The sequence below is a fragment of the Carya illinoinensis genome, chromosome 14 (assembly GCF_018687715.1).
Source record: "Carya illinoinensis cultivar Pawnee chromosome 14, C.illinoinensisPawnee_v1, whole genome shotgun sequence".
In the NCBI taxonomy this organism is placed as follows: domain Eukaryota; kingdom Viridiplantae; phylum Streptophyta; class Magnoliopsida; order Fagales; family Juglandaceae; genus Carya; species Carya illinoinensis.
Genome location: NC_056765.1, coordinates 26571224 through 26715402, shown reverse-complemented (window position 1 = coordinate 26715402; position 144179 = coordinate 26571224). Strand labels below are relative to the sequence as shown.

General features: G+C 35.0%; 9 protein-coding genes and 1 non-coding gene across 22 annotated transcripts; 7 read left to right on the top strand and 3 right to left on the bottom strand.

Moving 5' to 3' along the window:
- Positions 1–1616: 1616 nt before the first annotated feature.
- LOC122293740 lies at positions 1617–2516 on the bottom strand. The gene is made up of 2 exons (XM_043102229.1): positions 2295–2516; positions 1617–2186 (listed from the first exon to the last, which is right to left on the bottom strand). Exons 1-2 carry the CDS (start codon positions 2514–2516, stop codon positions 1617–1619), a joined length of 792 nt encoding a protein of 263 aa, XP_042958163.1.
- A 22536-nt stretch (positions 2517–25052) lies between these two features.
- On the top strand, positions 25053–29114 carry LOC122294754 (UDP-D-apiose/UDP-D-xylose synthase 2-like). Its single transcript, XM_043103687.1, has 9 exons — positions 25053–25498; positions 25624–25716; positions 25885–25992; positions 27491–27605; positions 27703–27836; positions 27948–28049; positions 28133–28225; positions 28343–28478; positions 28573–29114. The coding sequence occupies exons 1-9, from the start codon at positions 25226–25228 to the stop codon at positions 28683–28685; spliced, it is 1167 nt and encodes a 388-aa protein (XP_042959621.1). The 5' UTR covers positions 25053–25225; the 3' UTR covers positions 28686–29114.
- Positions 29115–32119: 3005 nt separating this feature from the next.
- On the top strand, positions 32120–32201 carry TRNAS-GCU. Its single transcript has one exon. It is a non-coding gene; the product is annotated as a tRNA-Ser (tRNA).
- On the top strand, positions 32138–37873 carry LOC122293898. 4 transcript variants are annotated; one of them, XR_006237388.1, is made up of 5 exons: positions 32140–33026; positions 33118–33203; positions 34132–34240; positions 36771–36832; positions 37016–37873. XR_006237388.1 is itself a non-coding variant. In XM_043102347.1 (4 exons), exons 1-4 carry the CDS (start codon positions 32865–32867, stop codon positions 37406–37408), a joined length of 429 nt encoding a protein of 142 aa, XP_042958281.1. In that variant the 5' UTR covers positions 32138–32864; the 3' UTR covers positions 37409–37873. The 4 variants fall into 4 exon arrangements, 2 of the variants coding, with proteins under 2 accessions (XP_042958281.1, XP_042958282.1); XM_043102347.1 differs by lacking the exon at positions 34132–34240 and having other exon boundaries at positions 32138–33026; positions 37290–37873; XM_043102348.1 differs by lacking the exon at positions 34132–34240 and having other exon boundaries at positions 32139–33026.
- Positions 37874–43318: 5445 nt separating this feature from the next.
- On the top strand, positions 43319–78293 carry LOC122294488 (AP-2 complex subunit alpha-1-like). Of its 2 annotated transcripts, XM_043103266.1 has the most exons (27): positions 43320–43733; positions 47865–47996; positions 48297–48422; positions 50076–50138; positions 50215–50312; positions 50397–50604; positions 51486–51557; positions 51637–51729; positions 53203–53304; positions 61884–61981; positions 62243–62324; positions 62455–62543; positions 63381–63486; positions 63604–63669; positions 65328–65434; positions 65517–65621; positions 65705–65825; positions 65969–66151; positions 66328–66564; positions 67249–67329; positions 67568–67732; positions 67852–67938; positions 68036–68161; positions 76618–76698; positions 76789–76860; positions 77548–77627; positions 77714–78293. In XM_043103266.1, exons 1-27 carry the CDS (start codon positions 43602–43604, stop codon positions 77865–77867), a joined length of 3066 nt encoding a protein of 1021 aa, XP_042959200.1. In that variant the 5' UTR covers positions 43320–43601; the 3' UTR covers positions 77868–78293. The 2 variants fall into 2 exon arrangements, 1 of the variants encoding a protein (XP_042959200.1); XR_006237655.1 differs by lacking the exons at positions 76789–76860; positions 77548–77627; positions 77714–78293 and having other exon boundaries at positions 43319–43733; positions 67852–67927.
- Positions 78294–78981: 688 nt separating this feature from the next.
- Positions 78982–89702, bottom strand: LOC122294487 (DDT domain-containing protein PTM-like). Of its 3 annotated transcripts, XM_043103264.1 has the most exons (10): positions 89550–89692; positions 88454–89414; positions 87072–87779; positions 85508–86759; positions 82824–83112; positions 82135–82259; positions 81528–81994; positions 81380–81408; positions 80712–81197; positions 78982–80558 (listed from the first exon to the last, which is right to left on the bottom strand). In XM_043103264.1, exons 2-10 carry the CDS (start codon positions 89272–89274, stop codon positions 79546–79548), a joined length of 5190 nt encoding a protein of 1729 aa, XP_042959198.1. In that variant the 5' UTR covers positions 89275–89414; positions 89550–89692; the 3' UTR covers positions 78982–79545. The 3 variants fall into 3 exon arrangements, with proteins under 3 accessions (XP_042959198.1, XP_042959197.1, XP_042959199.1); XM_043103263.1 differs by having other exon boundaries at positions 88454–89702; XM_043103265.1 differs by having other exon boundaries at positions 88673–89702.
- Positions 89703–107918: 18216 nt separating this feature from the next.
- On the bottom strand, positions 107919–112527 carry LOC122293297 (GABA transporter 1). Its single transcript, XM_043101829.1, has 7 exons — positions 112313–112527; positions 111350–111580; positions 109748–109845; positions 109379–109568; positions 108859–108989; positions 108484–108720; positions 107919–108405 (listed from the first exon to the last, which is right to left on the bottom strand). Exons 1-7 carry the CDS (start codon positions 112434–112436, stop codon positions 108025–108027), a joined length of 1392 nt encoding a protein of 463 aa, XP_042957763.1. The 5' UTR covers positions 112437–112527; the 3' UTR covers positions 107919–108024.
- Positions 112528–119365: 6838 nt separating this feature from the next.
- Positions 119366–119869, top strand: LOC122293738. The gene has a single exon (XM_043102228.1). It carries the CDS (start codon positions 119366–119368, stop codon positions 119867–119869), a length of 504 nt encoding a protein of 167 aa, XP_042958162.1.
- Positions 119870–131385: 11516 nt separating this feature from the next.
- Positions 131386–131931, top strand: LOC122293737 (uncharacterized mitochondrial protein AtMg00810-like). The gene has a single exon (XM_043102227.1). It carries the CDS (start codon positions 131386–131388, stop codon positions 131929–131931), a length of 546 nt encoding a protein of 181 aa, XP_042958161.1.
- A 2481-nt stretch (positions 131932–134412) lies between these two features.
- On the top strand, positions 134413–139120 carry LOC122294927. 7 transcript variants are annotated; one of them, XM_043103920.1, is made up of 4 exons: positions 134417–134566; positions 134724–134817; positions 134944–135216; positions 135330–139120. In XM_043103920.1, exon 4 carries the CDS (start codon positions 136746–136748, stop codon positions 138633–138635), a length of 1890 nt encoding a protein of 629 aa, XP_042959854.1. In that variant the 5' UTR covers positions 134417–134566; positions 134724–134817; positions 134944–135216; positions 135330–136745; the 3' UTR covers positions 138636–139120. The 7 variants fall into 7 exon arrangements, with proteins under 7 accessions (XP_042959851.1, XP_042959850.1, XP_042959854.1 ...); XM_043103916.1 differs by lacking the exon at positions 134944–135216 and having other exon boundaries at positions 134415–134566; positions 136787–139120; XM_043103919.1 differs by lacking the exon at positions 134944–135216 and having other exon boundaries at positions 136729–139120.
- Positions 139121–144179: the final 5059 nt, after the last annotated feature.

Genomic DNA, 144179 nt, shown 5'->3' with positions numbered 1-144179 from the left:
ACCATATCCAAATCCTACCTTCATCATCTTACCTTAGCCAATACCTAAAGTCAATGAGCAATCTATCCTACACTCTAATCCTAATCCATCACTTCCCAATTTCGTAATCCCCCTTAACTACCACCCAAAACCCTAACTACACTTCACCATACCCACCCTAAGCATCATCCAAGTGGCGCCAACATCAAGGGCAACTATCAAGTCGTTCCACATTGCTTCAAACGCACCAAATTATCACTTAGACTACCCTAATATTACTACATCATCATCTTCTTCGTCATTTCATCACCCAAACACCAACCCTTTGTGGAAGGCCAAGCAAGTTGGCAAGGTCACTCCATACTCACCAAGGCAAGCTCGTGGTCTTTAGTGTTAGGAACAAGACCGGGGTCCCTAACTTAATTGGTGCTTTTGTTGAGAGGGCTACCTTGCTTGGGGACTTGAGAGAAGCTCACATTTCTCTAAAGAGGTAAACGACACATTAATCTAAACTTTGTGAATTGGTTGGGGGAGACCCTCGTGGATCCTAAAAATTTTTGTTAATTGAATTGTTGATTGCATAAAGGTTGAGGGTTGCGGAGGAGAAATGAGTATTGTGATTGTAAAATCTCACAAAAATAAACCTTAGTATAATGAAGAGCCTAGCTAACTAGCTAATCAGTTCATGAATTTTACTTTTGTAAATTCTAGTTATTTAGCTTAATAGTTTTGGATATGTGCTACTTAATCCTGTTAATTAGTGAATGAGATGGATTATTAAAACTTGAAAACCGGACACAACCGGTTTAGAGGGTAACCAGTTTAGAGGGCTAATCTGTGCATAATTAGTTTTGAAAAATACAAAACTAGTGAGTACCGGTACAGTTCTAGATTTTGTTCAAAACAGGACCGAACCGGACCAGTTACCCCCTACTTCCATTATAGCAAAAGCTTTGAATGAAAAAATCCATTAAAGGAATGATTACAAGCTTGGATGAGGAGGAAAATGGCTTGAAGTCCAACTCCCTTTGGTTTGGTTATATAGATGAAATGAAATAATATAATATAAAACTTTAAAAATAAATAAAATATTACTAAAATATGATTTTTTATATAATTTTTATTTTAAAATTTTAAAAAAATTAAATTATTTATTATATTTTGTATAAAAAATTTAAAAAATTATTATAATTAAATAAGATGATACGATTTATGTAAGTAAACAATGCCTCACACTGTGCCTCATAGAGCCCAATTCCATAGTTTATTTTGGATTTGTTTGAAAATACCATTAGATCCATAACTTCTGTATCACTTTTTATTTCTACAAATTAAAGATTTTTCTTTGTGTGTTATAACCCAGGATCTCACCATCCATCCTACTTGTTAGTTGTTAACTAGAAACAGACAACGTACCAGTTCAACTACAAGTCAACTAATCCCAACTCCATATATACTTAAAAAGAAAAATATTGAACTTTGTCAATTTCCACCAAATAAGAGTTATGTTCTTTTTAAAGAAATGAATGCACTTCCCCCTCCTAAATCTATCAAAGTTCTAATTTTAAATTATTTATTTTGATATGAATTTCAATTTACTTTTTTTTTTTTTGAAAGGAAACCTCAGAATCTTTTATTCATTCAACTTCAGTAACAACATTTTTGTCCTTCAGTACATAAAATTGCATACCTTCCGGACCCTCTTCCATCCATATTCTATCCTCATTTACAGTAAAAGAAAATTTTGCAAGAAAATGAGCTACACAGTTGCTCTCTCTATATGCATGTATAACCTTCCAACTAGTCCTATTTCTCAGCACCTCCTTGATATCTTTAACTACCTGACCATACCATTCCCAGCTTGACTCAGGATTGTTTACTGCTCTTACCACTTTCAAAGCATCTCCTTCGAATATCACTTCTGTTATATTCAAGTTTGCACATAGTTTCATAGCTTGTCTTAAGGCTTGTAGTTCAGCCACTAAAGGATCTTGCACATTCCTTTTCTGTGAGCATAATGAAACCATCACATCCCCATTCTCATCCCTTATCACTACACCAATCCCCATCCTTCCTTCCTTAATATTCAGTGTAGCATCCCAATTTACTTTAACTTGGTCTTTTGCAGGAGCCTTCCATCTACAAGATCTCCTCCTTCTTATACCTGCATCTTGATTCTTATGACTCTGCTGTTGAACTTGTTTAAACTAAAACAAACTGTCAGCAGCTAGCTTGAAGAGCACATCAGGCTTTTCAAATTTGTTTTCAAACACAAAACTGTTTCGCCTCAACCAAATTCTTCTAAGAACCATTACCATCAACTCTAGATCATTTATACTCAGCTTTTCACACCAATCTGCCCACAACTCTTGCATCTCCCTTTCATTTGAAACCCATTTCTGTACAGGACTAGCATTTTCTGCCCAAACATCCATGGCTCCTCCACAACTCCATAAAGCATGAGATACCGTCTCCTTATGAATTTTACAGACTGGGCAGTAGTAATCCTTTACAATCTTTCTACAAGCCAAGTTCATCTTTGTCGGCAAACAATTGTTTAAAGCTTTCCATAGAAACATTTTAACTACACCAGGTACTTTCAATTTCCACATAATCTTCCAATTTTCTGGATTTTTATCTGATATCTCTCCCTTTTCCTTATTTATTCTACTCACTTCTAAATGATAAGCACTTTTACATTAAATTGTCCATCCTGTGAGTGAGCCCAGATTAGTTTGTCTGGTAACCCTGATGTACTCATGGGTAAACTACAAACTAATGCAGCCTCTTCTTCATTCAAAATACCCTTTATCATCTCTTCCTTCCATGTCTTTGAACCCTCTTCAATAAATTCTGAAACTTTTGCATCTGCTTCAAGAAGAGTTCTAGGGGTTTGTACCCGCAAAGTAGATAATTTTGGTATCCATTTATCCCCCCATATATTGATCTGCCTTCCATTCCCAACTCTCCATACCAACCCTTCTTTTAATAACTCCAATGACCCCCATAGACTCCTCCACATAACAGAGGGTCTATGCCCCAAATTTGAATCCAATATCCTGAAATGCCTGAAGTACTTATCTTTCAAAACCATAGCAGCCATAGATTGAGGTTTAGTCAGTACTCTCCAACATTGCTTTGCCAATAAAGCCATGTTAAAACTTTCAATCTCTCTAAATCCCAATCCACCACCACTCTTAGCTGTCCCCATTTTTGCCCAACTCTTCCAATGGATTTTATGATCATCTTTCTTGAATCCCCACCAGAATTTTGCCATCTGAGCCGCTATCTCTTTACATAAATTCTTTGGGAGCTTAAAAATTGACATGTAGTAGGTTGGTATAGCTTGTATAACAGCTTTCAATAACACCTCCTTACCTGAAGGTGATAAGAACTGATTTTTTCAATTACTAATCTTCTTCCATACTCTGTCCTTTATTACTCTAAAAGAGTTGTACTTCGATCTTCCAACCATAATTGGTAGACCTAAGTATTTTTCACTATTACTTAGCTGCCTAGATCCCATTTCCTTCGTGATTCCTTCTTTAACAGTTTCTTGGGCTCTTCTACTAAAAAAAATTGTGGTTTTTTCCTTATTTAAGCTCTGCCCCGATGCCTCTTCGTACAAATCCAGAATGCTTCTTATCTTCTTCCATTCCTTCCAGCTAACCTTTCCAAAAATAATACAATCATCAGCAAAAAGTAAATGGGTGACCCTTATGCCTCCTCGTGCCACTGACACTCGTTTTAATTCTAATCTTCTTTCTGCATTGTTCAACATTGCACTTAAACCTTCTAAGCATAAGAGGAAAAGATAAGGAGACAATGGATCTCCTTGTCTTAGTCCTCTTGTAGGCTTAATAGTCTCACCTGGTTTTCCATTAATTAATGCAGCATATGACACTGAAGATATACACTGCATGATCAATCCAATCCACCTACTTCCAAATCCCAGCTTTTTCATGACTGCCTCAAGATAAGACCATTCAACCCTGTCATATGCCTTAGAAATGTCCAGTTTTAAAGCCATGCTGCGCCCTTACCTCTTTGCCTCGTTTGCATAGAATGAAGAACTTCATAAGCTGCTATGATATTGTCTAAAATTAACCTCCCTGGAATGAAAGCACTCTGGCTTCTTGATATGATTGCATCCATGACTTTCTTCAATCTATTAGCAAGAGTTTTTGCTATAAGTTTATACACCACATTGCATAAACTTATCGGCCTAAACTCATTTACTAATTTAGGATCACTGACCTTAGGAATCAAGGTTATATAAGTGTAATTCAGCCCTTCATCTAACCTTCCACCATTTAAAAATTGAAGCACTGCTCCACACACATCACTTCTGACAATATGCCAAAAAGATTGGAAGAAACAAGCTCCAAATCCATCTGGTCCTGGTGATTTTAAAGGCCCCATCATCTTTAAAGCCTCTTCTACCTCCTCCCTTTTAAAGTCCCTTTCCAAGACTTCATTCATTTCAGCAGTCACTTTTTTCTCCATCTCAGCTAGGCATTTATTAATTTTTCTAACTCCTGGATTTTCAGTCCTGTACACCTCATCAAAATGTGTCTTGAAAGCCTCTGCAACTCCATCCTGCTCAGATCTCAAAACTCCCATATCATCAATGATTGACAGGATTTTACTCCTCCGTTTTCTTTGATTTGCACATTCATGAAAAAATTTTGTATTTCTATCACCAAGACTAGACCAATTCCTCTTTGCTCTTTGTTTCCACTTAGTATCCTCCTGTTCCAGCAATTCTCCCACTTTCTCATGCAACCTTTTAAGTTCTTCTACATTATGAGGTCCCAAGTCATCTTGTACTTCTTTTATTTTTTTTTTGTAATTATTTCTATCTCTTTTACTCTTCCTCTATCTTTTCTTTTAAAACATTTACTCAGCATCCCACTACATAATCTCAACCGAGACTGCATCAATGTCACAGCATCTTCTGTCCGTATCTCATCATTCCACACTTGCCTTAATTTTAATTCACAGTCATCCTCTCTAACCCAACTTGCCTCAAATCTGAAAGGCACATACCAGCTTCTTTGTCTCTCTGTTACCCCTCTTATTGATACTAATAAAGGCAAATGGTCTGAACTCCTCACTGGTAGACCCTCCACTCTTGCTCCTCTGAACATCTCCTTCCATTCCTTATTGGCCACACATCTATCTAACCTCTCTTTTATGAAAGAAAGGTCAGAATGCCTATTACTCCAAGTATAGAATCCATTACAGCATCCCAAATCATAAAGCAAATTGTCCTCCATCATTTCTCTAAACTGAATTAGTTGAGACTCAGACCTCTGCCTGCCCCCACCTTTTCATTTTGAAATAGAATCTCATTGAAGTCCCCCATCACACACCAAGGTGTCTTCTCATTTGGCTTAAAACTTCTCAATAAATCCCAAGACAACTTTCTTTTTCCAGTTTCAGGATGGCCATAGATTCCAGTGAAAAGCCAACTCTTCCCTTTTCCTTCTTCCCTAATTTCAGCATTAATGTGCCAGCTGGAATAATTCTTAATTTTCACTTCCTCTTCATACCTCCAAAACAAAACTAAACCCCCCTTCTTGCCCACAGGATCAACTGCAAGACACCCTTCCATTCCCAATCTTCTTTTCATACTCTCTAACCTCCCTCCTTTGATCATAGTTTCAATCAAAAATATAACATTGGCCTTCTTTTCCTTTGTCATCAGGCAAAGGTCCTGAACTGTCCGAGGGTTGCCAAACCCTCTGCAGTTCCAGCTTATAAAATTCATAATACCAGGCGGGGCTGCACAGTAGCCACCGCCCCTTCAGACTGAACTTCTTCAGTTTCCATCCCACCAATCTGTACCTCCTTCAGTCTAGCCTTCTTCTCAACACCCTCATCCCTCTTTTCTCCATCCATACATTCAAAACCTCTTTTATTCAAAGGACTAAGGATAGGCAATTTACCTGCACTTGATCTGCCTGTAGCTCTCCTTTTCCAGCTGCCCTTCCTTCCTCCACGAAAGTTCTCTTTTTGAAAACTAACTTCCTCCATGACCACCATTGAATTATCAGCCTTCACAGCTAGCTTTAAGTTTGAGTCACTTAAAACCTCATCCTGATTTTCTTTTATAGAACCCTGACTAATGTTGTCAAGGTCCACCCCTGCCTTCAATCCATCTACTTGGCAAACTAGAGTGTTTTCTCCTTCAACCTCAATTTCCACACCTCGTATACTCCTTTCAACCCCTTCCTTCACCCTTAACCCCTCATCAACCACTCCTTCCTTACTTTTTGAATCTGAAAATGAGTCTTGTGAGTCCTCATTCCCAGATCCTTTATATTTTTGTTCCCCTCTCCTCTCAGACCATCTACGGTTCCCCATTGTAGTTCTCAACCAAGGACCATATTGCTGATCCCCACCAATTGTCCTCTGCTTACTCATTTTCCCCTCCACACACCCCTCCTTATCATGTACAACTCTACCACAATAGAAACATAGTCTTGGTAGTTTTTCATATTGAAAAGGAACCCACATTGTCTTCCCCTCAACTTCTATAGTTCGCCCTCTAGCCAAAGGTTTCTTCAAGTCACATACAATCTGAACCCTTAAGACTCTGCCCCAAGCCAATCCATCATCCTGCACATCTACTCCTCTCACTATACCAACAGATCCTCCAATCTATTCTCCCATTCCCTTCGTCATGCAACTGAGTGGTAAATTCAGCATATGGATCCAGAAACATTCCTGATCAAACTCCATAAGGTGCGGCTGTGTTTCCCCATCATAGTTCTTTATCACAAACAGATAGTGGTCAAAAAGCCAAGGGCAACCTTTCATGACCTTCTCTTTATCATATTCCATTACAAAGGTAATGATAAAACAGTTGAATCCAATCTCCTGAAACTCCATCAATCTATCCACCCTTCATATCTTCTCCATTATAGATCTAACTACTTCCCTCCCAATCTTCCTCTCCGAGCAAACCTTACCAACCACACTTCTCTTTCCTTTGTTTTTTAACTTTTCCGATTGCCTACAGTCAACTCCAATCGGCATATTTTCTTCCTCGCTCAACTTCAACCGCTCCCAAGTCTTAGTCATCTCTTCCATTCCCTCACCTTTGCCCACCATAGCGCGCAAAAACACCACCGTCTCCTTCAGCAACAGTCGAGACAAACGGACTAACAACTCTCCTCAGACGTTTTCAGAGAAAACGGTTAGAGAGAGACTTTACTCAAAGATCATTATGATTCAAAGCAACAGTTTGAATTTCAATTTACTTATTAGAGAGGTTTGGATACTAAAATTATTTCAACTCTTTTCATCTCATCTCATATAATTATTACTACTTTTATAAATTTTTAGACAAAATATAACAAACATTAATTCAACTTTTTCAAATCTTAAAATAAAAATAATATTATTAATATTCTAACAATATTTTATTCAATTTTTAATTTTCATCTCAACTCATTATCCAAATTAATTTCTCCTGATAAAGTCACAACATTAACAGACGAATATGAGTGGCTACCGTCATCGAGTCGGATAGGCGTATTTCATTTATTTTATTCTTTACTTTTTTCATGTATTTTTTTAATATCTTTAAAGATTTTTTTAAAAAATTCACAATATTATTAAAAAAAACACTTCTTAATCACTAAGAAAAAAAAAATACCATCGAAACACACTATCAAGACCCAATTATAGGTGAGTTTAGCATTTCTGAAGGAATAAATTAGGAGATTTAGTTTGGGGTGTAAGATATTTGAAAAAAAGAAAAAGAGAAGACTCAACATCTAAGATAAACGAACTTTCAAATATTTTCATTTTTTTTTTCCTTTATATTTTTTCAACTTTCCGAGATGTAGTGTGTACGTAACCAAATTTACTTGAATGTGACCCGGATAAGGGAAACTGATCAGCAATCAGAGACCATCGAAAGGTTTTTGACTAGTCAACTTGTCCCAAGAGGCAAATTTTGATTTGTGTAGCTTTTTTTTCTTAACATTATTTGTTAAAACAGAAAATAGAAAACATAAAATCTGAGATGAACAAGTGGTGTGGAGAAACTCTTTTCTCATTCTCATTTATGTTACATAGAACTGATATATATATACACTGTTACAAGAACTAAAATGCAAAAAGAAAACTTCCAAAATACATCTTTCTATTCTGCTACTGCATTGCAGATTGTAAATCTCAGCATGGTGTATGCAGTGCCTTGTGCATCAAGATCCTGACTTCTTTTCCTGTGCAGTCATGTGTTCCTTCAATTGATGTTTTGTGTTTCTGTGCCAACACTTTCTGCTTTTGGTTGCTTTCTTCTTTTTGTGCTTTGCAGCACACTTTATTTACTTTTTCAGCTACATGCTTTCCTTGAGTGTTGCAGGCTCTTGCAGGTCTGCTTTGGCTGCTGCATGTACTGCTCTGTGAGTTGCAGCCTTGATGTTCAGTGTCCTCATGTCCCACTTGCTTGTTCTTGATTTCTTTGCTTTTTGTTTCGTGATACTCCCCCTCAAGATGGGCATAGATATTTAAGATTCCCATCTTGGACAATAGGAACTGAAGAGTAGAAGATGTGAGAGCCTTAGTGAAAATGTCAGCTAATTGGAATTTTGAGGCTATGTGGACTGGAGTGATGATTCCAGCTAGGACCTTCTCTCGAACAAAGTGACAATCTAGCTCTATGTGCTTAGTTCTCTCATGGAAAATAGGATTCCTTGTAATGTGAATGGCTGCTTGATTGTCACAGAACAAGAGGGCAGATTGCTCATGCTTGATGTTGAAATCTCTTAGCAAACCAATGAGCCATATGATTTCACAACTTGTGGAGGCTAAAGCCCTATACTCTGCCTCAGCTGAGGACCTAGAAACAGTTGCTTGTTTCTTTGATTTCCAGCTTATCAATGAGTCTCCAATGAACACACAAAAACCTGTGACAGATCTCCTAGTTTCGGGACAAGCAGCCCAATCAGAGTCACTATATGCTTTTAAGTGCAAGGATGATTTTGAGGACAAGAAAATTCCCTGGCCAATGGAGCCTTTAAGATATCTGAGAACCCTATAGGCTGAGTGCATGTGAGTCTGTGAGGGCTTATCCATGAATTGGCTCAGAACATTCACTGCATAAGTGATGTCTGGCCTAGTGATTGTCAAATAAATGAGCCTTCCGATAAGCCTTCTATAGGCTGTAGGGTCTTGTAGAAGCTCACTCGAGTTGTGACTTAGCTTGTGATTCAATTCAATGGGTGTAGAGACTGCTTTTGTGCTAAGTAACCCTGCATCTTCCAAGACTTCAAGGGTGTATTTTCTTTGACAGATGTTGATTCCAGAGGATGATCTGGCAACTTCTAGGCCTAGGAAATATTTAAGAGGTCCAAGGTCTTTGATTCTGAATTTGCTGTGAAGGTGAGCTTTGATTGAGTCGATTTCATCTTGAGAGTTGCTTCCAACTATGATGTCATCAACATATACTAAGAGAGCAATAAATCCTTTTTGACTAACCTTAGTAAACAAAGAATAGTCAGACTTGGATTGATGAAAACCAATAGAGGTGAGGGAGTTAGAAAATTTGGAAAACCATTGTCTTGAAGCTTGTTTAAGTCCATAAAGAGACTTGTTCAGTTTGCATACAAGTTTCTCCCCCTCAATCTGCTCTCTTGGAGTGTGATAACCTGGTGGCATTTCCATATAAATTTCCTCATCAAGATCCCCATGTAAAAAGGCATTATGGACATCCATTTGAGATAAGGACCAGTTATGAATAGATGCCAATGCAAGGAAGACATGGACTGTAGTGAGTTTAGCCACTGGACTGAATGTTTCTTGGAAGTCAAACCCTTCTCTTTGTGTATATCCCTTGGCAACAAGCCTGGCTTTGTGTCTCTCGAGAGAGCCATCTGATTTAAGCTTGACTTTATAAACATACTTACAACCAATGGCAGTTTTATTGGGAGGAAGTGAAGTAACAGTCCAAGTGTTATTTTCCTCTAAGGCACTGAGTTCATCATGCATGGCATCTTGCCAATGTTTGAATTTTACAGCTTCACTGTAGGAATTAGGCTCAGAAGAGAGTGAGAGGGAAACTGAAAAAGATTGATGAGATGAAGAGAGATTTTTGTAGGTGAGATGATGACTAAGTGGGTGAAATGTGGAATGTGAGTAGGCTGCTTGTAGAGGCATAGTTTCTGCAACCTGACAGTGGTATTGATGGAGATAGGCAGGTTGGTGCCTATCTCTGGTGGATCTTCGAAGAGGCAAGGTGGTATGCATTTCATTAAGATGAGGTGAAGCAGGAGGTGTATCAGGGGAGGTGGCAGCTAAGGGTGATTCAAGATCAGGTGGCTCGGATGGTAGTTCAGGTGGAAGGGATATGTCAGACTGCAGAATAAGAGAATGTGAAAAAGAATCATCTGGTGGTGGTGGAGGTAAAACCAAATTCTGAGGGAAGGAAGCATGAAGGTCTGAAGAAGTTTGAGAAGAAGGAGTGGAAGTGGAGGAATGAAAAGGAAAGGTGGATTCATGGAACACTACATTTCTAGAAATGAAAGTGGTGTGATTTTCCATATCATAGAGTTTGTAGCCTTTGATGTGTGCAGGGTATCCTAAAAAAATGCATGGCTTAGCTCGAGGTTCAAACTTGGTTCTTTGGTACTTAGAAGTGCTAGCATAGCTTAGGCAGCCAAAGACCCGAAGGTGGTCATAGGAAGGAGGTGATCCAAAGAGCTTTTCATAGGGAGTTTTATTTGAAAGGAGAGGAGTGGGGAGCCTATTGATGATATAGGCTGCAGTCAAGATGGCATCTCCCCAAAAGGAAGTAGGAAGTCCAGCTTGAAAAAGGAGTGACCTGGCAACATTCAAGAGGTGTTGGTGTTTTCTCTCAACTACACCATTCTGTTGAGGGGTATACACGCATGACTTTTGGTGTATGATGCCATTTTCTTTATAAAAATCCCTCATGTCGAATTCAAGGCCATTATCAGTTCTGATTTTCTTAACCTTGCTATTGAACTGAGTTTGAATTAATTGGAAGAAGGATTGTAGAATAGGCCTTGTATCTGATTTTAGTTTCATTAAGAAAACCCATGTGATTCTTGAATAATCATCCACAATAGTTAAAAAATAATGAAAACCCTGAATCGATGCTTGGGAATATGGGCCCCATATATCACAATGGATTAAGTCAAAAGGGAAAGTACTAGTGGATACACTTGAAGGAAAAGGAAGGTGTTTCTGCTTAGCCAAAGGGCAGATCTTACAACAAGGCAAGTCTTTGGATTTTACATTAGGAACAAGAGAATGAATTAAATTCATTCTTTGTGAGGACAAGTGTCCTAATCTAAAATGCCATAAATCAAAATCCTGTTGCACAGCCTGAAGGGTTGTTGTTGGCACAGCTGCTTGGTTGACTCGAGCTTGATTAAGGAAAGCTAAAGAAGGGTTGTTGTTGCTGTTATGGGAAGGAGGCAGCAGATGATAGAGGCCATTATGGACCTTAGCAAGTCCAATCATCATCCATGTAGAGAGGACCTGAATGAAGCAAAGGTTTTTTGAGAAAAACAGAGAAATATCTGGTTTTTGAGTGAGTTTACTGACTGAGATGAGATTGAATGTGAATGAAGGCACACAGAGGACACCAGTCAGAATCAAGAAGTCTGATAGCTTGACAGTCCCAATGTGTGTGACTTGGGCCTTTGTGCCATTTGGAAGTTGGACAAAGGTTTGTGTGCAAGGGGCAAGTTCATCAAGGTATGAAGTGGAGCACACCATGTGATCAGTGGCTCCTGTGTCCATGATCCATGGTGTCTCATAGTTGCCAATGTGTTCAGGAGGTGAGTTGTGTTTTAGAGTAAAAGGAGACGAGAGGCAGTGGTGGTTACCTGCAGGGTTTGAAAAAGAAATGGTCGATGAGCTTGGTTCAGAGGTTGCAGCAGGAGTAGGCAGTACAGGTTTGTCTTGTCCCAAGTTTAGTTGTGGAAATTGAGTATTGACAAGATGCATGAGATGTCGTGCCTGTTCCTGAGAGAGTTTCAACTGAGAAACACTTGGAGTAGATGCTTCATGAGGTGAACCAGCAGGCTGAGCAGTGACTTGATTTGCAGAATAAGGTGCAGTAGAAGTTCCTTTTGTTTTGGTAAATTTGAAGTTTGGTGGAAATCCCACCAATCTGTAGCATTTATCTTTCGTGTGCCCAACCTTACCACAGTGGTGACAAACCAGTTCTGACCTATCCTTTTTCTTTGGGAAGTTCTGGTAGGCAAGTAAGGCAGAAGGTTCTGAGGTAGGCAAGGCTGTGTTTCTTGCTTGCCTTTGCCTTTCCTCTTGCAAAATGAGTGAAAAAGTTTTATCTAATGAAGGCAAGGGACTTAGGAGAATGATTTGTCCCCTTACAGCATCATAGCTGTCATTCAATCCCATTAAAAATTTAAACACATAGTCTCCTTGTTGGACTTCACCAACATTTTTTAAGGCATCACAGGTGCATTTACCACAAGAACAGCATGGAAGAGGCCTATAGCTATGTAATTCTTCCCAAATGGCATTAAGCTGAGTAAAATAATCACTTACAGAGAGGTGTCCCTGCACAATGCCACTGAGCTTGTGTTGGAGGTGATAGATCCGAGCTTCATCAGGTTGTGCAAAGCGTTCCTTGAGCTTGTCCCAAACTTGCTTAGCTGAAGTCATGAAAAACACATTAGATGCAATGTCCTTTGAAACAGAATTTAGAATCCATGCAAGTAGTATGTTATTGCATCTTAGCCATGAAACATAGGAAGAATCTGTCAATTCAGGAGTAGTAATGGAGCCATCCAGAAATCCTGATTTGTTTTTTATGGAAATGGAGAGCATGAATGATCTGCTCCAAGAAATATAGTTTGAACCAGTTAATGGTGGTGAAACAATGACAGTATTGGCATTGTCACTGTGATGCAGGAAGAAGGGACTATTTGGGTCCTCGAGGGAAGGAGGAGAAGAAGAAGAAGAGGATGTCATGACTTATGAGTTGATGTTCTGTTTGCAAGCTTTAAGGAAACAAAACAGGATTGAAGTCCTACTCTGATACCATGTTAAAACAGAAAATAGAAAACATAAAATCTGAGATGAACAAGTGGTGTGGAGAAACTCTTTTCTCATTCTCATTTATGTTACATAGAACTGATATATATATACACTGTTACAAGAACTAAAATGCAAAAAGAAAACTTCCAAAATACATCTTTCTATTCTGCTACTGCATTGCAGATTGTAAATCTCAGCATGGTGTATGCAGTGCCTTGTGCATCGAGATCCTGACTTCTTTTTCTGTGCAGTCATGTGTTCCTTCAATTGATGTTTTGTGTTTCTGTGCCAACACTTTCTGCTTTTTGTTGCTTTCTTCTTTTTGTGCTTTGCAGCACACTTTATTTACTTTTTCAGCTACATGCTTTCCTTGAGTGTTGCAGGCTCTTGCAGGTCTGCTTTGGCTGCTGCATGTACTGCTCTGTGAGTTGCAGCCTTGATGTTCAGTGTCCTCATGTCCCACTTGCTTGTTCTTGATTTCTTTGCTTTTTGTTTCGTGATATTATTTTCCAGTTTATAAGCCTTTATGATCTTATATATTCTCCCACCTCCACTTTCGTAAATTTAAAAGAAAAATATAAAAACAAAATTGGAAAACTAATTACTTGACACGAGTCTCGATAATTTTTTTTTTTATTATTTTACTTAAGGACTAAGAAAATATTTTTGAATGATATTGTCAATTTTTTAAATATATAAAAGCATAAAAAGAGAATAAAAAGATCAAAAAATAAAAAATAAAAAGACCAAATAGCTTATCGAGATCCATCCTTAGGCTACTCTCTCAATGGGTGTAGCACGACTTTTTAAAAATTGGACATCAATATTATGAAATTAATCAAAACTTTGTCTCTAACACCGAATATTAAAAAAAAAAAGATGCTTCGTGATTTTCTTTTTGCCAAACGTACATACAATACCAAAATACCTCATTCAATGCAAGTTTCTTGGTGTGGCATCCTTACCTAAATCACCAAGTTGGGAAATTGGAATCATTCATGGAGTCCTCTTCTCGACTGAGAGAGTAAGGTGGTAGTTTCTTTGTTTTGAAAAACAAAGGATTTGTTCTCAGCCTAGTCTAAGTGTTGTGCATGGTAATGGAGGAGAATGATCTTTCAAGAAGATGGAAGGATTTCCATCTCACGGAAGGTGAAAATGAAGCAATCTAGATGACAGATGATATACTATTAAAGATTCAAATATTAGAGGGGAACATTGTTTGATGGCATTCGTGATAGTCATTAAGATTAGAGAGGAACATATTTCAGATATAGGTTTCAACAGAAAAGCTTTTAAGGCTACTGTGTCCAAAATTTGGAAATTGGATGGATGGGTGGTGTTCAAAGAAGTTGGTGGTAGTCGTCTCATTATGGATTTTCATGAGCAATCTGATAAGGACAAAGTTTTGCATGGCAAGCCATGTTCTTTGATCGTGCTCTTCTAACGCTCCAAGCTTTTTATGGTGGTATGATTTTAAAGGATATCCCTTTTTCTTATGAATTGTTCTGGGTGCAAGTTCATAATTTGCCATTGGCAACAATGTCGCAAGAGAACGGGATTCAAATTGACAGGAGAATTGGGGTAGTGCATGAAGTGGATGTAGATAAGGAAGGCTTAGGATGGGGAAAGTGCCTTCGTATTCGTGTGGATGTAGAACTAACAAAGCCACTGCTTCACGGTACAATGCTAAGTATAGGTAGAAAAAAAATTTGGCTACCTATCAAATATGAAAGATTGTAGAATTTTTGTTTTCCGTGTGGAGTGATGAAACACAAGGGTAGGGAGTATTCTTTTCTTCAAACTAATCCAAAAGAAGTGGATGCCTCTACTCAACAATACGGTCCTTGGCTTCGAGCACAACTTATGAACTCCTCTCTCTTTGAAGTAAGAAAGTACGGGGAAGGAAGAGTTTCAGTTCACCAGCAGTTGCCAAATTCCAGCAATGAAACTAAGAAAAGGGAAGGAAATCAGGGGGCAAATTTTATGGCACAGATTGAGGAGATTTGAAAAGATAATCCCAATAACTCAATCTCTAATTCTTCTAATTTTATGGCAGTAAATGATGGAATTTTCAAATTTCAAAAGAGTGGTAGTGTTAAGGACTCCTCTTTTCTTAATTCTCATTATGAATTTGCTAAAATCACGGATGTAGATGGACATGATTTTATTAATGAGAATATGGAAACTATGAATATTCTGAATAATTTTGAAAATGGGGTGAATGAGGGAACCAAAGTTGACTGGGTGGTTTCTGCTGCTAATCATAAGGAACATCAAATGATAAGCTGTCGTAAGATGGAGTAGGTTAATTCCCAGATGGAAATATCTAATAATAGTAACACTAGTCCCCTAAAGAAATCTTCCCGAAAGAGAAGAGCTAGGGAAGCAGTTGTTTCTAATTCTGCTAAAACACATACTTGTAAGGAGGGAAAGAAACGAGGGGTTAGATAGATGAATTCTAATCTAATTTGTCTGTTGGTTAAAAGACTTCAACTAGGGTTCTATCCTGAATTGGGCCTTAATCAAGATAAGTTGGTAGCCACGAATTGCCTAACTTGGAACTACCGAGAGCTTGAAAACCCTTAAACAGTTCAAGAACTTCACTTTTGGATGAAAACTAAGTGCCCAGATTTTGTTTTTTATGAAAACAAAATGCAAACGAGATAAGGTGGTGTTAGTAAGGAACAAATTGGGTTTTGATTGTAGTTTCACAATGGATAGTAGAGGCCTCAATGGTGGATTAGCTTTTTTCTAGCATAGTTCTTGTAATGAGTATGGACACATACTCTAAACCTCATATTTCAATGATTCTAACTTGTGATGAAGATGTCAGGCAGGTTTTGATAGCAGGCTTTTATGGAATTCCTTATACTGGTCAAAGGGAGGAGAGTTGGAGACTCCTAAATGAATTAAAACCAAAAGATGATAAGGCTTGGCTCTATGTTTGTGACTTTACTGAGATTTTCCACCAAAATGAAAAAGAGGGTGCTGCAGTTAGACCTTACCATCAGATGGAGAGCTTTCGAGAAGCATTTGATGGATGTGGGCTTAGTGATCTTGGTTTTCAAGGTAACAAATACACTTGGAGTAACAATCAAGAAGATAGTTTATTCACTATGGGAAGATTGAATAGAGCCTTTGCCAATCTAAAATTGTCTTTAACGTATGAGACTTCTTGTGTAATATACCTTGCCTGCACGGACCTCATATCATTCTCCCATTTTAGTAAAAATGAACCAAAATCAAAATTGCAATGTTCAAAGTAGCAGACTTTTCAGATATGAGCCCTGTTGGTAAAAATTATTGAATATAGTTGAAAAAAGGGGCATAACTGGATTAGACTGCTGTCTATCTCCAATGGCCTATAGATGTGTAAGAAGTCTCTCATTCAATAGAATAAGAGGTTTGCAAGAATTTTATAAGTATCATCATTTTATTAAAATGCTTTTTTTTTTTTAAAAAAAAATATGATTATATAAATGATTGGCTGTATAAAGAATCACCCAACTAATTTTTTATAAGTTCTACTTATTTAATAAAAAATAATTTTGTTTAATTTCCTGAATTTTATTAAATTAAAAGTTCATTTAAGAAAATTCAAGAATTTAAAAGTACTAAAAATTAGATTTTATTGATATTTACCATTTTTTTTATATAAAGAATAATGTTAGATATAATCTCATAGTTAGAGTGTGCAAGTCTCGAAACTTTCATTCATAAAAATTGGAATTCACTATTAAAATTTAATTTCTCATATAAGTTTTATATTTATTTATTTTTTTTAAAATAGTATATGAGATTTGAACATCCTAATGCTCTAGCAATCATTTTCGTTAGATAAGTACTATAGTCACAAAAAGATCTCATAAAATTAAATTTACAAATTAATATAATTTTATATAATATATTATATTTATTTTATAATAAAAATAAATTTACAGTCTAATATAATATTTTAAAATACGTCAATTTATAAATTTAATCTTTTATTTTTTTATTCATCTTTCATTATACAATTCACTCTCAGCCAGTTATTAAACGGTAAACGCTAACTACCTCTCTCTCGGTAGTGGAAGTGTACATGAGAAAAAAATAAAATAAAAGAAATAATAGTTGTAATATAAAATGAGGAATATCACGTATTATTTTTAAAAATATAAATAAATATAAGATTTATAAAAATAAATAAATTTTTAATAATATTATTATTATTCTTTAAAATAATACGTAATGATTATATAATATATAACTGTATTTAATATAATTTAAAAAATAATATTTTTCTCACGCGCTGAGGCGGGGAAAGTGCGTGAGATCTGTGCAGGTTTGATCAGCGATGTCGTTGGTATTGTTTTGTACTCAGTGTGGGCCAACCGCTAATAAATATGCTATTAATACAGTACAATCAAGCACGTGGCTTGAGAGAGAAGTATGCGGCACTCATCGAACAATTTCACATCACAGACTCACTGAATCGGACAAAACCCCATTTGCGAGCACGTGGATCATATTTCTCATGTTGACCAAAGTTGAAGAGTGGTCAAAATTTAGATATTATGTATCAAAAAGACTCTATAATAGATTAGGTATTTTTAAAATAATTTAGACTTGAGTTAAAAGTATTTTATCAAATATAATTAATTATAATTGATTCATTAAATATTAAAATATTAATTTCTTACTATAAACAAATAAATTAATTTAATTAAAATATAATTAACATTTAATATTTGGAATATAATTATTATTAACATTTAATAATACTTTTCTAATATTAATTTAATTAGAATAGAATTATTATTAATATTTAATTAATAAAACTATAAAATGTGATAAATATAAAATAAATAAATAAATTATTAAATTAATAATATTTTATTATCATATAGAGAATAAATAAATAATCTAATATGTGGATTGAATTTAAATGAAATATACAAATATAAATTTAAGTGATTTTAGCTAAAATCTAAGATGCATTTGACCAATCCAATAAGAATGCTCACAGTGCTCTAATCTTATCCTAAATAGATAGATACCCAAAATAATAGAAGTTGTAGAAAGAACTTTTGTGGTGCTCATATGCCCCTTATCCTAATCTAGATCCTAACAAAACGACTATGAACTTAATGATGTAGATGTGCATCCAACTCTCATATAAAATAATTAAGGTTGAGATTTTGTATGGCTCAACATTTTCCTGTATATTCACCTAAAAGAAAATATATATATATATATATGTATGTATATATAATTTTAAGATGGGCAAGTTTTGAATATTCTTTTTAACAAATTTGTATAAAAGTAGGCATTTATGGCTTGCTAGTTTTTACAAAATTGCTCAAGATTTCTACTTTTCATCCGATTATTATCTCTAAAATCACTAATTGTCTCAAAAATTTAAATTAATACTAAGAGGTAGATTTAATTATTTAAATTTATCTTAACATTCTCCCTCAATGAGTAGATTCTATACATAAAATATTTATGTTAAATCCAAAGTTTCAAATTTCATATAATTATATTTACATATAGATTTTGATTATAACAAATGAATTCAAGTATAAAAAAGCCTCAATCTCAAGTTTTCTACACAATGAAGCCAAGCACATCAACGAACCAAGTATGAGTAAGAAGGGGAATAAACTTACAAATAAAACTCTTAGAGTAAAATTGTACATCTTGATAAAATAGAGAGAATTCTAAAATATCATATATGATTGTATATTTTTGTGTGTATCAAACTATATAAAGGAGGCCTATATATAGTGGAGTAAGGCCAAAGTCAATAAGAAAATATACCATAGGAAGATTCTAAGCTAGCATAATTACCGGAAATTATAGCATAAGTACAGGAATAATCAAATATTCTAGGGATATTATAAGATACTAATATCTACACTAACACATCTCTTGAAAATTTTGAAATTTGATTAAGACTCAAAATTAATCTTTTTTCATAAAGTATCAAATTACATTTTTCACATGTGCATGACATGATTAAAAATTTAAATTTTGAAAATTTGAAAGATAATCGATTGTCATCTTTCACATGTACATGTTTTATTTGAAAATTTTGAAATGTGATTGATACTCTTTTTTACATATGTAAAAGGTAGATGATTTTTTTAAAAATTTGAAAAGTAATTAATGCTCTTTTTAACATATACAAAAGGTAGTTGATTTTGTTTAAAAATTTTAAAAAGTAAATAATGTCCATTTTGTCATATGCGAAAAATAAAATATTAGATTTCAAAATTTTGAAAAGTGAATAATATTGTTTTTGATAATTGCAAAAATGATAAACTTTTAGTTGAAATTTTGAAAAGTGAGTGGTGCTCCTTTTTGACATGTGAATTTTTAAAAATTTAAAAATAAAATCTCATATACCTATAAATAGCTAAATTGAGATATTCAAATTCACAATAAGAGTGTACACACATCAATTGCAAGTTTTATAATATTTATTCAAAGTTTTCAATCTTCATTCTTTAAACATTGAGTCTTAACCCATGTTCATTTTGAGAGAGATATAGTTTACGTTGTATTGTTTTTATTTCACTCATTTTGTTGTGTCTTCTGATAATCTATCCACTATTAGCTCTTGTATTATTAAAAGAATATGTATAATCTTGTACATGTAGAATATGTTCTACATAGAGAATAATTGAATCAATATGTGTAAGGTGATTGCAACTATAGAGAATGTTTTACACAAATTCTCTGTAGCAGTACTGTTTAAATGTGTAATAGGTTTCTATTTCTACCTAAATGAGGTTGAATAGTGAATTTGATACTTCTCAAAGGATAAGTTGAGGCGAGGATGTAGACAGTGGAGATAAACCGCATTAAAATAATGAGTTTGCTTCTCTATTACCATTTCTCTTTATATTTACTGGTACTTCGTATGTTATTCAAATTTTATATTGTACATTCGGTTTATAATTATTAATTTATTAGACCAACTTAATTTACCATCCTCTTATGTTAGTCATCTAGACAATAATTTAAATAAATGAAATAAAATGTAGAGTTAAGGTTAGAACTGAGAATCTCTATTCTGACATAATGTAAAATCATCACTTGTTTTGAAAGGTTAAACTAATAGAAATATGTAGATTTAATCATTTATATTTTTCCTAACATTACTAAAACACAAAAATCAAGACATATACTGTATTAATCAAAACAAAAGCATCTGATAAAAATTACATTTAAATAATTTTCAACTTTACCATCCATTTTTATAAGCCCAATATAAAACATATTTTACACAAACTTTTAATTCAAAATCTCTATTTCTTTCACAAAATTCAATAAATAATACTATTGCTAGAATATTATTTTTTATTGTTATTATTGTTTTGAAATTTAAAAAAGTTGAATTGAGATTTAAAAAAATTGAATTATTTATTATATTTTGTGTAAAAATTTAAAAAAATTGTAATTATGAGATGAAATGAAATAAATTAATAATATTTCTCAATTATAACAACCTCTAAATCTAGATTGCCAAACAGGAGAAGTGTCGAAGTCCCCTTGTTCAGCCTATTTCTTCCAAGATTGTCGTGCTATGTTATCGCACCGTACTTCTTTGCAAAACGCTACTCATGTCGATTTCAGATTGTTATATCTAGAGAATTATATCTAAAAGAAAACGATATTTGTATTCGCAAAATGCAAAAGCGTCGTGTATTTTTTCTTTTTGTAAAAAGTGAGTAAATATAGCTCCTATATTAAAAAAAATTAATTTTTTTAATAATATACCTCTCTTTTTTAGAAGAAACGAATAACATTTATACAATTTATAAATATATCTAACATTACTCATATAAAAGATGCTGAGCAGACAACAGTGTTTTGTGGAAGCATGGTAACAAAGCATGTGTGCATGTGCCCCTCAATCAATTGGTCGCAATTCAAAAATGCGGTGTCTTGACTAATCACCCGTTAAAAACGTATGGAAAAGGAAAATGTTGTCTCAAAAATTAAAGAGAAATATTTTACGGATAATTCTTTTTATAACTTAATTGTAATAATTTAGATTATAAAATTATTTTTATTATAAAATACATATAACATATCATATAAATTTATAAATTTATTTTTATAAAATTTTTGCGGTCACCATAGCAAGTAGGGCTATGCATAAAGGGCCTTGGGCCCGATCCGTTTGTAATACCTGACATGGTCCACCTGAACAAAGTTGGTTTCATCTGGCCAAACTCCAAGACGGGTTTAAACACTACATTATCGGTCAAAACCGATCACTAAGAACACCCCATTATCTCTCCAGTCTCTTCTCCTCAAACTTTCACCCACTCCATTCCTCCTCTCCCGTAGTTGTTGTCGTTCGTCGTCAACCTTTCGTTGCTACTCCCCTCTATTGTTGCTCCACCTTGGGTCCAAATCTTCCCCCGCGATGGCTTCATCGTCTACAATCCACATGGCGAGCTTTTGTTTCAGCATGATTCATATGGCCCCAATTCCAAACCCAAAGTGCTTCTCTTGTTTGCAACTCCACCCACTTCTGCCTCCTCTCACTCTTCACCCTTCATTTTTCTATTTTCTGTGTATGTGTGGGTGGAAAATTGTTGCCTTTCTATTTTCTTTTGGAAGTGTCCATGCTCTGTTTGGTTACTAAGAAAATTGAAAGAAAGGCCAAAGAACAAAAAAAATATGGAAGTTGGACTTTGTATTTTATGTATTCGGTGCTTGCTGGTTTTTGTGTTTGCTTTTCTTTTTCTTTTTTTCCCCTTTTATAATCTCTGTTCAGATTTTAAGAAAATTGTAGCAAACATTAAGGTGAAGAAGAGGAAAGTTTGAATTTTGAAGTTTTGTTTTTGTGTTATTTCTAATAAAATTACTAGTTAAGGCATCGATGTTTTTATTTTTAATGAATAAAATTTTGAATTTAGAACCGACTTTGCTACTTTTGGTGGGTCACCAACTGTTTAAGTTTAATTTCTATTTTTAAGAAATCCGAGGCGGCTGTCACCTAGAAGAACTGAAGAACAGGGCTATTACCGTTGCTATAAATGTGGAGGTTTGACGAACGAAAGCTCATTTGCTGGAGGAGCTCCCTAAATTACAGTGACTTGCTTTTTAAAAGGTTAAATTGGTTTTACATTTTATTTTTATTATATTCTCTCTCATTGAGTGTGTGGTGGGAATGCAATTGTTGTCTATTGATAAGTTTTATTCCCTTCATATTGCTTGGTTTATGAGAAAATGTTGGAAAGGAGGAGAACCCATAAGACCCAATGGTGGGGTTCTTCAAGTCTCACACTGCAAATTCTAGGTGAATTGGGAAGTTTGGTTTACAAAACCAAAAAGGTCTACGATGGTATCGGAGAAATAATGGGTTGAATCTTGAGAGAGAAAGAGGACAGCCTTTTACGCAGGCTTTGTTCTTTGGAGTCTGCTTGCAAAATTGGGAGTGCTTGGTTTGTGGATGGGTGGGTATAAAGCTTCGATTAAGAAAGTTTTGGATCATGGATCTCATGATATTGTATTGATCTCGCAGCACAAGAAGAAGAAGATGTGAAATACAACATTCAGTTCTGAAAGTTTTTGACCCAACCCGAATGGTGCAGGTCAGTTTCGTTTTGAATGGTTGTTGGGTTGGGTCGGCCCCAATTCTGTTTTTAGTGGATCAGGTTGCAGGCCAAGTGGCAACTCCTAAGATTTGTGCAGGCTTGTTAGGAAAAAAGTTTTCATCCCAAAATTCTCATTTCATTTTATCTCATCTTATCTCCTTCTCAAACTTTACTCAAATATAAATGTTTTCATACTAATAATTACAATTTTTTCAAACTTTTAAACAAAAATAAAAATAATTTTATTTTTCTAAATTGAAAACAAAAATAATATTAAAAGTTTATATTTAAAAAATATTTTAATTTTATAATATTTTAATTCAAAATTTTTTTTCTCTCATTTAGGCCTGTTCATCCAACCTGGCCCGACCCAAAAAGGCAATGTTCCGACCCGACCCGAAAACACAATATTCCGATAAAAGGGACTTATGAACCAATGAGATTAACCGATTAACCGAACCGAAAACTTTCGAAAGTTAACCGATTAACTGGAAAAAACTCAGAAATAGAAGAAGAAGAAGAGTAGGCTAACATATGGTTAACGCGGCGATCTCTTCTTCCTAACACTCACCAGTGATGGCGAGCACCGCTTCAGCCCAACAGTCATCGACTCCCTCATCTCGGTTCTCTCCCAACTCAAATCCCAAGCCATTCGCAGCTCCGCTCTGATCACCACCGCTCTGATCACCACCACCCACGGCAAGTTCTTCTCCAATGGGTTCTACCTATCCTGGGCCCAAGCCGCCAGATCCTCCTCCGGTGCCCCGAGCAGCTCCACCACACGGTTGAGTCCTTCAGACCGGTTGTCTCCGCACTTCTCTCACTCCCTATGCCCACCATAAGAGCCATAAATGGCCACGCTGCCACTGCCAGATTCCTCTTCGTGCTCAACCACGACTACGTCTTCATGCGGCACAACAGAGGTGTGCTGTACATGCCTGAGGTTGACCTCGAGCTGACCTTCCTCGATTACTTCACGGCCATGATGAGGTCAAAGATCGGCTCAGTTTCATTTGAGATTCATTTTACCGATTAAATCAAAGATGGAAAGTGCAGAAAATAAAGGATTCATTTGAGAAATAGGTATCGGGTAATTCCTGATTAAATCGAATACAAGTACTGCCATTTATGCTTTTCGAAAAATATTGAAACGGTTCAGACATTTCAAGTCGGATCGGGTCTATTAAATCGGTCGAGCCGAAAGACTAGCTTATTTGTACACCCCTACTCTCATTTAACAAAATATCATAAAACATCAATTCAAACTACTTTATTACTATTTATAAAATTTTAATCTCATCTTCAAATCATCTCAATCTTATTCTCCAAACTTATACTAAAAGCACCATAAAAATATGAACCACGTGAGCACGAAGGTATACAGCTCATTGGTGCGAAGCGAGCTCGCATCACACGATGGTCCTACAAATTAAAATATTACCCCTCCTCACTCGCTGATGTCATCTAATAAAGAAACGCAATCATTCATAAATTATTGCAACTAATTTAATTATTTTTGTAAAACAAAGTTACGTACAAACGTCGCATGGGTTAAGTTTGCTTCTCACGAATATGATTAGATGACCAAATTAACAATGCTCTCTATTTTAAATTTTAAAGCAATATTGCTTTCAATTCTAAATACTATGACCAAATTGAAGAATACTGTTATTTAAATTTGATTCATTATATTTACAAACGGGTGTAGAAAAGGCATCATCTATATAATTAATATGACATTATTTAATTTACAAGATTCAGTTTTATAAAAAAAAAATTATAAATAATTCAGGTATAATTTAGATAATAAGTCAAAATGAAATGAGTTGATATAAAAATTAAATAAAATATTATTTAAATTTTATTTTTTAATCATATTATTATTTTGATATTTAAAATATTTTAATTATTTGTTATATTTTATATAAAATTAAAAAAATTATAATGATGAGATGAGATGAGTTGATATCATTTTTCAATTCAAACGGGACTGTAAGGGCTAGTTTGAATTTTGAGATAAGATAAGATAATTTTATATGAAAGTTAAATAAAATATTATTTTTTAATATTATTATTATTTTAAGATTTGAAAATATTGAATTGAAATTAAAAAAAATTAAATTATTTATTATATTTTATATAAAATTATAATAATAAAAAAAAGAAAGGAGTGATTTTATTTATCTACCAATTAAATATATAAACACTATTTTATATTTTGTCATAAAAAATGACAATAATAAGTTAAGGAGCTATAATAATTAAATAATGATCATAACACCACGTGGCCACCCTGTATGGCGCGTATCGAAAACGGAGCAACAAACGAGAGTGGCTAAGCTGAGAGGGGTCACATACACTCGCGGAAAGATCTCCTCCCTCGCTTTTCCTCCACCTTTCCTTTTAAAAATAAATAAATGAAACGGGAATAGAATACTCACTTCGCAGACCCCGTTTTCTGCAGTTTGCGGTTCCCTCCCTGAACCACAAAATTCCCAGTTATAGTTATCCCCCTCACGTTGATTTCACCCCCCGGCGCACGTTAAGGCTCCACTAGCGGACTGCTGCTCAGAGAGTGACTGTGACTGATCTCGGAAATGGCTTCGGCGAGGGTAGATCTGGACGGAAATCCGATAAAGGCGATGACGATATGCATGATCGGTGCTGGAGGCTTCATTGGCTCCCACCTTTGCGAGAAGCTGATGGCCGAGACTCCGCACACCGTGCTGGCCGTCGACGTCTACAACGACAAGATCAAGCACCTCCTCGAGCCCGCCGGCTCCCATCCATGGTCCGATCGCATCCAGTTCCACCGCCTCAACATCAAGCACGACTCCCGCCTCGAAGGCCTCATCAAGATGGCAGATCTGGTCCTCCATTCCGTTCTCTCCCTTCATACACTCTCTCTAGAATCCGATCCCATTTATTTTGATATTGTTTCGTTTCGTCTTTCCTGACTTTTATTTTCTTGAAATTTTTGTTCCCATTGTTGCAGACAATTAATCTGGCGGCCATTTGCACTCCGGCAGACTACAACACGCGCCCGCTCGACACGATTTACAGCAATTTCATCGATGCGCTCCCCGTGGTAAGCGTCAATTGAGATATCGGAACGCTTGTGTTCCCTGCGGGGTTCTCTTCCTTCTTTTCCCGATTCAATTGGAACTGATTATCATTGGTGTCGTATTCCTTTTTGGGATTTTTGGTCGTTATTGTGGTGGAATTTGATTGAAGGCGATGTATGTGATTTGACTAGGTCAAGTACTGCTCGGAGAATGGCAAACGTCTCATTCACTTCTCTACTTGTGAGGTGTATGGGAAAACGATTGGGAGCTTTCTTCCTAAAGATAGCCCTCTTCGTCAGGTAAGCCTTCGTTTTCTTTATTTATTTATTGCTCTGAGTTTTCTTTTAAACTTAATTGCTTGGTGGCATTTCGAGGATAAAATACAGATCTGTAATTTTCTTGCAAACTTTTGTGGGATCCATTTCTTGTTTATATTGTCGTTAGCATTGGTTATATCGGTGGCGTCACATTTGGATGTCTATATTCCAATGTTTATCAAGATTTCAAAAAATCTGTGGAGGAGTCGTCGTTTAACAACATTGTGGACAATAATATTGATATTAGCAATTAAAATGGCTGCCTATGACTCTGTAGAGTTTTGCTGCAGCGGTGGTGGTTGAAGGTCTTTGTCCTTGCATGTCTTGCTATCCATTAAATCTATGCTGTAATGAATATTGTTTGTACAAAAGCAGGGACTATGCTATTGGTATAGAAACCATGGAATTTCTACAGACCTCTTTTACCTAGCCATCTTCTTTACATGATGAATTTCAATTCATTTTCTGTTGAATATTTCACCGTGGTCCTAGTGCCTCTGACTTTTGTGGGTTTATATGGTTCGTTTTGAATGTGTATTGATCAACGCAGTTGTTCAGAGTGATTTTACATTTTCTCTGGTGTTGCTTTTGTTGTCTTTTTATCGTTGAGAGTTGTTTGCTAAAAATTTGAATAAAGGCCATCTTTTGATTTTATGGGTTGTAGAGTAGGAAAAGAAAGGGGTGGGGTGTGGAACAAAGCAGAGCAACTATTACTTGGTTTTTTTTTGTATCTTCCATTAAAAGGGACTTTGGAAAGAGCACCATCAGTCTAGCATTACTTGAATCTGTTGCAAGTTGCAACTGCTTCATAGATACACTGGCAGTTTTGGTTGGGCCCAGACTAAACATTTCAAAATAAGTACCTACACACATATCTTGAACGAATAATCCCCTTTTGCTTCACCTTTTTTTTCAGAAAAAAAAAATTAATGCATTTAAGAGATTGATGAGAATGTATTCAATTTGTTTGGGTAAGTCATTTTTGTTTCTTATTTAGCTTGTCTGCAATTAGCCAAGTCATTTTCTCCTATCTGCTGTAGGATCCTGAATATTATGTTCTTAAAAATTTGAATAAAGGCCATCTTTTGATTTTATGGGTTGTAGAGTAGGAAAAGAAAGGGGTGGGGTGTGGAACAAAGCAGAGCAACTATTACTTGGTTTTTTTTTTGTATCTTCCATTAAAAGGGACTTTGGAAAGAGCACCATCAGTCTAGCATTACTTGAATCTGTTGCAAGTTGCAACTGCTTCATAGATACACTGGCAGTTTTGGTTGGGCCCAGACTAAACATTTCAAAATAAGTACCTACACACATATCTTGAACGAATAATCCCCTTTTGCTTCACCTTTTTTTTCAGAAAAAAAAATTAATGCATTTACGAGATTGATGAGAATGTATTAAATTTGTTTGGGTAAGTCATTTTTGTTTCTTATTTAGCTTGCCTGCAATTAGCCAAGTCATTTTCTCCTATCTGCTGTAGGATCCTGAATATTATGTTCTTAAAGAAGATGCCTCCCCTTGCATTTTTGGTTCTATTGAGAAACAAAGATGGTCCTATGCATGTGCAAAACAATTGATTGAGAGGCTAATTTATGGTAAGCTATCTTTTCCATTGACCTGGCTGCTTTTCAATTGGTACATGTAATGTGCATTTCTGACTCTTTTTTTTTTTTTTTTTCTTATTTATTACAGCTGAGGGTGCAGAGAATGGTATGGAGTTCTCAATTGTGAGACCCTTTAACTGGATTGGACCCAGAATGGATTTCATACCCGGCATTGATGGTCCAAGTGAGGGCGTTCCAAGGGTTTTGGCATGCTTTAGTAATGTATGATAAATTTCTGTTGTATTTTGCACCCCCCCCCCCCCCTCCCCAACACCTCTCTCTCTCTCCCTCCCTCCTTTTTATTTTGTTGTGAGCACGTCCTTCCTGTTACAGAATCTCCTGCGCCATGAGCCACTCAAGCTTGTTGACGGTGGCCAATCCCAGAGAACTTTTGTTTACATAAAGGATGCAATTGAAGCTGTTTTGCTGATGATTGTAAGTTCAATATACTTTATTTTAAAATTTATGTTTGGCATGCAAAAGAGGTAGCTGAGTGGTGTAATCCTTTTTTCTTTCAGGAAAATCCAGCTAGAGCCAATGGCCATATTTTTAATGTGGGAAACCCTAACAACGAAGTTACAGTTAGGCAACTTGCTGAAATGATGATTCAGGTGAACGGTTGTTTTTTATGCATATATACAAATCATGGTCTAATGAATTTGCATTGATGAATTTTTATGCTTTTCTTGGGCGATATTTTTAAAAGTTGATGTTCATGCAATGTACAGGTCTATTCGAAGGTTAGTGGGGAACCTTCTCTGGAAGTACCTACTGTGGATGTGAGCTCCCAAGAATTTTATGGGGTGGGATATGATGATAGTGATAAGAGAATTCCCGACATGACCATAATCAATAGGCAACTTGGTATGATTATTTTCTGTTCCTTTTTATTTTTTATGTTTGTAAAATTCCTTGAGATTTAGGAGCATTGTGACGGAAGTTATGGATTGATTGTTAGGTTGGAACCCAAAGACTTCTCTGTGGGACTTGCTTGAATCAACACTCACCTATCAACATAGGACGTATGCTGAGGCTGTTAAGCAGGCCATTGCAAAACCAGCTGCCAACTAAATCAAAATGGTGTGTGGTGGCACTTAAGAAGTGGATCTTGCTTATGTTGCTGCCGATTAGCAGGTGTTACCAATCTTTTGTAAGTCCATCTTATAATATATGTTAATGGTTGATTCACATATGCGCTACATTTTTTTGTCTTTCCAGTGTCAGTAGTCAATAGCTGAAGTAGCTCAGGAATGTGTTTTGGATATTTCGAGAAGAACTTAGATTCTGTTATAAATTCTTGTTATACCACTGTAATTGGTCAGTAAAGTTTGGCTATAGATGTCGGGCGTTATTAAAGGAAAGCTGGAGAGCTGTGGGTATGCTTATCGTTCCTATAACTCGTCACTCCCAGTGTGTTGTATTATTCTGTTTGACGATCTCCAGCTCATGTTTCTTAATTTATTTTGTATTAATTTCATGCAATTACTTATTTTGGTTGCCTTTGGGTTCTACACTTTGATTGTTGAGGGAGTCTTTTATAGTTGCTTCAAGAAAGGGAAAATCGTTTGACCAAAATTAATCTCAGTAGTAGCCGTATAACCATGTTTGGTGTGCTTATTAATTGAAGTGAAATTACCCTCGGTTGCATATTCTTGTTGACGTGCATGAGTGGTGAAGATAGGTTGGTCGTGAATAGCCCAGTTTTATCAATTATAATCATTATAAGATGAACTGAAGGCTGCAAATTTGCAGCTGGTTCGTGAGAATCTGTTTTTCTTTTCTTTGGGACTATTGAGTTTAAATGGGTAGTGGTCTGGAAATCACCTTGACCATACATATTGAGTAATGTTTAGTTAGCTAGCTTTTGATCATAAATTGGTAAAAGCCTGCACAGAAAATGTTTCCTTGTCTGCGAAATTGATTTTGCCAAACAATAGAATATGGGAATGGTAACAATCAATCAATTTCATCAAATCAAGTAGACAAGATCTCGATTATAATTTTATAGGACGTGGCCTCACAATTGCAAACCCTAGGACTGTATGCAACGTTACTTTAATATTTATTCTAAAATGATGGAAATGGTTGTAGTCTATCACTATCAAAAGCAAAGCAACAATTTAAACAAGGAATGGTTTATCACTATCCATGTCACAACAACGATTTAAACAAATGTTATTATGTTCATCACATAGTAGAGATATAATTATTTTTATTAATGTTTTTTGTAGCTGCATTTAGAGGTATTTAGGCTACATTTGAATGTTGGGAAGAGTTGAGTTGAGTTATGAATAGTAGTATTTTGTCAGTTACATTAAGATAATTTAACTTTTTAGGTTGAAATATATGAAGTAGGTTGAGATGAATTTAATTTTTTTATGAGAAATTGAAAAAATAGTGAGTCAGTTTAGTTTAGTTCAACAACCAAACATTCTTTCAAGGCCAAAAACAAAACAAAAAATGCCACTGAGTGAAACAAAGCCAAAAACCTAAATATATTTTAAAATATCCCTAAAAACTTGAAATTGAATCAAATGGATAGTCCTCTTGAATCAAATGGGGGGTCAAGATGATATTTAAATACCCAAAGCATTTAAACATGTCAAATAACAACTAAGGTCTAACTGTGTGAGAGAGAGAGAGAGAGAGAGAGAGAGAGAGAGAGAGAGAGAGAGAGAGAGAGAGAGAGAGAGGTCATAATGATTGGAAAGTTAGAAGCTTAATCAAATAACATGTCAAATAAACTTTTCAATCCAATTAGCTGGAACGGGGACGAATGCATGGGGGATCAAGATGATATTTAAATACCCAAAGCATTGTAACATGTCAAATAACAACTAAGGTCTAACTAAAAAAAAAAAAAGAGGGAGAGAGGTTATAATGAATGGAAAGTTTGAAGCTTAATCAAGTTTGAGGTCCCATTTGACTACACAGTTTAGATGAGATGAGATGAGATGTTTTGAATATTAATAAATAAAATATTGTTATAATATAAATTTTTAATATTAGTTTTATATTGAGATTGGAAAAAGTTGAATTGTTTATTATATTTTATATGAGAATTTGAAAAAGTTGTAATGATAAAATGAGATGAGATGAGATTGTTTGGTTTTTGGTAATCAATCTAGACCCAATCAGCAACTGAAGCTTCGGATGATGCTTCCTACTTATTATCAGATTTATCAGAATTATCATTTTCAAGAGACTTCTTTAACAAATAAATCAAATCATTTTATTAAACTCTTCAAGAACATTCTTTTTTTTTTTTTTTAGATTTTGAGGATTTATCAGATTTAATAATTGCAAAAGAGGAAGTAACAGTTTTTTGCCTCTGTTTAGTGGTCTCAATAGTAGTGGTTGTTTGGATAAGTGGGTATCCAAGCAATGTTGATTGATGAACAATAATGGGGAATTTTTTAATATTTTTGAGATCTGGAATAGTCTCGAAAAAATCTCTAATAATGTGATCAATAATATCTTATGTATGAGGATATCTATCCCACCATTTGACAAAGTAGTAACGAATCAATAGGTCACAATTTCTCTCGTAGCTCCATTTTAAAATCCAAGGTACCTTGTACATTTTGTATAAATAGAGAGAATAAGAAAATTTGGCATTCTGGGATCTAATTTTGAAATAGTTACTTTAGCAAAATATTTAATAAATTTCTGCTTGTACAATCCAATTATGAATTGTTTTTAAAAAAGGAATAACCTTTTTATGACTTTGGATTATACCTACACTCCCTTAATTTCAGGCCTTGAGAGAGCATGGGTTTCAGGTCAAACAAGAACCACCAATTTTTTTTGGTTGTTCTCCTAAGTGATAGAGTGCATTACCTACAAAATGTTAAAAGCACCACCCTGACTAAAGACAGAACAAAGAGAGACAACTTCCTTTCCTTTGTTGCTGTTGGTGAGATTTCTTAAGAGAAGACGGAACAAGATCAAATGAAGCATTAGTAGGTTGTGAAAACTGAGAATGGTAGTCTAAATGTGAAAATAGCAAAATATATGTTGAATTAAAAAATATATATATATTTATAAAGGAAATATTATATACCTTATTCTTATCTCATTATATTAATTCAATATTATTAATTAACCTTTGAATTTGTTATTTCGAACTATAAAGATAGATTTAATGGTTGATAGGTAGCACCGCATTGTGATGAAATATTGAGGCCAAGTTTGGTTATCAAGATGAGATGAAATTATCTCATCATATCTCATTATTACAATTTTTTAAATTTTTACTCAAAATATAATAAATAATTTTAACTTCTAACTTTTATCTCATTTCATCTTAAATTTGGACTTAACGTGAGTTCATAGGTTACAAGTAAAATATAATAAATAATTTTAATTTCTAACTTTTATCTCATTTCATCTGAAATTTGGACTTAACGTGGGTCCATAGGTTACAAGTAAAATATATATATTAATTTCTGTAAATATCTAGACCTTGGTAATTTAAATTTAAGGAATGAGGTACAACAAATGCCGTCGCTTTGGCCGAGTGGTTAAGGCGTGTGCCTGCTAAGTACATGGGGTTTCCCCGCGAGAGTTCGAATCTCTCAGGCGACGAGCAATAGTTTTTTCTGAAAATACTTTTCTCTCTTTTTTAACGAATTGGAAGGAAGTTTGATCTCGGCCCGTTCAACTCTTGCCGCTGCTGCAAAAAACCTTGACTAAACGCGGCGTTCTTTTCGCAACTCATTGTGCGCGGCTCCCAAAGACATGCTGCTATGTTCTCCGAGCTTCAACCTCTCGCATGTTTTCACCTTGTGCAACGACACCACCACCTCCACTCCAACGCCGCAATTTGGACACGACCTCGCCCTCCGGTCTCGGCTTTTCGGATGCTTGCGGAAAATCCTTTTTTGGAGTCCGTGAATCATCCGCCAAAGTTGGTCGCTTTGTATAGACGACAACGTCATTCGCCGGTCAAGAGCCACGGGTTTAGTCTCCGATGCGTAGGGTCGGAGTCCGTTAAATTTATGTCTCCGGTTCTGGAGATAGGCGGAATGGTGATTTGAAAGAGGAGTTCAGAGTTTTGAAGAGTTGTTACGCGGAAGATATTGATGGCGGCGCAGGAGATGGGATGGTAGAGGCGGTGGTAGTTTTGGGGGAGATTTTTTTGGAAATGGTGGTGATGGGAAAGAGGTGGGCGGTGGTGATAGAGAGAAGGAGAAGGAATTCGGGCCTATATTGAGGCTCGAGGGGCTGAGCTTCCTCCTGATATGTTGGATGCCGCCAAGACCGCAGGGGATTTGGCAACTGCTTCTTCAGCGGTACCTGGATTTGCAGGTGCATGTGCATCTGCAAATGAAACAAAGAGTCTGGGATTTTGATCAAGGCTCTGTTTGGTTGCCGAGAAAATTGGCAGACCGAATGCAGAAAACAAAAAATGTATAATGTAGTGTTTTTTTCATTTTTCCTATTTAAAGCTCAATATCTAATATTTGGTTTTTGTTCAATCTTTTTGTCTTTCATTTTCCAGGGGTCGGGCTGGCCACTGGGCTTTTTGGTGAAGTATTGCTCTCTGATGCTTCGTAACCGAATGCTGGCTGATCCTTCTTTTTTAAGGTTGGCACAGAGGTTTGCTTTAGGCGCTTTTTTGTGTTTGTTTTTTTTGAATCAATTGCACAAGTCAGTTGAACTAAATAATCATTACTGCTTGCTATATTATCTTTGCTGTAGTCCGCATTATAACATTAACCATTCAGTTGGTGCTTTGGGGATTAGCCTAAGAGCAATCCCCACTCAACTTTTCCAACTGTGGCGGTCTCATTCTATTTTTGGGCATGTGCATACGTGGTTAACTGGTTACTTTAGTGTTGACTTCAGCTTGAACGAGTCCATATTACAGGGCTTGTTTTGAGTAGCCTTTTTTTTTTGTTTAAAAAAAAGAGCCAGTAGAACTCGATAATCATTACTTGGATTAATCCACATTAAAACATTATCCAGTCAGTTGGTCTGGTTCCCTTTTCGTGGCGTGTGCATACCAGTGGTTAATTGGTTTGTCAGTGTCTGCTTCAGTTTGATCAGAGCATATCATAGGGTCCTCAGAGTTGTTACCAAGTTTCTTATTCTAATTTAATAGAAAATCTTATGGTTATTTTGGTGGCATGTAGATAGTAATAGATTCCTGTTGTGCAACATTTGTATACTGCGGATCTTTTAGCTGGTATGGTTGTGGACGTTGCTTTGGTTGGTTTGTTGGCACCTTATAGTCATTTTGGGTAGCCATCCCCATTGAGAAGTTTATTTGGACACATACAACATGCTTGTGCTGCTCTTTCCTAGCAGGTTGTGTTGCGTACTGGCATTGTGAAGTTTTCATTTTGCAGGATCCATCTAAGTTCTGCGGTTATCATTCTGGACTTGCATGTTATGTATACTTACTTTTGTACTTTGCCATATGCTCCTTGTTGCCTAGTGCTAGAAAATTTCTATACTAGATCGGTGGACGTTTAGATATAAAGTGCAACTATCTGAGTTTTTCTTTCTTTAGTTTTGTATCTTAGATGAAAGGTGTGGTGCAAAAGATTTGGATGATTGACAGCTGGAGAATTTCTTAAAAGGAAGGAATGGTGGTAGTGTGGCTGAAAAAGAACTTACAGGTACCCCATCCCAGGCAGAGTTGGGCAGAGTTGGTGAGCGAAAGTGTGGAGTTCATAGGAGAGATATGATTACTAAATAGAAAGCTACTACAGTATAGTCTAAAGTTCTGTGACATAAGAATACTCGTGAAAAAAAAAAAAAAAAAAAAAAAAAAAGAGTTCTGTAACATAAGACTGAGCTTTCTTTGATTGGGCCTTTTCTTCTCCCTTCTAATGTTTTAAGTTACTATTTCAAATTAACTTATCAAAAAAAAAAAAAAAGTTACTATTTCAAATTACAGCCTAAATTGACAAGGCTCTCTCTCTCTCTCTCTCTCTCTCTCACGCCCGCCCACACACTCTCACACGCCAAAAAAAGAAATATGATGACCCCAAAAGTGTGAATTTACTACTACTACTACTACTATTATTATTATTATTATTATTATTAATTTAAGTAGAGTCACCTTAACTATACTGGGTAGAATTAGTTATAGTTCTGAATTAGAATTCGTTCCCACCGTAAAGCCATTATCCTCTCAATGTTGGTATTCCCCGTAGGAATAGGTTCCTAAAGTATAGTCATCCTCTAGTTCCCAGTTGAGTAGTCCCCTAATTGGAAACAAACTCTCAACTCCAAATTTTATACAATCTCCTGAAGACTCACGTATGCTCCCTTCTCGTCTATAAAATCCCATGGGACCCTCAGTATTGAACACAAGAAAATCAAGTTGACTCAAGAGAGAAATTTACTCGTATAGCCCCTTCGTTTTGCCCAGCCACCACCACCCACCACAAGGACGTTGGAGCACCATTGACGGTGCCAGAAATTGCTAGCCAACCTTGTGCCCGTTGGCACCCACTCCCTTAGCTTGTGTCGCCGTGGCTAGCACCCAGACCCACCATGATGGTGGGTCTGCTTCTCACAGCCTATTTGTGGCAAGCCACTCCCGTCACGAGTTACGACGTAAGATTTTGAAAGCAGCGTTAAGAGATAATGATTATGAGAACGTAAAGCTGGAGGACTAGGAGTAGATATAGTGCAAGGATTTAGTTTTTTTTTTATAGTTTTCCGATAAAAAGTCACACATAGGGTTAGTTTATGTTTTTTTACTTTATGTTTTCAATTTCATGTTTCAAAAAAAGTTATTTTTAATTTAGTAAATATTTTCAATAAATGAGGTATTTCAGGATATGAATATCTTTACTGGTCATTATGCTATGTATGTTAGTAACATCTCTATCCTATGGGGAGTAGGTGTTACAAATAATCTCCAACTTAATTTGGCTCGAGAGCATTAACATCTAATTCTTTTAGATTATATAAACAAAAACTAGTTTCAAATTTTTTTACTTTCCGTTTTGACTTTTATTTATTTGTCATGGGGGTTATACTGAAAAATAAAAATAAAAAGAAAAGGACAATGGAAGACAATATACACATACAAACTGAAGGACGTGAGTTGTTCATATTTGGGGATGTATGGCGGCCCTAGTCAAATACTTCTGGTATCTTGTATTTTCTTTATACTTTCAAACTATAATAATCTATGGTAGAAATAGAAATTAGAGAAGAAGTATTTTAAAAAAAAAATAAAAAAATTACAAAAGCTAAGTTCATAGAGCTAGCTTCCTTTGTTGACATAATTTTCCAAGATAATGGGTCATTAGGGGCGCTTTATTATGGGCTAGATGTTTTCTTGTATACGTTTACTTGGTGAGCACTAGCATTGGTTTCTTTATATGCATCTTTAAAATCATAACTTTTGAAAATTGATTTTGCATATAAAGAAAAATCCACACATTGGATTATATATTTTTAAACCAAATAACAATAAAAAATTTTTTATTTTTTTATTTTTTTTATTTTTACAATTAACACAATATGCTCAAAAATACAAATTCCATATATCTAAATATTACCAATTTTATATATCAAAATGACTACTTTTATCAATAAATATTAATATATATTAAAAAAACACTTTGTATCATCAACTTAATATAAATTTAATATATCAAAATCATATTAATACAAATTGCACAAAATTGATTTTAATGAGTAGCAGAGAAAAAAAAATAGTAAAATAATGTTTGAAGAGTGAATTGTGATTCTTCAAACTTGAATAAATACTATTTATAATTTTTCAAAATTTTGAATATACATAATCTAATATAGACTAATTTAGAGGGATATTATTCAAATATAAAGATAAATATAAAGATGCATAAACTATTGCCAATGCTCTTTACTCCTTTTGATATAGAAAATATTTTTACTTATCAAAAAAAAAAAAATTCAAGATAAAAGTCTCATTCATACAGTTTGTCTGGCAACATGACACGTGCTCCGCCGGTAATTTTTCCATTATACGTTCCATTAAGGTACCTGGTTTAAGTAGTCCACAATATTTTATTTTTATATCAATTCATGCTATTACAATGAATACGTGTAAGCTGCTATCTTCACTGCCCTTTACCACCATTTTAAGAATACCTCAGTTGCATGGATCACTTCACTTAATTTGCCACCTTAATTTTTTTTTATCAGGAGTATAAAGAAATCAGAAAAGCATATACCTGTGCCTTTTGTGAAACGTGCTGTTTTTTGGGGTACGTCTTTTCCTTTTTCCTCGTGACTATGGGGTTGTACTAGCATGGTCAAGTACCTGACAACTTTTTTCGGTAGTCTATGTGCTCCTGTGAATGGCTCTCTGTTTCTCCTGAGAATGAAAATCATGGTTTTTCCTTTTGCCTTTTGCTCTTCCTCTGAATTAACTTCTTTGTCATTGCTAGCTGAAGAGAACATAGACACAACCCTCGTCTCATCTTCAGAAGTTGTATCTTTGGAGTAATTTCTTCACAGAATATATTGAATCCAGATATGCAGAATATTGGTTCTCGGGATTATTCTTACTAGCGTATCTAACATGGGCATGCCTCCAGTTCTTACCGCCTCAACTTTTTAAAAAATGAATGGCCATGATTTTTAAGTGCGACCCCCATTTTTGGGAGGATAATAAATTGCTTTTATTTCCTCAAATCACTTATAGCATGCTCTCCTTTCCAGGTTCCACCTATTGCAATGGCTTACAGTTTATAGATTGGGCTCATCTAGATTGCATAAAATGCTTTAGAACTATCAAATTATGGGCGGGTTCTTCAAGTTTGGGCATTAGTCCTGACTAGAAGCTTGGTATAGGATGTTATGGATGCACACTGGGAATAAGAAGTTCATTGTTTGATCATTGTATAAGGGTTTGACTTATCTGAGTCAGATTCATTTTCCTTGAAAGTGCATATGGAGTAAGGTGCCTTCCAAAGTTGCCTTTTTGGGTCGGACAACATTTCTTGGGAAGTTCTTGACCATGGACAACTCAAGGGGCGATGAAATGTGATCTTTATAGTAAGAGCGGACTTGCATGAGTGATGCCTCGAGGGTTGCGGATCTTTTTGCCCATTGGAAAGGCTTTCCGGGCAACCTACATTTTGCGGCTACAGGGAGAATGATTCCTTTAAGCCCTCATGCGGTGCATTTGTCTTGAAAGGAATAATCAGAGCTTTGACTATGGGTAGCGCTCTTTTGATGAGCTTAGAAGTTTCCTTGTTCATATCTTATAAAAAAAATTATTTTAGTCTGGTTTTGCATGTTAATATTTTTCATAGGTAAAATTAATACAAATGAAACAATAGAGTACATAGGAACTATACACAAGAAGCATATTAAAAGAGGGTGATAGATCAAGTTCCTTTCTTTCTCTGTTCTTTTTAGTAGTCATCTTAGCTACCATTAATATGATTGACTATATCATTTTTTTAGATAAAATAATAACTTTGACTGATTACATCAGTATAATACGAAAAGAATACGTAAAAATGATTATATGTAATTAAACTATTTTTTAAACCTATTTTGGTTTTAATATGATTGTACCAATGGAATCTCATGTTTCAAATATATAGAAGTGAAAATTCTTTTGGAAGTATACAGTATCAGCTAATATAAAAAAAAACAGTTAGATGAGACAAAAATTTGGAGAAAATGTTGTGATATTGTATAGAAATTAAAGTAAAAGCTTTTTCAAATTGCCTACTTAAAAAATGAGTAGATTGTAATAGCCGAATTGTCTTATCACACCAAATCGGATTGTTGCATTGCAGAAACGAGAGAGAGAGATCAAGAGGAAAAAAAAAAAGATGCAGGAAAGGTGGAAGAGGAGAGAGAGAATGAAAAATAAAATAAAAAACCGTTCGGTATTAAAGTTCGATAAAATAACCGGTTAATGAATAAACAGTAAGTCTTTAAATTTGATGATAAATGAGAATCTACTGTAGTTCATAGTTTCACATTTTTAAATATTATGATTTATAAGTCAAAATATCAAATTTTAAATATTGGTCAGTCCAATACTAATGCTCTTCCAATACTAGCTCATTTATCTCGATCTACTTTATTTCTTTCACGCAACGTCACGGGAGTTAATGGAACATTACATTTTGGGTTCTCAGGACGAGCCCTATTCCAACCATGCATGCATGTTTCTTCAAGGAGGAATTATGCTTTTGAATTGTTTTCCATACAAGTATCATGGTTATAAAGACAATAACCGTGCATGGAAGACAGGTTAGCTACTCATGAAAAGACAACATTTCTTCAAAACAGACAAAAGGTTTGGACTTTGGAATTCTTTTAAAGGTTATTAAGCATAAAAAAAAAATAATGCTACGAATAGTTATAAAATGTATAAATATAATATAATTATTTTAAAAAATAGTAATATTTATTATTAAAAAATTAATTATTATTTTTTATAAATTAATTAATTATTTTTTTTAAAATAACTTTTAATCATTTAAAAAACGATAATTCACTAGGCATTATCTTTTATAATAATACGTAGTGCAGGGTTACCTAGTAAGGAAATAGCTGATAGCAATGTCAGCTCCTAGCATCTATTACGGTCACTTTCAATCGGCATGAAACAGAGGCCCACCTCCTCTACAACTATCATCCACTACATGACTCCAACAAGCAACACCTGTCACCCACCTTCTTGCACTTGCTCTTCATCAAACAAACACGCACATCACATCCTGTCTGTTGCCATCATGTACAGAGTCATCCCTCGACCAAAAGGGGTGAAAGAAACTAAATATAATTTAGGGCTGTTATTTTTGTTTTATTCATAGTCCTTCCACCAGAAAAGGGTAGGTGCTGAATAAATAAATAATGAAGCCTTCCAATCCAAACGAGGCCCGTCTCTTAAATTTTTCCACGGTTCGGTGTGGACGTGTGGAAGAAAAAGCAACGATGTGAACTTCTCATGATTTGACCCGTTTTAGATAATATGAATTGAAATTGTTCGTAGATAGTAATAAAATATTTAAATTAATATAAAATAAGTTTGAAATAATTTGAATTAAAAAATTTTATGGAGTTTTAAATAGAGAAAAATTGAATAAATATATTAAAAAATTAAAATATTATTATAATATAATTTTTTAATATTATTTTTATTTTAAGATTTAAAAAAATTAAGTTTTGAAATTAAAAATTATTTATATTCATAATATTTAGATATTAAAATAAGATGGAATGGAATAGAAACATCTTTAAATGCCTATTTAAGTTGTGTTTAAATGTTGAGTTGAACTTAATTCTTTATGAATGATAGTAAGTTGAGATAATCGGGTGAGTTTTATGAGACTCATCTAATATGGGTTTAGATGTATTTTGATGTTAAAACGAGTTTAGTACTATTTATGAAAAATTAAAAAAAAATTATGGATCTCACGTATAAAGACGAGTTAAAAATAGTTATAAATCTCACATGTGAAGAGATTTTAAATTGAGATAAGTTTAATAATTTGAGAATTGTATATTTAGATTTTAGATTTAATTTATAATTAGATTAAACGGAGTTAATTTCGGTGCATTCGAATAATCAAACTAGCCTTACTTTCTACTTTGAGATTTAGGACCCATTCACTTTTATCATATCTAATCACACTCGTTGAGGTGGCATATTTTAGGGCAGCATTTGGTTACCAAGCTGAGTACTCAACTCAACTTATCTAATTTAATTATTACAATTTTTTCAACTTTCAATACAATATATAATAAATAATTTAACTTTTTCAAATCAGAAAATAATAATAATATTAAAAAATAATATTCAAATAATATTTTATTCAACTTTCAACTCATCTCAACTAAACTCAACTCATCATTCAAATCGGGTCAGTGTTTGTTCATTTAATTAGTTGACATATAAAATTGACAATATATATATATAGCGTGATTAGGGATAAAAAAAAAATTAAAGATGAAGATATCATTTCTCCATGTCTTTATACTTACATGCTCATGAACGACAAGCTTTAAACTTGAATAAATAAAAGGTCCATTTTCTTGTGCAAAAAGGGCTTTGAAATGAAGTAGGTTAAAAATATTCAATTGCTAATGCAAATGATTTCACTGCATCTAAAATATTATAATATCTCGTTTGGTTATACATGTGTGATAAGATGAGATAAAAGTAAAAAGTTAAATAAAATATCGTTAGAATATAATTTTTTATTTTGAGATTTAAAAAAATTAAATTATTTATTATATTTTATATGAAAATTTAGAAAAATTGTAATAATTATATGAGATAAAATAGTTTAAACTATGTGTTAAAGTCATTTTTCACACGCCTTTGAGCTGAGCTCTTAGCAATTTGGGTCTTCAGTCGTAAGCTTGTGGACACAAAGAAAACACTACTAGATAGGGGTTTTGGTGGTAGCTAGGGAGTCTCCGATGCCAAAGTCAATATCGTCTAGAGTTTAGTGCCAGTATGTAAAAAGTTCAGAGAGAATTTCTAATGCCTGGGGGTTGCCTTTTATGCCTAATATTTGGGATTTGACGTTCATGTCTCGTGTTTGGGGGTGTGTCCCCTCAACAGTACTTTTAGTTAGGCTCTTTTAATGCAGCGTGACTTTTAGACGGTGCATTTAATGTGGTGTGGCTCTTTGAGATGGTACATTTAATTCGGCATAACTTTTTGCCCTGTCACAGGATCAAGAGCTCCCCGCGATCTGAGTTCGCTTGTTTACTTGAGGCTATATATGGGGTGAAACTCTATCAAGATGGCGTGTCCCTTCCTCTTAGAGTTATGGTGGGTTTCTTGCCTGTTCAAGGTCGTAGACTAACTCCTGTTCCAGGCCCTGGGACCTTCTAGTTGGGTTGATGGGCCGTTTGGTCAGCCTGGTCCCCTCGTAGTATTAGGTTCAAGCTCTAGGCCTTTGGCCTAGGAGAAAAATCCCCTTATAGGCTTACACTATGTAACCAAATCTGACCTAATTATACATGAGTATAGTAAGAATGATTTGTATTTTCATCCTAAACTACTAATGTTTTTTAAATTTGTTGTCTAAAATACCAAATTTTAACTTTTTACATGATGTGTTAAGATATGATCTAACATATAACGAAAATTGTCAAGATTGATAGATAAGTTGCCAAATATCAATATTTGTATATAAGAAAAAGAGAAACGCTTTATACATAAAGATATTTCATAAAAATATACTCACAAATTAATTTAATTTGATATGAAACGTTTTATTTTTATTATAAAGTAGATATAAGATATCATCAATTTATAAATTTATTTTTTAAAAATAATTTTATGACTCTAGTACTTCTCTAAAAGAAAAGTATAAAGTATTAAGATTTCATTAGTTTGCTATGTGTTAAATTGTAGGAAATCTTTTTGTGACAATAGAAGTGAAACTACAAAACTGGTGTGGATGATCTTGCAATGAGTTTCACTAATTACTAGTAATGAATATTTTGCACAGAAGTCTTTTCATTAACTAGTTTTCCCTTTCTTCTTTTGGTTACATAGATAAGATGAAATGAGATAATATATTTTGTTCAAAATTGAATAAAATATTATTATAATATAATTTTTTAATGTTAATTTTATTTTGAGATTTGAAAAAATTGAATTATTTATTATATTTTGTGCGAAAATTTGTAAAAATTGTAATGATGAAATGAGATAAAATAAGATGAGATGAAATGTTTTAGATAACCAATCAGGATAGCAAAACCTAGAGACTAAATGAATATTTAACTCTAAGAAATTGTGGCTAGTTTTCATATCTTTTAATGTCATGTTAGGGTATAAATAAGTGAAGTTCATGGATGAACATACATGCAAGAAAGAAGTTTGAGCTTATGCAAATGGCTAAAATATCTCTTGTTTTATATGATTATGGATCAAATAAAAAGTTATAAACCCTAGGAGTTGGTTCAAGTAGTAAAAATCTTGGATTTGGAAGGTTCAAATTCTTTTGGACGCAAACAATTTATAGTGGTTATTGGATTTAGGGATTTTCTCTTGAATTACTTAAAATGCACTTGTGAAAAACTCATTTTTAAGGGACTGTGCACTCCCACAATTAGTTAAGATGTTATTCTTGAACACCTGGTACCAATAAAAAATAAAAAATATAAAAAATTTATCCTATATATCAATCTATACATCTTCTAGTTCACTTTAATATGTTGGGGGATATAATGAGTAACACTTTAAAATGTCTCAAAGATATGTTTTGGGATACCCTTGTACAATTATAACTCTATATTTTAGCTTGCTAAACAAGATGGAGGTTAGATAAGTTTAGGTGGCGAGATGGAAATGTTTAATTTTAGATAAAAGTTAAAAAGTTGTATAAAATATTATTTTTAATATTATTATTTTTTTAAAATTTAAAAAAATTAAATTGAGATTTGAAAAAATTGAATTATTTATTATATTTTATGTAAAAATTTAAAAGGATTGAAATGATAATTTGAGATAAAAAATTTATATCTCATCTTAACTGTCAAACCAAAAACTAAACTTTTGATTACTTGATTTATAAAGTGGAAATAAATTATAATTCAAGAGGGAAAATATAATTTCGTATTCAATTAATAAGCAAAAAAGGGGAGAAAAAAGAAATATTACGCGGAAAATAAAATGAACGAAACATGGATTAGATTTTAATTCTTTTTTCTTTTTAGGGGGTATTGTAAATAAAAGTCGTCTCTGTGCTCCTTCCGACGAGTTTTCCAATTCACCTCAGTCAGTCCACCTTCTCTCTCTCTCTCTCTCTCTCTCTCTCTCTCTATATATATAAATATGTGACAAAGGCATTTTCGGTTTTGATTTTGGAGCTGATCTTCTCGAAGATACCCCTTTCTATTATTGTCGCAGCGTTAGATCCGAACGGTGTCACGGCGACGGAGGATCTAGGATTGGGAGCTCGAGAGTTGGGTTGCGCTCTCTCTCTCTCTCTATCTCTATCTCGTTGTATGTGCGTCTTGTGAGAGTGGATCTGAGCGGCGATGGCGTTGTCAGGCATGCGAGGTCTCTCCGTTTTCATCAGCGACGTCCGCAATTGTCAGAACAAAGAGCAGGAACGCCTCCGCGTCGACAAGGAGCTCGGAAACATCCGTACACGCTTCAAGAACGAGAAGGTTAGGCCATGAATTTTACCACGCTTTGTTTAGTTGCCCATATATATTTTGATCGATCGGGATTAGTGGCTATATGTGTGTTTGGTCGCCGGAAAATGTCAGAAGCGAAAGGAATTTTGAATTTTGGGGCATGTAAAGTCAAGGTGTTCACTCAGATACTATTAAAAAAAAGAGATTTGTGGCTATCAATTAAGATTTATTACTTCTATTACAAAAGATGTTTGCTCAGATGAGTATCATTAAACTACATGGAGAAACTAGTAGGAGCTTCTAATTTTTTCACCTTTTGGGAAAGGCAAGTTTACATTCTATTCGGACTTTCATCATTGCTTTAGCGAGCGGCTGAACATAGAGAGCTGATGGTCCTTTCTTTAGTCTTTTGAGAGGGGAATGCAGGTATCAGCATGATAGAGCTTTTTGCTTGCGAGGACTCATTTACTTGTAAAAAAAAGATTGTTTGAAGGATTATACTTGGATGATAAATTTTTCTTCCCTGGAGTATTTGGTGCCATCTATTTGAAAGATAAGCATGATGCCTGCAATGTGCATTTTTGCGCATGAATTAAGATGAATTGTCATGTGTCTGGGCTGATTTTACTCATGCTGGAAGAATCAAGCACGTGAGGATGATGTGGCATATCTTCCTTATTTACCTTTTTTACTTATGGCAGTTGCATTTTGTGTTGGCCTGTTGGGTCAATTGGTCCTAACTGGGTTAGTTGTCTGTAAATTACTGAGCTGTGCAGTAATAGGTCAGTTATATTTGTGTTGTTGGTTGGTTATTGTCAGTTATTTGGGTCAGTTTACTTTTGGAAAAAAGTTATTTGGGTTAGTCTCAGTATGTGGGTTTATTGACAGATTGGTTCGTGTTTCCCATAAATTGCTGAATTATCCATGAAAATTGCATCAGTTGTGAAACCAAAAATGATTGTGGAGGACTGGTGTAATGATCAAAGGTAAACTGAAGCCACATCTGAATGTATATTCTAAAAGGACTAATTAAGGTGCCCCTTGAAATCATTATAAATAGCCCAAACTTCTCCTTATTTCCACCTGTTCTTGTTAGACCATTCCATTGTAAAAGGCACAGCTCAAGCTTCACACTTGCTGGGGTTGGCCTTGATGACATTTGCAATGATCCAATGAAAGCCCAAGCCACATCTAGACTTATACTCCAAAATGACCGGTCAAGGCTACAATTTCTTTTAGACAAATAGTCAAGGCTACAATTGGAGCATCTTTGAATTATTATTATTATTTTTTTGATCGGTAATCAAGAAGTTTAATAGGCAAAGCCCAAGTACACAGGGAGTATACTTGAGAAATACCTAACTAGAGTTTACAACGGAAAGAAGACAGTCATGGACATTTAGTTTGTTACAAACAATGGCCCCCACACAAGAAAACAATATTTTAAAGAAAAATTTTTTTAGCTCCTCCATCATTCTCTCATGGTCTTCGAAATTTCTATCATTTTGCTCTCGCCAAATACACCAACACATACATATGGAAATCATTTTCCATATTGCTGCAACTTGTGAATCTCCACAGAGGCCTATCCAGCATGCTAGAAAATCCACCAATATACGGGGCATGATCTATGATACTCCAAGACCTGTAAAAACATCAGCCCACATGGTCCTGGCCACCTTACAAAATAGAAACAGATGGTCAACTGATTTCCCATCTTTCTTACACATGCAACACCAGTCCAACACCATACACCACCTACACTCATAAGTAAATATGGGGTATCACACAACAACTTGCTTGCGGGGGTCTTCATCGGCATTGGTTCTCGAGTGTAGAGAGTTGGATGGTGTGAGAGCATAGCGATGACCATGAGTGTGCAAGTTTGTATTGATCTTGAGAGAGAGAGAGAGAGAGAGAGAGAGAGAGAGAGAGAGAGAGAGAGAGAGAGAGAGAGAGAGTGGTGTGGGGGATGGAGAACTTTGTGTGAAAGGTTTGTTTTATATAGAGAGGAGAAGGGTCTTTGGCATCATTAGATGTGATGGGAAGAAGAAATTCCAAGGGAAAAAGACTGTGGAGTTTGAATTGAAATGGGAGAGTCGCAACAGTATGAGTCTTTTGTTGTTTGGGTTCTCAAGGGCTGTTAGGTTGATTCCTAATGGGCTGGGTTTATGGGTTTTCATCCAAGAAGTCTTACTTATTCATTTAAAACATCATAGAGGCTTGTATAAAACATAGTCTTGTGGCTTGTTCAACACTTATCCAATCTGATAACTTCAAAGGGGCTTTTAGAAATTCATGAGCCCTTGGGCCGATAACAATATTCTCATTTCAGCCCTAACGAATTGGGCCTGGGTTTTACATGATCAAGCATGGTTTGCAATTCATTCCAGTAAAATACAATGGTTGCCTGAGGAGTGTAAGACCAGTACTTTCACCAGTGGAATAAAGGAGGATTAAGATCATTGTTATTATTTTTAGCACCCCCACCTTGATAGCAACTTTTGATTTGGTTTGACTGTAGGAGAAGGATGCCTTAAGTCACCTATCAAAAAAGGATGCCTTAAGTTAATAACACCCAAAAAATAGACACCAACCATTTTCCACCATCCTCCTTGTGATACTCCTATATGATAAGAATAAGGGTAGATGGTGTATGGGATCCCACATTGCTTGGGAAGGAGAAGTTCTTACTTTTTATAAGGTTCCAATGGGGCTTCAATTGTATCATTGACTAGTCCTTTTGGAGTATAGGCTATGCGGTTTGGGCTTGATACCCCCATATGATAAGATTGAGGGTAGGTGGTGTATGAGATTCCACATTGCTTGGGAAGGAGAAACTCTTACTCTTTATAAGGTTCCAATGGGGCTCCAATTGTATCATTGACTAGTCCTTTTGGAGTATAGGCCATACGGTTTGAGCTTTCCATTGGGGCGTTATAGAGCCTATCTCAACCAGAAATGTAGGACTTGAGCCATGCCACTTACAACGGATAGGCCCGATGAGGACGTTAGGAATTTAAGGGAGGTAGATTGTGATACCCCTATATGATAAGATTGATGGTAGGTGGTATATGAGATCTCACATTGTTTGGGAAGAAGAAGTTCTTACTCTTTATAAGGTTCCAATGGGGCTTCAATTGTATCATTGACTAGTCCTTTTAGAGTATAGGCCATGTGGTTTGAGCCTTCTTTTGGGGCGTTACAGAGCCTATCCCAACCAGAAATGTGGGACTTGAGCTATGCCACCTACAACGGACAGGCCCGACGAGAACGTTAGGAATTTAAGGGGGGTAGATTGTGATACCCCTATATGATAAGATTAAGGGTAGGTGGTGTATGTGATCCCATATTGCTTTGGAATGAGAAGTTCTTGCTCTTTATAAGGTTCCAATGAGGCTCCAATTGTATCATTGACTAGTCCTTTTGAAATATAGACCATGTGGTTTGGGCCTTCTATTGGGGCGTTCCACTCCTATGACAACATATATTGATATCTTTGGCACTATTGGATTGTGAATTTTTTTTATTGGCATTGGATGTTCGAAAACAAAGTCTTGACTAATCCTGGGGGTGCACCTTGGTAAGGAGTTTGCCGCAAGTGCACCTTGGGTAATTCAGGGGACAATTCCTCTAGTTTGATGCCCCTAGATATTGTTTGCACCAAGGGTTCTAACATTAGACTTGGAGGGAGTATGCCACCCAAACCAACGCTCTTACCACTTGAGTCAACCCCTAGGGGCTTGTTGGAATGTGAATTTTCCTGGCCACTTAAATAAAGGTGTGCTTGAATATAAGCAATTTCCTGAAAAGAATAAAGCTTGATATCAGCAATGGGCACTGAGACTATTATGCTACCTTTATTTTTTGCCCTGATCCTTGGATTAAATGTCATCCCATAAGTTGGGAGGTTGAAAATCTCAGGTGTAATCTTGTGAGGATGTGCATGTTATACCTAGAAAAAAGGTTTTTTGTGCAACTGCTTTGTATTAGGTTCCCTAAAAATTTGCTGTATTTTACATGTCACATTTGTTTGTATTTAATATCAGTTATGCTTCACAGTATCATTTTGGTTGCTTGTGATAGTTTTTCTTGTACTGCTCTTGGCTTTTTGCTCCCTTTTTCTTGAAACTTTATAGTATTTTTTTCTTCTTTCAACAGGGTTTATCACCTTATGAGAAGAAAAAATATGTTTGGAAAATGCTCTACATTTACATGCTTGGCTATGATGTGGATTTTGGTCACATGGAAGCTGTTTCTCTAATATCTGCTCCAAAGTACCCAGAAAAGCAGGTAATTTCATCTTGTGTACTAATTTTTTCAATGACAGGAACTTGGATCAGTTCTTTACATGTTATTGGCTTGGTAAGGCCCTGGTTTCAAGCTTAACTGCTGAAGACCAGAAATATTGAGATTTGGTATCATCGTGGCGTTTTTGTATTATTTAACTTGTGGTTCTCAAAAGACATCTTTCGCATCTATTACATGGTTTCATGTTTGATGTTAGTCATATATTGCCTTGTCCTCTATGTTTAGAAATAACTTTACTCTCAGCTGTATTTCTGATTTTTATTGGACTAAAAATGGCTGCAGGTTGGGTACATTGTGACATCAAGTTTGCTAAATGAGAACCATGATTTTTTGAGACTGGCAATAAACACTGTGCGCAATGATATTATTGGTCGCAATGAAACTTTCCAGTGTTTGGCATTGACCATGGTATGGTAATAGGATACCTTTTTAAATTTTAAGAGCTCACTATTTATCTTTTTGCTTGAAACTACATTTGATTATGATTATCTATTCTCTTTTTACCTGTCAAAAGGATCATGCATTTGCTTTATCAAGATGCTTATGGAATATCCTCCAGTGTAGCACGCCTTGATGCATATTTCAATAATTTACTTATCATGATGGCAAATTTGGCCTGTATCATTGGTAACTGACGGACTGTTATGTTTGATGCTTTATACTCAAGGATACTCCTTTTCATTTTGTATAATGACTATTCTCAACTTATTCCAAGACATCTGGTGTTCTTCCAAGACATCTGGTGTTCAATTTGTATATTTAATATTTATTAGGAGGAGACAGTTTTGTTAAAGTATGTGCTGTAATAAGTGTATTATGAAGGGTTGAGACATCGATGGAAAAATAGTGTTTTACTTTGTTTGTTTAAGAAGCCAAGGATCTTCTATGTAGGAACAGGTCCATTTGAACAATGGCATTGGGATATTTGGTGTATGACTGTATGTTTATTAGGACATGATTGACTCTTCTGATGTTTCATTCATGTCCTAGTGTTTTTAACCATCTGAGACTTGAACTTGTTGGAAGTTACTGATTATTTATCACAGAGAAACAGTTGAGATCATGATGTGATCTCCTGCACAGTTTGATGTTCAGATTCTGCATTTTCCCATTCAATAATCACAGAAGCACTGTATTGCAACTACATCTTGTCAAATTCCTGACAGCTTGTGGAATTTCAATTTTGGAAAGTCCTTCACAAGGAAAAGGGCTAAAGAATTTCCCATGCAACTGGGCAATTTATTTCAACTTAATAAAGGCCAATTTTGACAAGTTGGATTTGGTTAATCTCATATGTATCTTTTTCCCATACATTCTAGGCCTTATGTGCCTAAGCATACCATCAAGAATGGTTAGATTCATAGAATCATAAAGGTTTTCTTTATGACTTTCCACTGGCTAAAGTTGAAAAAAAAATATCAATAACATTTTCAATTATTTCTCTCTCTCTCTCAAAAAAAAAAAAAAAAAAGAAAAAAAAAAAAAGAAAAAAGAAAAAACTCAAACAAGCTGCATCTCCTGGTTTATGAGAGCCTGCAAGGAAAAATAGAGCTGTACCACCAAGCCCTCCCCTTCATTACACATCCTTTCTGTTCTCTTGTGGATATTTGGCTACTTTCATGTAATCATATCTTTTCAACATACTTTTTATGATGGTACACTCTAACACTGCTTCCATTTTCCTAGAAGGTGGTTTAACTCTTGATAGACAATGCAAATTCTTTAGTTAATGTTTTAGTGTAATGAAGGGAAGGACTCAGTACTCTGCTTTGCAAATATGCAGAACTTGAATCATTATATTTCAGAATTTTACTATTATTTTATGATCCATCAGAAATTATTTGATCTACTTTTTATGGTATTTTTACTAATAAATTAACTCTGCAAAGCTTTTGTTTATTATTCTTATTTTTTAACTATTGCATGTGAGAGAATGTAAAATGTTTTCTGACTTGTCCCTGCCACAGTGTCTTCTTTTTCTTAACTATCATATCATACTCTTGTTTTGCATTAAAAGCTATTGCTCCGTCATGACCTCACCTCATTTCTTAAACTCTGTAGGTTGGCAACATTGGTGGTAGAGATTTTTCGGAGTCTTTAGCGCCTGATGTTCAAAAGTTACTTGTAAGAGAACACAAATATTTTTTTATTAATCAGTAATTATAGAACATGATGGATTTAATGAAGTCTTTTGATTTAGATCTCTAGCAGCTGCAGACCGCTTGTGAGGAAGAAAGCTGCACTTTGTCTGCTGCGCTTGTTTAGGAAAAATCCTGATGTTGTCAATGTAGATGGCTGGTATGTTGGAATGTTCCTTTTCTGGCATAAGATGGAATATAGTTACTTGTGGTTATTTATAGTTCCTTTTACCATTTGTCTTAGGGCGGATCGGATGGCACAGCTATTAGATGAACGTGATCTTGGTGTCCTGACATCATCTATGAGCCTTCTGGTTTCACTAGTATCAAACAACCATGAAGCATATTGGAGTTGTCTTCCAAAATGTGTTAAAACATTAGAGAGGCTTGCCAGGAACCAGGATATTCCCCAAGAATACACTTACTATGGTATCCCATCTCCCTGGCTTCAGGTTTGTGTTGGCTTTCTCCTCAACTTCTTTGCATGTAATGGGTGTAAAGTAATGCAGGGTTGCGCAAAAATATCTGATTGCTGTTTCCCTAGACTGGACTCTTAGCTATAGAATAAACTGGAAATTGATAAAATCCTGAAACTGGTTGCAGTTTAATCAGATTGGTCATCCCTTGTACTCTGACTGATCAATAAAGCCAAAGAAGAATAGAAATATAAGAAATATCTAAGTAAATAAACTCCAAGGGGTTGGCCCAAGTGGTGGAAACCTTGGTTTTGAGGCATCACTCCCTTCAAGTCCAACGTTCAACACCTCATGGATGCAAAAAATTCTTTGGGGCCACACCCCTGGTGAAAAGCCAGCAATTTGACTAGTTCTCTGTAGGGAAATTTTCGAGGGTGTGGTGCACGGGACCGGGGTTTACTTTGCAGGGGTGGGTCCGAAGGGCCCTGCTTTGGAGAAGTTCCCTGACATAAAAAAAAAAAGCTATGTAAATATTCGCATCCTTGGTGCCCTGTTGATATGCACGTACTTACATATTTATGAATGCATTGATTTGTTTCTATAGATATGTGTTATCTAACATCCAAATGCACCCATAGTGTTTTGGCATTAGATATCGTTTGAATTATGGCTGGAGAAGCAATAGCTCAGGTAGAACCCCCAAGCCCAAGGCCTTTACCACTTGAGCCAACCCCTAGGGTCTAAAATTATGTTACTTTACATAGGTTTAGACAATTTCCATTTTTAAGAACCAACCCATTGTGACTTGACTATTGGGCGACTTGTAATTGGTTGATGTATTAACAAGTTGGTGACTTGTAGTGGGTTTATGTGTTAACAAGTAAAAATTAATGCTTCTTAGCACTTGGTTAATGCAGGTTAAGACAATGAGGGCTCTTCAGTATTTTCCAACCATTGAAGATCCAAACACCAGAAGATCGTTGTTTGAGGTTCTGCTTTTCTCAAGGGAAATGTTTTTTTTTTCCTTGTTACATTCTGTTTATATTGACCTTGAGTTGGTAATTTCAGGTCTTACAACGGATATTAATGGGGACTGATGTTGTTAAAAATGTAAATAAGAACAATGCATCACATGCTGTTCTGTTTGAGGCTCTGGCTCTTGTAAGTTTACAGCCCAAATAAATTTAGTTCATTGCATTTTATTTTAAAATGGCTGATTATTTAGTGACTTCTGTACATTCATAGTTCGTACATGCATACAAGCAAATTACTTCTGTGCATGTTTATGCGTGCACAAGTGTGTTTATGTGGAGAAGATGTTGCCATTATGAAAACTTTCTGTAACTTGTAAAAAGAATGAAAGCTTGAGTCCAGTATTTTTAATGGTTTCCATGGAAACAAATTAGTTTGTGCATTTCTTGGGAAAAAAGATTTGAGTTCTCTTTGTTGAAACGTTCACTATCCTGAACTGCATAGGCATACATGCATGGGTATACACATGGACGTACCCACTTACAAGCATAACTATGCGGAGTGCGAAGTTATGCCTTCGAGGATAAGTGAAATCATGCAAATGCACGACCCCTCTCTCTCTGTTCTCTCTTCGTCACAGATTAATACTGATGCTTGCTGTCCACATGTATTTGCCCAAAAAGGGGAAAAAGATACAGAAGGATACTGAAGGAGTGGAGCTTTCGAATAGATTTTTAACATGATAAATTTACAGCTCTTTTACAACTCTATTTCAAATAAAGGGTGGTTGTGTAAAATTGAAATTATTTTTAACAAAGTGGCACAATTATGTTGCTTAGTTGTAAAATGGTTGTAAAAGAGTTGTAAGTGTATCATTATCGCATTAACCTCTGTAAATTTTGTTTGTGGGGTTGACTGAGATTGTTAGGGCATGTTTGGACACTTGGAGTATTCAAAATTTTGTGAATAGGTGTGAAATGGTTTGAATGAAGATGTTTTATTGGGTTTTGGGAAATGAGAAACAGTTAAATAAGAATATTATAAAGTTAAAAGATTGCTTGAATATAATTTTTGTTTTGAAGTTCGTAAAAATTGTATTGGTTTTTGTGTTTTGTTTTGAAGTTTGTAAAAGTTGTACGGTTTTTGTGTTTAGATAATGATTAGATGAAAAAGTTGAAAAATTTGAATTCGAAAAGTGTTTTGTGTTTGAGTGATGTTTGTTTTGAAGTTTGTAGAAGTTGTATTGGTTTTTATGTTTGGATAATGATTAGATAAAAAAGTTGAAAATTTTGAATTTGAAAAGTGTTTTGTGTTTGAGTGATGTTTGTGAATGAAATTATGAGAAGTTTTGAGAATTTTTTACCTGTCCAAACATGCCCTTAGATTGCCCTAATCTTTTGGGACAGTTCTCTCTTTTGAGTCTTAGTCTTTCCACTGTTTAAATCTCTGCTTCCTATATTTTCCTTTTCTAATAGGTAAAAGAATGGTTGTTTTGGTTTCAGGAAGTGATGTTGCCAGGGCAACACTATTCCTTTACTTATAAAAAGGAATATAGTTGTACCTATCAAAAAAAAAAAAAAAAGGAATATAGTTGTACTCTTCTTTAGGATATTAAGGGGCTATCTTATTGCTTTTTCTCATGTTCTAATTGCTCTATCTCAGGTCATGCATCTTGATGCTGAAAAAGAGATGATGTCTCAATGTGTTGCCCTTCTTGGAAAGTTTATTGCTGTGCGTGAACCAAATATTCGATATCTTGGCTTGGTAAGTTGTAGAAACATTTCTTTTAATCCATTCTGTTTTTACCTATAAAAAAAGGTTGTAGAAACCCTTCTGTTAGTATTTTTCCTTTTGATTAGTCATTCATTCCTCTAGACTTTGTTTCTCCCTTTGCTTGTTCAGCTTCGAAAGAATTTCAGCATATTATTGTTTCACCTCTAAGTTATTTTGGCTAGTTGAGAATGCCTTAGAGCATCCACATTGGTCTATGCATATGCATATGCAAAGTCATATTTGCATAATATGAGTCTAAATCCATCTACACTGGATCATGCATTTTCAAATATTTGCATAGCTATGAACAATACATTTACATGTTTGAAGATCTACTATTCACTCTCTAAAACATATTTTACTCATTCTTTCTCTCTCCTCCCACTCTTTTTCTACATATTTTACCTTTACATATTTTACTACATATTTTACTCATTTAGTCCCCAAAAAATATTTTACTCAAATATTTTACATATATGAAGATCAAACCCATGCACCTCTCTCTCACAGGTTTTGAGTACATGTATTGGGTGCTAATGGAATTTCTTTGGGTGCTAATTACATGTATTAACCCAATACATTGAAATTGCAAACTCTATTAAAAAAACAAAAAAAATAATAAAATGATAATATTTTATTATTATTTTTTCTCAAATTTGCATAAGCCAATGTGAGATTTTTGCTTATATGGCAAATTGAATATCCAAAAGATGTGATTTTGCATATGCATAAACGAATGTGGATGCTCTTAGTGTTGGATTTAGAAATATATGCTGTTACATATCTCTATAACATAGCCTTTATTCTTTGGATAAACTTTCTGTTGTCTGTAACTGATGTTTAGAAAGCCTAAAGATCATGTAGTTTGTGTTAGCTTGTAAATAATGACATTTCTTGCCTCTATCAATTTCCTTTGTCTGTATTTTAAAATAAGATTTGGGTGCTACTCTCCATTTTCTCTCTATACACAACCATTCGTAAGTTTGTTTTGCATTCGATGGGGGTTGTGGGTGTTTGACGGTGTGGTTCTAGTTGTACTGTAAGGCAAATGTCGTCTAAGAGAGGTGGTGTTATTGAAAGCAAGTTGTTTGAGGTTGTTAGAGATGGGTGTTCTATGTTGTTCACTGAGAAGGGTTGGAAAGTTGTCAAGGACATGAGAGTGGGGCTAGGTAAAGTCCGCTGGTTCGCTAGAGCTTTGGAGGAGTGTGCGAAGGTTGGGGGCAAGGCTTTTTACACTGCTTATAGGGATGGAGATAGGGGCTTCGTCGCACAAAGATGTGCTAACTCCTGTGGTGCTTATATGGCTGTGGTGGAGTATGGTGGGGTAGGTTGTCGGAACTTCATTATTATACCAGAGGATAGGGGTGGAATGGGCTGGAGGAAGCTAGCAGAGGCATTGAAGGACTCTGCGAAAGAAGGCGGCTCTGTCCGTATTACTCCACCAGTGATGACGGGAGCCTCTTCAGGCATTAGGACATACATGGAGGCTTTGTAGAAACCGAGGGTCTTGGAGCTAACTCGTGAACCTTTAGACTAGGTGGGGCGGGTCTGCTTGGTTTAGGTGGAGTATCCTTTACGGTGTGTGAACAGAGTAGTAAGGGAGGTGGCAGGGACGTGGTCGAACTAGAAAAGGAAATGCAGTTGCAGGTATTGGGTGATTTGAGGAAGCAGCGCGAGGAAATGACTGCTAAAGTCAATTCACTTATACGGTGCGTTGAGGGCAAAGGTGTTAGTGCAGTGAGGAGTCTGGGCTTCAGGGTGCAACAGGGTCAGGGCCAGGGCCAGGGCCAGCGGAATGGGCCTAAGGGGAAGGAGAAGGCCCTGGCCCAAGTGTTGGGCCTCAGCCTTATGGGAAGTCTGGCCCTGTAAAGCCAGACCCCGTCTGGATGAAACATAGTCAGATTGAGGCTGGCCCATTGGTGTGTGGGCAGTGTCGACGGAGACCCACGAGCCATTGGCGCCGGCGACGACCAAGGTAGCTTCGACGACGAGTGTAGACCTGCCGCTGGTTGTGCTGTCATCGGCATTAGTTCTCACAGAGCTGGAAAATGGAAGCGTATGCCCTAAGTTAGTAGGCGTTGGTTCAATGGGGTCGCAACCTTCATAGATTGAGCTGATGGCTGTTGGTGGTGCTTCTCCAACGGTGGCGATGGAAGAGCTTGACGAGGGGTCCTCGGGACACTTAGATGTTGCCGTTTTGTCTCGGTGTGATGCGGGGGAGGCCTTTGTAACCTTGTTGGCAAAGCTTGAGGAGGAGATGGCTTAGATCTTGCTGTTGGCTGAGCTTGAGGAGGAGGGGAGGGTAGTGGTACAGGGAGAGTCAAAAGAGGGTATTTCTGCTAAGGCGCGTGTGAAGGAGAAGGGGGAGGTAGAAGGGGAAGGATCCCTGATCATTTGTGAGTCCCCCATAAATACAACAGAAGGAGAGGGGCTTTCAGGGGATGATCCTACTCCAATAAGGATTATTTCTCCTATTACTTCATCTAATTGGATTCTAAAAAAAGTGGAGGAGTTTCATTGTTGGATGGGGATATCCCGTGAAGGTTATGAACAACAGTTCAAGGCACTCCTAATAGCCATAGAGGCAGGACATCAACATGAAGGAACAGGGACAGAGAAATAGGGAGTTAAAGAGGCTAACTTGGTCTCTTAATTATGATGGAAAGGAGGGGAGTGCGAGTCGTGGATGTAACAAAGGGAGGGCTGGAATAGTTGATAAATGAAGCCTAAAGCTAGGCATACTTACCTTCAGATGGGGCGTCGGGTGGAATATTGGTTATGTGGGATAAAAGGGTGGTGGAGAAGATTGATGAATTTGTGGAGAATATTCAGTGGGATGCTCGTTTAAAAATTTTGAAGATGACTTAGTGTGGGCCTTTGATGGGGTGTATGGCTCCACCATTATTTCTCATCTTTTGTTTACAGATGACACTTTGTTATTTTGTGAGGCAGATGAAGGACATATCCAATCTTTGAAAGCTATTTTACTGTGCTTTGAAGCAGTTTCCGGGTTGAAGATTAATTTTTCTAAGACAGAGATGGTTGCGGTTGGTGAAGTAAGCAATATTAGAGGGTTGGCGAATATATTGGCTTGTGTGGTTTCTCCGTTGCCTTCGAGGTATCTTGGTCTCCCGCTGGGGGCTTCTTTCAAAGCTAAGGCAATTTGGGAGGGGGTGCGGGAAAAATTTGAGCGTAGGTTGGTTGATTGGAAAATGGTGTATTTATCAAAAGGGGGGCGGATCACACTTATCAAAAGTACTTTATCCAATCTTCCCACATACTACTTATCCTTATTTCCCCTCCCTACTAGTATTGCAAGGAGGATGGAGAAACTCCAGCGAGATTTTTTATGGAGTGGTATAGGAGATGAGTCTAAGTTTCAGGGTGGGATAAGGTATGTTCTACTCTGAGAGATGTTGTATTGGGGTTGCGGAATGTGGCATTATAAGTATGAGAGGGAAGCCTTATGGAAAGGAGTGATTAACATGAAGTATGGTACTGAACGAGGGGGGGGGGGGGGGGGGTTGGTGCTCCAAAGAGGGTAGGGGGACATATAGAGTTGGGTTATAGAAGTAAATAAGGAATGGGGGGGCTCCTTCTTCAGTAATACTCGGTTGTGTTTGGGGATGGTAGTAGGATTAGTTTTTGGACGGAAAGGTGGGCGGGAGACACGGCTTTAAAAGATGCTTATCCTACAATTTTTAGTATTGCTCGGGAAAAAGAAGTTACGGTGGCTGATGTGAGGATAATCAATCAAAGCTCTCAGAAGTGGAATATTAGCCTTACTACGGATGCTCATGATTGGGAAGTGAATACTTTGGTGGAATTTTTTAACTTGCTGTATAATGTCCCTATTGTTGCCACAACTGAAGATGTGCTGGTATGGAGTCCTTCTAGAAAAGGGAAATTCTTGGTTCGCTCTTTTTATGAAGTTATTGCTTTGCATCAAAGGCACAATTTCCCTTGGAAGATTATTTGGAGAAGTACAACACCCACCAAGGCTGTATTCTTTGTATGGACAATAACTCAAGGGAAGATTCTAACCATCGATAATCTTCGAAGACATGGCCTTATAATTATGGATTGGTGCTGTTTGTGTAGGAATAGTGGTGAAACGGTGAACCACTTACTCCTACATTGTGAGTTTGCTCGTGAGATATGGAACTGCTTTTTCAGGAGAATGAGAATAGCATGGGTAATTCCGGGTAGGGTGATTGATCTTCTAGCAAGCTGGAGAGGGATCTCTGGAACACCATAGATCACAGCGGTGGGGAAGATGGCTCCAATATGTATTTTTTGGTGTATTTGGAACGAAAGAAATGAGAGACTCTTTGAGGATCATGAGCGTTCCTCGGAAGAGTTTCGCAGTTTTTTCTGGAAGACTTTGTTCTTGTGGGCCCTTGCTCTAGATTTTAATGGCCACAACTTCCATGATTTCCTTGTAACTATTTCTAGCTCTTAAATAGGTGTTTGCACTTGTGTACTTCTAGTGTACCAGGGCTATGCCCATCCTCATATCAATAAAATAACTTATTACCTAATAAAAAAAAAAAACCTATACAAAAAATGACTGGACATATTTCTCATATCTTCTTCATGGGAGATGCAATTTCTAGATTCATGTCAGAAAAGACTCCCTCGGTTGTGCTTGGATCATTTTCCTATTATGTTCGATTGTGGGGGAATTCCGGGGGGGTAGAAGGCCCTTCAAATTTGAGAACGTGGTTAAATTTTTTTTTTTTTTGGGGGGGGGGGGGGGGTGGATTTGGTTAGGCAATGGTGGAGTTCATATCAATTACAGGGCACTCCGAGCAAGGTATTCGCGGGAAAATTGAAAGTTTTGAAGATGGATTTGAAGACTTGGAATGAATAGGTATTTGGTAATGTAGCACTACAAAAGAAGTCCCTCCTTCAAGAATTACAAAGTTTGGAGGGTGCGGAAGATGAGGATGATCGCAAAAGGCAAGTAGTCTTAGAGTTAGAAATGTTGATTCTAATGGAGGAGATCTTGTGGAGGCAAAAGTCAAAAGCTTTGTGGCTTAGGTTGGGGGATAAATGTACAAAGTGTTTGCATCGTGTTGCAAATTCTCATAGGAGGTTTAATGCAGTTGAGTCCATGAACATAGAAGGCATTTCAGTTTCAGATCAAGTAGTAATTAAAGATTATTTAGCTGGACATTTTGAGCAATTGTTGGAAGAACCGTATGCATGGAGGCCTACAATCGATGGCTTAGCTTTTGAGGTCATTGATCAAACTAGTATGGCTTGGTTGGATAGACCATTTGAAGAAGTAGGGGTACGCGAAGTCATCAGAAAAATGAACAAAGATAAAACTCCGGGGCTAGATGGTATTACTATGGCATTTTTTTCAGACTTGTTGGGAGGTGGTGAGAGAGGATGTAATGTTGATTTTCTAGGAATTTTTTACTCTTAGTAAATTTGAGAAGAGTTTAAACGCTACCTTTATTGCACTTGTCCCTAAAAAGGTGGGTGCAAGAGAGGTGCAAGATTTCAGGCCTATTAGTCTTGTGGGCAATGTGTACAAGATACTCTCAAAGGTCTTGGCCAACAAGATGAGCACGGTCTTTGATAAGATTATTTCGAAGTCTCAAAATGCCTTTGTACGAGGTAGGCAAATATTAGATTCGGTTCTTGTAGCCAACGGATGCTTGGACAGCCGGCTCAAGTCAAGAGATCTGGGTATTTTATGCAAATTAGACATGGAGAAGGTCTATGATCATGTCAATTGGAATTGTTTGTTCTATTTGCTGGGTCGTTGTGCTTTTGGGGAAAGATGGAGGGGATGGATGAGGCATTGTGAGTCAATGGCTCGTTTCTCGATCTTGGTAATTGGTGAGCTGGTGGGTTTCTTTAATAGCTCGTTGGGGTTACGACACGGAGATCCATTATCCCTCCCCATGATTTGTTATTGTGATGGAGGCTTTAAGTAGGATGGTGTCGGCTACTGTAGAGGGTGATTTTTTCCAGGATTTTCAGTGGGGAATCTTCATGGCCCCACTATTATTTTCCATCTCCTGTTTGCAGACGAGACGTTGCTGTTTTGTGAGGCTAATGCAGGGCATATTTAATCTTTGAAGGCCATTCTACTTTGTTTTGAAGTGGTATCTGGTTTAAAGAGAAATCTTGTGAAGATGGAGATGGTTGTGGTGGGTGATGTAAGAAACATTAGGGGACTGGCCAACATCTTGGGTGTGTGTGGACTCTTCGCTGCCAATGAAGTATCTTGGACTCCCGTTAGGTGCATCTTTTAAAGCGAAGACAATTTGGGCGGAGGTGGTAGATAAATTAGAGCGTAGGCTGGCCAGATGGAAAATGTTGTATTTATCTAAGGGGGGCGGGTCACATTGATTAAGAGTACTTTATCTAACCTCTCCACATATTTCTTGTCTCTATTTCCACTTCCAGCTAGCATTGCTTCTAAGATTGAGAAATTTCAACGTGACTTTTTGTGGAGTGGTTTAGGTGATAAGTTTAAATTTTATTTAGTTGGGTGGGATAAGGTGTGTACACCATTGAGAGAGGGCGGTTTGGTGGGTTCGCAATGTGAGGGTCTTTAATAAGGGAGAGCATCGGCTGGTCCAGACCGAATAAACTGACCAGATCGGCCATTTTTGGACCGGACCGAATGAAAAATTAAAAAATATATATATTATTTATATAAATAATTGTATATATATCGCAATATTACATAAGTATTATATTCTTTAATGTATAACTATAATATATAGTACTAGTATATAATTATATATTAACATAGTATAAGAGTTATAGTATAAATTATAGTATATGTATAAATTTATAATAGTATTAGTATAGTTAACTTAATATGTTAGTATTAAATCACTATAACTATATAGAGTATTATTTAATATAGTATTACCAATTTATCATTAACATATAGTATATTAGTAATACTACTAGTATAGTTATTAGTTATAGTATTAGTACTAAGTCTATAACTATATATATTTAGATCAATGTATTATTATATTCTTTAATGTATAACTATAATATATAGTATTAGTATATATTAATAATTGTACAATTTATTATGTAATTCTCATTTAATAAGTCACTTAATTTTAATTTAGTATTTTAAATATTTTTTTTATTAATTGATTAAAAAAAAATGGACCGATCGGACCGGACCGAGGTCCGATCACTAGGGATGTTCGATCCGGTCTATCATTTTCCCAGACCGGACCGGACTGGACCGTGCTATCCCCTAGGACTCTTTAATAAGGCCCTATTAGGGAAATGGTTGTGGCGCTATAACTATGAGAGGGAAACCTTATGGAAAGGGGTGATTGATGCAAAGTATGGGAGTGCAAGGGGGGGTTGGTGCTCTAATGAGGGGAGGGGGGCATATGGTGTGGGGTTATGGGTTATGGAAGCATATAAGGAAAGGTTGGGGGGTTTTTTCTAGTAATACCAAGCTGTGTATGGGGAATGGCCAGAGGATCAGTTTTTGGCATGATGTGTGGGTGGGAGACATGGCTCTTAAGGCTACTTTTTTTTTTTTGATAAGTACAGCTCTTAAGGCTACTTACCCCACTATTTTCAGAATTGCAAGGGAGAAAGAAGCGATGGTGGCTGACTTGTGGGGATCTCTACACATGATTCTCAAGCGCGGAACATCAATCTCACTAGGGAGGCTCATGATTGGAAAGTGTGTGCTGGTGGAATTTTTTAACCTTCTCTAGAATATTTCTCCTGCTGTTAAAGCTGAAGAAAAGTTAGTATGGAGACCTTCTAAGAGAGGGAAATTCTCGGTAGGTTCTTTTTATGAGACACTTATAGCCCAATCTTCGCCCAACTTTTTATGGAAGAGCAAATGGAGGAGTAAAGCACCTCCCAAGGCTGTGTTCTTTGTTTGGACAGCAGTCCTGGGAAGATCCTAACCATTGATAACTTAAGAAGGCGTGGTCTCATAATTGTGGATTGGTGCTGTATGTGCAAAAACAGTGGGGAAATAGTGGACCATTTACTCCTAAATTGTGAGTTTGCCTGGGATACATGCAATTATTTTTTTTACATAATGGGGCTAGTATGGACAATGCCGTGAATTACTTGCAAGTTGGAGAGGGATCTTAGGGACGGCACAAATTGTAACTATGTGGAAGATGGCCCCCATTTGTATTCTTTGTTGTATCTGGATTGAAAGAAATGATAGACATTTTGAGGATCATGAACGCTTTGTAGAAGAGTTTAGGAGTTTTTTATGGAAGACTTTATTTACGTGGGCCATTGCTTTAGATTTTAATGGTCTCAGCTTCCATGATTTCCTTGTAACAGTTTTTAGTTCCTAAAGCGGTGTTTTCACATGTATACTTCCGGTGTACCTGGATAACGCCTTTTTTTATATCAATAAAATTTCTTATTACTTATAAAAAAAAAAAAGTATTTTCTCTCCCCCTCCCTTCTCTCTTTCCCTTCAAGGCGGTATGACCAATAATACATGAAGAACTTTTTTTGTCTAAACTCAAAAGGGTAAATTTAATAGCTACTTTGTAACTGGATAACTTGATGTTAACATTGTTCTTGTGCAGGAAAATATGACCCGGATGTTGTTGGTAACAGATGTGCAAGATATCATCAAAAGGCATCAGGCTCAGATCATAACCTCGTTGAAGGATCCCGATATCAGGTTGAATATGTTGTTGTGTAATGTATTAGTTGCATTCTGAAGAATACTCGATATTGCCACCTTTTATTTGCGAAAGACTTATTTTGGATGTAATACATATTCTATTGTTGCGTTTTTATTTTTTTGATTATATTGTCTATTGGTGTATGCTAGCCTCAACTTAAAGTTGGGGATGTTAGGATTGCCCCAGCATGTGTTTGATGTGTAGGTATCTGTTTTTATATGTTTTAATATCTGATTTTCTGACATCAACGCCCTCAGTATTCGTAGACGTGCTCTTGATTTGCTTTATGGTATGTGCGATGTTACAAATGCAAAGGACATAGTTGAAGAATTATTGCAGGTATGCCAATGTTAGATCAGGGCTAAATTTTTTATGATATTGGTAGACAAATCTGTTTTAATTATATTTTTGTCCAATATTAGCATGCCAAATTAGTTTCAATCTCAAGTCAGTTTCTTTTCATTTGCAGTATCTCAGTACAGCAGAATTTGCGATGCGTGAGGAATTATCACTTAAAGCTGCTATTCTTGCAGAGAAGTTTGCCCCGGATTTGTCATGGTAAGCATGGTTCCTGTGTGCAAGCAATTGGGATCGGATTGAATTAAAAAACTATGTTGAAAGCATGATATCGATAAAATGATATCTAAATTACGAATGGTATGTAAAGCTTGTGACCTTTGAAAATGACACTTTGATAGCTAAGACAGTTAACTTTCTGGTTTTACTATGCGTGTATACCAGACAATTTAAATGTAGATAATGGGTTTTGGGTTTTCCACCTAAAGAAATGATATGCTAGGCCAGGCTGTCCTTTCTGCAGTAATTTATTTCCCATTTGGAATCTCCATTCTTCATTGTTATCTGCTCACCTGGGATGGCAGCTTGGTATTGTCATTGAAGGAAAACACAAAAGATCACGAGTCTTGAACCTATTATTTCGTGATTATCGAATTCAAAGAGAATATTGGGGAAGATTTTGTAGATACACGCCTGGATGACTGAGTCAGATGCTCTCTCTCTCTCTCTCTCTCTCTCTCTCTCTCTCTCTCTCTCTCTCACATTGTGAATTTTCTACATACCATTTTTGCCCAGTTCATGTTATAAATAATTACTGAAAATTAAATGGATTGGTTATTCCTACTTAGCCTTTTGTTCATGGTGAGGATTGGAATTTTGAGGTTCCATATGTGACTTAGTAAATTCTTTTATTGGATAATTAATAAGGCTTTCCTTTACTTCAATAAAATTTTTCTTTAAAAAAGATAATTAACAAGGCTCTAGATATTTATTAAACCTTCAATTGAAGTTTATCGAGTGAATGTTTGCCCTTTATATGGTATTGCGTGCATTCTGAATCCTTTGTGAATGATATCATACTGTTTTAATGTGGCACAGGTACGTGGATGTGATTCTTCAATTGATTGATAAAGCTGGGGATTTTGTTAGCGATGACATATGGTTTCGTGTTGTGCAGTTTGTTACAAACAATGAAGACCTACAGGTAATAATATGTTTATAATATATGCCTTATTTCTTCCTGTTTCTTTATATATTTTATGTATTACATGAAAAATGTCTCTATTTATACTACTCAACTAATATTTCATGATTTAATCAGCCTTATGCAGCAGCAAAAGCAAGAGATTATCTTGACAAGCCTGCTATACATGAAACAATGGTGAAGGTCCGTATGCTTTATAATGGTTATCAATGGTTTCATGACGATATTGATATTTCTTAGCTAGATATATCTTTTAGTTCTTCTTCTTCTTTGTTTTGTCCTTTGCCTCGATAATGCGTAGCTTGTTGCCAATGTTCTATTGTCGAATAATTCATAAGTATCTGAAGCAGAGCCATTGCCATATTAGTTTAGAAATTATTATTGTTTTTGGATCACTACTTCAAAAATTGAGAATGAATCTAATAGGCTGAATGAGGATTGCCTGAATTGGGAGCTATAACAAATTACTTATCATAGTTGCACAACTTTTCATTTTCTACATGATTTATTTGGGCATTCGAGTTTCATACCATGTCTCATGAAGGCTTAGGGGTGGCAAATTGTATGTTCGGATCGTGTTCGTGTTGTGTAAAGTTATGAACATTCAACTATATAGGTCAATCTGAACTCAACCCGTTAAGCTAAACATGTCAAACTTTCAAACCCTAACCCTGCCCATTGAGATAATGGGTTGTGTCATGTTACCTGTTTTGACCTATTTAATAATTAATTAGAAATAGGTTAACACGACTCATTTAACCCCATTCCATGTGAATGAGTTAGTTCCACAACCCATTTGACCTAATTAACATAATTTCACAGAAAAGTTAAAATCTATATTTATTGGTAGCTACAATATCTTAAAAAAATAAGACTACCTACTAAAAAAAAATATCAATAATTTTCAAATTTTGACATATAAGAAAACCAATATTATAAACCCTACAATAACAAATATGAGATTAGGTCCAGAATTACAATCCTTATAATAAAAATATAAGCATATTGAGAAATACTAATATTACAACTCAACAAAAATAAAATTATAATTTTGAAATAAAATCTAAACGGGTTAAAACAGGTTGATTTTGGGTTAAGCAGGTTGATCTGTTATTGACCCGTTTATAAATCGTGTCTTAACGGGTTAATCTATTTTGATCCAAACCTGTTAACATCAAATCCAAACCTTTTTTTATTTATTTTTTATTTATTTTTTAAGTAAAAATATTATATATATCAATAAGAGTAATCAAGTACACTGGATGTATACAAAAAAACACCTAGCCCATACTAGAGAGCCCGTGAAACACTACCCAAAAACTCCAAGCCCGCATTAGAATGGAACACACCTCCCCAACCCCAGCCCCTTGTTCCCCATAAAACTAATCCTCTACCCGAAAAACTCACTACGAGAACGTCTTCACAATGCCCTCCCTTTAGTCTTCCCTTGACTTGAGCTACCTCCCTTAGCATCTTAGTTGATTGCTCATGAAAGACATTTTAACTCCCTGCTTTTCTTAAAATGTGATTTGGTTTTAAACTCAAACCTGCTAATTTCATCTTGTGTTTGTGTTGGGTTCATGGGTCGTGTCACATATCTTTACTACATGAAGCTTGTGAATGTTTGCTAGTTGCTCTTTTTTGTATGTTATCATATACCTCCATATATTGGTTAATTCTCTTGAGCCATTTATAATTTTTTGAAATCATTTGCAGCTGAATAAAGCATATTTGATACACTAGACAGGTGCCCAAAAAAAAAAAATATTTGATACGTTCAAAGAAAATTTTAATTAGGACTAATGTTTAAATATATTTTGGAATTGGCTTACGTGTAACAGGTCAGTGCATATCTCCTTGGAGAATTTGGCCACCTTTTGGCCAGACGGCCTGGGTGTAGTCCTAAGGAATTATTTAGCATCTTACATGAGAAACTTCCTACTGTATCGTAAGGGCACTTACCTTTTCCCCTTATCTTACTAATTTGTGGTCTTATTCTACTATATCTTAGAGTCCTTAATTATTTGCAGGTTGTCTACCATTCCCATTCTCCTTTCAACATATGCCAAGATTTTAATGCACACCCAACCCCCAGACCCAGAGCTGCAGAATCAGATTTGGGGAATATTTAACAAGTGAGACTTTTAGCTGTGCACCTATTGTTGAAAATATTACTGAATGTTGTTGGTTTCTTCAACACAATTTCTCATTTGTGTAGATATGAGAGTTGCATTGATGCTGAAATACAACAACGAGCTGTTGAATATTTTGTGTTGAGTAGGAAAGGTGCAGCTCTAGTGGATATATTGGCTGAAATGCCCAAATTCCCTGAGCGACAGGTACTTCTGGTGTAGTTTATTCCAGGACAATATATTTTTCTTGCAGTTTTGTAGGATGAGTGATCACTTCATAGATAGCTTTGGTTAAAGGCCTCACTTGAAGGATTTTGGTACTAACTTCTGATATTATCTTTGAAATTTAGTCTGCTTTGATCAAGAAGGCTGAGGATACTGAAGTTGATACTGCGGAACAAAGTGCTATAAAATTGCGGGCCCAGCAGCAAACATCAAGTGCTCTGGTTGTGACTGACCAGCATCCTGCTAATGGGACACCACCCAGCACCCAGCTTGGTCTGGTAAAGATGCCCAGCATGAGCAGTAATGTGGTTAGTTCTTCCTTTTCAATTTTCTTTTTCATTTTATTATAATTTTTCTTTGTTTTCCCTGAGCCCTAGCGTTGTTAGCATATTCTTTCTCACCAATTATGGAATCTTAGGACTGAATCTATAATTTTTAGTTGTTTCAACTGGAATTGATCATGTGTGTTTGATTATCTTGACAGGATCAGAGTTTAGCAGAGCAAGGATTGTCCCATGAGAATGGGACTTTGAGTATAGTAGATCCCCAACCTCCTTCAGCCGATCTCCTTGGTGATCTCTTGGCTCCACTGGCTATTGAAGGCCCTCCTAGTAGTGATGTCCAGTCTCAACAAAATATAGTCTCCGGATTGGAAGATGTTCCAAATGCAGTGGAAGCCACAGCCATTGTACCTGTTGGAGAGCAGACAAATTCGGTTCAGGTACAACGACTGTTATAATGAAACTCTGTATGGTTTATTGGAAGAAGTGGGTTGAATAAGACATTCCATATGCAGTGAAGTGACATAGTCCATTGATATGCAAACAAATTGAGCGTTGCATTGCTCATGCTCATGCAAACAAAATAGTTAGAAATTGATTTCAGCAGAGTATGAGTTGCTGGATTGGCTCACTTGCATTACAAAAGCTAAAGGCTTCTTAGGTCAGCCCTGATGGTGTCAATCTTTTTGTTTTTTATTATATCGGATAAGTAACTGATGTTGTTAATCGTAAGTTAAGCTCAAGCAGGTCAACTTATTTTTCTTTCCCATTCCTTGTATCTATTTCTCCTTAGCTCTATCTAGGTGCATACTCTTGTATACGTCCTGCTTACTCAGGCTTCGCCTAGTCTTTTATTCGCATTAAGAAAATTTCTTATAAAAAAATATTAATCTCAACTCCCTATGAATCTTTTTCCTGTTTTCTTTAATACTTCCCCAAAAATTACTGGTTTCCTCCCAAGATGGAGATATTCTTAGCAAGATCCTGTAGGGTTTTTTACTTGGATATATCAGCATTATTAAAACACGGCCTAGTATGACTAGCTATATGCTGTGAAATAGTGATTTACTTTCATTGTGCTTGAGTAAACTTTTAAGTAGCTAACTTCATTATTCCTTTTGCAGCCAATAGGAAATATTGCTGAAAGGTTTCATGCTTTGTGCTTGAAGGATAGTGGCATTCTGTACGAGGATCCTCATATCCAGGTCTCTCTTCCCTCTAAATGTTCTTTTGTCATCTATAATATATTTTTTTTATAAGTAAAAGATTATTTTAATAAGAATAGGCATACCCAAGTACTCATCTATAATATATTTAAACTTGATGAGATGCAGTTTACCCTAAGATACTTGCTTTGGTAGTATTTCATGTCTGCCTAACTACTTTTAAAGGTTAATTAGCATACTAGGCTTTTGGTAATTTTGTTATTAAATACTACCCCAGATTGGCATTAAAGGAGAGTGGCGAGCACATCAAGGGCGACTTGTTCTTTTCTTGGGAAACAAGAATACTTCTCCACTTGTTTCTGTTCAGGCTATAATATTACCTCCGTCCCATTTAAAAATGGAGCTCTCATTAGTACCGGAAACCATTCCTCCCAGAGCTCAGGTGAAGACTTTGTTATTCTTGTATCGAATCATTGTTTGTTGGTTTATTTAGGTCACTCTTATCCTTTGTCTGTATTCATCCTGTGCTTCACAGTTTTTTGGTGTTGTGTTGTTGTATAGGTTCAATGTCCACTTGAAGTTATGAATCTCCGCCCTAGTAGGGATGTAGCAGTTCTCGATTTCTCCTACAAGTTTGGTAACAATATGGTACTTATATATGTTATTTCTGCGGTCTTCTGCCAAAAATCAAACATGAAGCTTGATAACATCTGTGACTTTATATGTTGTATTTTTCCCATCGTAGGTCAATGTCAAGCTTCGCCTTCCTGCAGTCTTGAATAAATTTCTTCAGCCTATACCAGTTTCAGCAGAAGAGTTTTTCCCTCAATGGAGATCACTTTCAGGACCACCTTTGAAGCTCCAAGAAGTGGTGTGTAATTCTTTCCTCCTCTTTGGAATTGGAGTAAAATTTTTCCTTCCATGAATAGTCCATTCTTTGTTATTATTACCCCGCGATATGGATATTATGAATATCTTGTGTTTTACAATGGCTGGTGTTTTGTATTAATATTGTAACACCCAGCCCCCTAGGGTTAAAAGAATAAAGTCGTTTTTAGAATTCTAGGGGAACCAGAGTGCTGCTAACCTTGATTTTAAAATTTTCTTCTTAACTAAGCGCCAGATACAAAAGATTCTATAATTTAAAATAGTCATTCTTTATTAAAATCCTGAAAATATAAAATAGAGTATGCGGAAGCACTTGTTAAAATTTCTTAAACTTTGTACCTTAAAAACCCTAACTTAAAAGCTTTGTACATGATCTAGTCATATGTCTTGCCTCCTAGACTAAGTCCTGTTTAGCAGCTCCATCCTCATAAAGATCTCACCTGGGGTCGTTAGAACATGAAAACATACCAAAAAAATGAGTCGAATACTTAATAAGTAGTACATCATATAGTAAACTAATAAATATAGGGTTTTCTTGAAAGCGCTCATACTTAATAATTATACTAACATAAACATGCAACATGTACCATGCACAACTTATTAAACTTATCTTTTCCTTTCTTTAATGGCCAGCATACCTTAACCCCCGTGTGCAAGGTTGTGCACTGGTTCCACTGCCTGTGGCCACAAGGGGAACCACTTAACTTATTATAACATACTATGGTAGATCACACTTAGATCCGTGGCTTGCTCATCCACCAATAACTATATTGGCACTGTGCATCTCTTATGACCATTCTTAAAGTTTCTTTCATAACTTGTCTTTTATCTTTCTTACCATGATGCACATAGAATACATAATGACATAACTTATCGTAATCATACATTTTTTTTAATAGGTAAACGATTATAATATATTAATAAGAAGAGGCATAGCCCAGGTACACGGGGAGTATACAAGAGATAACACCTATTTAGGCAAAAGACATATCATGATGCATGTAAAACATATATTAACATGACATTGAAAGCTTCCAATGAAGGGCATACATACATATTGCTTTTATAAAAGACGTCGTTTATCATACTATGTGGAAGGCTATGATCATGCTACTTACCTTGTAGCGTTAGTCCATTTTTATTTATTTTTTTTATTTTTTTTTATAACTAGTAATCAAGAAGTTTATTCATAATAATAGGTAAAACCCAAGTACACAGGGAGTATACATGAGAAGTACCTAACTAGAGTTTACAACTGAACGAAAAAAGTCATGGACATTTAGTCCATTACAAACAATGGCCCCACCCAAGAAAACAATGTTTTAAAGAAAAAAAACTTTCAGCTCCTCCATTGTTCTCTTCTGGTTTTCCAAACTTCTATCATTTTGCTCCTGCCAAATACACCAACACATACATATGGGGACCATTTTCCAGATTGCTGAAACTTGTGAATCTCATTAGAGGCCTCTCCAGCATGCTAGAAAATCTATCAATCTACGGGGCATGACCCATGATACTCCAAGACCTATAAAAAAATAGCCCACATGGTCCTGGCCATCTCACAATGTAAAAACAGATGGTCAATTGATTCCCCATCTTTCTTACACATACAACACTAGTCCAACACCATTAGCCGACATCTCTTTAAGTTATCTGTGGTGAGGAATTTTCTCAATGCTGCTGTCAAAACAAAGAAAGCTGCTTTTGAAGGAGCTTTCGTCTACCAGATGCTCTTCCATGGGAAAGTGGGCATGCCTGGGCTCTATAAAACTTTGTGAAATGATTTAACCGTGAATTTACCTTTCTTGGAAGGGCTTCAAAACATCTTGTGAATAGTACCCTCGATCATACGTACAGAATACAGTGCCGCATAGAATTCTGTGATAACCTCACTCCCAATCTTAGGTTGCCCTAGCGAAATCCACATTCCATTGAGGGAAGCCACTAGAAGAAGCCAACAAATTCGCTATCGCTGCATCCTTGACTCGTGCTAGCTCAAATATGGCAGGGAAAATGTCTTTGAGATACTGTTCACTGCACCATTTATCATGCCAAAATCTGACGCGAGAGCCATTACCCACTACAATATGCTTGTCTCCTGAAGGTCTCCCAACCCTTATGTGGGCAATGAACAATGAGATAGGGGAGCAGAGCTCTAGCTGGGGCATCTTAAGGGAAGGGCAATGACGGTTCCAATATGAAGCCAAAAATTATATCTTGGAACGTAAGGGGGCTGAATGAGCAGGCCAAACGGCTCCAAGTCTGAAACTTACTTTGACAATGACAAGGTGATATCATCTGATAGGAGACCAAATTAGAATTAATTACACAACAAATAGTTCGACGTTTGTGGAGAGGGCATCATGTTGGGTGGTCGTATGTACCTTCTAAAGGATCATTGGGTGGTGTTCTTATCATGTTCAACAAAAGGGTGGTGGAAAAATTAGAGGATTGTGTGGGTGATTTCACAGTGTCTTGCTCCTTCATAAATATAGAAGATGGGTTCTAATGGGCATTTGTAGGAGTATATGGTTCTAATATTGATGCGGAAAGAAGATCAATGTGAGAAGAATTGGCAGGACTTCTTAGTTGGTGGGAGTTACCAAGTTGTATAGGGGGTGATTTCAATGTATCTCATTTCTCAAGTGAAAGGTCAGGTATATCCCACAGCACACCCGCTATGAGGGAATTTTCTGACTTCATTTCAGAATAGGTGCTTATGGATATCCCACTAACAAGAGGATCGTTTACTTGGTCCAACACTCGAGAACTCCCATCTTGGTCAAGTATTGATAGATTTTTGCTCACTCCAGACTGGGAGTTACACTTTCCTGATGTAACTCAAAGACGACTACCTAGAGTGTGCTCTGATCATTTCCCACAGCACACCCACTATGAGGGAATTTTCTGACTTCATTTTAGAATAGGTGCTTATGGATATCCCACTAACAGGAGGATCGTTTACTTGGTCCAACACTCAAGAACTCCCATCTTGGTCAAGTATTGATAGATTTTTGCTCACTCCAGACTGGGAGTTACACTTTCCTGATGTAACTCAAAGACGACTACCTAGAGTGTGCTCTGATCATTTCCCTATCCTCTTGGATTGTGGAGGCATTCAAGTAGGCATAAGGTATTTTAAATTCGAAAATATGTGGCTTAAAGTTGACGGTTTTGTAGATAGGGTCAGGCAATGGTGGTCCTCTTATGAGTTCCAAGGCTCTCCAAGCTTCATATTGGCAAGAAAGTTGAAAGCACTGAAATAAGATTTGAAGCTATGGAATGAACAAGTGTTTGGAAATGTGCTACTACAACGACGCTCCCTTCTGGAGGAGTTATAGGGTTTGGAGGAGGCGAGAATTCTCACCAAATCCGAAAAACTTCGCAAGAGTCAGGTAGTCACAGATCTTGAACGAGTTTTATTGATGGAAGAGATCTATTGGAGACAGATATCGATGGCACTATGGCTTAAGGAGGGAGACAAGTGCACGAAGTTCTTTCATAGGGTGGCTAATTTGCATCAGAGGAACAACGATATGGATACATGAATGGTTGATGGAGCAGTTTCTTCGGATCAATCAAGTATCAAAGACCACATTGCACATAATTATGAACATCTCCCAGCCGAACAACAACCATGGAGACCAACAGTAGATGGATTGTCTTTCTCAGCTCTAGATCAACAGTGTGCAGGATTTTGAAGAAGAAGTACACAAAGTCATATGAGGTATGGCTAGTGATAAGGCCCCAAGCCCTGATAGTTTTACCATGGGTTTTGTCCAAACCTGCTCGGAAGTGATCAAGGGTGACCTTATACGGGTGTTTCAAGAGTTCCATAATTATGCTAGCTTTGAAAAAAAGTCTCAATGCCACCTTGATAGTTTTCTCTTTTTTGTCCAAACCAAGTGAGGGATCTGCTTTGGCTTGTGTGTGTCCAGCTTTAATAGCTATGAGTAATGCCAAAAATTCATCTTCAAAACCCACGCATCTAATCCCAATGCAATGTTTGAACTCCATGGATTTTTGAATTACCCAATCTGACACCCGCAGATGAAACGAGTTCAATGGAGTAGGTTCTGTCTCCTTAACGCAACATCTACCCCTCATTGCGTCCTCCCCCATTTCAACCATCATCTCCACTCCACTTGAAAGCTCACATGCTACCAAAGCCCCTTCCATTGCAGCTTCCTCTGAGTTACCCATGTTTTCGCACTGTTAGGGACAACATATAGGATTTTCCAGCCACTAAAAAGGATTATGGTGCCGTTACCGGTTTTTGAGCAGCTGAGGAAGGTTCTGTTGGCCCGGAGGTTGCCACCGGCATGTTCTGTGGCTGCTCGCAGTGTTCCAACCTTCCAACAGCTCATCCATCCTCTCCTCTGTGAGATCCCACAGTAGATCTACATATGCTAGAGCCCGTGGCGTGATGGAGGGAGGCAGCCCAGATAGGCTTGTTGCACCCTTCTGTGCCACTCCATTGGACATTGATCCTCCTGATGACTCCAGATCCAGCTGCGTAGCCTCCTTAGTTCACAAAATACTCTCGGCGCAAGGTTTCTGGTGCAGAGTTGCCGGTGATGAGCCGTCGATGTTGAGCTGTTGCCATTGTCGGTGACGGGAGCGACCCTTGTAAGCTATCGTGGACTGTTGTTGGGCTTGCAGCCCATTGGGCCTAGCTGAGGAAGTGGAGCCCTTCTCAAAGGAAGGCCCACTCCTTTTGAGATGCCAACTCATCTTGGGTGGGGCTTGGCGTGACCGGCCCGAGCCCACACCCATCTTGGATTTACCTTTATCTAGCCTAGGTTTCAACCTTGCCCTAGACCCAGAATGGCCCAAGCCCAGGCCCAACCTAGGAATTAAATCCCAATCCACATTACCTATAAGAGCTTCAACAGCCTTCTTTAAACAGTAGAGTTCCTCCTTCATCCCAAAGAGTACCTTCTACCCCTCCCTTTCACCTGCATAGGCATCGGACAGACCACCTCCACCTAAATCAGGTACACAATCTCGACCAACCCTACCTGCCAAAGGACACTCTCCTGCTACCCTTTTTTATTTTTTGGTCCTTTTCTCCATTTTGTGAAGCCAAATCCTGCCCCGTACCACCATGCACCACCACCCTATTTCCTACTCTATCACGACCAGCAACCTCAACATATGTCCTAGCCCACCCACCTCTTTCCCATTCCCACTACCCTGAACCACCATTAGAGCCTTGGAGAGGCAAGATAGAGCATGCTTCATCTCCATGGACAAAATTTTCCACCCGTCCTTCCATCCTTGCCAGAAACACAAGCATGCCTTGACACCCATTACCACCAAATTCGGTAACATCCAAGTAGCGTTGTCCAAAGACATTAGTACACCAGTGAGCAACTATAGCCAAAGACCCAACCCGAAAAGTCTTGAAAAAATCATTTATTCTCTCGGAAAGGCAGCATTCTTCCACCGTGTTTTCCAGCCAACGAGCGCTAGAAAGGCTGAAACCCAACTCCTTCGTCAATTTCCTGCCTCTTTTAGTAATTCGAAAAAGATTTCCCCCCTCTAATGATAATATAAAAACCTTAGTTTCTATTAGTAAGTGTTTTAAGTAATCCATCTTGAACCAGAAATTGTAACAAACCCAAGCTAATGGGATGATGATTCCAGTGTAGATCACTAGAAGAGATCACCCATGGTAGAACTGTATGGAGCGAAAATGTACGGAGAGACAACATAAATATCCGTGGGCCTAATTTTAAATTTTTGCGTTTCCAGCGTTAATCCATTATTTTAGGGGCGAAGTCGATTACTTATAAAATAGACACGTAACTTGTGTCAATTTCTAATTAAACTTATACTTTGAAATTAAAATCCGAAATACTAAAATAGCCTATGTTCCTTAAAAGCCTAAATTCTCATAACCCTAAAATATTATCGGTACCCCAATCATTGTTCTCCATGTAATTTCTCAAAATAATTACATGGAGAACAAGTAATGAAAAAGTATTGAATATTAGTATAAAATAGTAAAAAGTAGGTGAAAAGTAATGATAAAATAATGAATAGTGGTGAAGTATTCTGACCACCCAAACCAGCCACCCTAAGAATATTGTTCACGTCCAACATCTAGTTTTCTCTTGAATTTTATCATCAACATGGCATCATAAAATAATAAACCCAAAGATGGTTTCTCTGTAATTTCCACATTAAAAACCTAGTGCTTCTAACCCTACCTCGATTTCCCTACACCCCGTTATATTTATTAAACCCTTAACCTGTGACCGCAGGTCACCTAAAATCAGGTCATATACATAATTTGACCAAGTCTCAAGCTTTACATGCACGTGTCTAAAGCTTCATGGTTTCAAATTAGAAGGTTGATTTTATAAGCACTTGAGGAACTGATGGACTAGATGGCTTATGCCGTAAAACCACAGAGAGAGAGAGAGAGAGAGAGAGAGAGAGAGAGAGAGAGAGAGAGAGAGCCAACGTGAGGGATAGGGAGAGACCTTACGTTACTACGTAGGTAGAGAGAGAGAGGGTTCATTGCTGGGCATTGTCTTATTGCTGCACAGTGCAACTCACGACTTTGGAGCAGGGAGGGTGTTGGACGTGAAACCAGTGGCGGAACAAGGTGGGCCTTTCTGTTTGGGTGGAGCTTTGGGCGGCTTGAAGAGGCTGAGTGTGGGAGGGAGGGCAATGGTGGTTTCAGTTTGGTTATGGCTTCATGGTTGTACTTGGTGAAACTACTTGGTGTTCACCGGTGGCGTACGTTGGGTGGCTGTGCAACTAACTATGGCTGAGCAGTGGCATTTTCTGTGGAGGTTGGACAGCTGAGGGCAGTTGTGGCTTGCTGGTCTGCTGTGCTTGGAGGAAAACCAATTGCTCCGTTTTAGGTTGTCAAAACAGAGGACGTCGGCTGCTGGTGTGGCGCATTGGGGCTGGCTCACAGCAGTGTGACTGCTGTAGTTGGCTTGGCTTTAGGGTGCTCGTGCATGGTTGGTGGTGTGGAGAAGGGGAGCATGACCAAGTGGACTGGGCTGTGTTCACATGAAGCCTCTGTCATTTGGCTGTGGACTTCTTACGGGTTGATGGTGGCTTGCCTCATGGTGGCGTCGATCGGATTGAGCATCTGGTGGCTCATGGCTTGAGGTGCTGCGGACTGGTTCCATGGAGTTTGACATCAGTTGGCAGCGGGAGGAAGTGCACAAAACCGAGTCTTGTGGTGACTAGCGACGGACGTGCATGGCTAGATGTTGGTCTGGGTTGTTTGTGGTGGTTTCGGCTTCTCTGGTGGCGACTAGTGCACTTGCAGACTGGCCTTGACTTGTAGCAACCGTGGAAACTGAGAGATATGAGCGAGGGATGTTGAGCAGTATCTACCCTGAACTGGTTTCAGAACACACATATATGGCAGCCTAGCTATATGAGGAAGGAAGAGAGTCCTACGTGTGGGGTTTTCTCATGGGTTGGGTATCACATTTGGGCTTAAAGCTTGGGCCTTCCATATGGGTTTTGGGTCTTAGTTGGTCCATGGATCACTAGGGTTTGTTCTTGGGTCCTTATTAAGGTTCTAACAAATGGGTTGGGCCATTTTAAGGGCCCAACTAAATTCCAGGACTTGCTTATAATTTCATAGGCTAAGTCACTTAATAATCCTAATGGGCCAATTCTAAATTTCAAAATGATCCCAACTCGTCTAATAAATTATTTTGGGATTTTAAATAAAATCTTGGGCCTAATGTGAGTTAAATATAGGCCCGCTTGGTCCATTAAATGGGCTTTAACCTAATTACTGTGCCCAATAAAAATTCCATAATCCACCTGTGGCCTATTCAAACTTAATCAATAAACAAATTGTGTTTCTAAAAATATTGGCCCATTAATACCATTTAAAATCATCCACTAAACCTTAACGGGCCTTAAAATTCCTAGCCAACCTCAATAAATAATAGCTCGTGGCTTATCCAATATGGCTCATTAAACAGAATTTATGCCCAGTAAAATTATCCTTGTTTTGATCTTAAAAAAATTGGACCTGGTCGTTACAAATATCCATTTCTAATTGTTGGGGATGAGATGCTAGGTATTGTCAGCCTAACCTGCATGTGAGGCAGAACGACTGTCTCATTGTCTCATTGCTAGAGAAGGTTGAAAAGTTTAACTACTTACCGCTGTTCCATTTATTCTACTGTTGGAGTTCTCATTCACCATCCAATTATTATTGGACAGTGATGAGATGTTAGGTATTATCATCATACCATGTCTTCTTCTCAATGTTGAAGAATAAAAGAGAGAACGTTTGAAATATGGTAACCAATTTATTAACAGTCTTCAGTATTGCTCTTTTTGTTCTGTATTTGCAAATCTCAGTATGCAGTGGTCTTTTGAGTAGCTACTGTGTTTAATGGTATTGATTAGTATCTGCACGCTCTTGTTTTACTGTTAATCTTGCAGGTTAGAGGTGTAAGACCAATGCCTCTTGTGGACATGGCAAATCTATTTAACAGTCTCCGGTTGATGGTTTGTCCAGGGCTTGTAAGTAGTTATTAAAAAGGAGAGATGTCAATACTGTTCATGTAACTCTTGGTTATGTGAACCTTAACAATGTTTATTTCTCCGTTATAGGACCCAAATCCAAACAATCTTGTTGCAAGCACTACATTCTACTCAGAAAGTACACAGCCCATGCTCTGCTTGGTAAGGAATATCGATCCAGTTTTGGCATTTGAGTTTTACAATTGGATTTGATTTCATCTTTTTCATTATTGAATCTTACCTAGTCCATAAGATTGAGAGAACTGAGTTTAAAACCTTCTGGTCAATAATTGGGGAAATTAACTTGCAATGTTCTTAGTGGAAAGAGCTATTTGTAGAAATTGGGAGCGTGGAATGCCTACTTACTATCAGGTTTTTTTGGTTATGGATGAACTTCAATGATGCGAGGTTTGCTTGGATAAACTTGTTAGATATAGTGTCCTTAAAAACATAAGAGCCCCAGTTTGAGAACATATAGTGGCACAAGGGCACAAGCAATGTTTATTAAAAAGAGATGAAAATAGTTCATTTGGAGAGAGAAAAAGACCTGGGATTTTGAAAAAATAAGGTAGAAAACGTGGAAAGTGGGCAAATGGGTGGGAGAGTCAATTGAAAAGGCGTTACTGATTACATTTTTACCAAGTTTATGATATTGTACATCACTAAAAGATGGGTTTGAGATATTTTTGCAAAACTCGCAATTGAAAACTTCCCTAGGGTTCTCTCCCCTTGTGGCCCACAGGAAAAGAAATAGATGTGGATAATGCCCTAGTATGTAAGCTTATTAAGGATGCAATATTGTTTGTGGAAGGTCACTGTTTTGAATGCCTTTTCTTTTATGATATTCAGGTTAGAATTGAAACTGATCCAGCTGACAGAACCCAGTTGCGAATGACAGTTGCGTCAGGGGACCCAACATTAACGTTTGAGTATGTGTTTATATTTCACAGTCGCATACTGCTAGCATAACTTTCTTTTTACCTAGATGCATTTTTTTCTGATGGCTGATGCGTAGGTTGAAGGAGTTCGTCAAGGAACAATTAGTTAGCATTCCAACGGTGGCATCCTATGCTCCAATGCCAGCACCTCCAGTACCTCAGCCAACTACTCCAGCAGCAGCAGCGGCAGCATTAACAGATCCAGGGGCTATGCTTGCTGGTTTACTATGATAAAGGTGAAGGTGAGTGACAGTGTGAGGATTTGTTCATTATACACATGTAAACGTGATTTATACGGCCGGGCCACCCATATGTGCCTCGAGTTAGAGTGGTGGATGAAGAAATCAAGATGCAAGGGCTGGCGGAATTAGAGGTGAGATAATTTAGCAGCCGGCTGAGTGTTTGAGTGGGATTTTCATGGGTAGGTCCATCGTTGGGGGATTATGAGATTCTTTCTGCACAAAGTAATTGTGCCTTGGCGAGATTTTTCTCTTTTGGGGCGAGGGTCTTTTATTGTTATTATCATTTATTAATCTTGATTTTTTCCCCTTCCCGGTGTCGCTGGATTGGTTTCTGTAGCATAATATTTGGGAGTAGAACCGGTTGTAACAGTTTGCGTTTGTTTGTTAGTCCATAGTAATATTTTCGATAGAGCAATTACTTGAGGGCAGAGAACACTATCGATATGAATTTTTTGTTTTTAATTTTTTTTTTCAATTTTCCTTTTCCCCTTAATCCGAGATAGAATCTCTTAATAATACATAACTACGACCGAAAAATGCCTCATTGGGCAACATGAGTACTAAAGAATAATGAGTAGCCATAGTAATTACACTTACTCCATCTTATAAATCTTATAATCTCAATTTACACTTGTGATGTAGCACAATCAAGTGACTTCTTCTATCAATATCTTAAATGGCAACCACTTAAATGTTATTGACGATGAAGAAGATCATTACTTGTATCTACAGAAGTTTTGATGCTGCAAGCATGTGTGCCTACGAGTTAAAAGACTCATAAAAGATGCGAATCATGCAGGCAGCAGTCATTTATAACGTGTAGTATAGAGATGATAAATAGAACTTTTTTTAAAAACCTAAATATCTATATATCTTTAATTACATCTTGAATTGCAAATAAATAAAATAAAATAAAAATTTCAACCAATCTACATGGAACTTTAAAAAATTAAGGTGGGATTTCATCGACCGCAGAGTACACATCACGTCTAAAACCTACCCATAAGCACCCAGTTATACTTAGTTGGCCAACCAAAGCAGCATGAGAAATGTCACTTTTCAGTGAATAACACTACAAAGCCTATTGCCCGGATGTTGGCTGCTTTCCAATCAAACTTAGTGCATGCATGCTCTCTGACATTAAGGTGAAGTTGTTAACCTTGCAAAATGTTTTAATAAAACTTTGATTTGTACAAGCAATTCAATGAGACAAGCACAAAAAAAGCCTGCTCATCTTCCAAGCTCAGTGATATTTCTGTACTTTGAAAATATGATGGCATTCCCTAAAATCGATTGGGGAACAAATTAACCATTGTATAATAAACTTGTGACCTAGTATCTCCACCAGTCCTACGTTCTAAAGGCAAGTCTTCCAAACTTCCCAATGAGAAAAACTGAATCCATCAGAGAGCAACTGTCAGGAAGCAGCAACATGTCTGGTCATTAACCCCAGCAGCATTAGAAACTGCTCCGCCTCTGAAACCACAACCATAGCATTTCAAAATTCTCTCCAAGGTTCGACAACAATGGAGACCGAACCCCTTCCTAACATCATTGTAAAATGTATGAAACCATCTCACCACAGAGGGAGCTCCCTTAGAAAGTCACTAAGAGCAGACGAAAAAAAACCCAAAACCTCAAAGAGACTACAACTAGATCAGCTACCGTCACTCCTGGCAATTACCACACTTCCAACTGCCTTCCCCAAATGATGATTCGGCCCAAGGTGAGCAGTTTGTATGTATCTGCAACCCACAAATTTGACAAGAAAGATCAGGGGCTGGTTCGGTATGTAAACACCTATGACAGTGCCCCATATTAATGGTAGGCTTTACAGAAGTTGCAGGATTTAGTTGATCACTATCCATTCTATACTGGCCGGGGATTTCTTCAGGTGAAATTTTACAAGATGGATTTTCAAAGCTTCCTGACCAATCTCCAGATGTATTATCAACATCATCAGATGCCAGCAACTCAGTAACGGTAAAGTAGGTCTGGGGTTCAAATTCCATATCTTCATAATTAAAACCTTGATAGTCTAACATCATCTCACTTTCAACATCCCATTCTACATGAGGAGACGTTGCCTCTGTAGGCTTCAAGTTATTTGCTTCAACGTGGGTTGACACTTCGGCATCAGAAAGATTACTTCCAAATATACCATCTGCATCCCCCTCGTGCTTCACATGCCTTCTGACTGGAAGTTTCTGCAGCCCTGGCCCAGAAGCAGTATTCCATTCAATGTCCAGTTCTGAATCATGCTCCGTAATAAGCTCAACTCCAGAATGGGGTAAAAGAAGAGGATCATATTCTGGTTTTGACACTACATCCATAGGAAAGAGTGGGGTCTCAGGTTCACACACTGTAAATTCTTGACCCAAGACTTCCTCCATGGAGAACACTGGAGTTGCAGGTTCACACTCTTTAGATTCTATGAGAAACACTGGAGGAGGAGGTTCACACTCCTTGAATTCAGAAATAAATCCAGAATCAGAGTCAACTCTCATACGTCCTTGCTTTATTTCTCTTAAGCGTGTCTTCTTGCCCTCAGACAGCTTGTCTTTTGGGTCCATGTAAGGACACAATGGTGACCTTATCCTGCGACACTTACAACACTTGAAGCCCTTTACATAAAAGATTTTTGACTCATCAAGTTCGACAGCTTCAGCATGGTACCATTCTGCCATTGACCACAAACACAATTTGTGAAAATAATAATAATAATAATAATAACAATAAATAAATAACAAACCTACACAGAGAGATGGAGATGGAGAGGTATTTTCAGTAAAAAGCGTGTGACACATATATAATACCCCAAAAGCAAACTTACTTTGGCAAGTTTCACAGTAGATATACATAAGATCAGACCTATATGGCTTATGGCACAAGTGACAAACAGGTCCCAACTGATGGTCATCCAAGCTGCCCCTCAAAAGAATATTTTTAACCCTGAACTCAATGCCTGTGTCTTCACTCTGCTTCTTCTTCCACATAATGCCCCAAGAACACAGCTTGCGGTGGCTTTTATTTGTCAAACTAGAATCAGAAGTAGCTTGTTTAAACTCAGAAGCAGTAGCCTGGGTTCGGACAGAGGCTAACGATTGATTATTACATGCAGGCCTTCCACCCTTGGTGACTTTCCTTAAGTTAGGATATTCTTGACCTTGCAACGCCAAGGGAGTGGTCGGTGATTCATTACTGCTATCTTTCTGAGCTAAAGCCTTTGCATGGAAACAGCGTTTGCATGTAATAAAGAACTCAACTTCCTCATTCATGGACATTGTAGAATTCAAAATACAACTTTCATGACAATAACCTGACCAAAATATGGCACATGCTTATGATCATTAGTCCAGAAATTTCATTAAAAAAATTGCAAGATCTTAAGCCACAGGAAAGATATAAAATCATGAAGTATTCTAGACACATTTGGCAGAAATACTCTCATAAAATAAAACATTCTGGATTGAAGAAAATATGATGGCTCAGTTAATGCACCTTGGCATGCCCTGCACATGACTGCATTCCTGACAATCACACCAAGAAAAAGTTGATGAGTTTGGACCAAGATGGCGGACTCGGAATATAGAGAACTAAAACATGAAAAAAATAAAAAAAATCATATAAGTTTTTTTAGGAATAGTACCTAATTAAAACATCCAGCTGACACGAGGAACAAGAACACACTTCCAGTTTGTCTCTTTTGCAAGTAAGATAGAAAAATATATCTTGACGGGAGGCTTTCAAGCACCTTCTTTGTAACTGGATCGGTACATTCATAGACTCCTCAACAGATGGCAAGAATACTTCATCAACATTTTCTCCATATTCTTTAATCAAATATAAAGGAATGCGAGACTCAGAAAACCAGTACTTATGTTTTCCATCTTGACTTTGCTCAATCTCAATGATATTCTTCATGATGCGTGAAGGAAGATGCCTTTGATTCCCAAAAACAACTGCATATCTGACTTTGTTTCCCACAATCGTTTTAGCACAAATGACAGCATTTCTAAAAGCAGAAGCTTCGGTATCTACACCTTTTCCATCCTGAAGGTTCTGCTCAGGACGAAGAAGATCACTCCATCTCAAATGAAAGTCCAAGTATCTAACCTGATGCAAATTCCAATTTTATACTAAAAAAAGTTATAAAATTAAAAAATAATTCAACATGGTAAAAGACCTCTAGATTCCGTAACGAGAGAGAGGTTGGCTAGGAGGGGTAAGCAACAACAATTAAAATAAGAACAAACCTGAAGAGCAAGCTGTGACGTATTCTTACTCATTTCAACTGCAGCTCTCCAAACTAACTGCCTGCTTCTTTTAGGAATCTCAGAGCTATCAACATAATAAATGCCAGAGATCTTTCTCCAACCACCTAACGGGCCAGAATTCCATTTACAGAGTCTTAGTTTCATAATGCAGCAATCTAAGATTTAAAGATACTTATAATGACAGTGCAACATCTACTATATGGAGTTAGAGACTGATTTTGGAGAGAAGATAGATGTTAATATAGATGCCTGTTTGAATACTTAGAATATCTCAGAAATCTGTTAATAGTAGTAAAAAAGATTGAGTTAATATGTTTTATTGGGTTTTGAGAAAGGAGAGAGAAAAAGTTGAATAAAATATTATAAAGTTAAAAAAAATTTTGAATATAATTTTTTTAAATTATTTTTGTTTTGAAATTTGAAAAAGTTGTATTATTTTTTGTGTTTTGTTTGGGAGCTAGGGAAAGTTGTAATGATTAGGTAATGATTAGATAAAAAAGTTGAAGATTTGAAATTGAAAACGTTTTGTGTTTAACTGATGTTTGGAAAGGAAATATCTGAAAACATATGAGAATACTTGTATATCCAAAGGGACCCTAAGTGTGGTAGGATTATTATTTTCAGGAAGGGAGAGCTCAGGCGTGGTAGTTACTGTGTTGTAGGATCACCTTGGCGAGCTGCTTTTTTGACTACCAAGCGTGGCAAAATTGCTTTCTGGAATATAAGTTTGGATAGCTTTCCACCTTGCCACCAGGTAAAACTTTGGTCTTGGCAACTATCGTCTGTCACTTCAGATGCAGCAGACTGTTTCCTCTTTCGTCTTCCACTAAGTCCACGTTTATGTGTTGTTGTGACAGTGCATGAAGCACTTTGAGTCAAAGAAGGGTCAAAAGACAAACCATCCACCAGTTTAACCCAATCCCCAGAAAGAGCAATGATGCTGATGTGTTCCTCAAGCTGTAAATAAAGACTCGGATCATCAACCAGACTAGAAATGCCACATCCAGAAAAATGCCTAAAAGAAAGATGCCCGTGACTTATATTTGCCTATAGGAATTAATATATTTTATATGCACAACAATTTGATTACCGAAACTTGGCTGTTTGCTGCTGAAAGACACATTACTAACAGTTTCGGTGGTATTACAAAATTTCAAGCAAGATTTCTTCAAAAATTACAGAGAGGCATGTGGAAGTATACAAGAACTCGCACCGCATAAAAATATGGCATTTTTAGATAAGCTTAATCTGATACCTCAAAGCTTTCATATATTTGATGTCAAAGACAGAATTAGCAACCAAAGGTCTGACATGCAGTATGACAATTTGATATTGAAGCCCTACTCAGAATTAGCAACCAAGGTATGATTTTGATGAATAGGATGCACCTGCCACACTAATAGCTACAACAGAAATTTGCTTCAGGTCCAAAAGATTTTTTATTTCTCAAAACTTTATTTCACAATTCAAATATACCTCTTAATTAGGAAATTATTTTATTTATTCCGAAATACTTTTCAGGCATATTACAATACTATAATATTTCTTTCTTTTTTGTGCAAAACTATTAACATATAAGTTAGAAGTTCAAAGTCCAGCACAAAAAATAAGAAAATTTCTAACAAAATTTCAGCAGTCAAATTTATCATTAGCTTAGAAGGATCTAAAAAGCTAATACAAAATTTACATGGGAACGAAGCCATACCTAAAAGGACCTTATTACTTATGTCCCATGCTTTGGACCCAAATAAGTTACAAAGAAACATAAATAATAACACTTCTGTTCCAGGGCAAAAGAGATGGCAGGTAAATGAAAGGCATTTGCAAATTCATAAATGCAACTAGAGATAGCATAAAGAAGGGAGACATGAGGCTTCGTAATTGTTCCGGTAGAAGAAATAAAAGCAATTCAATGGAGCATAATCTTTTTTGTTTTTAAAAAGAGCAATTAAATCAAAATTAAGAAGTTCATAAACGAAAAAGTATTAACTCATACTTTACACACAGATCTAAGCATGTTAAGCTTCAAAGATTTAAAATCAAAATTTTTTATAATTGAGGTAAATTTTTGTACCCTGTTTTGAATCAAATTGTTAATTGAAAATTTGATTCAAAACAAGGTCAGATAAAATGGGATAAACGTTAACTAACAAGACAGAAAAGATAGTGGAGAAACAAATTAAAAAAAATTGGAAGAGAATACTGAACAGATGAGATAATTCGACTAAACATATCTCTTTTTTCTGACAGTAGCAAATAGACTTCTAATAACTGAAAGTTGGTAATTTGCAAGGGATTGAGTTCATCATAATGGTACTGACTTCAGTCTTCACAATGTTTGTAGCACAGTGAATGCTTCCGTATGCCGTGAAGATGGGATGGGCATGCAAGGGAAGTTTGGAGCCAATATGAGAAGCCTCGCTTGGGAACAGAAACTTTATGTGGACTTCTGACAGGAGAGGACAGCCAAGCTTCTAAAGTGAATCAATTGATTGAGAAATCGTTTCAAATTTATATTACAACATTTTAGAAGTATATTGGGCCTTTGGCTGCTCAACAAGGTTTGTTTTTATTACAGTCTGGAATTTTAAGAATTCTAGCACTTCAGGTCTTCATGCTTTCAGGTCTTTAGCATACCTTTCATGAATTTGGCCACATCCTTCCAATGCTTTTGACTCTGAAGCAACAAGGGATTGAGAGCATGAGAGTGGTGCTACATGAATAATCCCTAGGGCCTTTTTTGCACACCAATGGCAGTGGGTGTGACATAACTGGAGGGCCTTGAAAAGGTAGGAAGCTCAATAAGTTCCACTGGGGTTCATTTCAACATATAATACCAAAAGCTGCTTTAAATTATGAAGCAGCTCCCCTAAATTGCAAGAATCATATAACTCAAGGTTATTATCACTTCAAATCAGCCCCTTTTGCAAATCAGCTTCAAGACACAATTGTGAATCCAAGTGACTCTGAAGCTAATATTTTGATATAACAAAGCCACCCTAAGCATAATGCAATCAACCCTCAATATATATAGTTGCTCCCTGAGACAGTCTTGCCCAAATACATGCATTCATTCACAAGAATGAAAATTATAGGCATGAAAACAAAATTAGGAATCATGAATCTAATGCCGAATTATGAAACAAACACTGAACCTTATTTGCCCCCCTCAAACATATTACTCTCTGACACCCTGATTAAGTATGTCAAATCCCCACATGACCATTGTAGAAGCCACTTCAGATGAGAATTAGGAAATCGCATACACTCTATGAAACATATAGATAAAAAGTTACGTATTATTATGCCATATACACCAAAACGAAGTAAACAAAGAAACAAAAGAACTTACTTCAAGCAACAGAGCTTTAATTGCACGGAAAGTTGAAGCCTGCTCTACTTGTTTGTGCCAGTGCTTTCTGTAACTAGCACTCTGAAAGGGGCCAACTAGCAGACCATGTAAACAAGCCTCCATATATAAAATGTATGTTGCAATGCTAGCAAGACTCCCTTCTCCACTCTTAATGGGCCGAAAGCCAGCAAGGATCTTCATGGCACCTTTTGTGGCAGACAGGCAGGCATGGTTTAACATGCATCCCCTCTTACTTGAAACAGGGGCCTTACAAGAAAGACACCAACCACACCTTTCTCTCGGAACCTCCACAAGCTTCTTTTCAGAACTTGGCCAGAAGAAACGAGAGGCCGTTAATGAGAATGCTTTTGCCTGTAAAAAATTGTTGGAAGATGCAACTTTCCTTGAGTTTTCTGAAGCATTACCCTCTGGGACCCTAATTTCCTCTGATGAAAGAACAGCCAGTTTAGCAGCAGCAGACGCAGCAAAATCTCCATGCATATAGTGATTTATGTAAGCCTGAGGTTTATGGAAAGACCCCAAGTATAAAAATTTAGCATCTGAATTGCTGTCACTCTTTCTAGAACCCACTCGATCACCTTCTCTGCTTTGAGAGGCCAAACTCACAGGAAAACACACATCATTCACATACCCGGTAGAACTGCCTTTGATGTTTCTAGAGGTGCATGTAGTGAGGTCTACTGCATCTGCTCTGTCAACTAAACTTTGGTGGGTTAAGTCAGATGGATCAGCTTGCTGGCTATCTGAACCATTAGAAATGGCAGATTCCCTTTTAATCCTCTCAGTCAGGTTCATATCCACGAGTGCGGATTCCTCTTGTCTGGTGTCAACAATGGTATGAGGCTCAGGAAAGTCAGTTCGTGTAATCCCATTCAAGGAGATCCCAAGACATGATAGGGCTGCATTGTTTACGCTGTTTTGGTCTTCATTATACACATAATTGCCAGCCTCAAGCATAGCAGGTACCTTTTGCTCTTCCTTTTCAGAAGGGAACGATAGAATAGAAAGGTTTGCAACATCCTTTACGCAGGCTAAGTTTCTACGCATTTCATTCATCACTGCAAGAGAGAATATACTTTCTGGAATAGACCAGTATTGCAAAATTGCCTTGCACACCCCCATGTATAAAGCTGTATGTTTCACAGATGAACAAAAAGCTTGCAGGACCGTTGGAATGTCATTCTGATTGTAATATCTGAAACATGGCTCTGGGTCTATAGAAGCCCCAAGCCTGCAATGATTAATATTTTGATCAAAATCTCATGAATGTCAGTAGAGCATTCCAAAATATCCATCAATGAAACTTGAATTCATACTGACACAGTGACATAAGTTACATATGAAAATAAATAAAAAAAGGGCCAATTAAAGCAGCACATAAAGATGGAATTGAAGAACAATTCTGAAATAAGGTGGGGAGTCATGGACTAAATTTCAAAAACCAAGTGGTACACAAAGCTAAACTCTTATGATTCCAAAACAAACAAATAAGTTCATTATTAACAGTAAGGTAGCAGGTAAAATAAATATGTTGAGAACATACACCAGGAGATGGTCGCAAGTACCAAAGAAGACCTGGTCATTCAAATCGATGCCTAATATTTCTGCGCCTTTCAGTGATGTCCCAATTGCAACAGTTGGTCCGATCTTATTGATGGTGCACTCTGGACAGTACCACGGCCCTTCTGGTATGAACATTTTCATCACGCCAATACACCTCGAATGGTATGCTGATGGACACCCATCACAGCAAAGCAAGATCCCATCCATGCCACAAAGTCGGCATTCATCACCATTTCTATCCACATCAATATCAGCAGCATCCACATCCCGTTTAGTGCCTTTGAAACCCAAGGAATTTGAGTTACCACTTGAGTTCATTTTGTAGGTTTCTGCAATAATCCCCATCGCTTCTCTGTCCTTGCAAGCAGAAGTTTTGGAATATCTGGGATGAACCCGTCTAGGGACATTTTCATTAGGATTAGTTGTTTCTGTATCATAATCTAATCCAACTTCTGATTCTTTACGTGTGTCAATCTCAGCTCTTATTTCAGCAGACTCTAAGACGTCGTCACACAGGATTTGCAAAATCATTAACTTCCTATCTGCTGGTAAGCAATAATAATCCATAACTAAAACCTTGTCATAAAATCCTCTCCACTCAGGTCCCTTTGTGTATCCCATTACCATTAAATAGTGGACCAAGTAAGCAGGCCAAGTCAATGTATCAAGCAAACTCCAATCAATGCACCTGAAACACAAAACAGACATGCCAAAAAGTGAGTTTCTAACAATGAAAATTTGCAAAAGAAGCACCTTCCATACGTAGTTTTAATGGTAAAATACAGATATAAATGATTGTTGAAAGACATGTTGATCTTAAAATATAAAATGGACGAGTGGACAGAGCAATGGACGTCTAATACCATCCTTTTTATAAGTAAAATCTAATACAATCAGGAAAGATATCCAAGCCAAAACCTCATCCCACCATCTATTCTAATGGACAGGTCAATAAACCTATCCATTCAACTGCTTGCCAACAGAGAAGACAACAATATATGCATTGCTATCCTATGATAATAGTTCATTGAGTTTTAAATGAATGAAATAGATGTACCGAGTACAGTTAAGCACAAGGTATTTTTGTATGGACCCATAGGTGGAAACACCTAACCTATTGCACCTTCTTCAGTGACCAAATGTAAAAGCATGAAAAATCACTTCGTAGATTCCCCTATAGGAGGAATACTAGTGAGTAATCATTCCACCAAAACATCATTTGCTCTAAAATGCTGAAAAAACAACTTCATTGTAGTTGACATTAAAAATTTAATATATATTGGCTTCATCAGCAAAAGACATAATAATGAAAACAGATGCCTCAAGCATTTTTCTCATAAGTAAAAAAAAAAAAAAGAGTACCTCAAACATTTTGAGGCAAGCTCCAAGCCATCCGATGAGAGTGTTTCAAGATGATGCCTCAATGCACGCATCAAAGCAACATGAACCGCATCCAACAACGTATTTGCAACACAACAATTAAGCGACCCCACAAAATCATCTAAAGTAAACGGGCTCAAAAACAAAGGGATGCTAAAGGACCGCAAGAAACCATAAGCGGAGAAAAGATAGGAAACATACTTCTCAGGCACACCTATGGTTCCCGAAGAAGGTGGCAACTCTGGTGGTGGGATAGGTGGGCTCTCGACATCGAGCTCTGAATCCCCGTCCCTCACATACTCACACGAATCACTCGATGAATTGGCATGGCCTTCATCCTCTCTCCCATCATTTTCAATTGTCACTCCACCCCTCACCTTACTTAATGCAGATGCTTCAACCTTGTCCCCTCCATTTAATGAGCCGAACGTTTTCTTCTCTGATTCAGTTCGACTGTTTGCACTAATTTTCGATACTAACCCATCTAATTTCTTCTTCCTTCTACTCAAATCATGGTCGAAGTCATAATCGCCCAGCATAAACCCACGAATCTCACCGCTTTCCAAGTCCTCGCAATCACCATCCTCGTAATTGACTCTATACAATCCCTGGTCGTAATGTACAACTTTCCCAAGAAAAATCCCAATGCCATCGAATTCCTTCAGCACGTACCGTCCCATCAAAGCCACCGGTCTCCTCTCGACAGCCTGATTCTTGGTCTCATGCCCAGGAGCAATGTTTTCGGCCTCATTTAGCCTCCGTTTCCTCGGCCTACCCCTTGATCTCACCACGGGAGGCTCCATTATTCGACCGATCTAGATCATGAACCGGGCCCACGATCGGAAACCAATTGTAGCCAATTTCAATCTCTATTTTCTCTATTATGCTTAAAAGAAAAAATACCTCGCCCGAAGTGGTGCAAAAACTGGGGCTCGTGTAGCCCCTTCAAACCAAGTAAAAAACGAATCGATAAAGAAAAAAAGTCGGTTTATTATTTGAATCAAATCGAGAAAAAATTATGTTTCGAAAAACAGAGTGGAATTTAGAAACGTTGTGTTGAAAAACGAATGGAGAATACCTGGTTAGGGTTAGATATCTGCCGATGAAGATGGTGTTTTCGGCTATTTGGGGTTAGAGAGAAACAGAGGGAGAGATAGAGAAGGAAAAGCCCTAATAGAAGAGAGAACTCAACAACGTCCTCTCTTCACTCTTCCACCGACTTCCATTAATATCAGCTCCTTGCTTTAGGGAAATCTGACTCCTAACTCGCTCACTAGTCGGTCCGAGTTTCATGATTACAACCCGGACGAGTCATGGCTCGATCCTTGTGTTAAAACAAAAAAATAATAATTTCAATGCTTTTTTGTTTTAGTATTTTTTGTTTTATTTTTATTTTCTTAAAAAAAATTTATTTTAAATTATCTTTCTAAATAAATTCGGTATTTATATCATTCTTACTATAAAATATAATCATTTAAAAGAACATTGTTGAAATTAAAATAGTTTGAGAATGACATTACAAATTATATAATGTATATATAATTTAGATGATTTGATGAAAAATTTTACAATTTGATTACCCAAAATTTGTAGGATAAAATAAGCAATATTTTAATTTTAAAAATGGTTTTCTACGTCACATATACCAATAAAGTAGGATCTACAATATTTAAATTTTTTAAATCACTATGAGAAGAAAATGTAGGAAATAATAATTGTTATTATAACTACGTAAGCGTCGTGTAATCATTTTAAAATAAGTGAATATATAAGAAATCCACATAAAAATAATAATTTTTTAAATTTTAAAATGACTATAAGATATTTACACACTCCAAAACTGTATGTACTATGTAGTATTATTCATATTCATAAATAAATTTATAGGTATATATATTTATAAATGGAAGTTTTACTAATAAGCATGATAATCCCATAGGGCAATGGCAATATGATATAAGCCAATTGGTGATAATTATGTCCCATTAAGCTTAAAATATAAAAAAATAATTAAAAGACGACTAAAAATTAACTAAAAGCAAAAACAAAAAATAAAATACAAAATGGGTAGTCAAGATTACTAGTTACGTATGAGTCGGAGTAGTGAGTCGACTCAGAGTTATGGGAAGTTTTGAATACCCGTAAGTGAAAAATGTGTGGCAGTTACTACACCAAAGCTATATATGTGAAGACAAATTTAGACCGAAATGGCGGGAATAACTTCCCACTTCCAACGGCAACCTTCCATCAACGGTCATAGGGCTAGTCATTGTAAATTGGTACAATTTCTTAATTGTTGCATATTTACTCTTGTCAATTCATATTTTATTTACCTAAGCTAATTTTGCAATTAGCATAGTTTCTCATTTACTTGGATTAATCCCATTTTTTCTAGGATTTATTTTTCGTTAAAATCATAAATGATTTGTCTCGTTTAGTTATACAGTTCAGATAAGAAAAAATAAAATGTTTTGTTGGAAGTTAAATAAAATATTATTATAATATAATTTTTTAATATTAAGTTTTATTTTGATATTTGAAAAAATTGAATTATTTATTATATTTTATATGAAAATTTAAAAAAAAAAAATTTGTCATGATTATATGAGATGAGATAGTTTAGTTTTATGTAACCAAATCAGCCCTACTCATGGGACACTTGAACCAACGAACTATCGAATATAGTTTTATTATTTGCCTGCAAAATACAATGAGTTGACATTGAGATGCCATCAGCTTGTTATCCTTGAGGTATCTTTGATCCATTGAACAATAACCCTTATGCATAAGACTCTTAAATTCTTATAGCTGAATTTTATCTATATAGATATATGTTCGAAAAGTTAGTCTCGCAATTAGACATGCTTACGCCATTATATTCACAAGCATAGCTTAACCTAAGCATACCGTTGTTATTTTTTGTGGGGCAAGCTCCAAATGATCTCATGTATTTAGAATAACCTCATATGAAAGAGGAGTACTTGCAAAATATGTGAGCTGTTGAGTGAGCTGGAATTCTCTTTCTTGGGAGTACATGCCTCTTTAAGATTCAATTTGTCTCACCATGAGTTTGAGGGTCTCTTTTGATAATATGTTGATGATCCAACCTCAAAGGAGTCCGATCAGCTTTGTACATTGGATATAGGCCAAGCTAAGCAACCTTTGGTGGTGGATGCAGTGTAAATAGTATGACACTCATTTTGTGGTAGCTTCGTCAAGGCTTTCAACTAAGACCAAAATTTGCTCCATCCACAAAGGATAATTTTCCTGCTCGAGGCGGGGCCACAAAATTGTCAACATTGAGGCATATAGAGGCCATAAAATAAAGACTTTCTTACTAGGTAATTATAAACAATACATAAATTATATTATTAATTTTTAACAAAAATCTATGAGTTTAAAGAGGATGACTTCCTTATAAAGTATTTAATGGTTTGCAATTGAGAGTGAATGGTTGAAGAATTATTATGAATATAACAACTTATTAGTTTACTCGATGAAAGAGTATCAAGTTCAGTTATTAAAACTAATATTTTTCTTTCTTTTTATCTCCAAGGGACAATTATGACTTGGAATGATGAGTTACCATCATTTTTTCAAATTGCACTATGAACCACTAAAACTAGTAATTATTTACACCCTTTCTTTAGTAATTAATTTGTACCCTAAACAATCAAGTTTTAGTAATCTACACATCAGTTAAGATCTGACTATTAAGATCAAAGAAAAATAGTTAAGATCTTGGACTTAGTCATAAGCCACACACAAACACACATATATTGATCTATTTTATCTTCTTAATTACCATATTTTACACCTTTTAATATGCACATAGATCAGGTGGTTTGGCCACGACTTTGGCCATGCATGTGGCTGTGATTGCTAGCCACATGGGTAGTCAAGTACTGTTTATTGTTGAAAGATCTCTTTCATTTGCCACCAACTTTCTAATGCTATGTTCTAGGGAGGGTTCTACAATTCTTTTGGGCTTTGGAAAACTTCTAATGCAGTGGTAATTAAACCTACCTTATTTGTATTGTGATGGACTCGATCTATGTGAATCAAACCCTAATTCAATCCTTGCTTGGAATAGTCCTACATATGTCTCTAAGGGCAGGTTTGGTAAAAGCATCTCAACTCAAAATTCTCATTTCAACTCAAAATTTTCATCTCATCATTATAAATTTTTCAAATTTTCAAACAAAATATAATAAACAGTTTAACTTTTTCAAATTCCAATTCAACTTTTTCAAATCTTAAAACAATAATAATACTCAAAAATAATATTTTAAATTTTCATCTCAACTCAAAATTCTCATCTTACTTACCAAATATGCTGAGTAATGTTGCAAACAGTTGTACTGGAGTGTACAAGCGTCGTGCATTCACTTTAAAAAAAAGTGGTGTCTACTGTTAAAAAATTAATTTTTTTTCATGTTGGTCCTATATGTATTCTTTTTTTTTTAAGTGATTGCATAACGCTTACATACTTATGACTACAACTATTATTTCTCTATGTTAAATTGTGTTTGTTAACTTCCTTTTTCGGAAAGAAAAACCCTCCCCCTTTCCTTTTCTATGGTGAAGAAGTTGAGGTGTGCCTAAATAGTTGTGGTGATGATATATACCATCGTTATAGTGCTTGAGGGTGTTTGGGTTGGTTTTTGGAGGTATCACACCTACACAAAAACTGGGCTAACTCAATAGGTTTGGGGTGAAGCCTAAAATTCTAATTGAGGCTATTTTTATTTTAAGAAGTAAAATTTAATAAATTTATTTTAATTTTAATTTTTATATTATAATTTTATATAAAAATAATTATAATCAATTTGACAAGTAAAATTACTAATTAAGATTTTAAACTACATTTTTAGCTAATAATCGACATAATCTTTATTAGAAAATTTCGACTTAGAGATGATTTTATCAAATCTAGTTTTACAATATGTGCTTTAGATTCTTGAGGCCGTTTGAGAACACAACTCATGTTCTCAAGTATTCTCATATACTCTCAAATTCAAATTTTCCTTCTCATTTCTCAAAAATCAATAAAACATCTTGATTCAAACTATTTTATTATTATTCATGATATTTTAAAATATTCTTAGTATCTAACGAGCCATAGAAGCAATTATAATCATTATTGTTAATAAAGTTTTATAAATAGCTTACACATTTGGGAAAAAGTGTGCCATTGAAAATTAGATTTTGCTATTTATAATTTTCACATTATATATTAAATTAATAATGACAAAAGATAAGTGTATTCTTATAATGAGAGTACTTGAAATAATTATTATATGAGATACTTTTAAAATTAATAATGACATAATATCTATTTGATACTTTTTGATGTTATCTTATAAAGTTAATTATTTTTTTTTCTTTTTAACAAATTCTAATTGTCCATAAAGTTTTTTTGTATGATCCTTTGAAGAAGCAATGACACACTTTTTTCCAAATGTATAGGTTATTTACAAAACTTTATTAACAATAATGATTATAAAACTTTTGAACACAAAAATTTCAAAGACCATGTGAATACAACATATCTTTTGCTCAGTTAAATTTTAGTGAAAACTCTTAAATTTAAACCTAAATGGTTATAGCAAACTCTAAAATATAATCAAGTTGCTAGGGATGCTATTCACCCTTAATGGCCAAGGAGCACATGCCCTCGCATCCTACCCCTGCTCTCACTATTGCCCATTGCAGCCGATGAACAGGTAGGCGAATTTCACAACTCCGCCCTAGTCCCTTGATATGAACTCCATCCACATCTCTATAAACTAGAATTCAGACCACAAAAACAACAACCTAGAAGATTCTAGATGATCAAACAAATCAACAATAATCAAATCCAAAAACATACAAATATGCAATAAAATGAGCACTGGGCAAGGGGTCCCATAACCTACAATCGCCTTTTCCATGGATCTTTGAGCCTCAAGAGACAGTTTTATGGGTCTCAAGAACTCAAGGGACCCACGACTATGTCATGATCTCTAGATATAACTCTCTAGAACTCAAGTTTGACCATGAATGAAGGAAAATGAGCAAAAGAATGAGAATAGAACAAGAAGGAAGAACTAAAAAGAAGGAACATGAAGTGAGATTAAAAAAAAAAAGAGAGAGAGAACATGATTGACTAGCTCAATTAACTAGGATTTTGTGATTTATACTTGGGTGTTAATTAGCAGGTGGGTATCCCATCCTCCCACTTGGACAAAATATTAAATGCACACCACGTCTTCTGCTATTTAATCGAGTTAGCCGGACAGTTCAAGTGACTACCTAACCCTTATTAGCTACCACCTCCCTCAAATTGAAACATACCAAGGTTTGAAAATTTTATAAGCAAGTAGGCCACCATGAGAATCCACTTCTTGCATCAAGTTAGGGGATAATTGGTAGATGGTGGTGAGCCATGTTAGAGAGAGAGAGAGAGAGAGAGAGAGAGAGAGAGAGAGAGAGTTTAGGGTTAGGGTAAAGAAAAGTTCTTGAATTGCGATATTAAAAGCATTTTGAAAATTAATATTTAGTTGGTTCGTTTAGCATGTCAAGTTCACAAACATCTTGAACCCATAAGTTGACCTATGTAAATAAGTTCTATTCAGTAAATTTAACTAATTTGTATTGTTTCATGACTAGAAAAATGATGGGATTTTTCTCTTTTGAAACCAAGCCATGCCATCCACTCCTCTATTATCTTATTAAAAAGAATATTATGCTAAAAGTTTCCAAATGAAACAATTATGTCTAATTAATACACTATAAGGAATTTGCCTTCTTGCGGGAAGCAAGCTCACTGCAATTCCTGTGGTTTCTCCAAGCAACCAATTACCAACTACGATCTTCATTCATCGCTAATCGGTTTGGAGTAAAATGCTGGTCAGACCAATTTTCAGTGAGAACTGCAAGGGGGCCACAATTGCTACAGTAGATCAATACTCCCATGGGACGTCATCGGCAAATCATGAAATTTATGGCAAGTTTTAAATCACCGCAAATGCCCCCTTCGGCGAGTTTGGATCACCGCCATTGCCAAAAATGTTGTCGCCGACATATCCCGCAGCAATATGTCGATGCCTAATTTGGGTTTATTAGGGCTATTATTGCCAATTTTGGGGCACTGCTATCATTAACCTATGGCAATACTTGGACCACCGCAAAAGCCATCTCTTGTTACGTGTTTGGGGCATGCCAGGAAATAAACCCCTTACTTTAAGGCTAGATATTGCTTACGTCGGAATTCGTAAGGATTGGTTGTGGTGATGGGTGAATCGCACAGGAAAATCATATTAGGTACCTTTTAAATTCTGGCCAACAATTACAGCTCGTGGGTACTAATATTTGCTTTAAATAAATTTCCAGAACTGGCTTCAAACCAAAGCAGCAAATCAATGGGTTTACCAGGTGGTAGAAATAGATCCATGGATTTGTTTCTACTTTTTCAAATGCATAGCTACGATATTATTATGGTAAGAACTGAACCCAGGTAATTGATCCTCAATCTCAACACATTTGTGCCAATCATAGAATAATTATTTACAATATTGAAGTATTGCCAATTAAGCCCAGTATGTATCAATTGAACAAAAACTTGTAAACATACTTTATTATTTCTCAAATTGCAATTTGATTATTCATTGAGATTCTTCTCCATCTAATTGGAACTCTGCTAAGCCTAGTTTTGAGGACTTTTAATTTCTTTTAGATTTAATATAGAAAATAGACATTCATGTATAAATAAAAGCTTGAATGTCAAGCTTGAATACAACCTTAAATAAAACATCATATATTTGACTTGCATTTTCATATGCATTGCCATCCAATTTTCATACAAGCTTGAATGAACATCACATTTACTTTCACATCATAATAGTACTAGGTAGAAAGACTAAATGTCAAGCAAAATCAAGCTTAAATTCTTAAATACATACTGTCACTAAACACATAAATATGTGTTATTGATCATTGGAATTGTTGTTAACATGGTTGTACATTTTAACCTATGATTGAAGTATACTTTGTGCATCCTACATGCAGGCTCATTGGTGTATCAAAAAATGATATGCTGGCTCATATCAACCTCAATCAGCTTATGTCCACCTGCAAATTAAATAAATTCAAATAATTACAATTTAAACGTATGTGCACCCTACATGATGTCTTTCAACAAAAAACCAATAGATTATACAATCTCCCTTCTTACTATATAAGCATATTCAACATAAATCTATACCTATACTCTATTACAGAAAAACTTACCAAAAATTTCTTTGTACTTAGTATCCATCTCTCAAATTCCAGGTTTTAATATCACCAACATAATACACCAAACTCTCTTAAGAATTTCTAAGAAGACATGTAGTTGGAAGGGGTTTTAAAGCATACTTACAAAGTTTCCTCATAACCTTTAACAAAATATTTCACCAAGCTACAAACCAACAAATATATGCCCATGACTCTGTTGTGATGACATTCCAGCAACTATAACCAGCTTAAAAAACTTGCATGGGAGTATAAAGTTGGTAAGTTAGAGAGCACGCATGTAGAGTTTTTCTGTCATGGGAGTGACAAATGCCCATTTCTTCTTTGACCATCTAATTTCTTTATAGAAGTTTACCAAGTTTGATGAGCTTGGACCCTTCAATTATATACATGAATATTAAATGGTGTTCTTTTGTTTACACACTAGTTACAGACCAATCAGCTTAGATCTTGAAAATCACAAAAATCTTACCATCTCTTTTATTAACCTCACAAATGACTTTCTGCATGTTGTATGGTTCACATATTGCTTTTTCCTATTGGCCTTATTTTGATTGGATACTTTCTACATTATTAATTGAATGATAATTTAACAATTCTCAACACATATCACTTTCCAATAACCTTTAATCAAATATAATACTATTTTATATTTTCAAACTTCAACCCATCAATTGTTACCTTGAATTCATTGCTCCCCCATCTCTCTATATATCTAGTTCTACCAATGACTTTGACTTCAGTAATGCTTCCTGGTGTGTTGCACAACTCATGTATATTTTATGAAGCTGGTAGTGAGAGTTATTGAACTTTTTCTCGAGATTCTTCTCAACCATCTCGCGATTATTCCTTTTGCTCCAATTTAGAATGAAATCAGTCTTTAACATTACATCAAAAATATATCAATCCATATATATAACAGCTTTTAAAATATTACATGAACTGCAATTCTTTCTAAATTTCCAATTTATCCCAATAATAACTAAATACCTTGACACGATTGATCGACTCATCTTTCTCTTGTGTATCTACAACATTCCAACTATTGTGAACCCTGTTAGCATGATGCTTGATAATCTATATTACTCTTGTTGTAAAAAGACATTACATTCAAACATGATGCTACCCTCTCACCATTATTAATCACCAAGGGAATGAGACCATGCTTATGAAACTTCATAAATTCAGTGCATCCATTTGGTCCACACACTTTTGCATTGGTTGGTTCCTTGCGATTGACATGTTGACACAAGTGACTAACAATTAAAAATTCACTAAACCAACTACAATCAAATTGATATCATATGTAAGAAATATTGTAGAAAAAAATAATTAATTCACAACCACATCATAAAAGATTAAATATTGCAGAAAAATCTGACATAAATCAGCTTAATAGATGCTTTATAATTTTTCACAAAAACAAAATAGTTATTACCATCATTCTCAAACCTTGTATCTAGAGTACTATTGCTAATACCATTAAATTCAATATCCAAAATTATATCTAGGAATTGTGTTAAGTCATCAGATGATGAGCTTTGCTCAACCTTTTGTGTCCACCTACTAGGTTGCTCCTGAGGAGTCAGACCACTTTATGTGCAACTATTACTTGGATGTATGTGATTTTGTGTTATTTGGCTATGTCCACCAACTCCTCTTCTTGGTGCTCTCATGGCAATTGATACTTACAATTTGAGTTGAAAATCGAATTTATATACAAGTAATGAAAAATTAAACTATCATGCAAAAATAAAACTATAGAATAGGGTGATCATCATAGCTCTTTATCTGAGAAATTGGGCATACATGATGGCAGCAACAGTTTTGTAGGCGAAAAACTTTTAGAAATGAGCACATAAAACTATAACTACTCTGAAGTCAAATAAGAATAAAAATGGGCATTGTAATATTACTATTTTACTACGTACATTATCTACACAAGCAAGACCAGCTCAAAAAGTTTACTTTCTTTATTTGCGATAAAGCTGAATGATGCATAAAATAAACACTATAAATATAATAGGTAAAAGCCATACTGTAGACTTAATTGAATAAAAGCTTTTTTCCTTCTTGGTGCTGTTGGTTCCATGCAAATGACTAAATTGGTTACACTATGAATTTTTTCAAATAATTCCATGTCTATTTTCTTACATTTTCTTTAGTTTCACCAAAAGCCATCAACTAAGTTGGAGTTACCCCAGCTTAGCTCTATTATTAGGTTGAAATAAACTGAGAAACTCTGCCATTTTACATATTTGTGAATATGTTATTCTCAGGCTTGCAGAAAATCTCTAAACTCAGTAAACATCACCAGATTCTAATTCATATTTTGCATATTATTAATCTCCTATTTATATATTGTTAAGGAAAATTTGATAGATAGTCATGAATAAGAAAATCCATCACTAATGTTTGGCTTCACCCCAATAATATTATGAAATCAACTCAACAGTTCAATTGTCATTAAGCATATGTAGTTGGCCACGCAATTCAAAAAACAAACTTGAGCACATGAGGAATACTTACTAGGATCTCTTAGTGCTTAAAGGTGAGTCTAACTACCTCTCAACGTTGAGAAATGACATCCACACGTGTTGTTCAGTAGCCACCATGGTTAAGCAAATTTCTCCAAAATAAAACAACTCTCAACTCTCTATGGATCACTACTCTCTAGCTCCACTAAGTGATTGTAACTTTAACATAAAACAACTCTTAAGACTTTGATTCCACCAAATGACTTTATATCATTTTTAGACTTTAAAAAGTGACTGTCATTATTTTTGCACAATTTTGCCGCTACCATCTTTTACACTCTCGCATCAAAGCACCCCTTTTTACTACAATTTACCTTTTAGGTCTAACGATGAGTCTCAACTGGAACAACCTTGAATTTGTTGTAATGCTCTATTTAGTGCCAAGAATGAACTCTGAGGCAAAATTTGGCCCACCATATCATTTGGACAAATGATATCATCTCAACTATGAGGCATTTTATATATATATAATTACTTACATTTGGAGAAATATCAATATCATTTTTAAATGTAATTCCTCTACTTGGCTTGAAATGTATTTTCAGTACAAAGGTCGAGGCAATTTAAACATATACAAATTTTGGAGAACAAGAATATTTAGTTGCCGATCAAAGAGGGTATGAGTATTTGCAAGAAGATAAAATGGCTGAAATTTATTCTTTTTTTGGGCACGTACGTGATAAAATCATATTATGAAATTTTCAATATTATTAATTATTTTATTGCACTTTTATCTCCCCTTAAGTGTACTCCTTTTTTCTTCCTAATATTAAATTTATTTATATTATCTGGATCTATATGCCATTTCTTACATTCATAGTAAACGATCAAGTACATATAGTTGATCATTAATTCATTGTTTCAAGAAGTATTTCATACACGTATGATTAGAAACTGATAAAAGTTACCAATTGATAAAGTTACATGTATTTAAACATATACATTACAAGCTAGCACACTGCTGACAATGTCTTTACTGAATTAAAATTTTCTATCAGTTTAAGCTTATGTACAGTAAACTCGATCAGCAACATTATGCCCAGAAATTCAATCCCACCAATTTCAGCTATATAAATCAATAAACTTGAATCACTGTGGAAAAATACAGATAATCAAGTAAAAGTAAATAAGTAAAATGGAGTAGAAATAAATAACTTCAGCATATAAGGAATATTCACAGAAAATATGTATAACACATTCTAGAGTGCCAAAGTCAAAGTAGATGCCATAAAGGAAAAACATAAAAATAAAATTAAAAAAATACCATAACAAATCATGAGATATAATTATAAGTTGTCAACTTTTAAACCTTTCTCCTTCATATTCACAACAAACATTAAAATCAGTATCTTTTATATGAGGATTAAAACAAAAAAAAGAAGGTTGTAAACTAACATACCATTGAAATAAAATTCTTTCATAATATAGAATACAATTCTAACCACTAGGAGTTTATCTCCTTTCTACTACAGTTACACAATAGTCTATTTAGACAAAAATAAGTTGAAATAATTTTGTACTTTAAAGCCTATATGCAACTATCATTCCCTTTCAATCCAAAATGGTACTAGCAAAATAAAATAAATGCATTTCTAATGGTCCATAAATGGTACCTTGAAGCACAACTGAGATTAATACTGTAAAATTTGAGGACTTCTAGGTCGAGAATTCCACAAACACTATCATTGCACTACCAAATAATTTTCATTACAACCTTGGCAGGTGAAAATTAAGATATATAAAGCTTTGATAATCAAGCCCACCCAATAATCACATATAGAGCATTCTATGCAATCTGGTATTAAGAGTAAATAGTTAGGTGGTTGAACATCAAGCAATAATATATTCATACTGATACATGATTGATATAAATTGAGTTCTAAGCAATCTAGTTTTAAGTTTCTAACTCACATATAAATACAAAGAAAATGCGAGCTTCCAATTCACGCAAGCTAAAATAGATAATCAAGTATATACAACAAATTACTTAACAACATGAATAGCAACCATTGACATGGGAGTAAGTATATTTTTAATTTCTTCTCGACAGCCTCAAGATAACAAATGCAACAGCTAACATACACACACACACACCTATAAATATATATATATATATATATATTTATCTTAAGAAATACAAATGTTATCTATGGGCAACACTAAACATATTTATGCAAAGAAAATTATTTAAATATAGATGTAAACATTTGAATTAATTACTTGCCTGATGTATTACAACATACATGCTATTGAAATGATTACTTAATCATTAGGGTTAGTTTCACTATCACTATCTTCATCCTCTCTGCTTGACTCTAATGTGTTGTCACTATTCCAATCACTCTCATCCGAAGATGAGTCGTTACTAAGAAACTCATTCTCCTCAACTCTTAAATCGGGATGGTCTAACATGACTGTAGCATCAACCAAAATATGGTCAATATCTAATTAATACAAAGACATCTACGCATGTATCATCTTGATGTACAAAATGAGCTGGTAGAAAATATTCTTCATCCTGGTATGCTTCATCTTCAACCAAGTCATCATCATCCTTATCACTAATTGTTGTGCTGGAAATGTTATAAACATTCCTAGTGGTTACCTTCTATACTACTAGTCAATTTCTCCCTAAACTCGTTTGTTTTAGATGAAAAAAAAAAAAAAAAAAAAAAAACCTTGTGATGCCTTGACATACAAGTACAAAAGGTTATTCTTTGTAAGATTTCTGAGTTGAATTGACATTTGTAAAGTGACTACCAACATGAACTCCTCCTCTCATATCACATATATCAAACCAATCACATCGAACAAATATATAAGGCTCCATCCTAGCAAGTTAAGTTCAATAATGTCCATTACAATCCCGTAAAAATCAATAGGTCTACCTTGATGCTCCCCAGGAACAAGCTCACCATAGTTTTGTGGAAGTCGATGTATTTCACATTGCTTTGTGTGGAATCTAGTTCCATTCATAATGCAACCAATATATGATGCAACCCATGAGTTAGGCCCACATGCTAGTATGCATAGATAATCGAAAACCTCTTCGGGACTTGAGTTACACAATTGCCTAATCTGTTTTAAATCAAATTGGGTATTAGACAATTTGAAGCATCCAAGTTGTACGCAAAAGTAAATAGGACCTAAATTTGGTTCACCATAGTTACCAACAAGACACTCACGCACTCCTTGAACCATCTTGAAAATTGATTTCCTTGCACATTATCAATGTTATTGAAACATTCGTCTTTTAATTTTTTATAATACTCCCTGCATAATTAAAGTAAATAGTATCAACTAATGGCTTATAAATGAAAAATAGACAGATATTGTGTGGGCAAGAATGCTGCAAATTAAAAGATGATGTTTATTCAAGGTAGTGGGCAATTTTAGGACAATTGTTGAGTACTTACCAATATTGTTTGGCAACTACTTTATTATTTGGTTGAGTTCGACTTGAAGCACCCAATGACCGTACCTTTTATGTGAATATTGATAATTCCGATTGCTGATATCCTTCACAAACATCTACGTTTCATTCTTCTGTATGAAATCTAGTTTCGATATTGTGAAGATATATTGAGCAAAAAGTTAAGCATTCAATCTAAATTTATGCCTCAGCAATTGAGCCTTCAGCACGGGTCTTATTTTGGACATAACGCTTAAATTTTTTCAAATACATTTCAAACAGATACATCCACCTATATTGTACAGATCCATTATATAATATCTCACATGGTAGATGAATAGTTAGGTGCACCATTACATCAAAGAATGCAAATTAGAGTATCATCTCAAGTTTGCAAAGAATTAGTGGAATATCAATCTCAAGACATTTCAAGACATCTACAGACAATGTGCGTGTGCACAACTATCTTAAAAATATGCTTAGCTCAGTCAAAACCAACCAGATGTTAGGTCTCAAGTACCCCATTATAGCGACAGGAAGTAGTATTTGTAAGAAAATATGACAGTCATGATTCTTTATTCCTGATATTTTACAACCATTTAACTTAACACATTGAATAATATTTGCAGCAAATACATCTAAGAATTTTACAGCTTGTAATCACTCTTAAAAACTTCTCCTCTCATTTCCTTATAATGTGTAACATGTAGGTGGCATAAAAAATTTTTATCCATGTTCTTGTAAATACAATTTTTATTTATATCAAGAATTAACAAGTCCATACATGCATTAACTGAATCTTTTGTTTTGCCAGGAATAGTCGTTAACATTCCTAAGACGTTGTCACAAATATTCTTCTCAATATGTATGATGTTAAGATTATGTCGAATTTTTAATATTGACCAGTAAGGTAATTGGAAAAATATACTTATTTTTCTCCAATTAAGTTCATTAGATCATCGCTTTCTCTTCCTTCCACCTTTTTCAAATAATACATCTTCAACATTATTTAGTTGATTTAGTACATTGTGGTCAGATAATTCACAAGGTAGAGTGTGATGATAAGTATCACCATTAAAATTAGCTTTCTTCTTCCTCCAAAGATGTTCTAGAGATAGGAAATGACGATGGCCCATGTAATAATATTTTCGACTATATTTCAACCACAATGAGTTCGTGTCACCATTATTAGTTGGACATGCCAATTTCAAATTTGTGCTCCAGTTAGAAAGATTTCCATATTCGGAAAAGTCATTAATCGTCCATAACAATATTGCATGTAATTAAAATATTTATTTTGTTAATATATCATACGTATCAGCACCATTTTTCCACATATCAATAAATTTATCAATAAGACGCCGCAAAAACACATCGATCTCATTGCCTCGCGCCTTTCGTCCAGGAATTAAAAGAAATATTATGAAAAAATGGTCTTTCATACATAACCATGGTGCCAGGCTATAAGGAACAAGTATTATTGGCCATACACTATAAGGTTTACTCATATTATTGAAATGGTTGAATCTATCACTTGCTAGACTAAGGCGCACGTTACAAGTATAAAGAGAAAATGAGATATGCTCTTAATCAAATTCCTTCCACTCAACTGAGTCACATGGATGTCTCATCACATTTGAATCGTTGACGCGATGTTCTTTATGACATCGCATTGTTACAACTGTATCTTTCGACATAAACAATCTCTTCAACTTTAGTTTTAATAGAAAATATTGAAATAATTTGTGAGAGATTATTTTCTGTTTAGAAGTGGGGGTTACTCATCTTGATATACTACATTTGAGACAATCATGCTTATTAGAATTTTCCTTCCAGTATGGTATACAATCATTTAGACATACATTAATCTTGATATAACCAAAACCAAGAGTCCGCTCCATCCATCGTGACTTGCGGTATAAGTCAGGTAAAAGTGCATCAAGGAATAAAGCTTTCAACAACTTTAGTAGTATGTCAAATGATTTAACACTCCACCCCCCAATCGTCCTTATATGCAACAATTTCACAATGAAGGATAAGTTTGAGAACTTAGCACATCCTGGATAGAATGAGAGTTTGGCATCTTCCAATAATTAATCAAAATTTTTTACTCTAGGGTCCACATAGGTGGATCCTTCACTAGTACTAGGCTCTACTGGCTCCACATTTGTAAATGATTTAAGCTGAAAGTCATCTAACATTTCATCCATGTCATCAACTTACTCGTCATTTTGTAATTTATTGGCATCATCATCAAAATCATTAGCATCCCAAGTCTATTCCTTGCTATGAAAAATTCATTTGGTATAGTTTTCATCAATTGCTATGGTGAATAAGTATTTTTGCACCAAGTCTACAGGATGGAAAATGTTATTATGACAGTTACGACAAGAACACCTGATATTGTTTAATGTTGCATGAGCTTGGGCCATTGTAATGAATTGATGTACCCTTTTCTGATAATCTACGGGCCTAAATCGGTCAGTAATACTCATCCAGCTTTTGTCCATGTCAAAATGACTTTACCGATAAAAAAAAATAATAATAATTGTAAGATGAAAATATAGGAGTTGGATAGATGTCTACTTAAACTAAAGAAATATCATGTTAAAGTTGGCAATTGAGTAACTATGCAATTGCTTATTTGTAAGGGGTTTTGCGTTGAAACATGTAATAGTTGCTTATTTGTTTTCTACTGTTAAAACATGTAATGCATGTGATTTCAACAATCAACAATATTTCTTGGCCAGATTAATTGAACAGGTTTTTGGACAAAAACTAAAGGTCATGTACACAATACATATTTTAGAAAGCAGTTTTGCAAAACAAATGTTCATTTTGTAAAAAAAAAAAAAAAATTATTTTGAAAGTATTGTTTGCAAGTTCTACAACTTGTTGATGGCCAGAAAATTAGGTAGGACTAGAAGGATTTAACAAGATAGAATTTGCCAAAAGCACAAATAATGTCCTGTTACAAAGATGCATTATAGTTACCAAAAGAGAGGAATTAAAATTTAATAAGAAAATGGAGGCACTACTTTGTAGCCACTAAAAAGTTCATTCCTGCATCGTTCATGTAACAAATTAACTAGACAATAGTCCTAAAAGCTAAATACAACTCAAATAGCTAGGCATAATATAATATTGTTGGTGAAGAGAGATATATGGAATTTCACCAACGAAAATCATAATTTAACCAAGCTGGGATTATTGATAGGTAATGAAAATCTTGCTAATGCAAAATCCAACCTTCTATGCGAAATAACTCAATAAAAATGAACAAATCGTAATTTCACCATAGTCCCTCAAACACAAAATATTATTCTTCATCTAATAGGCTCTTTTATAGTATAAGAGATATATTATATTACATATGTATTAATAATATATAAAATAGATTATATTTGTATATAGTACTTTCAATATAAATAACACTAATATTATTTCTTGATTTACATCCTCAAATCTATAATACTAATAACATAAAACTACTCTTATTAATTTTAAGTATGCTATAAGTTTTCACATCTTTCCTATTCATAAGGGTAAAATCTTTGTCCTCCCAATTACTTAGTTCATGAAAACAATTGATAATCAACAATCTCATTTTTATTCCCAACAAAAGCTTTTTATATTTATTAATTCCCATTTAGGGAATAAAAAAATTGATATATCATAATTCATGTATGATTTAGAAATAAGAAATCTAGAAATTCTCCCTATTTAGAAGAATCATTGCTAACCAATAATTTCATTCTTTCATTGGTTGATGAGGCATTTGGTGGTAGTGGTTTTGAGTAGTCTGAGATATGTACTAATGAACATGTGATGGCACAACGGGAAACCACTAGCTGTGCCCCTATATATATAGAAGCCAAGAACTCAAAATATTATTACAAGATTCCCATTAAAACCTTTAAAAAAATCTAATTAAAATTATGAAAAACCAGCTCCTCATTTATGAAAAACTGATGAAAACAATCCTTTACCATCAAAGAATTCATAAAGTACACTGCAATTTTATATTATTTACTACAATTGAACAAAAAACCTAGCCAAATACAAATACCCAAAACAAAGAGCTAGAGATAGACACGGATTGAGAGAGAGAAGTATCACACAGATTGAAAGGAGGTGGCGCGAGACGGTGGGGCATGATGGGTCAGCCTTGATCGCAGAGAAAGAGAGAGGGACTGAGTGAAAGTTATCGAGAGAGAGGGAGAGATAGAGAGAAATATACGAATGGTGAAAGATGAAGAGAGAGATAAAGGAGACTTACTAGCAAGGTAAGGTGGTGTGGAGCGACAGCGTGTAGTCGAAGTGGAATCAGATTCACTTATGGAAAATGGCAGGCCACAGAGAATATAGAGAGAGTATCAGTGCGACCGTGCGAGGAAAGAGAAATAGATTTTACGGAGAGATGGATAGTGCTTTTACCTTCATTTAGATGTTATGGACTAATACGGCGATAATAATCTCGCTGCAACAGGATAATAAATAATAATTTCATAAATGTTCACAATTATATCTATAAGTCGCTGCAATATGTATTTTTAATGGAAAATTAAAAGTTGCCACGAGAAAAATATGGCTATTGTGAAAATCCTCTGTTACGTTCTAAAATCGCTCGTAGAGAATTTTTTTGGCAGCAAAAACTGCTTTTTTTTTTTTTTTTGTAGTGATAGCAAATTAAGTAATCTTTTAGATTTCTTATTTTTATTTACTCATGCCTCTTCACTTTTTTAACAAATGAAACATAAAGGTATTTATTGAATTTTGGAGAAAATTAGAGAGCCTAGTACTTGTGATTCTTGAGGGATAAAGTTGCTTTGATGCACTATATAGTTAAAGGGCTCTTACTCATCCTCTTTCGTCAACCAAAATTCACTTATAACATAGAAAAAATAGAGAGTAACTAAAGGGATAGTAATATTAGGGACAAGCTTCCAAATGCACAAGTCTTGCTTATGTCTTTTTAAAAAAACGTAGAACCCATAAAGAAAAAATGAGTTATTTACACTTTTTCATAATAATGTCCACTTTTGTATAAAAGACCTACGGGAGACTTGTGCATTTGGGAGATGTATATAGCGTTATTCTAAAAGAATAGAAGGTTAAGGCTAGGTACGTACTCAACCAAAGTTTGAAAATTAAGGTGCTAATATTGTTACTCTTTTAAAAGTGTTGTTATTGTATATATAATATATAGATCAATAGATGCTAATTACTTATAAATTACATGCATATACTATTTATCATTTAATAAATTGAATGTATCGCATAGGTTTACAACCAATCAGCTCATACATGCATCACTTTGGGTTGGGCGATCATACATTAGCAAATAACTTATAGGTTTTGGCATCAAGGCTTATTTGTCTAACTGCTGCAACAGCTGCAATGAGTGCCAAGGTGGAGAAAACCACTGCGAGAATGATGTTCAACCAAAAAATGGAGCTTCGTTTGGATGGTTTGAATGTCAAGTTGAAGAACACCACAGGCAATATAAAGTCAAGGGGCATGAACCCAAAAGCTCCAATTAGCGCATTGATGTCTCCAAAGAATGGAAGCATTGCTGCTATGGTTGTCGCTATTACAATGGATAGTGACCGAAATATCAACCTGGGGACAACATTGCGAGGAGAAAACTCTTGGCTTTTTGGGTCAGCAAACGCACGCTCAAGCACCTCATTTGTGGGCTGCAAGTAAACCTGTAAAAATCCCATGCAGGGTGAATTAATGGCCTGCAAAATTCCAGCACAGAGAGAGAGAGAGAGAGAGAAGCTCACCACACCAACAGCAGATAGCTGGAGAATGGTGAAGATGTTGGTCATGAGGACAAACCATTTCGGCACCAAAGGTTTGCCATTAATGTCTAAGAAGTTGCTGAGAACGAGGCCCTCAGCTTTGTTACCAAATGCCCAGTAGCCAGAGATGGCTACACTGAAGAAATTCACCGCCACTACTGCATAACATACACATAGTCCTTTGAACATCTTTCCCTTCACTGGAGGTGCTATTGTTGCCTATAACCACAAAATTCGTATTGCTGAATTTGGGCATTCATACTATTCTTGACTCCATTTGTTTGTCCAAACCTCTTAAAGAAATTGCACTCAAATCTAATAGAGTGTGAAAATAGATTGATTGAAAACATTTCAAACCTGGATTTCTGGAATTATTCCATTTCCATACGATGTGGCAATGATGGCAATGGCATTGAAGATACCGAAGATGCGATCATCAGATTTACCCATTATAGAATAGTCTCTCTCTGGCCTTTTGGATGAATGTCCTAACAAAATTGATCCATGGTTTATAAGTTAAATCCAAATCAAGTGCAGCAACTACTATATTAATGCATGTAAGGATGAATAATACTTGCCAATAAATAAGATTGCCATCAAAACTCTCTCTCTCTCTCTCTCTCTCTCTCTCTCTCTCTCTCTCTCCAGATTTCCTTTTAATAAAGAAAGAAAGAAAGAAAGAAAGAAAGAAAAAATTCTCTGAAATCTCTCCATAGCAGCTCAAAGATTCCTTCCAACTTTTTATCAAATACCTTAGGATCTCAAATGGGAGATATATATCAATATTTCGGATATATAAGATTAAATGAACAATAAACGTTGTAGAATCCACTTTATATATTTATCTTTCTACCAACTTCATTAGAGCGATACTTACCAATATAAATGGAACCAGCAGTGGCACAGGCACTATAGGCAAGGCATAGAACCAAGGATACCAAGTTGATATGCCTCAATGAGTGAAAAGATGGGATTTGAGCCAAAATCAACATAAAGCATCCAAATATGATCACAAATTCATATAGCTTCATAGTTTCATGATCTGGGTTCGATAATAAGTAAATTGTCTGCAATTAGGGTAGAAACAAAGAAAAGATGAGAGTTTTTATCAAGCTTTTTTCCCAAACAATAGTAGTACTATATATAATGTATAGAGGCTAGGATGTGATCATCCCTAACCCTTTGCATGCCTAGATATAGAAAATATTGACATGGAGGCAGAAGGCCTTTTAGAGTAGAGATTGACCTTCATGCACTGTCCACCCAGAAGTGTAGAAGCAACAACAGCACCATAGCAAACCATGAATTGAATTGGTCCCACATAAAACCAACCCCATCTTGGTCCTGCATGCCAAAGTCAATCGGATTAGATTAGATGGTGGAAGAAAATATTATAGGAAAACCATGCTTTCCTATATATCATGCATGTTAAAGAAATTGAAATATATATATATATATATATAAATAGGTCAACAAGAGAAAGCAAATTTTATCACAAGATCATTTAGGTGCATATAATATCTACCATATTTATATTTTGATGGCCATGCAGTTTTAATGAAAAGTTTGAATTTTGACTACATAAAATGCTAGAAACAATTTTAGAGTGTATAAATCTTACATATTCTTTTTTTTTTTAAAAGTGAGATTTATCATTAAAAAAATAATTTTTTATGTGAATTTTAGATTTATCCAATTTTAAACTTTTAAAACTTGCAAGTCTTAATTTAAGATATGCGAGACTTGCATATCTTAAAATTATAAATATTATTTTTTTTGAATTTTTTATTATTTTTTGTCTAAGAATTTAAAAGAAAAGAAAACGTGGAGATGAATTGTCAAAGTTGAATTTATTAAGAATAGAAACGTCAAATAAAAGTTTGACATAAAGGGATATTTTATTTCAATACCGGACAAAAATTATTGAACTCACAGCCAACAGGCCATGCACCTAATGTTCCCCTCCAAAAATTTTATATAAAATAACATTGACTTTTGAGTTACTTATTTTAGAAAAAAAAAGCTTATAAAAAATACAAAATTTTAAAGATTTTTTTTTCTATTATTCCATAAAAGCGATACTTAATTCCAATTTTATTTTTTAAATTTTAATCTAAAAAATAATATTTTTCATTTTATATTTTATCATTTTTAACTTAATTAGTACTTTTATGTTTTTCTTTTAAAAAATTAATTAATGAAGGGATCACCTCCCGTGAAAAATCCCTAAAGTGTTAAAAAAAAAAAAAATCTTCGTGAAATATCATAATAAGAAAGATTGATAATGATATTTGTTTCTACACATGTCACTAAAATTCTACAAATCCTAATTAAGAGCAGGTGTCTCCAAAACTGTCGTATTAATCAGTCTATTCTCAAGAAATAAAGTTAAATGCCAATATTCTGACCACACACTTGCCTTGCCATGATAGATATTTGGGCAAGTGGTTTTGACAAATCCTAAGGTTTTTTTTTTTAATTTTTTATTTTTTAGAGTGAGCTTTTACATCAGCAATGTGCCGATATTCCACGAATATAACAACTTTTCATAGATAAAGTTCATATTCAAATATTGAAACTAGACTCCTTTTTTTTTCGTAATAAAATACATATATATGATTAATATTCTTTAATAAATGACTTCAATATATGTATGGTAGTACTTAATTTGTAAGATATCAAAGTATAAATTTTCCGATAAATATGCTATATATATGTATGTATATATATTAAATAGAAACCATATATGTGCTTATTATTATGATGGTGAAAATCATGATAAGAGTAATATTAGGCATTCAAATTCTTCCAAAAAAAGAGGAGGCCAGCTGGGGGAAAGGTGTGTTACCCAAGATGTCATGAGCCATATCTCTGAACCTGAGGTGGCGATGACCCAGTTGAGCATGGTGTTCAAGAACCAAGGATATCAAGTTGTAGGAATAGAAGGACACTAGGGCTCCAATAAGCAGGCACAAAATCCCAGCCGTCCATCCGAGGAAGGTAAAAGCATATGGAAGACTCAAGAGAGGTGGAGCAACAATGGAAGTTGTCAAGTGGTAACCACAGTGGAGCCATGATCCTGTTGATCATATGTTTTAGGCACATCAAATTATTAGCACCAAACATATATATCATCATGATAATCATATAATGAGTAGCTCATGATTTTGCAGATACGAAACAAAGTGGCACATACCCCATGATCATCACATACCCAATGCAAAGTTGAAAAGGTAAGGCTCTTTTCTCTAGAAAGTTTCTCTTCATATTTTAATTTTTCCTAGAATTAAAAAGATTTGCCTCACATGCACCACATACACATACACGGTATGTGCCCATTTATAAATGTTTAGAGAGAGAGAGAGAGAGAGAGAGAGTCTCTAGTAAATATATGTTTTTTTGAGTGCTAGCTGGTAGGTGGAAATTGTGAAAGCAAAGTGAATATAGAGAGATCCAGATCATTTTCAAACCTAATATATTTATATAATTTATGTGGCCTGACTTTTCAGCATGGTATGCTGAACGTGGGTGGGGTGGTGGTTTGGTGCAAGCAAGCTTGATCCATCTTTATCATGTGGGGGCGGGGAATTAGCTAGGGATGCGAGTTCAGACACGCAGGGAAAAACAAAAGAGGATAGAGATGGAAAAAAGATCAAGAAGATGATGAGGAAAAGCACAAATTAATTAAAGGAGACATGGATGAAGACCATATATATGCTGGTGAGGATGATATGACATTAATGGTGGAAGAAACAGTAGTTAAGAGTTTGAAAAGTGAGAATTAAGTTCGTAGCAATTGTTTTCAATTTACCTTTGGATTTAAGAACAAAGAGAGCACCGGCATCAAGGTCCTGCTGTTTCAGTGCTTCTTCAGGAATCTTTGAATGATTTTCTCCTCCATGCATTGCTACTGAGCTTGGTCGCAGCGTACTCATCTCTTTTCTCTCTCTAGCTCTCTCAGAGGACACACGAAAACAGACAGACAGAGGGACGCGAAACGAGAAGAAAGAGCGGAAATATCAGAAACAAAGGCAGAAATAAAAAGAAAGCAACTTTATATATGATATGGATACACACGCAAACAGTGGCGAAACCGACATTTTTACACGGTTGTCAATTTTTCTAATGTACTGTTTACGTAAAATAAAATGAATAATGAAATAAATATGAAGTTGATTTTACCGTAAATTACAAAATCATAACTATATACAAAAGCTACAAAATAAAACGAAAAACTTTCATTTTAAAGAAAAAGATTTAGATGTAGTTTGGACAATAAGATAAAATAAGATGATTTTAGATAAAAGTCAAAAGTTGAAAAAATATAATATTATTTTTTAATATTATTATTATTTTAGAATTTAAAAGAATATAATTATTTATTATATTTTGTGTAGAAATTTAAAAAAATTATAATGACGAGATAAGATAAAATCGTTTTTGTATCCAAACTAAGCCTTATAATTTACCATATAATTGTATGATAGAAATAAGATTATAAAAAAATACAACTTCGCATTTCCTTTAAATTGATAAAATTTGTTTTCAATAAAAACTAAGTGATTTTTCATAAATCCATCTTTCATTTTTGTACGTAAGTTAGTTTATACAAGTTTAATGTAAAATCTTGAATTGATTTCTCAAATAAATTTTTTCTTGTTTAGTGAAATCTAAAGGATAAAAGTTTTAAATTATTTTATTTTGTACAAAATGTTAATATTAAATGATTCTTCTAATATTTGTTTCACTTTAGATTCTATATTAAAAAGTTTAATTAGTATGGTATAAATTATAATCAGGAAGTTTGAGGTTTATATTAATAAATTTATTATTTTCATATATTTAATTTTAGTTTTAAGCTTTTTAGAATTTACCCATTAAATTAAAAGAATTATTAAGAACAAAGAAATTAATTTTGAAAGGACCACACATTATGGTAACTAAATACACCATGTAGAAAAAAAATTAGAGAACGGCATGCATTTCTATGCATATATAAATTTAAAAAAAAATAAAAATTATTTTATAAATTATTTAATACTGCAAGCAAAAGATTAGTCAAGCAGCCAGCTTTGAAAGCCCTCTTTCCAGTTTCCACAATTCACTATTATTATTTAGGCCATAAACATCTTTTTCAGCCCTCGTTTGTTTAGATAATTTAGATGAAGTGAAATAATATAAAATATATTTTAAAAAATTATAAAAAAATATGATTATAATATAATTTTTTAATATTAATTTTATTTAAAAATTTAAAAAAATTAAATTATTTATTATATTTTTATAAAAATTTAAAAAAATTATAACAATTAAATAAGATGAAATAATTTAGTATTTGATAACTAAACCAAATTTATACTATTTATGAGTAGTGTTTAATGTCGGAGAAGAAAAATTTTATTCATTATTTTTATATTATATACTTATTTGTTTTCTTAACAGATAATTACATAATATTGAATGATAAGTAAAATAATTTATTGAAAAATCTATAAATTTTTTCCGTTTCTCTAAATTATATATTATATTCAAATAAAAAAATAAAAGAAGATATTTCAGATATTTCTTATTTATATTTAATCATTATTTTAAATAAATTTTTATTTTATTTTTATTTATATATATGAGATCGGATGTAGAGAGTGCATTCCTCAACATCAAGCCACTTGATTAATATTCCAACTATAATATTTATTAGTTACGAGTTTCCATTGCTTAAAAATTTGTGGCTATACATTGTTTATTGGGTGATTAAGAATAATTATAAAAATAATTAAAATAAAAATATTATTTTATGCAGTCATTGACTAATATGATAATTTTATAATCAGCCACGAGTTTCAACAAGTAGAGGTTTTTTTGTGTCTAAATACTGTATGATTATATATTAATTTTTTAAATATATAATCAATTAGATCAATAAAATATATAAAAATATATATAAAAATTACTGTAGATTACGTTTTTGTTGAAAAATTTTCAAAAGCGAATGATGAGACTGGTGTGCTAGGCCCTTCGTTGGGGTTGGTCACATGTTTATCTACCATGAAAACATCTCTGGGTCCCACCCGCGAGAAATGCATATTGACGGGGTGTGCACTCGACCTAAATGGCAGACTAGGTATGGAGGATTGGTGCTGAAGGAAGCAGTATTTGGTTACGTTAACACTTCCAGCCCAGGAAATGGGACATGAGGTCATGTGACATCATTCTCACCAAATCATACAATAATAATTTACGGTGAAAAAAATAATAAAAAAATATTAAAATGAGTTGAGTTGAATTAAAATAAAAATTAAAAATTAAATTAAATATTATTATAATATTATTTTTTAATATTATTTTTATTTTAAAATTTAAAAAAATTAAATTATTTATTATATTTTGTGTTGAAAGTTACAAAAGTTATAATAATTAAATCAGATGAATTGAGAAATCAAACGCAGCCTTCCGACCGGATCGACCTTAGTACGTAAACGGTCTTACGCAATATTGATTCTTAAGAATTAAAATTGGTTTTAAATTGATGTTGTACTAATTTTTATATTTTAAAAATTAATTTCCATCGAACTGATATATATATTTTTGCAATTTTTTATATTATATTATATTATATATATATATTATATGTTAAATTTCTAATTAATATAATATGATACTCTAATTTTATTATTCAAGTTTATTAATCTTATAACATAAAATTAATCTTATAATATAAAATTAATATCACTTAAAATTTTAATTTTAAACATAAATTACATTAATATTAAGTTATTAATATAAACTTATTTTTGATATATATATATATATATCAATGTTAAATACATTTTTAGCATAATAAATTATTATTATATATATATTCTTTTTGTAAATATATTTTTACACATTTTATTATGAGCAATGTTACATACAGTTGTGGAATTACAAACGCCGCACAATCGCTTTGTAAAAAAGTGGGATCCACGATTAAAAAGTTAGTTTTTTTATGTGGGTCCCATATTAATTCATTTTTTTCAAAACGACTGCACGCCGCTTGCACAACCACGACTGCAAATATCATTTCTCTTTTATTATATACTCATATAAAAAGTCTAGAACTTTTATAGAAAATAGTTTAATTCAATATTATACTAGTATGCGTTAATTATTATACAATAATATACTTATACTATAATATAAATAGACTAATATTTTAGTATATGTAAACATCATATTATTACAAACATAAATAATATGTATAACTGGAAAAATCAGACCGAACTGAAACTAAAAAAATCGAAAGTTTCGATTTCATTAGTGAATCAGTCCTTAAAACTTTAAAACCAATATGTACCAGTTGGATTTTAAAAAATGTATAAAATTAGATCAAATAGGACCGGTTACACCCCTAATAAGAATTATGGATTTAGAATCCAAATGCTAGGTATAAATTTAAGTAATGTAAGTCAATATTTTTTAAAAGTGAAATTCTAAATAGCAGCCCACACTTTTTCATACTATTTTAAAATGTGATTTTACTCTTTTACCTTATTTTATTTTGCACTCAAAAAATTTTAGTGTGTTTGATGTGAGGCTATTGTGTAGTATGCCTCTTTTTAAAAAATAGTATATTTCACTAAGAAAGGTAATTTTTGTTATATTTTTTAATGCTGGGATCCATTGTTTTATAAAAGAACTGCATGATACTTGTAATTTTAGGCTTTGTACAAATCATTACTATTTAGAATCATACTCATCACTTTCCATCCCAATTTATTTGATATTATATATATATATATATATATATATATATATATATATTATCATGGTATCAAAGTTGTTGGCTAACGCTGAGCACGATCATGTGGTATATTTTACTCTTTGTTCAATCCTTCCGCTTGCTTTACCTATTTCACAGAAGTTTCATCTTCATTCAACCGTATTCTACCTTAAATCAACTTCTTCGGAGTATATATACTAGCTGCGAACTTTTATTATTAGGTTCTTTGTTAGCCCAATTACTCTTTAAGGTTTATTGTGAGTATTGTTTGAAACTCCAAACCAATTTAGGGCCCTCTGTTTTGTTCTATAGTTTACCAAAGCCATCTTGAGCCTATTGTTAGCTTAATTGTTCGGCTTATTATTAGCTATTTGTTGACTTTGGCTCATTATTAGCGTTTTGTCGAGTACAACTCCATAGTTGATGTTCTAGTTGCCGGTCACTTTATTATCAACACTACTTTCATCATTTCATAAACCTATATGAGGGCTATGTTCATATTTTAAACACAAGATTTCAAAGAATTAGCATCTTATCTACCCCTTGTGTTTGAGGAGGTCTTAGAGATAAAATTAAATGAAGAATTTGATTTGATGTTTATTCTAATCAAGTGATTTGATTTTCATAATATCAAATTAAATGATTTTATTTTCATAATGATCAAATTATTTACCTTATCTTATCTCCATATAATTTCCTCTTAAGTAGGAACTTATGCTTTGTATTTAATCACAATTGAGAATATGAAAGAAGCAACCCTCAAATTAGCTAGTCTCTCCCACATTTTCCTCATTTTCTCCATCCCAATTTATATTACATTTTATATTTTCTATATAAAAAAAAAAAGTGATAAATTCTCTTCTCTCTTGATCTTTCTCACAATTTCTTGGTAACCAAATGAATCTTCAAACTCCACGTTGCAAAAAAATAAAAATAAAAAATGATTTTTCACTACCAACGAATCTCAATATATTTTCACCTTCGATTTAGAGTTGATCCACTATTAAGAATGAGGCTCATGACTCATGAGCCTGTGCTTGGAATGAAGCTCTTTGTTTTTAGGCTACTTGGAATGAAGCTCCCATTGTTTCTTGAAGCTCGGCCAATATTGTACTTGAAGCATGTGCGAGTCAAAGCAAGAGATTAAGGGTTGAAAAATGGCGCAGTTTGAATGGTAAATAAAATGTATATATAAAGAATAATTCTACATATCATGATTTCTACATACTACACTTATTTTATTTATTTTTTTTCATTTTTCCTATAACAAATATGTGGTATATGGCTTATAAGTAGAACAATTTAATTAGTTTAACAAAAATAAAATAAAATAAAAAATAAAAAATAACTTTAAAATATATAAAGTATATGATGTAAGATGATGAGTAGCATCACTCATTTATAAAACAGAATAACTTTTGTTTGGTAAACAAAACGGTACATAAAAATGATAGTATGGTATGAGAGACTCCAACTCTCAAGCACGTATTAGATCTAAAGTAACGATAGGCACACAACTATTTTTAAACCATGCACCAGCCATTTGCGCTGTTTAGAGGTACTTACGCTAATTTATAATTACCACCTTGTAATGACAACATTTAATACATTGTTTAATTTAAATTCAAATTAGAATTGGAGATTGGAGTTTTACATAATCGTGTTGAACTCTGAAATTCAACTCCAATACTTTCCTAGTCACGGTTCCGACTCGGATTTTAAACTTCAAAAAATCTGACTATTCAAGTAGGATCACAGTGAAAAGGAACAACTTTGAATAACTTTGGGGCTTCAATATATTTCCACATCCTAAGGGGATATATAGGATAAATGTAATGATAATATATACTTAGAAGTAGGAAATTTTGAAGAGGTAGGCATAGAGAGAGCATATAAAGTTTTAGTAGGTTGCTCGGGAGGCCGAAGATGGAGGAGGACGATGAGGTTGATTTTGGTTGTAGGAGAAGAAATGAGAGAAAGAAAATTGACTACAACAAGATTTTGATCGGATCTAAATCTTAATTTAAACATGCAAGAAAGTCCATCTTCAAACCATTCAATAGCGAATCAAACATAAATAGAGTCAAATTTGAACTAGAGTGATAGAATCAGACCAGCTCTCGATCCCTAGCTATTACTAATTGATCTGTGCGTTTAGCATGCAGCAGCTAGCCTTATTAATGTAGAAAATGAAGCATAATTTTAAGAGCAATGCATAGAGCAACAACTAAACCATAATTTGGTATTAGTTATATAAGAATTTAATTAGTTTTTACCTTCAATTCAATTAATACATGCACTGTCAACAGCAGTACTTCTAAACAAATGAAAAATAAAAAATAAAATAAAATAAAAACAAAAAACAAAACAAAGCAAACTTTTAATATCAAGTTGCGTTAAAGTTGTGGTCGAGATGCTACTCAAATCATTTTCCTACTCATCAGTACGATGCTCTCGTCTGCATCCATGCATGCTAGTCAACTGGGTTGCTTGTGTGATGTGTATTTCTTAAATTGTAAGCAAAAACTTCAACCTTTAATGCATGAGGAGTACCTAAGGTTGAGGCTTTCAAGAAAGTTCCGAGTTGATGATCTCAATCAATGTTGGAATTTAATTAGACAGTGATAGTTCATGCATGTCCATATCTGTCGATAGTACTGATCTTAGCAGCTAGCTGACTTTATATATAGCACATGAATTCAAGGAAAAATAGCCTAATATATATCAAGGTGGTGGTGAAACGCATAGAAATTCATTTATTATTGCACATATTGGAATTATCTCATGCAGCCCCTCACGTTTCACCTCCCGTTCACTCTGACAAATTAGTTACAAGAGAGCCACCACCAAAATAATAGAATGCGATGGAATATGCTTATGTTATTTGTGTTTGTCACTTTGTATTCTTTATTTTATTTTTATTGTTTAATTCATTTTCGTTGTATATATATCTTACAAGATAATGGAAAGGAGAAGACGTTGATATTGTCTTCATAAACAGACTCTACCTCCTCTATTTTCTCTACAATTATTTCTGAACCATTTCCATTATGGTATCAGAGTCAATCGTCTTCAAGCCCTCCAAGTTACCCAACTCATTCCGCCATGGCTATTCTTGAGAACCCCAAACTCGAGGATCCTCATCACCCAGCCAGTCTGTATTTCATTCAGGCTAGTGAGAACGCCTCATCTCCATTGGTCCCCGAGTTACTCACTACTGAAAACTATGTTACCTGGTCTTGCTTCATGCATAGAGCTCTAAACATAAAAAATAAGCTTAGTTTCCTCGAGAGTAAGATTTCCAAGCCTCTGGATTTAGATCCTTTGTTCCTCCCATGGGAAAGATGCAATGATATGATCATTGCATGGCTCCAAAATTCTGTCAGTCCAGACCTTCGACCTACAATTACCCATGCCGAGACAGTAGCAGAGGTAAGGAGTGATCCCCGTGAGCGCTTCTCTATACAGAATGCTCCTCGTATTTTCCAACTCACGAAAGTTGTGTCTTCCTTAACTCAAGATAATGATTCTGTGAGCATTTACTACAATAAGCTCAAAGGGTATTGGGATGAACTCGAGATATTCGAGCCCATGCCTCTGTGTACCTGAGGATCTGTCAAGATTCTCATGCAATATCATCACTGTCACAAGGTCATGCAGTTCTTAATGAGACTGCAGGATTCCTATGCTGCTATCTGTGCTCAAATACTTTTTTCTGATCCACTTCATCATTAAACCGTGTTTTCTCTCTCATTCAAGAAGAAGAGAGATGTCGGCAACTCCATTATGCACCAACGCCAGCACCAGCTGCAATGGTCACACGAGGACCAGATCCAAGGCTTTCATCATCCTCACGCAAGGAACGTTTATATTGCTCTCATTGTAACATTTCAGGACATTCCCTTGAGCGCTGTTTCAAAGCTAATCCCAACCTTCCAGTTTGCTCTCACTGCCGTATACCAGGCCATACTAAAGATAAATGTTATCAGTTGAATGGTTATCCTTCAGGCCACAAAAATGGCCCCAAATCCAAATCCATTACTAATATTGTTTCTCTTGAGCAGAAGCAAAATCATAATGGCTCGCCTATTACTCAAGAACAGTATAGCAAGCTTCTTACTTTACTCCAACCATCTTCATCCTCCACCATTGACAACACACTTGCAGCTGTAAACTAGGCGCTGCTTCTCCACTCCCCCACCATGTCTGGTAATAGTTCCTATTTCTTAACACAGAACAGCACAAGCACCTCATCTCCATAGTGGATTCTCGACACTGGGGCAACAGACCACATGGTCTGCAATCCCAATTTTTTTACATTCAATATCACTCATGTTAGTCACTCAGTCAAACTTCCCAATGGTACAACCGCGATTGCCACTCATCTTGGTGACATACAGTTTTCTCCTCATTTGATTTTCAAACATGTATTATGTGTTCCAGCATTTTCATTTAACCTTGTTTCTGCCAAGTCTTTAACTACAAATTCCAATTGTTGCTTACTTTTCTTCTCCAATTCATGATATATACAAGACCTTTCAACTTTTGATGACGATTGGGAAGGGTGAGATGCATGATGGATTATACTACTTACAGCCCGAACCACCTGCTCCCACTGCTCTTCACAATTTTTTTTTCTACTTTATTTCATTCCAAAAGTGTCAATACTTCTATTACTACAAAACATGATGAATTTACTTTGTGGCATTTTCGACTTGGACTGTGGCTCCATGACACAAACTGTTTTAAATGATATTGTTAAAAGTGATGTTCATTTTTCGACTAAAGCTAGTCCATGTAATATATGTCCACTTGCCAAACAGCATAGACTATGTAACAACCTGCTAGAAATTCAATTGTGGAATTTCTATTGACTTTAAGAACCTCGTGAAGACTCTATAAGCTTTCACGAATCCATTAATCATATAGATTTTTGTCTACCTACATAGTTAGTATTATTATTTACTATAGTGTGTTTTTTATTATTGGAGATGGTTAGAAGTGTCAAAATGTATTATGGTATGTGCCATTAGACTCGGAGGGTTATTTAAGGTCTTATGGCGCAATAACACTTTTTCGTAATTTCGGGCGAAACGTCTGTTCAAAACCGTAGATATTATTGGATAAAAATATCTTAAACTAATTTTGTGGATATTATTGGACAAAAATATTTTAAGCTAATTTCATGGATATTATTGGGTAAAAATATCTTGAGTTGATTTTTGTAGATATTATTAGGTAAAAGAATCCTACACTCCACTCTCACTCCGGGTAAGAGAGTCCTACACTTAACTCTCACTTCGGGTAAGAGAGTCCTACACTTAACTCTCACTCCAGACTTATCATCTTTCTTATCTCGTCCGTAAGTATCTCCAGCCATCACCCACGAACTTATCTTCATTTACACGTTCCTTTAAAAGAATATCAAACACTTTCTCTCGGACAGCTTTTAGGAGTTCTTTTGCACGCCCATTTCGAAGCTTTTGTAAGTGTTTTATCATAAAGTCTCCTTCATATAAGTTGTTCGTTTTTTAGTCTAGTTTACATAGATATCTTATTTGTCCTATTTGAAGATAATTTGGTCAGTCAAATATTATGTAAACTATAGAAAGGTCATTCTGGAAGATAAACTGGAGAATATGTTATAGTTTGGAGTTTTTGACCAAGCTAATGGATAGATATTGGTCTGAAATTTTTATGGAGTATTGTTAACATGTATATATGACTATTGGTTGAGGATTTTTGCATGATTAAAGGTTTTGATGAAATATTTTCTTAGATTTAGAAACTTAGAAACTGGAAGAAGAAAAACAGTTTCTGTTTTGAGAAAGTTTAACTCTTTGGTGGTCTAAACCTATTCTAATGACTTTGATAATTTTATTGGAGGATCCTAAACATCTTATATATATGTTATATTATTATTTTGAAGCTATTTGATATTAGTTTCAAAGATATGAAATTTTATGCAAAGAGATATTCAGATAAGCCAAAGTGTGGATGTTCTTGGCTAAATTTATGTTTTGGTTAATTTCTAACCATGTGATCTTGAATTAGAAGTTTATATATGTTTTAGGACATCTTTTTAAACCATGTGATGGTTTGGTTTGAAGATCACATATTTATAAGTCATAGATCAAAAGGTTGATCAAAACAAGTTAGAAAACAAAAATCAATGGAAATAGCATATGAGAATTTCGACCCTATAGAGTTTTTAATAGTTGTGATTAGTTTTAAATTTTTATAAATTGATATTTGAGTTAAGGATAAAATTTACATGAGGTATGTAAATTTTGGTGACTTTTGGAGTTAGTATGCAAAATCCTTAAGTTATGGGTAAAACGGTCATTTTCCTACATGTAGAGAGTAAAATGGAAATTTTACTCTTTAAGTTAGTATTTTTCATATTCAAGTTATGTGTGATTTAGTGCTAACTTTTAGAATCACTAATTACAGTTCCTCGTGATCGCGCTTAAAGTTTTATAAGAAACGCGGAGATCGAGGTAAGTTAGCTTTTAACTTACTAGCAGTCTACTGTGTATGTGTGCTAAGTAAAAGAACTACAGTGTATTTATGTATGTTATCATATATGCCATGCCATGCCAAGTTATCACGTAATTGTCTATTATACAGAATTTATTCTGTCATCAATTTTTATCTGTTACATAATATATTCTGTGATGTATTACTGTACATTACAAGTACGTCATGCTAAGTATGCTATCTATTACATGTATGTCAAGTCATGTAATATTCACTGTTGCAAGTATGTCATGTTAAATATGTTGCCTATTATATGTTATGTCATGTTACGAAATATTTCTATCTCAAGTTGGTCATGTATTTCAAGTTATGTTCAAGTCACGTTATGTTACGTCAGGGCTTCAGTCATTTCGTATTCCAGTCACGTTTCATCGTGATTACTTATGTATGGGGTCACAGTAATTGTGACGCATACACTACGTGAGACACAGCAATTGTGACACGTAGAATACATGAGACCACAACAACTATGGAGTATGTATTTAAGCAGTTAAAGAATAAGTTTTCGTATAATACATAGGGCCACAACAACTGTGGAGTATGTATTTACAAGTAGAATACATGGGGCCACAACAACTGTGGAGTATGTATTTTTCATGTTAAGTCAAGTTTCAGAACAAGTTCATGATAAGTCAAGTTTCATATCACGTTCATGTTAAGTCAAGTTTCAGAACAAGTTCATGATAAGTCAAGTTTCATATCATGTTCATGTTAATTCAAGTTTCAGAGCAAGTTCATGCTAAGTCAAGTTTCAGATCAAGTTCATGTCAAGTCAAGTTCAGTTCATGTTTCAATTTAAGTTATGTCAATTATGTTATGTTGTACGCTAAGTTATGCTTTAATTACTTATGAATTTGATTATGCATTTATGCTTTTACTGTCATCCATGCATCATTAGCTTGTGTGGAAGTTTTTTGTTAACTTACTGAGATTTGTAATCAAATCTCACTTTGGTAGTCCCAACTACCATTCCCCCCAAATGGTAGATCTTGTTACAGGACCTGAAGGAGAATCAGGAGCTGATCAACTAGACACAGTTGACTAAGCGACGGTGCGACGTCAATGTTAATATAGTAGTTAACGTAAATTACTACTTGTACGATGGAGTTGCATCTCTAGTACTTTTTGGATCATAACCATTTTGGATTAGTGTTGTGATCTTAGTTGTTCAATGGGTCTTTCTTTCTGTATGAAATATGTGTTAAGCATTTGGGATATTTTCAATTTGGTGCATAGTATTACTAAAGAAAAAAAAATTATCCGCTGCGAATATTGCATAATGTTAGATACATATTAGGAACATTGCATCTTATATATCATGAACGGGGGCAGGTAACCTTGTGTTGCATGTCTCGACGCTTCAAATGTCCTTCCGATCCCAAACAGAATTTGGGGGCGTCACAGGGTGGTATCAGAGCAATACGTCTCTGGGCAGTAAATCCACATGTCCTTAAGAAATGCACCAAATATTAGGCTTGAAATTTTAGTCGTTAGTAGGCTTGAATTTCTTAAGGTATGAAAGGTAGTATGTGGTTTTAATACATATACTCGTGTGTTTCAAGAATGGACACATGACTCGTGATAGAATACCTCGGAATCCTAAGGGAGATAACAATCAAGAGGATCAAAATTTCCCGATGGATGAAGGATTAGGTGAGGTGGTAAGTTTGCTGACCAATGTGTTTAGACATCCACAACTACGGCAAGTGCACATACCCATTAGAGTATATGTTGTCACTCAGAGAGATGTAGATGCTGGCGCTCCAGGAACTGTTGGAGCTGGTATCGTCACCGATATTTTACTAGGACCTATGTGTGGTTAAACATAGTTAAGGTTGATCTGATTGCAATTGATGGTAGTATTGCATTATTGTTATTTTGGAGTAGGTTAAGTCATTGGGATTGGTAAATTGTACATTGTTTAATTTAAATGAGTCATTGTTTCTATTAATTGTGGTAGTGCTTGAAAATTCAGTTTGGAAGCTGAATTGTTACCCTAGTGGTAAGAGTAACAATTTTCATTAGAAGTATTATTGTTCATACCAATGTAGATATAGAATACCTTTTAGTAATATGAGAAAGGATATTTAGGATTGATGAATGGTATTCCACATATTTGAAGAATTGTTTTGATTTTGAGAATACGATGGAAATTGTGTTTGGAAGAGTAATTTGATTAGGAGAAGTTTTAGCCTTATTAGGATTCATTTATGATAATAGTATTACCACGCCGCCAGTAAATGATTTCTGGCAAAGCACTATCTTTATGGATATATAGATCGATCTTCTTTTGGAGACTATTATATGTGGAGTAAAATCTTGGTCTTGAGAATTTATGTGAACATTAGGAACAAATCATTTAGAGTTAGAATAAGTGATAACTCATGATGGATAGAAGAGTTATGACAATCATAAGAGAGAAAGTCTCAAGTTTAAGTTATTAACTGGTCAGTTATCGAAGTATCACCTAGGAAGAAGACTGATTATTGCGATTATAAAAAAGTAAGTTAGTCCTAGACCAGTAGAACTCCTTGAGATTTTTATTAACTTGAAGATTACTGAGAGTGTGGATATGCATATTTATATGAGTTATTGGATCATGTCATATATATGAAAATCCCTGAAAGAAATAAAATGGAGCACATAAAACATCTACCAGAAGATAGAAACACAAATATGAATATTTGTGAAGTATTATTTTATTATCATAAAGCAAAATTACAGAAATTTGAGACTCTTTGCCTCAATCTTTAAACGCTCTTGCTCTTCAAAAATCTGCATGTCTTTCCTATCTAAAGGAGTAGCCACTCGAAAAGAAAAGTTAAGCAAAGATTTTAAATCTCTGTTCTCTCGCTTTAGTGCTTCTATCTTCATGTTGGATTCCACAAGAAGCCTCTGAAGGATAGAAATATTCTCGTGGAGTTTGTCAACCCCACCAGTCCTGGATTGCAGTCGCTGAGAATATGCGACAATGGCTGATGAGTATCGGGTACCGAGACTCACAAGCTCATAGATAAGTTCATTATATGACTTATTAGTCAGATCATTATTGGATTGCATTATAGCACCTACGGAAGAAGTATAAACAACTGGTGAACGAGGTGTAGAATACCTCATGTTTTGGTAATGAGAAGATTGCTGAGCCATTGCAAAGTGAGTAAGCAGAAAGAGATTACAGAGTAAGAATGCAGACTAATTTCAGAAAAGTGAAGAAGATGAGATGCGAAAGAAGATGAACTGAATAGTTCTTTTATAGAGAAAATTATGACGAATCATCTCTCGTGAAGCATTTCTCTACAAGAGACAAGAGCAATGTAGTATCATAACTGCGGTGCCTGACAACTACAGAAGAACAAAGTAATGTCATAGCTATGCGGCGCCTGACAACTACAGAAGAGCAAAGTAGTGTCATAGCTATGCGGCGCCTGACAACTACAGAAGACCTATAAAAATCATGCGGATCAGAGTTGTCTGATCTAAAACAGAGAGCCAAAAAAAAAACAACAGAGAGAGAGAGAGGTTATCGGCTTAATTTTGATGAATTCTCTACTAACTATGGTATTTACAAGAACACTTAAAGTATATCGCCTATGTTTTTCTAAAGTAGAGTTTCAGAAGATTATTTACTTGAAGTTTTAGGTTTGGAGAGTATGTCGATACAACTTGGCCAACCTTGTGGAAAGAAGTATAATATAATTGTTGGTTAAAGTAAAAGAGTTAAAAAAAAAAAATGGCATAATCTCAAAAGTAGATATATACGGGATAGACAGCAGGTTGGTAAGCAATACATATTCCTTAACTTGTTATTTCTTACTTACTTCGATTTCGAGGACGAAATCTTTTTTTTAGGAGGGAAGATTGTAACAGCCCGCTAGAAATTCAATTGTGGAATTTCTATTGACTTTAAGAACCTCGTGAAGACTCTATAAGCTTTCACGAATCCATTAATCATATAGGTTTTTGTCTACCTACATAGTTAGTATTATTATTTACTATAGTGTGTTTTTTATTATTGGAGATGGCTAGAAGTGTCAAAATGTATTATGGTGTGTGCCATTAGACTCGGAGGGTTATTTAAGGTCTTATGGCGCAATAATACTTTTTCGTAATTTCGGGCGAAATGTCTGTTCAAAACTGTAGATATTATTGGATAAAAATATTTTAAGCTAATTTTGTGGATATTATTGGATAAAAATATTTTAAGCTAATTTCGTGGATATTATTGGGTAAAAATATCTTGAGTTGATTTTTGTAGATATTATTAGGTAAGAGAGTCCTACACTCCACTCTCACTTCGGGTAAAAGAGTCATACACTTAACTCTCATTTCGGGTAAGAGAGTCCTACACTTAACTCTCACTCCAGCCTTATCATCTTCCTTATCTCGTCCATAAGTATCTCCAGCCATCACCCACGAACTTATCTTCATTTACACGTTCCTTTAAAAGAATATCAAACACTTTCTCTCAGATAGCTTTTAGGAGTTCTTTTGCACGCCCATTTCGAAGCTTTTGTAAGTGTTTTATCATAAAGTTTCCTTCATATAAGTTGTTCTTTTTTTAGTCTAGTTTACATGGATATCTTATTTGTCCTATTTGAAGATAATTTGGTTAGTCAAATATTATGTAAACTATAGAAAGGTCATTCTGGAAGATAAACTGGAGAATATGTTATAATTTGGAGTTTTTGACCAAGCTAATGGATAGATATTGGTTTGAAATTTTTATGGAGTATTGTTAACATGTATATATGACTATTGGTTGAGTATTTTTACATGATTAAAGGTTTTGATGAAAGATTTTCTTAGATTTAGAAACTTAGAAACTGGAAGAAGAAAAACAGTTTCTGTTTTGAGAAAGTTTAACTCTTTGGTGGTCTAAACCTATTCTAATGACTTTGATAATTTTATTGGAGGATCCTAAACATCTTATATATATGTTATATTATTATTTTGAAGATATTTGATGTTAGTTTCAAAGATATGAAATTTTATGCAAAGAGATATTCAGATAAACCAAAGTGTGGATGTTCTTGGCTAAATTTATGTTTTGATTAATTTCTAACCATGTGATCTTGAATTAGAAGCTTATATATGTTTTAGGACATCTTTTTAAACCATGTGATGGTTTGGTTTGAAGATCACATATTTATAAGTCATAGATCAAAAGGTTGATCAAAACAAGTTAGAAAACAAAAATCAATGGAAATAGCATATGAGAATTTCAGCCCTATAGAGTTTTTAATAGTTGTGATTAGTTTTAAATTTTTATAAATTTATATTTGAATTAAGGATAAAATTTACATGAGGCATGTAAATTTTGGTGACTTTTGGAGTTAGTATGCAAAATCCTTAAGTTATGGGTAAAACGGTCATTTTCCTACATGTAGAGAGTAAAATGGAAATTTTACTCTTTAAGTTAGTATTTTTCATATTCAAGTTATGTGTGATTTAGTGCTAACTTTTAGAATCACTAATTACAGTTCCTAATGATCGTGCTTGAAGTTTTATAAGAAACGCGGAGATCGAGGTAAGTTAGCTTTTAACTTACTAGCAGTCTACTGTGTATGTGTGCTAAGTAAAAGAACTACAGTGTATTTATGTATGTAATCATATATGCCATGCCATGCTAAGTTATCACGTAATTGTCTATTATACAGAATTTATTCTGTCATCAATTTTTATCTGTTACATAATATATTCTGTGATGTATTACTGTACATTACAAGTACGTCATGCTAAGTATGCTATCTATTACATGTATGTCAAGTCATGTAATATTCACTGTTGCAAGTATGTCATGTTAAATATGTTGTCTATTATATGTTATGCCATGTTACGAAATGTTTCTATCTCAAGTTGGTCATGTATTTCAAGTTATGTTCAAGTCACGTTATATTATGTCAGGGCTTCAGTCCTTTCGTATTCCAGTCACGTTTCATCTTAATTACTTATGTATGGGGTCACAGTAATTGTGACGCATACACTACGTGAGACACAGCAATTGTGACACGTAGAATACATGGGACCACAACAACTGTGGAGTATGTATTTAAGCAGTTAAAGAATAAGTTTTCGTATAATACATGGGGCCACAACAACTGTGGAGTATGTATTTACACGTAGAATACATGAGGCCACAACAACTGTGGAGTATGTATTTTTCATGTTAAGTCAAGTTTGTGTAGAATACATGGGGCCACAACAACTGTGGAGTATGTATTTTTCATGTTAAGTCAAGTTTCAGAACAAGTTCATGATAAGTCAAGTTTCATATCACGTTCATGTTAAGTCAAGTTTCAGAACAAGTTCATGATAAGTCAAGTTTCATATCATGTCCATGACACAGTTGACTAAGCGACGGTACGACGTCAATGTTAATATAGTAGTTAACGTAAATTACTACTTGTACGATGGAGTTGCATCTCTAGTACTTTTTGGATCATAACCATTTTAGACTAGTGTTGTGATCTTAGTTGTTCAATGGGTCTTTATGTATGAAATATGTTTTAAGCATTTGAGATATTTTCAATTTGGTGCATAGTATTACTAAAAAAAAAAAAATTATCCGCTGCGAATATTGCATAATGTTAAATGCATATTAGGAACATTGCATCTTATATGTCATGAACGGGGGCAGGTAACCTTGTGTTGCATGTCTCGACGCTTCAAATGTCCGTCCGATCCCAAACGAAATTTGGGGGCGTCACAGACTACCCTTTCCACAATCAGAAAACAATGTCATGAACTCTTTTGATCTTATCTCAGTTGATATATGGGGTCCCAATTCTATTCAAGCATACGATGGCTCCAAGTATTTTTTAACTATAGTTGATTAATTTACTAGATGTACTTAGCTCTATCTTTTAAAATCCAAAGCTAAAGCACACCCCTGTCTCCAAAATTTTTGTTCCCTCATTAACAACCAATTTGCTTCCAAAATTAAGATAATTTGAAGTAGTCGAAACATCAACATATTTTAAATATCGCAAGAGCACTAAATTTCAGTTCGGTCTTCCTACAAAATATTGGAATGATTTTGTTTTAACAGCAACTTATTTGATTAACTGAACTCCAACTCTCATTCTCAACTACAAATCACCTTTTGAGGTTTTATACAACAAAAAACCCTCATACTTTCACCTATATGTTTTCGGGTCCCTATGTTTTGCTTCAACTCTTTCCCAAACTCGGTCTAAGTTTGATCCTCGTGCCCGCCGATGTTTATTCTTAAGCTACCCCCATGGCATAAAAGGCTACAAACTCCTTAATTTAAACACCTATAAGATTTTCACTTCTCGTGATGTCGTTTTTCACGAGGATACCTTTCCCCTCAAAACCATTCCTACCACATCCAATCCCACTCAACACCATTCTTCTCGATTCACAACCCCTCCACATAGATACAGACTCCACCTAACCTGTTCCTCCTTACATATAGCCCTCTCCCTCTCATACTGCACCACTTCCTGCCTCTACACAGCCTCTTTACTCAGATGTACATATATCCAATAACTCAAACTCACCCAATAACCCAAGCCCACCTGCTAACCCAAACCTCATCAACCCAACTCCACGACGCTTAACTCGAACTAGACATGTACCAGCTTACCTACGTGATTTTCATTGCCCTCACATCACTGCATCCAACTTGACTCAGTCCTCATCTCAGTTGACCGGCTTCTTTCAGCATTCACAAGTTTGTTTTCCTCTATCTAACTTCATTTCTTATCATTTACTTTCCCCTCAATTCAAAGCTTTCACTGCCTCTATTTCTTCCCGAACTGAACCAACCTATTATACCCAAGCCATCAAAGAACCTGTTTGGTGCGAGGCAATGAAGCTAGAACTTATTGCTCTTGAGCTCAATGAGACATGATCTTTTGTGGAATTACCTCCTTCCAAGAAAGCAATTGACTATAAATGGATATACAAATACAAGTTTCGGGCCGACGGAACCATCGAAAGAGCTAAAGCTCGATTGGTCGCAAAGGGCTTCACACAGCATGAGGGTATCGATTTCCATGATACTTTCTCTCCAGTAGCAAAGATTGTCTCCATTCAGTGTCTCCTTGCCATCGCAACCAACAAAGGATGGGAACTCCAACAACTCGACGTAAACAACACCTTCCTCTACGGCGAGCTCAACGAAGAAATCTACATGCGACCCCCCTGGACATCCTGCTGCCAAGACAAACAAAGTCTGCCGATTGAAGAAAAGTATCTATGGTTTACGACAAACTTCATGGCAATGGAATGCGAAGCTTACTGCCTCTCTCATTGAATTTGGCTTTGTACAATCCAAGGCCGATTACAACCTATTCACCAAGACAACCTCCACCTCATTCACGACATTATTGGTCTACGTAGACGACATCGTCTTATTGAGTTCTGATGCATCATCAAATGCCACGGTGAAGCAGTTTTTGGAGTCTAAATTCATAATCAAAGACCTTGGGAGTCTTAAATACTTCCTTGGGATGGAAGTTGGTCATACAAAGAAAGGAATTCAACTATGCTAGCACAAATACGCGCTTGACATATTGGCCGAAACAGGTATGCTAGCCTCCAAGCCATCTCTATTGCCCATGGAGCCAAATCTCAAACTCAAAAGGGACGAGGGTGACATCTTCAATGATCCTACACTGTATCGTCAACTTGTCGGCAAACTTCTATATCTCACGCACACAAGACCAAATTTCACCCATAATGTGCACTTATTAAGTCAGTTTATGGAGACACCGAGGATTCCTAACTACAATGCAATTCTCAAGGTTCTACGATATTTGAAAGGGACACCAGGTCAGGGACTATTTTTTCCTGTTGATTCACAATTAAATCTCACAGCTTATTTAGATGCAAGTTTGGTGGATTGCCCAGATACAAGACTGTCAACTACCAGATTCTATGTATTCATAGGAAAATCCCTAGTTTCATGGAAATCAAAAAAACAAACTACCGTCTCTAGATCGTCTGCAGAATCTGAGTACAGGTCGATAGCATCTGTGGTATGCAAGCTGACTTGGCTACGTTACCTTCTTTCCGATTTGCATGTTAATATTTCTGGACCTGGCACACTGTTTTGTGACAATTTAACACCCCATTCATATAGCTGCGAATCCCATTTTTCATGAACGGACGGAACACATTGAACTAGATTGCCGTCTAGTCCAAGACAAAGTGACTGAGGGACAAGTCCGAACAGTTCATGTGCTTCACATTCTCAAGTTGCAGACCTACTCACTAAGCCATTGCAATCTCCTGCGTTTACTCGACTCCTGTCTAAGATGGGAGTAATCAATGTTTACTCTCCATTTTGCGGGAGGGTATTGGAATTATCTCATGCAGCCACTCATGTAGCTCCTCACATTCAACCTCCCATTCACTTTGACAAATTGGTTACAGGAGAGCCACCACCAAAATAATAGAATGGGATGGAATATACTTCTGTTATTTGTGTTTGCCACCTTGTATTCTTTATTTTATTTTTATTGTTTAATTCATTTTCGTTGTATATATATATCTTACAAGATAATGGAAAGGAGAAGACGTTGATATTGCCTTTATAAACAGACTCTGCCTCCTTTGTTTTCTCTGCAATTATTTTTGAACCATTTCCATTACAAATCTATCACCTATAGGACATGGGATTGAGTCTTGAGTCGGTTGATAGCTCATGATGAGACCAAAAGAACTGTATCGGACTAGTTCGTGAGTCTTACACACCGTCTAAACTATGTAGTTTGATCATCATAAGTTGTCATAAAATTTGGAAAAAATCAAATTATTTATTAGATTTTGTTTGAAAGTTTGAAAAAATTGTAATAATTATATGATATGATATGAGATGAGTTGAGATAATTTCACTATCCAAATTAGACCTTAATTTCTCATTCTCAAATTTTCTAAGATTCATCCCACCCTACTTTATCCCATTTATGTAAAGAGTCTCGCGCATTAGTACACTCACGTTTTTTAAACAAATATCTAAAATTGATGGATAATGACTCCTCATCTAACTGAGATAAGAGTGCAATCGAGAAAGTATGCTGGAATCTTTTTCATAAAACCATTTTATGTCTATGACCCTACGTGCAAATGGCAAGTATGCAGTACGTTCATAGAAATTATAAGTGTTCATGTCATCTCATATGATATGGTATACCTTGATTTTGAAATACCATCAACCATGAATTTGAACCGAATGATCATCATAGTAATATTTATGATTTTTTTAAAATTTATTTATTGATTAATATTGTAATTCATTATTGATGACATTAAAGCCCCATCAACTAGTTGAGGTAATGATCAAATCAAATCCATTGGCCATTGGACAACAAAACACTCTTCTTTTGATTACATCCCCAGGCCCACAAGACATGCATAATCAACTACGAATAAATCTATTAATGTAAGTCCAAAAGATTCTTTTCTTGATCGCTTAATCCTAATGAAAGAAAAAAGAACCAAGATTGATGATAAAGATTCAAGAAACCTATGGAAACATAAAAGATAAGATAAGGAAGGAAATATGAACTCAACTAATTAATAGCTTTTCTCCTATTAAAAAAAGTATACAAAATGATTTTTTTTTTCTTTTTAACGTGTAATAAGGGTAAGAGGGAGTAACCGGAGTTGCACACGTGATGAAAGTGTTAAGATATAATATAAATTACTAAAATATATTTTTTCCATTTGCTTAAATTTTTTAAACATATGGTAATTTCACACTTATTTTTTTAGAATGGACAAGAAGGTTTAGATGGCAAAAAGTCATAGTACTCCCTCAAGTTGGGTTTGACTCAGTACTCCATCTGCGTTTGAATGTTGAGTTGAATTGAATTCTTTATGAATAGTAATGAGTAGAGTAGGTGGAATGAGTTATGTGGAGCCCATCTAAAATGAGTTTAGATATGTTAAGATGTTAAAATGAGTTTAGTATTATTAATGAGAAATTGAAAAATGTTGTAAGTCTCATGTATAAAGATATGTTGAGTTGAAAAAAGTTGTGGGTCTCATGTGTAAGGAGGTTTTAAGTTAAGATAAGTTTAGTAATTTGAGAGTTAGATATTTGGATGTTAAGCTTTGAGTTGATCGCAGCTGAGTTTTACAACCAAATGGGGCCTAAGAACTTTAATGAATCTTCAAGTGATTAATACTATTAGTCTAGGATGAATCTATTAAGCCACCACCCTTATGGTAAGTAGAAAAATAGAGTTATATATGCAACATTACATTAAAATGAATTCATTAGTTTTTACTTGTCAATCATTTGATAACATTTAGAATATGTTGATAGGATCTTATGAAGAGACTTTGAAATTTAAAATTAATTATATTATTTTTATGAATATAATTTTATTAAAAATATATTAAAATCAAATTATGTGGTGATTTTGGGTTTCATTTCATTCCAACAAAACAAGGTAAAATCTCAAATCAAAACAATGAAACAAATCCTACATGACTAGGTGTAAAAATGAACTACTATTCTGGCTCGGGTGCAAGCATACTCGGAACCACACCATATCTGGTTCGCAATTGTCCCATCCCCGGTCGGGTATATTACAATCGTGCAAACAAACATTCCCTCAAACACGGAAAGGGCAAAAAGAAACGGATGCTCAAGAAACGGCATCGCCCCATCCCATCGCCTCTCCCTAAACAGTGTTTCGAGTTTCATCAGAAAACAGGAAAAAAAAAAAAACATCCTCAGAAACCCCAACAAAAGAAACGCAGGTTTCCATAAATACGATCCGACACTAGGTAAAAAGATCAGTCTTTCCTCTCTCTTTGTTCATATTGAAGTTCAAACTAATATTTGCAAACACTGCACAGTTTGCTATCAATGCATGATATATCAAGGTTTTGTGTTTGATGATTTCGTGCTTTTGCTCTGTTTTTTTTTCAACATATAATATAGGTGAATAGGGCAAAGGAATGCATTATATCAAGTCTGATAAAGATAGAGAAAGAATAAAGGGTTTGCTAAGAAGTGGCGAGTTGAGGTCAATGAGGTGGGTTTGGCAAGAAAAGCCGAAATATTTAAGTTCCCTTTGGAAACAATAATAGATGTGAATAGCTGATATCTTAGACGTTTTTTTTGTGAGTAATTTATTTTGTTTTTTCCTTATTTTGCAAAGACCAAATGCGGGGGTGAAAGTGCTAAACTAAAGGGGAAGGAAGGAGATAGCTTTTACTCTTAAAGATGTTGGGGTTGGTTTTGCATCCAAAATGAGGGTCGGGTAGGTAGATGGAATAGAGGAGGCTTTTGCAGGCTACTTTTGTGGTTGAGCGAACATTTTTTAGGATGCAAACTGTGCTTTGCGATTTATAATTTTGGGTAGTTAAGATATAACTGCGTTGAGAAAGCAGATCAGAATTGGGGACGTTAAGATGGATGATTGACAACAAAGGTACAAGTTCCATTGCAAATAATTTTGTTAAAGTTGCCATTGTTGAGGTCGGGGAAGAGTGTTCTAAGATGGTTTAGCCGTGTACTACTAATACTTATGAGCTATGAATGTAGGTTGAAGAGAATAAAAGCATCAAATTCGATTTGGCTCAAGGTTATGATAAAAGATATGATTTCCTGGGATGCAAGGAAGAATATGGCTTTTGACTAGAGCTAAACTGTGCAATTCAGTAACTTGAACTGGGCCCTTGGTGAATTGGTTTGAGTTGTACTTACCAAGCAGACAATATGACATAATTCTTTTATGGAGTACAGTTCTTATACTTGGCTTCAACTAGAGAGCATACAAGACCATTGCTTCTAAGAAACGAATGAATTTTTCATAGAAGTATGAAAGCTTATTTCTGCTCATTTATTGAAAAAAAAAAAATCCAGGAATTAGCAGCATAATAAAATCAAGAAACAATGAGAAGGGTGAGAGTAGAAGTTCTTCTGTATAATGTTTCTTGGACATCACGAAAGTTGCAGATTATGACAACCAATACGAGGATCATGATCGACTAGCTACCCAATTCCTTTGCTCAAATGTGTTTGTTTAAACTTAAAATCCAGAAGCACGAAATGTCATTGTTTATAGGCTTGTTAGGATATAAATTGGGGTACACAAACCAGAACAAGATTTTTAGGCATTTTCAGAATGTTTCCCGGATTTCATTGTTTAGGCCATTGTTTCTTGGATTCCATTGGTTTGCTTCTATTGGATCTGATCATTTTCATTTCGTTCTTAGAGTTTCTTAAACTGAGTTGAACCTTATAATGCCATCTTTAAGGGAAACTGCTCATCTTCAAAAACAAAAATAAGATAAAATTTATTAAAATTAAAAATAAGAATTCTCTTTGTGCAGTTGTCTTGCACATCTTGCACTTAGATCTCAAGTTCTAGTTAGAAGCCATATAGTTGTAATTAGACTACGAGATTATATAGACAGAGTGAGCAAATGATATTCAGCACTGTATTCAGGATGATTACTTTAAGAGCAACAATGTTTTATGCTGCTTGATCTATATACATTCAATTATATGAAAACCATTAAAAACCAAGTTTTGAGGAATCCCAAGATCAAGAAAAGTATATCCATGTTTTATAGCGGGTTTCTAGAGCTGTTTTGTCCAACTGTAGAGATGACCTACCCCAGTTTTTATAACCTTTTATGGTCTCCTATAAACGTCCATTGATTTTTGGATTTCACATTCATTTCTATGTAAAATGAAACTGATACAGACTATCTTTAACAAATGGTAGGGACCAGAACCCCTTCATGGCTATGGTTATCTGCCATGTTGTTTGTTATTATAGGAAGTTCTAAGAATTTGCTCGATTAGATATATTGCAAAGTTGGTGATCTGAGCATAGGATTTAATAGGAGGATCAAATTAGAAAATTCCACCTTGGTGTTCTATTATAACTTGCTCATTTTGTTCCCGATTTTTAACCTAGTGAGGTGGTATGCAGTTTTCTTGGTTCAAATTATGCCATCCGAATCTGATAAGTGGGGATGGAAACATGTCAGTGTGTTCGGTGGGTTTGACAAGGGAACTGGTACAAAAAGGTGGAAATGCAATCACTGTAATCTACGATACAACGGATCTTATTCCCGTGTTAGAGCTCACCTTCTTGGGTTCGCTGGCGTTGGGGTCAAAAGCTGTCCAGCAATAGACAGGTCTTTGAGAGAAGCATTTCAGATCATGGAGGAAGAGCGCCTTGCACGAAAAAAGGAAAAGACTTCTGGAACGCCTGGCAAGCGCATTCGGACTTCACGACCAAGTCTTAGCAGTGTCACCAAAGAAGATGTTGATGATATTGTAGCAAGATTTTTCTATGCTGATGGTTTTAATATCAAAGTTGTGAACTCACCTTACTTTCTTGAAATGGCAAAAGCCATTGCTGCCTTTGGCCCTGGGTATGAACCTCCAACAAGAGATGAACTTTGTGATTCTTATTTAAGTAAAGAAAAAGGAAGGATCGAAAAATCTTTGGCTCTAGTTAGGGAGTCCTGGCCTCACACAGGATGCACAATGCTGTGTGTCAGCCGCTCAGATAGCTCATTGGGTTGCCTCCACATTGATATATATGTCTGTAGTCCAAGGGGACTTGCCTTTCTGAAAGCGGTAGATATAGATGCGAATGATGATAATGTGTTCCCTGGTGCCCTTACTGATGCAATTATAGAAGTTGGGCCCACAAATGTTGTTCAGATAATCTCACATCTGGGCCCAGCCTGTAAATCTTCTGAATCCCTTATATTGTCAAAGTTCCCTCACATTTTCTGGTCTCCGTGTGCATCACACTCTATCTGCATGCTGATGGAAGAAATAGCTGAATTGGAGTGGGTTAAATCTGTTGTAGTGTGTGCTAAGGAAACCGAGCAATGCATCATGGCATATCAACGCTCTTCTTCAGTTATTTTGATTCAAAACTTGGAAGGGAGTTCTGACCTGCTTTCTACCAAGTTTGTACCATCCTATGGCATTGTCCAGAGGATTTTTCAGCTAAAGCAAACACTTCAAGAAATAGTTGCTGGTGAAGACTGGAAGCAATGGAAGCTTTGTATTCCAGAGGACATTGCAAGTATTGAAGCTGCAATTAGTAGTGATGATTTTTGGAGCAGGGCTAATTTATTCTTGCAGTTATGCGAGCCTTTTTTAAGCTTCCTTGCTACGCTTAATACTGATCGATCTGTGATGGGTGATCTTTATGATTGCCAGGTTCAGGCTCTTGAAGCTGTGAGAAGCCAGAGAATCGATAGTGTCTCGAATGTGTTGGAGGAATTGATAGAGAACAGATGGGATGTATTATTTTCTCCTCTTCATGCTGCTGGTTACATACTTAATCCTAAATATTTTGGTAAAGGTCAAACAAGGGATAGAACTGTAATGCGTGGTTGGAAAGCCACTCTAGAAAGATATGAGCGTGAAGCTACTGCGAGACGAGTTCTCAGAGAGCAGCTTAGCTCTTACTGGCGACTAGAAGGATCACTAGGAGAAGAAGATGCTGTGGATTGTAGAGATAAGATGGATCCAGTTGCTTGGTGGGAGAACTTTGGTTTCGAAACTCCCCACTTACAGACACTAGCCGTGAAAGTTCTGAGTCAGGTTTCAAGTGTTGGAATGTGTGAAGAGATATGGCAAGATAATGATTTCCCATGTCGAAGAACAGCCAACAGGTTAGAAGTGGAAAGAGTGGAGGATCTTGTTTTCGTTCGAAACAACCTTAGACTACATAGCCAAAGAAACGGGATTTCAAGATCCCCATCTTTTCAAAGGAATCAAATTCCAAGCAGCCCATCTGGAATTAAAACGTGGGATGGTACTCGTCTTGATCAAATAAAGACGATATTTAGCATTCATGACACGTCCTGATAGCTTGTAAGTTGTAAGCCATTTCTGTTTTGCTGCTGAAGTTAGTGGAGCCTTGGACACAGGTTAATTACTTGTTGAAGATAATGCCAGAGTAGAAATAGATTCCAGAGTCTTCAAAAGGTGAGTGGCGTCTTTGCCTATAACTTCAGCTTAAGAAAGATTGTTGGCTCATAAACTTGTCTTTAGAAATGCTTTCATCCTGTATTTGTTTCTAACTTGAGAGTAATGACTAACATATTATGCAGGTTCTCATAACTATAATGAGAAATGTTTGGTCTAGACAGAGATTTTATAAAATCAAATTTACAAACCGACATGACTTGATATGATACATCTGATTGTAGATAATTTTTTATTTTGTAAAGTAGTTCTAACTTATTGCATTAAACCATATCATATTCTAAGCCTGCTTTTGTAAAATCTCTGGATAGATAGCACTTCTCAAGAGGGATTTTAGTAAAGAAAAAGATGATTGATTTAAGAAATGTGCAGCTCCATCAGGTTGTAATTCTCTTGCAGTAGAATATGTTGTACTCCAAACATTGCTTTGCACCCCATGTCCCTAATAGGTTTTTATCCATCGACGATAATTGAATTTCTTGTTAATGTGGCATTAAAATTTGATTACGTTATCGACGTGGAAATTTTTTATGGGATCTCACTTGCGTAAGGCCCATCACCAAGCCTCACATTCTTTGCTGAAGTAGTAAAAGCACTCCTTGTCCTCTATATACGAACATATATATATATATATATATGCATGTATTAAAGGGAGAGAGTGTTCATGAGTTCTTATTTTCTTTTCAGCTTTCTAGAATGTAATTAGGTGTTTCATCTTGTATACTTTCGTGTGTCCATGAGCTCCGCATAGTTTCATTCGTTTCAATAAAGTTTATTACTTTTCAAATATATTTATATATATATATATATGATGAAGAACTAGTAAATGAATGAATGCATTTGACATAATATTTGGAGACTTAAGATTAGACATTAATGCTGATTTGGAGAAAAAATTATTTTGATAATGAAGAACTTCTAAAACATGGATTATCGTATTTTAATTTAATGATCTAAATTAAAAACAACATTGCTTACAAAATATTATCAGTAAATTATTATCATCATTTGATAATTAAATATATGTATTTTCTTATCAAATAAATGAACAAATATGTAGGCTTATTTTGTGAATAATTATACAAATTGATTTTCATTTATTGGTAAATTACTTACATATCTATTTTAAGTAAATTCATGATAATCTTGAATTTGACCTTATTCATACAACAACAACATAAAAAAGGAGATTTTCTTGGAATCAAACTTAAAATATTGTTGAAAGCAGTGCACTTGCCATTCATTTGTTGCAAAATTTAGAGACTTTGAAAATCAAGCCTAACATGCTTTTGCAGTAATGGGAATAAAGTGGAAGCACTAATAAAGCATATATCAAGCATATAAGCAAGGAATTGTGGCAAAAACAGAAGGAGAAAAGGGAAAAGAAAAGGAATTCATAAAAAATAAAATAAAATAAAATAAAAAAGACTTTGGCATTCCCAAAAGAGAATCATAAACTCAAAGATGATTTTTTAGGCTGGGTTTGGATCGGGATGAGATGTTAATCTCACCTAGAGTTGTGCTGACAATAGTTTTGACTATTTAAACGTAATATTTCATCTCTTAAATTTTGAAAGTATTTATTTAAATAAACAGTATAAAATAGTAAAATTTGACATAAACAGTGCCAATCTGATGTGAACAGTTCATAAACAGTATATAAACAGTATATAAATAATATAAACTGACATGAACAGTTTACAATTCAGATACTCTATAAATATATGGGACTTATACCTTTTTCAAATCTCAAAAAGTAAAAAATATCTTATCTCATCTCACTATCTAAACACGTATTTTTTTTTACAAATTATTTTATCTCTTTTTAATTAAAAAATTTTACTATTATTTAAAATATTTCATTAAATATTATCTGAACTTTGTAATGAAACGGGGTCTTTGTCTAGGCAATAAATATTTGGTAATCATTGGCCCTTTTTTCTTAGTGAAATCCATATATTTTCTTTTACCATATGGATTTTCTGCACTTTTTTCTAACTCTCTGAAGGCAGTGGCCATGATTATTGATTTTCTTTAGTAGAGATCAACATCATAACCATATAATAAAATCTTCATATCAATTATCAACAGAATAACAAAAGAATCATAACTAGTGCAGTGATATTTGTGTAAATGTCAAAGCAACCCCAAAAAATGCATTGACCATTTTTTTTTTAAAGAAAAATGGTAGTTCTTCTTGCTACAACCCAATTGATAATATATATAAAATATATATTTATATATCTAAAAAAATGATAGTTCTTACTACAACCTAATTGATAATATCTATATGTATATATATAATGGTAGTTGTGATGCCTTCAACTCGTACGTACGGACACATGAAAATTAAGTCAAATTAAATAGAATATTTCAAACAAAATAATTTTAAATCACAACTTTAAAAATTTTTGGTACTGCACTTACAGGACAGATAGTTTTACCCAGAGTCAAATTGCTCTAATACCACCTGTGATTCCTGCCTACGATGCATGCAGTGTAGGGATGGTGGTAAGTAAGAATGGTGGTAGAGTCCCACTTGTGATTTTTACCTATAAACGTATTTATAGAGATGGTGGTAAGCAAGGACGGTGGTAGAGTCCCGCCTATGATTCCTGCTTACAGTGTTCTGATAGTTTGGTTAATAGGTTATTTTCTAGAAAAATAACGAGATTGGATTTTTGGGCCATTATCTGAGATAATGGTGAAAAAATATTTTAAATGAAATATTATGGGCCAAATGTGATTTTGGTATGCGTGGAAAATGTAGATTTTCGAGACATATCCATATGGCATCATGTCCATGTATTTGGCTATTATATGAATATATTTTTATCTTGAGTTTTGTTTGGATTGTTACTTACATGCGATACCATCTTTGATACCATAAATTTTAGATGTAGATGATGAAGAGGCTAAGCCTGAGGAGTGGCTCCGCCGGAAGATTCATTTGGTGCTTTTGGTTATTTATTGGAAAATTATTTCTGTATTTAAATTATATATTTTGATTTTATGATAATATTGGAACTTGTAATATTTTTAGTACGTTTATTTTTTTAAGCGAGATTGTATTTAAACCAATTCTGATACTTAATTGATTGACTTTATTTTTTCGTTGCATTATTTTGATATATATGTGTTCCATATACACACACTTGGTGATGAGATGTGTGACCCGTATTGTTATCATCTTGACGTCTCGATTTCTACATATCCGTACGTGAAAATTAGGAGCGTCACATTAATTCTTACCACAACCTAATTGATAATATCTATGTATATATTTAAAAAAAAAAAAATGGTCAATGCATTTCTTGAAGTTTGTTGATCTTACAATATATATATATATTTATATATATGTATATATTTAAGAAAATGGTAGTTCTTATTATAACCCAATTGATAATATTTATTGTCTTTAAATATTTCACAAAGTACGGAAATTTTTTGTTATTTAGCATTAAAAAAAAAAATGGTCAATGCATTCCTTAGGTGGAGTTGCATTGAATAGGAGCTAAGGATATAGAATAAGATGCTGAAAGGATATGGAAGAATATGCTTTTCATCACTTCAAACATTACAACTAGATCAATGACAATAACATAGTATTAGGAGTAAAACGTCAACATTTTATGTCTTAAAAGTCTTCAACTTTGTTGGTAAAAATGTTCTGAATCTGCTAGATAGTCCCTTTCTTAATAGTTGCACCGACATTTGCATACGTAGTATGGATCAAGACTCCTTGATAAATGACAAAACATTCGTTGGTGGCTCCTTTTTCAGATTACTTGACACCCGAAAAAGCTTGCTTTATAATTCCCAGCATTAAATTTTTGTCCAAGTTGTTCATTTTAAATTAATAAAAAAAAAACTCCACAAAATACAAATAAAAATAGAATCCAAAGATTTATATATATATATATATATATATATGTATATGTAGAAAAATGATAGTTACAGTTACGATGATGTAAACATTACATAATCGTTTTAAAAAAATAAATAAATATGAGATTTTTATAAAAAAAATTAATTATTTTTAATAATAAATTTTACTATTTTTTAAAATGATTATAAGTTATTTATATATTTTATGCTTATATAATAATATTATATATATATATAAGGTGTCGGTTGGGAGAGCAAATGCAAAGTTCTGGCTTGTTCAGAAAAGCAAAGGTCGCACAAGAAAGAGCTGGTGATAGTAGCTTCCCCAGCATCAGCATCTATCTTCTTAATTAATTTGCAGCTTTTTCTCTCCTTTTTTTTGTTACTTTTGTTTTTTCGTACAAGAGACACATGCAATATCAGAGTCTGTTCTTTGATCTAACAAGAAACGCCTCCTGATTTATGTTTATAGAATTATGTTCAATGTCTTTCCTTTTAGGCCTAATTGATCTAAGAAGATAGTTTTAAACATTATTTAAATATAAAATATTTTTTAATTTTTAATTTTTTTATATAATTATCATCAAAACACAAAATCCAATGTGACTTTATCAAACTTCTTAAATCAAAATCTAATAATTCAATAAAACAGCTTTAACTCAAATTATTTTATTTCTATATACATATATTTTAAGTGTTCAAATTAGAGTAAAAAGAAGGATTTTTTTTTTCCCCTTCTCTGTCTTACCATTTAGTTTTACCAAATATGTCCGTAATTAGCATTTACTAAAAATTGAAACAAATGAAAAAAAAACAAAAGAGTTTTGTTATATATAAACACAGTCGCGCACTAATCTGTGTACCAATACTGATTTATTCATACTTAAAATTTAAATTAATATTATTTTCAATAAAATTTATTTTTTGACCAATCACATTATATTAATGTATAGATTAATACACAATTATGTTTATAACTATATTTTTCCAAAACAAAAACAGATTAGAGAATGGGGGTGTAATCGGTATAGAATATTCCCTGCATGCATCCACACTCAAAACGTGGGGTTCACATGTCTAACTTTTGGCACATTATCTCTGCGATTACCTTCACCTTCCCCCAAGCATCGGAAGAATTCTGAACTAACAGCCAAAAAAATTTAAAAAAACAAACAAACAGAGATAAGGGTTAGTCGATTTGGCCTTTACTGTCAACCGACAGTACCCCTAATATGAAATGACTTTGGCTTATATTACTCATGAATCACGCACCAACACCATGCTTAAGCCTTAATATTAAGGGGTATATGCCTTTACATGTCCCTTACTTTGGGAGTGAGTGGTATCATTAGATTTTGTTGTAGAGTAGTGTACAAGTTCTCCAAAATATCATGTGATAAGATTAATTATGTGACATGATTAGTGATGAATTAGAGATCCTCTTAATCATTTGTCTGAAATGGATAGCAAAAGGGTATGATACAAGTCTCTAATTTCAGGATAAAGATGTTTTCTAATTCTCTGTCTGTCTGAATT

Excerpts from the sequence above, each read along its gene's own strand:
- LOC122293740 (XM_043102229.1), bottom strand. The coding sequence starts at position 2,516 with ATGAACTTGGCTTGTAGAAAGATTGTAAAGGATTACTACTGCCCAGTC. Across the intron at positions 2,187-2,294 it reads TAAATGATCTAGAGTTGATG|TTTAAACAAGTTCAACAGCA; the intron begins GTAATGGTTCTT and ends AGTTTGTTTTAG.
- LOC122294754 (XM_043103687.1), top strand. The coding sequence starts at position 25,226 with ATGGCTTCGGCGAGGGTAGATCTGGACGGAAATCCGATAAAGGCGATG. Across the intron at positions 25,499-25,623 it reads TCATCAAGATGGCAGATCTG|ACAATTAATCTGGCGGCCAT; the intron begins GTCCTCCATTCC and ends CCATTGTTGCAG. Across the intron at positions 25,717-25,884 it reads TCATCGATGCGCTCCCCGTG|GTCAAGTACTGCTCGGAGAA; the intron begins GTAAGCGTCAAT and ends TGATTTGACTAG.
- LOC122293898 (XM_043102347.1), top strand. The coding sequence starts at position 32,865 with ATGCCGCCAAGACCGCAGGGGATTTGGCAACTGCTTCTTCAGCGGTAC. Across the intron at positions 33,027-33,117 it reads GAATGCAGAAAACAAAAAAT|GGGTCGGGCTGGCCACTGGG; the intron begins GTATAATGTAGT and ends TTCATTTTCCAG. Across the intron at positions 33,204-36,770 it reads GCTGATCCTTCTTTTTTAAG|GAGTATAAAGAAATCAGAAA; the intron begins GTTGGCACAGAG and ends TTTTTTTATCAG.
- LOC122294488 (XM_043103266.1), top strand. The coding sequence starts at position 43,602 with ATGGCGTTGTCAGGCATGCGAGGTCTCTCCGTTTTCATCAGCGACGTC. Across the intron at positions 47,997-48,296 it reads CAAAGTACCCAGAAAAGCAG|GTTGGGTACATTGTGACATC; the intron begins GTAATTTCATCT and ends AAATGGCTGCAG. Across the intron at positions 51,730-53,202 it reads TGTTTGAGGCTCTGGCTCTT|GTCATGCATCTTGATGCTGA; the intron begins GTAAGTTTACAG and ends GCTCTATCTCAG.
- LOC122294487 (XM_043103263.1), bottom strand. The coding sequence starts at position 89,274 with ATGGAGCCTCCCGTGGTGAGATCAAGGGGTAGGCCGAGGAAACGGAGG. Across the intron at positions 86,760-87,071 it reads ACTTGCGACCATCTCCTGGT|GCTTGGGGCTTCTATAGACC; the intron begins GTATGTTCTCAA and ends TAATCATTGCAG. Across the intron at positions 81,409-81,527 it reads CAGCTGGATGTTTTAATTAG|GAATGCAGTCATGTGCAGGG; the intron begins GTACTATTCCTA and ends TGTGATTGTCAG.
- LOC122293297 (XM_043101829.1), bottom strand. The coding sequence starts at position 112,436 with ATGAGTACGCTGCGACCAAGCTCAGTAGCAATGCATGGAGGAGAAAAT. Across the intron at positions 109,569-109,747 it reads TGGGTGGACAGTGCATGAAG|ACAATTTACTTATTATCGAA; the intron begins GTCAATCTCTAC and ends CCCTAATTGCAG. Across the intron at positions 108,990-109,378 it reads TGCTGGTTCCATTTATATTG|GACATTCATCCAAAAGGCCA; the intron begins GTAAGTATCGCT and ends CAATTTTGTTAG.
- LOC122293738 (XM_043102228.1), top strand. The coding sequence starts at position 119,366 with ATGGCTATTCTTGAGAACCCCAAACTCGAGGATCCTCATCACCCAGCC.
- LOC122293737 (XM_043102227.1), top strand. The coding sequence starts at position 131,386 with ATGGAGCCAAATCTCAAACTCAAAAGGGACGAGGGTGACATCTTCAAT.
- LOC122294927 (XM_043103916.1), top strand. The coding sequence starts at position 134,741 with ATGCATTATATCAAGTCTGATAAAGATAGAGAAAGAATAAAGGGTTTG. Across the intron at positions 134,818-136,786 it reads GGCGAGTTGAGGTCAATGAG|TGTGTTCGGTGGGTTTGACA; the intron begins GTGGGTTTGGCA and ends GAAACATGTCAG.